Source organism: Phyllostomus discolor, chromosome X, assembly GCF_004126475.2.
Source record: "Phyllostomus discolor isolate MPI-MPIP mPhyDis1 chromosome X, mPhyDis1.pri.v3, whole genome shotgun sequence".
NCBI lineage: Eukaryota > Metazoa > Chordata > Mammalia > Chiroptera > Phyllostomidae > Phyllostomus > Phyllostomus discolor.
Genome location: NC_050198.1, coordinates 5,015,963 through 5,135,987, shown reverse-complemented (window position 1 = coordinate 5,135,987; position 120,025 = coordinate 5,015,963). Strand labels below are relative to the sequence as shown.

The 120,025-nt window shown below is 42.8% G+C and overlaps 2 protein-coding genes and 3 pseudogenes across 2 annotated transcripts; 2 read left to right on the top strand and 3 right to left on the bottom strand.

Annotated features, from left to right (window-relative positions):
* The first annotated feature begins 5,245 nt into the window (after positions 1-5,245).
* CTPS2 (CTP synthase 2) lies at positions 5,246-106,601 on the top strand. Its single transcript, XM_028522902.2, has 19 exons — positions 5,246-5,578; positions 12,557-12,761; positions 15,122-15,292; positions 17,416-17,516; positions 24,114-24,230; positions 24,375-24,458; positions 25,387-25,467; positions 29,267-29,418; positions 34,196-34,328; positions 38,173-38,261; positions 39,423-39,517; positions 41,862-41,924; positions 42,142-42,185; positions 68,450-68,546; positions 81,974-82,029; positions 84,927-85,023; positions 90,920-91,064; positions 104,801-104,911; positions 105,905-106,601. Exons 2-18 carry the CDS (start codon positions 12,596-12,598, stop codon positions 104,868-104,870), a joined length of 1,761 nt encoding a protein of 586 aa, XP_028378703.1. The 5' UTR covers positions 5,246-5,578; positions 12,557-12,595; the 3' UTR covers positions 104,871-104,911; positions 105,905-106,601.
* Positions 33,799-33,898, top strand: LOC114505835 (annotated as a pseudogene).
* Positions 34,947-36,151, bottom strand: LOC118498576 (annotated as a pseudogene).
* On the bottom strand, positions 52,679-56,655 carry S100G (S100 calcium binding protein G). Its single transcript, XM_028522903.2, has 3 exons — positions 56,550-56,655; positions 55,890-56,033; positions 52,679-52,943 (listed from the first exon to the last, which is right to left on the bottom strand). The coding sequence occupies exons 2-3, from the start codon at positions 56,010-56,012 to the stop codon at positions 52,839-52,841; spliced, it is 228 nt and encodes a 75-aa protein (XP_028378704.1). The 5' UTR covers positions 56,013-56,033; positions 56,550-56,655; the 3' UTR covers positions 52,679-52,838.
* A 13,156-nt stretch (positions 106,602-119,757) lies between the features above and the next one.
* LOC114505570 overlaps positions 119,758-120,025 on the bottom strand; it is a 3,874-nt pseudogene continuing 3,606 nt past the window's right edge.

The window sequence follows — 120,025 nt, the reverse complement described above, 5'->3', positions numbered from 1 at the left end:
ACAACTCATTCTCCCTTCCTCCCAGCCCTTGGCAACGAGGCTGCTTTCTGTATGAGTTTGATTATTGCAGCAACCTCATGTAATGGAATCGTACCATATTTGTCTTTCTGTGACTGGCTTAGTTCACTTACCAAATGTCCTTGAGGTTCACTCATGTTGTAGAATGTGTCGGAATGTTTTAAAGTTCTGCCTTAAGAAAGGCTACTTTTTAAAAGGCTGAATAAGCTTGGATGGAACTGAAGAGCATTATGCTAAGTGAAATACGCCAGGTGGTGAAAGACAAGTACCATATGATCTCACTGTTAACTGGAACCTAATCAACAAAACAAGCAAGCAAAATATAACCAGAGACATTGAAATTAAGAACAATCTGACAGTAACCAGAGGGGAGGCGGGAGGGAATAATGGGAGAAAGAGGGGAAGGGTTTTCAGGAACAACTACAAAAGACACATAAACAAAACCAAGGGGGCTCGGTGGAATCAGGGGAGGGAGGTGGGGATGGCTGGGATTGGAGGGGAGTGGTGGGAGGTAAACGCAGACAACTGTACTTGAACAACAATAAAACAATTAAAAAAACGGAAAAGGCTGAATAACATTCCATTGTATGTAATACCATATTTTGTTTGTCCGCTCTTCTGTTGATGCACATAGCCATTGTGAAAATTTAAATTGTGATAATGGGGTGTGTGTGTGTATGTGTGTGTGTGTGTTTAAAAGCATTCTTATCTTTTAGTCATACTGAGGTATTTACCAATGAAATGATAGAATGGATGGCATTGGCTTCAAATTAATACAGGATGGGGGAAAATGGGTAGATGAAACAAACCTGGCCATGGATTGATGACTGTTGAAGCTGTGTGGTTATACTATTATGTCTGCTTTTCTACATATTTAACTTTTCCCATAATAACATGCAAACAAACGAATAAAAAAAATGCCCAAGTGAACTACTGCCCCTTTAGAGCAGGGAGTTCATGAGTGTTTTTCTCAACCACAGATTCAAGCAATCTTTTGGCAAAGGACACCCATTATTCCTCCTCCTTCCAACTTTTTTTTTTTTAAAGAATTTATTTATTTATTTTTAGAAGAGAAGGGAGGAAGGAAGAGAGGGAGAGAAACGTCAGCGTGTGGTTGCTTCTCACAAGTCTCCTACTGGAGATCTGGCCCACAACCCAGGTATGTGCCCTGACTGGGAATCGAACTAGTAACCCTTTGGTTTGCAGACTGGTGCTCAATCCACTGAGCCACACCAGCCAAGGCCCTTCCAACATTTTGAGTAGAGTAGCCTAGGTCCAGTGAACATATGGGGGATGGATTACAATTCTGATTTCCCTGCTCTCTGGCTTTCCAGCCAGAAGTATATTTACAATTCAGGTCTGGGACTTCAGTTTAACAAGTCCAACCCACTTGGTTTTGTTTTTTCCAAAAAGCTTTATTGAGATATAATACAAAAAAATCACGCGGGCTGGGAACCAAAGTGTCCCAGGTTCGATTCCCAGCCAGGGTACATTCCTGGGTTGCAGGCCATAACCCCCAGCAACCGCACATTGATGTTCCTCTCTCTCTCTCTCTCTCTCTCTCTCTCTCTCTCTCTCTCTCTCTCCCTTCCCTCCCTAAAAAAATAAATAAAAAATAAAATCTTTAAAAAAATTCAATAAAAAAAATCAAATTAAAGAAACATAAAATTTGTCATTTTAACCCTTTTTAATTGTATAATTCAGTGGCATCAATGACATTCCAACCTGTTTCTGGAGTCTAGGTATTGATTCATCTTTGAAAGTTGGGAGACATCCAAGGACGAATGCCTTCCTAGGATTTTTTAAGTCAGTGAGAACCTGAAAGAGGTCAACACATTCCAGAAAAAGGAGATTTGCTTCAAGTATGATTGGAATGAACCTGGAATTTCAGTCAGAAGCTTAGGTGTGTTGGGGGAGGGCTCTAACTCCACCATCTAAGAAACTTGACGACTTCTTAGTCGTCAAGTTTCTTCATCTCCAATAGGAATATAGTACTGACTCTGCCAAAAGCAGAGGCGAACAGAGCCCAGCCCGTTCAGCCTTACTTTTGCTTTATCTCCAGAAGCACCCACAACAGTGGTGAATGCTGTGTTCCCCAGGGAACAGGCAGTTTTTAAATTGTTCTGAAAGGAACTACTATAAAGGACACATGGACGAAACCAAGGGGGAAGGTGGAAGCAAGGGAGGGAGGTGGGTTTGAGAGGGGGGGTGGGGAGAAAATGCAGACAACTGTAATTGAACAACAATAAAATAATTTAAATTAAAAAATTAAAAAGTTGTTCTGGAAGATAGACTTCTTCAAAATAAAAGGTGAAAAAAGACACAACTTAAGTTAATGGCGGACTCTTTCTCCATCTCTTTTTATCCTTAACACTATGCTGGTAGTAGGCCATGAATAAACATTTGTTGATTAAGACACAACCCTATCCCACACAAATTAGTCAATTTCAACCATGTCATAAAATTTGTTGTTCTGCTTATTTCATTTCTATTTTGAGTTAATAATACAAAAGTTATAAGAACCCTGTGTATTCGCAAAATATCTTTTCTCCATTAATCTCATAGATTAATAGGATATGAAAAAGATGAAGTCCTTTTTTTTAAAGATTTTATTTATTTATTTTTAGAGAGGGAAGTGAGGGAGAAAGAGAGAGAGAGAGAGAGAGAGAAACATCAGTGTGCAGTCGCTGGGGGTCATGGCCTGCAACCCAGGCATGTACCCTGACTGGGAATCGAACCTGTGATATTTTGGTTCGAAGCCCACGCTCAATCCACTGAGCTACGCCAGCCAGGGCAAAAGATGCAGTCTTATATCATGCAGTGAAGATTCTGGCTTTGGGAACAGATGATTTGTCTTGATGTCAAGGGAAAGCAGGGTTTGCCACCTCAAAATATGCCTTTTGGGGTATTGATTATTTTAAGCTGATCATTTTCCAGGAACTTAGATTTAGGAAGAATCTTTGACCTTCCCCCAACTGTCTAAAAGAATTCAAATAGAGGACCTGCTCCAGGAAGGATGATATCTTCAGATGACGAGTTTAATATAAATTAGTAAGTGATAGACAGGGAGGAACCTAGCAAAGCCTGTCAGATCAAAGTTCTCTGTGTGGCACATTGTTAAAGGTGGCCCAGCAAACATTTATTTACCAAACATTTGCTTTTCCATCTCCACAAGAATTGCCTTCCTGGCCTTTGAAGTCTCCCAAACACCCCTGCCCTTCAGGCCAGATTTGTCCTCAGATTTCATAGTCTTATGGAGCCTCTGCATGCACATATGTAATAAATTTGGTCATTTTCTCCTGTTAAACTATCTCATGTCAAATTGATTAGTACATCCAAAGGAACTTAAAAGCATAGGAGGAAAAATTATTTTTCCTTCCCACAATGTCCTGGTTCTGCTACTTAAGTTAACTAATGTACCTTCGGTCAGGGCACTTTACATCTCTAAGCCTCAGGTTCTTTGTTACGAAATGGAGATCGTAATAACTGTCCCGTTTGTAAACAGGAAATGAAGTACTGAAATGTGGAAGGAAACCTTATACACATGGCAGGTACTAACTATCATCATCGCTTCAACCCGTTTCACAAGCATCCTTTCTACTAGGTCCTCTGGAAGTCTTGTTTCATAGCGAACTCTTCTGTGCCTCTAGCCTTTTTATAAGGGGTTTCCTCCTTTAAAGTTTATCTGTCTAGCCATTTATTTATTTTACTGGTGTTTTGTGGAGACTTGGGTCTCCGTTCGGTTTGCTGTTGAGTGGAGGCTCTGCTTATTTTCCCAGAAATTGATATCACTAACCCCGGATCCTTACTGCTTCTTCCACAACACTGGTCTGTCATCCTCAGGGGGGAGAAACTCCCTTTTCTTTTGAAACTCACTTAACTTTTCCTACAACCCTCTACCCTGCCTTGTTGCTGTCCTCTATTAGGGTTAAAGTCACTCCTTGATATTCGCTGAAGACATGGTTTCCTGGCCTCAACCGACTCCTCTAAGTCTTGATGTTCCTTGCAGTGGCCGTGTGGCTGCTAGGCCCAATGCCAGCAATGCCCATCTCACTTGACTCCGTATCAGCCATCAGACCCTAAACCAGGGGTGTCCAACCTTTTGGCATCTCTGGGCCACACTGGAAGAAGAGGGGTTGTCTTCAGTCACACATTAAATACATCGTGACACATAATCACAAAAAAAACCCTCATAACATTTTAAGTAAATTTGTGATTTTGTGTCGGGCCGCATTCACAGCCATTCTGGGCCACATGCGGCCCGCAAGCCACGGGTTGGACACCCTGCACCATATCATCTGAAGTGCTTCCCCTTTGCCAACATGAACACCAACATCACACTGCTGTGAAAACTCGCCAGTTCCCTCATTCACACGGGCTCGTGTCATTGGTCCTTCTCTTCTCTTTCTCCCAGTCTCCCAGCTCCCTGCTACTCTCCGTTTCTTTCCTCTGTGAACTAGAGTCCCGGTGCATTACTGCAACCACATTCTTCCAGGGCCCTCAACTTTCTCACTGTCTTGTCTTTCTCCTCCACTCAAACTCTGGTTTTGTCATGAGTATCTCTACTTACATACTTACCAGTAGATATCCTGTAAAATTATAGATATCATTACACAATTACAGTTTCTAAACCCCACTAGGTGTGCAATGACATTTGCCTAACTTGGCACACTAGTGACTTACACTGGTTGTTCAAGATTTTAACCACTTGCCTAACTCTTGCATTTCACTCCAAACCCTTCCGTTGTCCATAGTTAGATTATTTCTCCTTCAGTGCTTTCAGTATGTTCTTCCCTTTGCTTTAACAACCTGCTGTGTCGGTTCTCAGGACCAACCATCCTACAAAAACACTCACTCATGAAGTCCTAACTGTCCGCTCCCCTCCCCCCATTTTCTTTTCTACGCGGGTATCGTTCTAGGAACCTTACTGATTCCTACAGATGTGTAGCCCTCTCCCCAGACTGTGAGTTCCTCAAAGGCAAGACCCCTGTTTTATTTTGGTCCTCTCCTCAGTGCTTCCCTTCTGCAGTTCCTGGAGTGCAAAAGGACGCACAAACGCTTGAGACAGGGTGGGAACAAGACGGGAGGACCCCCACAAGGGGCTCGGCGTGCAGAGTGGCCCAGGCTCTGTGGGAATGTGGTGTTCACCTGGGTCTCCGAAGAGCTTTTGCTAAATGAGCCGAGGAGGGGAGGAGCAGTCCTGCAGCCGAGCGAGGCCTGGGGCCAAGTGCCTCTAGGGCGGAGAGTGACGGGAAGCTGTCTGTGCCCGAGGAGTCACTTTTTAGGAGCTGGTTTTGTTGCATTGCACAAACCTGGGTGCAAACCCCAAGCTCACTAGCGTGAGTCAGCGGGGCAGGCGGCGGCGGGAGAGGGAAAGGTGGGCGAAGGGGACGCCGCACACCCCGAGGCCTGCAACGGCGGTGGGAGGACCCGGGGGGAGACTCTGGGACACCCCTAGCGGCGGCCCCCTACCCAGCCCGACAGGTGAGCGCTGGCCGGCCACGGGGCGGAGCCCGCCGTACCCAACAGCCACCCTCCGGGCGCCACCACCACAGAGCAGGTAAATCCTCTCCGCCGGACCCCCGGGGCCTCCGGCCCCGGCCACCCCGCGTCCCCAGAGCCTCCCCACCCGCGCCGCCACCCCCGGCGCGCGCCTGAGGCCGGGAGCCTTTGTCCTCTCCTCGATGGCGCTGGCGCACAGTCCGAGAGGGGCTGGCGACCAGGCGCATCCCCGCACCGAGCGCACGCAGACCCGGGGGGTGCGGGGCTGGGGCCGCCGTGAGGGTGCCCAGTGCGGTCGGATCCGGCCCCGCGGCGGCCGCGATCTGGGGTGGGTAGTGTAGGGTCTCCGGGGTGCGCCTCTTCCCGCCCCGTTTCTGCCGGGCCTCGGGAGCCCCGAGAGCCCCGAGATGGCGTTGGCGGAAGTGAAGCCCCGCGCGGAGTGAAATGCCCTTTCTGTCCCCTCCTCGGGCCGAGCACTCCTGGAACAACTACCCTCGCGTTTTTCCCAGATCGGCTAGCTCCTTGGGGCACACTGTGCCTAAGTATGCTGCTGCTACAAAATAGGTTTCTTTTTGCAGCAATTTTTACAAATTTGATGTATAATTTACATGCTATAAAATGCCCCCCTTTTACTTGTGCAGATCGGGGCCTGACAAATTTTAACCCATGGAACCGCTGCCCCGACACAGACAGAGACCATTTCCATTACTCCAGAAAGTTCCCTCTTGTCCCTTCCAGATAATCCACACGCCCCCGCCCCCCACCAACTCCCTTGATTTCTGTCATAGCTTAGTTTTGCCTATTCCAGAACTTCATAAAATGGGATCATTCAGTAAGTACTCTTGTTTCTAATATCACGTTTTATATGTTCGTCATTGACAAGGTATCTCTCTCTCTTGGCGCTTCTGATGTTTTTAGTTGCTTTAGGCCTGAACTGTCCAGTGTGGCAGTCACTTGCCACATGTGGCTCTTGAGCACTGGAAATGTGGAGAGTCCCAGCTGAGATGTGCTGTGAGTAGACACACCTAATCTGGGAGGACAGTTAAAACAAACAAACAAACAAAAGACGATGCAGGCTATTTCACTAATACATTTTTGTAGTGATTGTGTGTTAAAATGAAAATATTTTAAATACATTGGGTTAAATACGATTTTTAAAATTAACTTCATCTGTTTCTTTTTAAATATGGCTACTAGGGAAGTCAAGACCATATAGGTGGCTTGTCTGTTGTTTTTGTTGGACGGCAGTCAGGGCAGCCCTGCACACTCTCATTTTACAGACAATTGGTTCTGCTCACTGCATCTGAGAGTAAATGAAACCTTGTCTTCACACGGGAAAAAAATCATCTGGAGTCAAGGAAGTAGCCAGAAGAGCCTGCCTTTTCCTGCCGTTTTAAAACTTTGCTGCAAATGAACTTGTTTCCTTAATAGAGGTAAAAAAGACTAGATGTGTCTTTGGTATTAAGTGACATTTTCAAGAAGGACTTCGTAAAATATTTAATGTGCTTCAAAAAGGTATTTTGTGCTTTTGAAAATATGGAAAACTTGTAATTGCCTACACCCCAACCACCTCAATATATCAAAATTTAGCATTTTGGTGTACTTTTGATTAGTCTTTTTCTTTTTCTTTTTTTTTAAAGATTTTATTTATTTATTTTCAGAGAGGGAAGGGAGAGAGAGAGATAGAAAGAGAGAGAAACATCAATGTGCGGTTGCTGGGGGCCGTGGCCTGCAACCCAGGCATGTACCCTGACTGGGAATCGAACCTGCAACACTTTGGTTTGCAGCCTGCACTCAACCCACTGACCTACGCCAGCCAGGGCTTGACTAGTCTTTTTCTTTAAAAGATATTTTATATATTTATTTTTAGAGGGGGAGGGAGGGAGAAAGAGGGAGAGAAACATTAATGTGTGGTTGCCTCTCACGTGCCCCCGACTGGGGACCTGGCTCGAAACCCAGGCATGTTCCCTGACTGCGAATTGAACCAGTGACCCTTTGGTTCACAGGCTGGCACTCAATCTATTGAGCCACACCAGGCAGGGCTTGACCAGTCTTAATTTAAAAAATAATAAGTGAGATAATATTATGTTCAATTTTAAATTCCACCCTTTTCTTTTTTAATTTAATTTTATTTATTGATTATAGCAAGAAAGAAATGTCGCTTTGTTGTTCCACTAATTTGTGCCTTCATCTTTGTTTCTTGTATGTGCTCTGACCTGGGATCGAACCCACAATCTTGGTGGATTGGGATGATGCTCTAACCAACTGAGCTACCTGGCCAGGGCCTATGGCCAACTCTTTTGTTTTAACATAAGCATATCTTTTAAAAATTGACTTGAGAGAGAGAGAGATAGAAACATCAATTTGTTTTTCCACTTATTATGCATCATTGGTTGATTCTTATAAGTGTCCTGATGGGGGATCAAATCCACATCCTTGGAGTATCTGGCCAACACTCTAAACAATAGAGCTACCCTGCCAGGGTTAACATAAGCATATCTTACATGAAAAATTCTTAGATTTTTTTCTTTTTTTTAAGATTTTTTTTTTATTTTTACAGAGAGAGGGGAAGAGAAGGAGAAAGAGGAGGCAAGACCTATCAATGAGTGGTTGCCTCTCTCGTTCCCCATACTGGGGACTTGCCCGCAACCCAGGCGTGTGCCCTGACTGGTAATCGAACTGGCAACCCTCTGGTTAGCAGCCCACGCTCAATCCACTGAGCTATACCAGTTGGGCTCTTTTTTATTTATTTAGAAATTTTTAGACTTTTTGACAACCATGTAATGTGGCTTCACATGAATACAGTCCAGTTTTCTATGGCACTTTGTGGGTATTTTTTGATTTTGCTAACTTTTACAAATGGGAAGTCATCTTAATAGCGTGACAGTGCTCTAATAAGGTACAATTACCTCAGCACTTATTTGCTTCTTAATTGCACAGGAAAAGTCAAGTCCAAGATGACAGGGACCTTGACTTTTTGACCTTGACTTTTTGTTCACCCCCAAACCTAGGAACACAGCAAGCATGTATAAAGACATTCAGTATAACTGACATTCAGTAAACATTTGTGAGCTGATTGAATCAGTGAGGAAATGGCTCTGGGAAATGGTAACAGCTAACTTGGGCACTCACTTGTAAATGCCCACATACCTCTATAAGGCAGGTACTATTATGATCTCTGTGCACTACATATGTAGAGAAAATCAAGGTTTAGAAAAGTTGAAGAAGTTGCCTGGGGTCACAGCAGTAAATGACAGAGCCAGCATTTGAATCCAGGCTCTCTGACTACGGAGGAGGGACACTTATCACAAAAGAAGAAATCACCAGTGGGATGGGTAAGGGGAGGCTGTGAAGAAGTGACCACTATGGTGACCACCTGGGCCAGAGGGAGTGGGAAGAGATGAACTTTCACAAACATTGTGGATCTGTGCCCTAGGTTTGGATTGAGGATCTTTTAAGCTAAATCTAGCTTGGTGAGTGGATGACAAGGTGGCATTGAAGGAGATCAACTGTATTGTGTATTGATAGGCCCAAAGGACTCAGGGAAGCCATTTGGGATGGGACATATGTATATTGTAGATGGCTTCAGTTTACTTGTCTTGGCCATGGTCAGCTAGTTCAAACTAAACTCACAGCTCAGAAGTGACATAACGTAACACCTTTAAGTTAAGATAGTTTGCTTTGAATGATAAGCAGAGGAAACCACAAAATCGGGATGGGCTTTCCTTTGAGGAGGATGGACAAATAAGATAAATGGATAATTGAAATTGTTCCTACCTGATTGCATTTGCACTTCATTTCCATGTACTTAAAAAGTTTGTGAGTTACATCAGAAAGTGGGATTTATAGATATTAGCTTTTACTCTCTCTCTCTCTTTTCGTAGTTGTAATTTTGCGTTAGTGGTCTTACTCAGTTGCCCATTTACCCATCATCCATGACGACGAAAATCATGCTGTTAAGACTTTCACGTGGCTGGTGAAATGGCAAGGGCAAAGGCACAGGCTCAAGGGAAAAACAGTGATACTCAAAGTAAAAGAAATCAAGTAGCTATGGGGCTCCCTGTCTGCCTCTTAAACAAAACAGCCACAGAAAATTCAAATAAAATTTTTTATGCCATAGTATTTTTTTCCTGCTTGGATATTTTTGCATGGTAAAACTTGATAGGTAACGTAAAAGATTCAGTGTTCAGCATGCTTAGTTAAGGAGGATACGTTTATTATTAACACTGAAGCTAAGTGTTATAAAATGGTGTATCTGAAGCCTGTATGTAAAATTTTGTAAAATGATGTTAATATAAAAAGTAGTGATGTTAATAGCTAACTTTCTCAAGTTCTTACTATCTGTCAATGTAGAGTTGATTTTAATGTAGCCTCATTTATTTATTCATTTATTTTCTTTCCCTTGCCTAGGGAGATATATCTGATAAAAAAAATTGCTACGAGCAGTGTCTGAGATTTTGCTGCCTATATTTTCTTCTAGGAGTTTTGTGATTTTGGGTCTAATGTTTAAGTCTTTGACCCATTTTGAATTTGTTCTTGTGTGTGGTATAAGAAGGTGGTCTAGTTTTATTTTTCTGCTCATATCTGTCCAATTTTCCCAACACCATTTATTGAATAAACTCTTTAGCCCAGTGTATGTGCTTGCTTCCTCAGTTGAATATTAATTGACCATAAAGGTGTGGGTTTACTTCTGGGCTCTCTATTCTGTTCCATTGATCTATGTGCCTGTTTTTATGCCAGTACCATGCTGTTTTGATTACTATGACCTTATACTATAGTTTGATATTAGGTAACATGATTTTTCCAACTTTGCTCTTCTTTCTCAGGATTGCTGTTGCTATGCAGGGCCTTATGTGGTTCCATATACATTTTTGAAATATTTGTTCTAGTTCTGGGAAATATGTCATTGGAATCTTGATAGGAATTATGTTGAATCTATGGATTGCTATGGGTAGTATGGACATTTAAATGATGTTAATTCTTCCTATCCATGAACATGGTATATGCTTCCACATATTTGTATCTTCTTCAATTTCTTCAGTGTCTTATAATTTTCCAAGTACAGGTCTTTTACATCCTTGGTTAGGTTTATTCCTAGGTATTTAATTCTTTTTAAAAAATATTTTATTTATTTATTTTTAGAGAGAGGGGAAGGGAAGGACAAAGAGAGGAGAGAAACATCAATGTGTGGTTGCCTCTCGCGTGGCCCCTACTGGGGACCTGGTCTGAAACCCAGCCATGTGCCCTGACTGGGAATCAAACTAGCAACCTTTTGGTTTACAGGCCAACACTGAATCCACTGAGCCACAACAGCCAGGATGGTACTTTATTCTTTTTGAAGCAATTATAAATGGGATTGTTTCCTTAATTTCCCTTTCTGTTAGCTCACTATTGGCATATGAAAATGCAACTGATTTCTGGATATTAATTTTGTATCCTGGTACTTTGCTGAATTCATTTATCAGTTTAAGTAGTTTCCTGCTGGAATCTTTGGGATTCTCTATGTACAGTGTCATGTCATCAGCAAATAATGACAGTTTTACTTCCTCCTTTCCAATTCCTTTTATTTCTTCTTCTTGTCTGATTGCTGTGGCTAGGACTTCCAGTACTATGTTGAATAGGGAGTATAGGGATTGATTTTGACTGCCTCCATACCAGGCATCGGTAAACATTTTCTGTGAAAAGCCAGATAGTAAATATTTCAGGTGTGGTGGGCCAGAGGTCTCTGTTGTCACAGCTACTCAGTTCTGCCGCTGTAGAAAGTGAACACAGATACGATAATATGTAAATGATGGGTGTGGCTATGTGCTAATAAAACTTGATTTATGGCCACTAAAATTTGAGTTTCATACAATTGTAATGTGTCATCAAATCCTCTTTTGATCTTTTCTGAATCATTTAAAATGTAAAAAACATTCTTGGCTTGGGGACCATACAGAAACAGAGAGCCAGATGTGACCAGTGGGCCCTGGTTTGCTGACCTCTGACCTGTACCTTCACTCAGTTAAACCGCAGGACTACTTAGGAGATTTTTTTTTCAATGTTGGCATATGTAAATATTGATTTTCTAAAAAGATAGACTTTACTTTTTAGAGCAATTTTAGCTTTGCAGCAAAACTGAGCAGAAAGTCCTGAGTTCCCATAGACACTGTGTCCCACAAGCACAGCCTTCCCCATTATCAGCATCCCAAACCAGGGTGATGCATTTATTACAATCAATGAACCTACGCTGACACAATCTTATCATCCAAAGTCCATGGTTACATTAGAGTTTGCTCTTGGTATTGTACATTCTATGGGTTTGGAGCAATGTATAATGACATATATGCACCACTGTAGTATCGTACAGAGTATTTTCGCTGCCCTAAAAATCCTCTGTGCTCCATGTATTCATCTCTCCCTGCCCCCATCCCCTGGAAACCACTGATATATTTACAGTCTCCATAGTTTTGCCTTTTCTGAAGTGTCGCATAGTTGGAATCCCACAGTGTGTAGCCTTTTCAGATTGGCTTCTTTTACTTAGTAATATGTGTTGAATTTCCTCCATGTCTTTTCATGGCTTGACAGCTCATTTCTTTTTAGTGCTGAATAGTATTTTAAGGGACTGGTATTTTTACTCCATTTCACAGATGAAGAAACAGGCACAGAATGGATTAGTAACTTGCCCAAGCACAGCTTGTACAGATATGACAACAGTGTCTGATTGCTTATAAGTTTTACTATGCTTCTGAATTCCAGAGACATTTTTCTCATAATGAGGTTTGTCATATGATAAAGTTGGGGGTACATGGAAAATCAGGGCAATGGAGCCAGTCCCTCTACTTGCAGAAAATAGCCACAGCTTTCTGCATATTGACAAAAATTAAAAATCTAAAAGATAAGACTTTGTTTCAAAAGTTTCAAATATCAATATTTAGTTTAGATAGAAAAATGCAGCGTGCTTTTGAAATTCTTGTTTAACAACAACACACTCTCTGCTTTACTGGTTTGAGAAAATATTTCTCTTCCCTGACTCTTAATTTTATTTCTTTTTCAGAGTCTATCTGGGTGCTGGCACCCAACCATTGCTTTGCCAATGAAGTACATCCTGGTCACTGGTGGGGTCATCTCAAGCATTGGGAAAGGGATCATCGCGAGCAGCATTGGGACAATTCTAAAATCATGGGGACTCCGAGTTACGGCCATCAAAATCGACCCCTACATCAACATTGATGCGGGCACTTTTTCACCTTATGAGCACGGTATGAAAGAGAACCATTTCCTCCCTTATAAAGCACTTGGTTAAATTGTATTTCTTTTTTTTATGCCGGGTAATTTCTTTAGGAGAGCGTTCCAAAAGTAGAGTTGCTGGATCATGTGTTATGAATATGTGAATGTTTTCATGGTCGTTGATAACATTGTTCAGATTGCTGATGCCGTTCCAAATCAGTCCACCTTTTTTTGAAAACTGTGTGAGGAAACCATTTTCACTATAGCTTTTGCAGTATGGATTATGTTTTGTTGTATTTTATCATAAAGGTAATAGATTTAACACTTTCTTGTTAAGAGCAACATTCAGACAATATAGTATATATTGACAATTATATTGACAATATAGAATGGCATGAAGAAAATTTTCCACTTTTTGGAGTAACTATTATTAATGTAGACATTTCAATGTATATAGTAATTATTTTTTTAAAAAAGCATTAGCCTTTATATGCTTTCTTTTTAAAAAATTTACATACATGTAGAAAAGTACATAAATCATAAATGTTTTGCTTGATGAAATGAACATACTGTGTAACCAGACCCCAGATCGATAATCAAGATTTTCCTTTGTCCTCAAACTGCCAGAGTAACTGCTATCCTGTCTTCTAAAACCATAGATTAATTTTGCTTCTTTTTGAACTTCAAATGAATTGAATATTACAGTCACATTATTTTAAATCTAATTTCTAAAACTTAATGTACTGTGGACATTTTTATATATTCTATACTCTTAAAAGCTGCACAGACAGCCCTGGCTGGCGTAGCTCAGTGGATTGAGCTCGGGCTGTGAACCAAAGTGTTGCAGGTTCGATTCCCAGTCAGGGAACATGCCTGGGTTGCAGGCCATGACCCCCAGCAACCGCACATTGATGTTTCTCTCTCTCTCTTTCTCCCTCCCTTCCCTCTCTAAAAATAAATAAATAAAATCTTAAAAAAAAAGCTGCACAGAATCTGAACAATAATAGGAAATAATTTCCAGTATATTGATATATTAAACAGTACTGTGATGGAAATCTTTGAACTTAATCAGTTTATTTTTAAACAGAAATGCCTATGTGCAGAATTTCTTATTTGATGGTTAGATATATTTTTCCAGCTTTTGACACATAATGCATATTGCCAAAGGTTTTTACATTCAGGATCCCTTATGTACAACTCTGAAATCCAAAAAGTTCTGAAAATTTAAAATTCTTAAGTTTGTGGCTACTTATAGTCCCTTTCCAAAAGTTTTGAAAATTGAAACATCTTTATAAAGCTGTGGCTATTTCTAGTCTGTACTCCACTTGGAACGTGTTCAATTATGGGTTACTTTGGGGGTATTTTATAATATATGGAAAGCATTCTATATTACTTTTCTAGAATCAGAAAAATTCCAAATTCCAACTTTTCATCTTGTCTCAGAATTTTCTGTTAAGGCTTGTGCATCTGCACTAATTTACATCCTCATCAACAGGGTATAAGAAAAAGGCACAATTCTTTATGCCCTTGCTGAACATCATTCCTTTTAAAATTTACTAACCTGAGAGTAAACCAAAGAACAAAAAAGGGTATCTCAGTGTATTAACGTAGATTTCTTTGATTTTCATTTTGTCTGTGTAATGACTTACTCAAGTCTATGGTAGATTATATTTTTGTTTGAAACTATCACCCAACTTTCTTCATTTTTTAATGGTAAGCATATGTTTAATTTTGTAAGAAACTGCCACACTATGTTCTAAAGTGGCTGTACCATTTTGCATTCCCATCAGCAATAAATGACAGTGCCTACTGTTCTACATCTCTGTCAGCATTTGGAGTTTTCAGTGTTCTGGATTTGGCCAGCTTTTAAAAAGATTTTATTTATTTATTTATTTATTACATATAGGGAAAGGGAGGGAGAAAGAGAGGGAGAGAAACATCAATGTGTGGTTTCCTCTGACACGCCCCCTCCCCCTGCCCCACAGGGGACCTGGCCTGCAACCCAAGCATGTGCCCCTTACTGGGAATCGAACCTGTGACCCTTTGGTTCACAGGCAGGCACTCAGTCCACTGAGACACACCAGCCATGACTAAAATTGCTGGTTTAAAGTCCCTTTTCTCATGTGGTATATGGTGAGTTTAGAAAGCCAATTTGTGAAGACAGAATTTCAGTAAGCATTTAAAAACGATACCATAATAGGATACCAGAATTTTTCTCATGCATTTTCAAGGATATACTTGAATTGTTAGATCCTCTCATCAAAATCATGAAATAATGATAGACTATAGGTTATAAATAAATCTCTTAGCAGCTTTTTAATACAATGGATTCATCTTTGAAAAATAATGTACTGGAAGCAAATTTGAAAATTTTCCATTCTTTTTATTCTAGGTGAAGTGTTTGTCTTAAATGATGGTGGAGAAGTTGATTTAGACCTTGGAAATTATGAAAGGTTCTTGGATATTAATCTTTATAAGGACAACAACATCACCACTGGGAAGATATATCAGCATGTAATAAATAAGGAGAGGCGTGGTGACTACCTGGGCAAAACGGTACAAGGTATTAGACTCCACAAACATTAGAGAGCCCTGTGTGCCTAGCACTCACACCCTGCTCAAGATAGACGAGACAGGGAGGGGGTCCCTGCACTGCCTACAAGTTCTAATGCTTTTCAAGCCTCTGTGTTCTTTTTGTTTTCATTTCCGTTAAAGGCTTCGAGTTCATCCCGTGTGTCCCTGATTTATTTTCATCCGTCTTTTTTTTCTTTCTTACTAATGCCGTTGTTTCACTTAGTCCACCTCTCTCTCGCTCTCTAGCTTTTATTTATAAAATCTATAGAGAACCATTTATGCATCTTTACCTGAATGGGTGTAGGGTTGTCGGGGTTTTTTTTTTTTTTTTGGTTTGCTTTTTGTCTGTCTTTTATTTCATATGTTCTTTTTTTCTCCTTTTTTTTGTATCTTTGTATGCATGAGGATTACTTCCCTTTGAAGGAAGACAGCGTTGGGGAGGGACTAGGTGGGGGATTGAACTGGAGTGGCAGGTAGCATGCTCTGACCTTTTTTCACCAACCCTTTCGCTGGATGATATGGTTTTCTTTTGTCTTAGAAGAGATCCCCCCGGCACCTCTCGGGTTTTGTATTCAGACGTTCCTACACGGTAGGGTATAGGTGATAATTTAGCATCCCCTTTAAATCACGTTCAGGTTGAAGCCAGCTGAGAAACAGATGTAGGAACAGGACAGATGGAGATCAAAAGATCAGCTATGTTATTGCCAAAACTGGACGGTGTGGCGTAGATCTCCAGTACAAGCGTGCTTTCTAACAGTTTTCCCCCAAGTGGAGGTTTTTGGAAAACCTGCAGGAGGGAGAGGTCCTGGCTCATACCTCTCATGTCCCAGTGATAGAGGAGAGGGCAAGACCCCAAGCCTGGGTCCTGAACCCTTATCCCTGGACTGCTGGCAAGGAGCCAAAACCCTATGGGCCTCATCCTCCCAGAAAGGGGTGAGCCAGGCATGCGCAGTGGGTTCTTACAAAACTACACCCAGCAAAGAGCCCTTGTGGGCTCTGCAGGTATGAGGTGCGGCAGGTGATGATGCACCTTTGCTTCAGTTTCCTGAAGGTCAAGGTTCCAACTTCTCGCAGCCACATCAGGTTAGGTGGCTGGGCCACCTACGTGGATGTCACTTTTGTGTCTCTCCATTTGAGATCCCCAACTGCAGGCCTGCTCACTACTCAAGGGACTCCTGGGCCTCACACGGTTGCAGGGGTGTCCCTTTTTGTCCTCTTTACCTGACTTGAGCGGTTGCAGGCCCCTTGTCAGCAGGCAGACCTCATCTATACCCTCTTGAGTGGCTGCCGAGGGTCTGCAGGGCCCTGCCACTCTGCAGGCCACTCTGCATCCTTCTTTCCTGGGGGGTCTCGCATTCAGCAGCCTAGGCAGTCCTCCTTGCACAGTTTTTTCTTGGCGTTACAGTTATTTTCTAGTTGCATCAAAGATGGTTCTTCTGTTTTCTGTTTCTTGTTTGGTGGCGATGGTTAGTTTCAAGGGAAAAGGTGTAACATTTAAATGTCTAAACCTATACTGTGCCTGTAGTGTTAATTTCACTGAAGGAAGATGATAGCATTAGAACTGTAGTTTGTCTAATTTGCCAGGTTATTTGGGAGATATAAAGACTCTGATACATTCCCTTTTCAGGACCATGAAATATACTTTCTTTTTCTTTTTTCTTTTTATTTATTTTATTTTTTCTTTTTCTTTTTATTTATTTAAATTATTGTTCAAGTACAGCTTTTTGCCTCCCCTCGACCCTAGCCCAACCCCCCAGCCCTCCCTCCCTCCCTCCCATTTCTACCCCTCCTCCATTATTGTCCACGTGTCCTTTATACTTGTTCCTACAAACCCTTCACCCTTTCCCCCTGAAATTCTCTCCCCTTTCTCCTCTGGTCACTGTCAGCCTGTTCTCAATTTCAGCGTCTTTGGTTATATTTTGCTCGTTTGTTTGTTTTGTTGATTAGGTTCCTGTTAAAGGTGAGATCATATGGTGTTTGTCTTTTACCGCCTGGCGTATTTCGCTTAGCATAATGCTCTCCAGTTCCATCCATGCTGTCGCAAAGGGTAGGAGCTCTTTCCTTCTTTCTGCTGCCTAGAATATAATTTGTGGTAATTACTTCTTTCTACAGTTGTCCCTCACATTACTGATGCTGTGCAGGAGTGGGTTATGAATCAAGCCATGGTGCCTGTGGACGGTCACAAGGAGGAGCCCCAGATATGTGTTATTGAGGTAAGCATGGAACTTTTCTTTATAAACTTATATTCTTCTGGGTTTTTTAAGCATCTGACCTTTATTCATTTAACAAATATGTGAATATGGTCTCCTGCGTGCCAGGCACTGTGCTAGGTCCTTGCCTTTGTGGTCACAAATCAGTGGGCAAGATTGGCATTAAACAGGGTGAGTACTACTGGGGTGGGTGTGCAGCAACCCGCATGAGGAGACATCAGCCGCTCACAAAGTCAACGTTAGGGCTTCCTGTGTGCCAAGACTGGGATGGGCAGTTTCTGGCCTTGAGGAGCTTGCAGACCTCCTTGTTTTCACACAATAGAATGCATTCTAGTGAGTGCTATTTGAGTATTTGCAAAATGCATGGGCAGTAGAGAAAGATGGAGTTAGGGAAGTCTGATGGTAGAGGTGATTTGGAGGTGAGTATTAGCTGTTTAAAGAAAGAACATAGCCCTGGCTGGCATAGCTCAGTGGATTGAGCGTGGGCTGGGAACCAAAGCATCGCAGGTTCAATTCCCAGTCAGGGCACATGCCTGGGTTGCAGGCCAGGTCCCCCAGCAACCGCACATTGATGTTTCTCTCTATCTCTATCTTCCTCCCTTCCCTCCCTAAAAATAAAAAATAAATAAAATCTTAAAAAGAAAAGAATCGTCTTAAAAAAAAGAGAAAGAACATAATACAGGATGGGGCAAAAGCGGGGTTATAGTTGTGAGTACGTGAAATACAGAGTTTATTCTTTTTTTTCAAGATTTTATTTATTTATCTTTAGAGAGAGGGGAAAGGAGAGAGAGAGGGAGAGAAACATCAATGTGTGGCTGTCTCTCACACGCCACCCCCCGCTGGGGCTCCAGCCTGCAACCCAGGCATGCGCCTTGACTGGGGATTAAACCGGCGACCCTTCAGTTTGCAGGCCAGCACTCAACCCACTGACCCACACCATTCAGGACCTGAGTTTATTCTTGTATTATTATTTGTTAATTATTATATCATTTTCCATATGAACAACTGTAAACCTACTTTTGCTGCCCCTGTATTTGAACTTGCCACTTATTCACTGCTTCCCTCCTGTCAATTTGCCGAGTAAGAATATGACATCCAGGTACTCCTTATTGAAATGTTAGTTGGTCTGATTGCCAGGCAGGACAGCAGAATAATGAATAGCATAGTTTCTAGAGTCAGACAGCTCAAGTTCAATGTTCTGCCGTCACTCCTCAGGGGTATATAGGTCAGTTGTTCCAGTCTGGAGCCAGACTGCGTGCATTCATAGCTCATCTGCGTCACTAACCACCTGGGCAACTTTGGACAAGTTTACTTAAGTTCTCTGTGCCTCAATGAACTCATCTGCTAAATCGGGATAATGATACTACTTAACTCATTGTTTTGAGGACTAAATAAGTCAATATACTTAGTCTTTAGAGTGGTGTCAGATCTATAGTATGTGCTCAAAAATTATTAGTTACTATTAAGTGGCCTATGTGACTTTTGGCAAATTACTTTGCCAAACTTCAATGTAGTCTTCTAGAACAATGTGATAATATGTAATATTGTAATAATAATAAGATAACAATAGGGTTGTGATGATTAAATGCAATAAGAGAAAGCATTCGACAATGTCTGGCATTTAGGAAGTGCTCAATAAACGTAAGTTAGCTGTCGCTGTTGTCAGCATCATCAGTGTTATCTAATATGCTATGTACAAGATCCATTTTGCTAATAGTAGAGCTGATAAACGTAACATAATGTGCCATACTATCATATATTAACTGTATTGTACTACTGTGATAGTATGGCTGATAGACAATATAAATATGTAAGTGTGCTCTACAAAATTATTTCTCCCTTGGTATTTCTTCCTTCAGAGTTTATGAGGACAGAGGAAATGCTTCCTTTATAGTTTTAAAAAATTGTAGTGTAACATAAACACAGAGAAATGCACATGTAGATGTATAGCTTGATGAAGTTTTACAAATTAAACACACCTGCATAATTACACTTGCTTCCTTCTTTTAAAACGAGATTTTATTTATATTTAGAGAGAGGGGGAAGGAGGGAGAAAAAGAGGGAGAGAAACATCCATGTGTGGTTGCCTCTGGTGTGCCCCTAATTGGGGACCTGGCTCGCAACCCAGGCATGTGCCCTGACTGGGAATCAAACTGATGACCCTTAGGTTTACAGGCCGGCACTCAGTCCACTGAGCCACACCAGCCAGGACTCAGGTTTTAATTTCATGGAAACAGATCCATTGTGCTAACTGATCCCTAGAAAAACCCCTTCTTCTCCATACAACCCTGGTGCTTATTGGACACTAGGTCAGACATGCTTTTAGGTTTAAGTTGTGCCCAACATTTGTGTCTGTGCATGATTTAAGTTTCCAAAGGACCACCAAAGAGCATTTTTAGTTTTCAGTGCGTGGTGGAGCCTTTTGTGCAGTGAGACCTTGACTTCTCAGACCAGGGGAGCTGACAGGCCTTGTTCATGTTAGTACGGGGTGTCCAAGCGTGAACCTGAAATAGAAATAACCTACGCCTGGCTTAAAGGAAGAAAAGGCTCCTTGCTTCTGTCCTTCCTTCCTTTCTTCCTCTTTCTGAGAACAAAAGACGCCTTAAAAGTAAAATGGACATGACACATGTCATAAATTTGCTACTGCTTCAGTTTAAGCTTTGGATAGATTTTCAAATATTGGTATGGGTGCTATTTTCCCTATGGTGTAGGGCAATAGTTGACTTAGGACTATTCTAGTAATAATACTGAAAGTTTCTGGTCACGATAATAGTGGGAACCAGAGCAGTAACTGGACCTTCCAAACTGGCAGAGAAAATACAGTACCATTGTAGGCCATGTGGGGGCAGAAGCGGATAGTGTTTAGAGCTTTGCTTCCTTTTCCGGATTCCCTGTGGACTCCCAGTACATTCCCGTAAAAAACCCGAAGATGTCTCCTCACAGTTTCAGTTTAATGCAGATCTCTTCTCTTCCCCCCACGATTTTTCCCATTAGATTCTGCTGCATTGTAGTCAGTGAGCATTTACACCCCTCCCCTCCCCTCCCGTTTCCTGATTGCATGTGATATTTCTTGGATTTTCGTAATTAAAATACTCATTCTTTTACAGAATTATCACATATTTCTGTGTGTCCCAGACCCAGGAAGCTTGAATTTTAATTACGCTTTGTTATCTATAGCAATGATATCCTGAGACTTCTTAGTTTGATTCCATTGTAATTATGGAAAGAGGTACAAGAATTCTGTTACCTAAGGCTTATATTGAACTTTGAGAACTTCTGTCCTGTCCTGACCACCAACCTAAGCCTCCAGTGCTGCATGTAGGGCGTTGGGCTTGTGCTGGAGATATGGCAGGCACGGTCCTGCCCCTGTGGGGCTTACAGCCTAATGGGATAGAGAGACCAGAAACAAGGACTCAAATAAAAGAATGGTAGCTTGTACTGAGTTACCAGGAAGGGCACAGACAGGGTGCTGTGATAGGGGGCAGTGGGAAGGAGGCTGCTTTAGGCAGGTGGTCGGGGTCAGGCTTTCTGAGGAGGACACAGCTCCCTGGGCTGGAAGATAAAAGGGCACTAGCTGGAGATGCAGAATGGGCAGGGCAGGAAGGAAGGGAGAGCCCATCTGAGAGGCCAGCGGGGCTGAAGCGCAGGCAGCAAGAGGTGGAGGTGGGGGAGTAGGGAGGTGGTGACATGAGATGAGATTAGAGACCTGTGCAATAGCCAAATCACATAGGACCTTTTGTTGACAGGATAAAGGAGTTTCAGTTTTATTTTTAGTGAAGCAGTGGGTTACTGAAGGGTACAAGCAAAGGGGAGACATATTCTGAATTTTTAAAAGGTCACTCTGCTGGTGTGTGACAAATGGGTTTGACTGTAGGACAGGAGAGATGGAAGTTGTGGGCCGTTAAGATTGGGGATCTCCCTGACTGGTGTGGCTCAGTGGGTTGGGTGTGGTCCTGCAAACCAAAATGTTGCCTGTTCAGTTCGCCATCAGGGCGCATGCCTGGCTGATTGATTTGGTCCCTCATTGGGGGTATACGAGAGGCAACGGATAGATGTTTCTCTTGCACATTGTTATTTTTCTCCCTCTCTTACTCCCCCCTTCCCCTCTCTCTAAAGATAAATAAATAAAATCTTTTAAAACAACAACAACAAAAAAGGATTGTAGATCGACCAGCTTTTTCTGTAAAGGACCAAACAGTAAATAAGTTTAGATTGTTTAGCTTTGCTGGTGGGGGAGACTCTGTCACTTCTCAACTCTGTTATTGTGGTGCGAATGCATCCATAGGCGATATGTAAATGAATGGGCACAGCTGTGTGCCAATACAACTTATATATAAAGACAGGCAGTAGGCCATGGTTTGCCACTCTCTGGTTTAGATCATTGGAGCAATCCTGGCAAAAGATGGCGTGGGCTTGAGTGTCTAGGATGGTAGCAGTGGAGAGCTGTGCCGGGAGTTTTGGAGTTACGACCAAATGCACTGTATTGGGTGAGAAGAGCGGGGACCTGAGGATGATTTCCAGGCTTCTAGCTTGAGCCAGTTAGTGGGAGGAGATGCTGTTTGCTGAGATGAGGAAGCACCCATAGAAAGAGGCCCAGAGAGGGTGGATCAGGAGTTCAGTTTGGGAGGTGGTAAGTTTGGGTGATTATTGATCCATCCGAGATGTCAAGTACAAGCTGGCTACATAGCCCAGTGGTGCTGGGAAGAGAGATCAGGACTCGAAGTAGGTTCTGGACCTAGTCAAGTGGACCTAGTCCAGTAGCTGAGGCCAGAGAAGATGGTGAATTCTGGGGCTGAGCTCATGGTGACCTCTTCCTGCTCAGCAGCCAGATCATTCTGCCTAGTGCTTAGGTTTTACTCCTGGTTCTTTTTTTTTTTTTTTTAAGATTTTATTTATTTATTTTTAGAGAGGGAAGGGAGGGAGATAGAGAGAGAGAGAGAGAAACATCAGTGTGCGGTTGCTGGGGGTCATGGCCTGCAACCCAGGCATGTACCCTGGCTGGGAATCGAACCTGGGACACTTTGGTTCCCAGCCCGCGCTCAATCCAGTGAGCTACGCCAGCCAGGGCTTACTCCTGGTTCTTATTCTTTAGTTCTGTTCTATTTCCCTTGCTAAATTCTGAGCTCCTTAGGAGCACCTTCTCTTAAATTCTTCCAGCACTTCATTCATAGTGCTGAGCATGTAGTAGGTGCTCAAATACTAGAGGATTCATTTAAAAATCCATGTGATAGCCTTTAAGTATTTAAATATGGTTAGGATGAATGGGTGAAGGTGAATTTTATCCCGGTCTAAAGTAAAAATGCTTAAGTAACTATTGGAAGCACATTGTAAATTAGGTTAACATTTATCAAAGGATTATAGTTGTCGAGACTTCTGGTACTGCTTGTTTCAGCAAGCTAACATGTTTTAACAGTAGGAATTTCATTCTGGTAGTACCACCATTACAAGGAGACTGTTCAGATGCATGCAAGTGTGTGTCTCTGCGCATGTGTGTGTTTGTTCATGGAGAGAGAGAATGCTCACTATTTCACACAAGTTAGAACCAGACGCCTTTATAGTCTGGATTTTTTTATCTGCTTATGGCTTGCCTTCTCTTTTTTTAAAACCTGCACTTAGCCCTGACTGGTGTAACTCAGTGGATTGAGCACGGGCTGCGAACCAAAGTGTTGCAGGTTTGATTCCCAGCCAGGGTACATGCCTGGGTTGCAGGCCATGGCCCCCAGCAACTGCACATTGATGTTTCTCTCTCTCTCTCTCTCTATCTCCCTCTTTTCCCTCTCTAAAGATAAATAAATAAAATCTTAAAAAAAGAAAAAAAACCTGCACTTAATTTTTTTAACATTTTCAGTGTTTTTTTTTTCAAGATTTTATTTATTTATTTTTAGAAAGAGGGGAGGGGAGGGAGAGAGGGAGAGAAACATCAATGTGTGGTTGCCTCTCATGTATCCCCTACTGGGGACCTGGCCCACAACCCAGGCATGTACTCTGACTGGGAATCGAGCCAGCGACCCTTTGGTTTGCAGGCCGGTGCTCAATCCACTGAGCCATACCAGCCAGGACAACACTTTCAGTCTTAATGAAATGAAAGGTTGAGAGCCTTATAATGATCCCCCATTTGGAGGGTGGGGTATGGGAATTTACTAGTCTGTAAAATCCAAGTGAATCAATGATAGCATGAGTCATTTGCTTAATTTAGTCCATATCTCCACATAACAAGCAAAGTGATCTTATAAACACAGCAGTCAGATCATCCTGGAAGCCCTCCTCACCCTTGCTTTCTTCTTTTTTTCTTGAGGCTCTGCTTACTTTCTTTCCTGTTTACCTGACTGTGTTACACTCCAGCCCTTATTATTTGCCTTTCTAGTCTCCATGTTCTCTCCCCTTTGCTTCGTCTCCCTTTTAAATGTACAGTGCTTTTCTCTTTCATTTAATTTATGTATCACAAATCTTGCCTGTTTGAAGGGTGCAATTCAATGATCTTTAGTATAGTTACAAATATCTGTTCTTATGCAAACATCAAAGTTCTGCTTGGCTTTTTAAGACTTTTTCTATTGGTCTGTGTAACATGGAAGATCACTTGTGTCTTTTTTTGCATCCCAGCTGGGTGGCACCATCGGAGACATCGAAGGAATGCCGTTTGTGGAAGCATTCAGACAATTTCAGTTTAAAGCAAAAAGAGAGAATTTCTGTAACATCCATGTTAGCCTTGTCCCACAGGTGAGCTTTCCAGATAAGTACAGTCGGCAACTTCTGTAAGTCTTCGTATGATATTCTGTGTATTCTGTGTTTTAGCTAGGGATCCATTCACCATCCAGGAGAGCTAACTGCCCGACATACTAAGAGTGACCCATTTCTTTTCAGCCCAGTGCTACCGGAGAACAAAAAACCAAACCCACGCAAAACAGTGTTCGTGCGCTGAGAGGGTTGGGTCTGTCTCCTGATCTGGTGAGTTGAAGAGAATGGGTGCGTTTCTTGCAATAGGACCTCCTTTCCTTAATCTATAACATCATCTACGTCCCTTCTAGCTCTCAAATGGTTCTGATGACATTAAGCCAGAGAAGGGTATTCCCTCATCCTCAAGTGTCACTTTACACATTCCTGAATTGGCCACTGGTTCTTCTCCAGGCCCTCCTTTGATTTGCCACACTGACAGCTGGGCATGTGTAATGTCCTGCCATTTTGTATTGTCCCTGGGTCCTTGAGAATGAGGTGGGACCTTGGAGATTTTGCTGTGACTCTGCTAGGATCGGCTGTCACTGCTGTTATGCACAGCAGGTAATCCAGTTATTGCCAGTAGTCTAGATCAGGGGCCAGCAGGCCTGTTGCCTGTAAATGCATTTTTTTAAAGATTTTATGTATTTTATTTTTAGACAGAAGGGAAGGGAGGGAAAAAGAGAGGGAGAGAAGCAGCAATGTATGGTTGCCTCTCGTCAGCCCCCATGTAGGGACCTGGCCCACAACCCAGACATGTGCCCTGACTGGGAATCAAACCCGGAACCCTCTGGTTCACAGGCCAGCAGTCAATCCACTGAACCACACCAACCAGGGCTTATAAATACATTTTTTAAGCTTTTAAAATTGTGAATAAAGTTTTATTGAAACACGGTACCATCCATTGTTTACATTTATCTGTAGCCGCACCTTTACATTTCGAATTGTTACTGGTAGAGTAGTGTTGAGTGTGATTGTACTTGCTTATCTTAGTGCTCAGACCAGTTTCTAAAAGGCCAATGGAATGCCCAGAATAAGCACACACTTATTTGGTCAAGTCTGTTGTAGCAAAAAGAGGTTTATCTCGCATCTTTCTGAAAACGGATGGTGGCGCGGACAGCCGATTCCTGCTTGCTGACCTGTGTGTAACTGACTTTGACAGATTGTCTGCCGGAGTTCAACGCCCATCGAAATGGCTGTGAAGGAAAAGATTTCTATGTTTTGTCATGTGAACCCTGAACAGGTTAGTGCTGCTCTTTTAAGTTTTATTGCCTTGTAGGCACTTCTGCCGATGCCACTGTTGTACACCTCTTAAATTATCATATTACTTTTCACAGCATTTATGAAAATTCATAGCCAACCATGGCTCCCTCGCGTTTAAGTGAGCAATCTTGAGACTCCTGATTCCTTAGATAGAGTGCACGTTTCTTTGCATAATCACTCTTTCCGTTATAGGTACAAAACCAGGTGGGCTTTTCATTTATTTTATATTTTATTCTCACCTGAGGACATTGCACTGAGTTTAGAAAGAGGGGAAGGGAGGGTGAGGGGGGTGGAGAAATATCGATGTGAGAGACAAATATGGATCAGTTGCCACTCATATGCACCCCAACTGTGGACCAAACCTGCAACCCAGGCCTGTGCCCTAACCAGGAATCGAACCTGCGACGCTTTGGCTTATGGGAGGACGCTCCAACCAACTGAGCCACAGCAAGCCAGGGCCAGGTGGGCTTTTTAACTCCTAGTGAAACCTCTGGAAAGAGAACCAAGCCTGCTTATCATCACTTGATCTTGTCTTTCCAGGACACAGACTGCTTTCACTTCGATTTCTCCTTTGTACCTGCTACCACTTCTGATTACATCAGCAGCCTCAGTTCGATTTGCTGGCGCAGAAATTGTAACTCGATTTGGGCTCAAGTCCTCTGTCCCGCCCGCCAGACTTTCCACCTGGGTCTCTGAGAGTTAGCTTTTCTTTTTTCTGTCATTTTTTTTTTTATCTCTGTCTCTTGTTTGCAGTAAAGCTCAGGCACAAGGGATCAGAGTTGGCTATAATTTAGAAAGTGATATAACCAGTGCTCAGAAGAGGGCGAGGTTTAGCAGAAACCTTTTGTTTTCTTCAGATAAGCTCTGAGTTCTCTGAAGCCTAGAAACCAGCTAATCAGATTTCTGTATCTCAGGGGACAGTCTGACTGAAGAACCTCCTGCCAGATGCTTCGGGGTCAGTGCATAAGTCTGATCTGTTCTGAAAACTGTCATTACAGTTTAAAGGTCTCTCTCGAGTTTGTATGTCGTCAAGCCATTTTGATTTTGTTCCATTTTTTTTTTTTATATTCTTCCTATTGGTAAATGGTATTTCGCGTGTCTACTAAACAAATACAACCTGGTTTCCTAAATAGAAGTAGAATACAGCTTCTAGAGTTGGGTTGCTGAGAGTTCTGTTGACGAAAGAACACACCCAAACCTGAGTTTATTTGAGCCAAACTGACGAATGCCAAGAAGCAAGATATCAAAGGCTCTGGAAAAACGACAGCTTTGCAGTTGCTTTTCTATATTCGGAATTGAGGGAATGTAAGGAAGATTACAGGAAGGTGGGAGAAAGCAAGGTGGGGATTGGATTACAGGGAAGTTAACAAGGCTTTATGATTGCCCGAGGGTGGCGATGCCTCTGAGAAGTCCAAAAAAGAGGATTACTCTGGCATTTCGAAGGGGCTTAACTGTAGATGCAGAAGAAGGATGGACAGGGCTGGCTTAAGGCAAAGATACACCTTTCGCTAGGGAAGGTAATGGGCCTGAAGCGATTACCCACCAAGACCTTCCCAGGTAGGAATCTGTGATCAGATCATCCTGTGAGGCTGCTTTCCATTGCTGAGCTTGTTCGAATTACACAGCCCCCTTTGTTGTTCTCAGCTCTGAGAACAGATTTCATCCACACTTTCTGCCACACTGAGTCTGTGTTCTCTGTAACCACAGATTCTGAGGAATGCTCTGTCCCATCAGTCCACAGGCCAGTGTATTAGCCATTTTCCAGCCCACTGTTTTTTTCTGATATGAGTTGATACTACTTCTTCATAGTTACGGGTGAATTTGCATTTGGAGCTCTTCCCGTTGGGGTTGCTGAGGACAGCACGGAGAACCGGAGGCATCTCTGTGGATGTGGCCCATTCCTCTGACATTTTAAAAACATCCTGCTCTGGCATGGAGGCTGCGTAAACAGCTCCACACTCCATGCTTTCCATTTGCGGGAGCTGTGGTTGTCCAGGGATTTAGTTTTAAACAGTAATTGTGAGACAGAGTCTCCTATCAGTCGCATCTCGGCACTTTCAATTGTGTTGGTCAATGCGCAAGTGAGGCACACTATTCTCATTATTCTTTTTGTTAAGATTTTCATTTATTTTCAGAGAAAGGGGAAAGGAGGGAGAAAGAGAGGGATAGAAATGGCAATGTGTGGTTGCCTCTCGTGCACCCCCATGCAGGGACCTGGCCCGCAATCCAGGCATGTGCTCTGACTGGGAATCGAACCCACAACCCTTTAGTTCACAGGCTGGCATTCAATCCACTGAGCCACACCAGCCAGGGCTATTCTCACTATTATTAAGTATCAAGTTGACGAAGTCCAAACAGCTTCGGAACCCCTGGTTGGATAGCTATGGATTCGGGAAGACTGCACACGTATTGTTGGCAGAACGTTTCTTGGCATTTATGTAGGATGTGGCAGATCCTTAAATGCCTGCCAGTGGCTTCTTGGATATACTCGAGAGGGTGGTGAAAGCTTGTTAGGGGAAGTATGAAAAACAGCCACACCACCTGGCAAAGGAGCCGTTCTCCTCTAACAGGTGTAATTAATTTGACTGTGTTCAATGTGGGCTTATACATTTACTCAAAAGAAGGGAAAGGACAAAAGAAACGACAGCAGCAGCAACAACAACAAATGACTGAACAAACTGCATACCCACATGTAGGAGACAAGGTGTATGGATTCAATGCTACTGCTTTAATCTAGACTTAGAAAATGGTGCCTTGGGCCGTGTGTCTCCATATTGACATATAAAGAAGCATCCATGTTCCAACACCGATTCTCTGATACCAGCTGGGGGTCCTGCAATTCAGCTCTGACCCTAACTACCCAGAGTGAGAGTCAGACTCCATAGGTTTATGGGCTCAGTCCTCTCCAAGGGTGTGGTCACTTCGGGCACCAGCAGCAAGTTTCCAATGTCCCTCAGCCACCCACAGTTCCACCTGGCTGACTACCAATGTGGGGCTCCCCACAATCTTTTCAGTGTTGAGAATTTTCTAGAACAGCTCATAGAACTCAGGAAAGTGCTGTATTGATGATTACTGTTTTATTATAAAGGGTGCAAATGAACAGCCAGATGACGAGATGCATAGGGCAAGGTCTAGGAGGGTCCTGAGTGCAAGAGCTCTTATCTCCATGGAGTCAAGGTGAGCTGCCCTCCTGCACACCTGTATATTCACCAACCACGATGCTCCCCTCAGTCTTCAGATTACTGGGGTTGCATTACATAAGCATGATTAAGTCATTGGTCACGTGATTGAACGCAATCTCTTAAGTCACGCTCCCCACCCTGCCCTGCACTGTCCCCTCCCTGGAGGTCAGGTGGCTGAAAAAGTTCCAGCCCTCTAATGGCTCGATTGGTTTTTCCTGTAACTCCCATCCTGAAGCAACCTAGGGGCCACCCTGCCTCACCTCTTTGGCATAACAAAGATATCCTCTGTCCCTCAGAAAATTCCAAATGTTTCTGAAGCTCTGTCAGGAATCGGGAACAAAGACTATATACCATATATATATTTTTTATTCGACCACAGCATCCATGGTTCCAGAGCTAGAATGGATTCAAAGCATTTTTTAATGAGATCAAACTAACTTGGTGCTAATTCTGCCTCTTGTTTAGGTGGCTGGGCTCTTGGTTTTCTTGTGTCAGTATAAATGAACTGCCAGACTCCCAAGTTCTGACTTATTCTTGAGCTCATTCTGTGGCATATGAGTCATTCCACTTAAATATGGTGTTTTTATCATCAACCAGGTTATATGTATCCATGATGTTTCTTCCACATACCGAGTGCCTGTGCTTTTGGAGGAACAAGGCATTGTTAAATATTTTAAAGAGAGATTGAATTTGCCTATTGGTGATTCTGCAAATAATTTGCTTTTCAAGTGGAGAAATATGGCCGACAGGTACGTGAAAGGAATCACTAATGTACTCTTTAATAATTCTTGGGGCTGTATGTTGCATTTGGCTTTCTGTGTGTGTATGTTTTTGTACGGAGATTTCTCAAGTTGTAGGGCATTGTTAGGATGTTTTGCTGTATTCTTTGAAGATTTCTGGGGTCTTTGAAGCATTTTGATTTATTTATTACTTTATTTCTAGTTTCTGAATATTTTAAAGTTTTAGATATCATGGGTTTTTCGTTTTGCTTTGCTTGTTATCTTTAATATTTTATTATATTTTCTCTTTTTCCATCACCATTTATCCCCCCATACCCTCTTCTACCTGTTTTGTTTGTTTTTAAGGCTTGGTTAACAATTTCCTAAAGAAAATCCTTTTAATGTTTTGGCTCTGTTGTTAGTGTTGGATCCTGCATTTTTTAACTCTCAGCATCATTTTTAAAACCCCTGATAGGTTTTAACTTTAAGACAATCATAAACATTTTGGCAAGGTCTGTCTCATTTGAAGTCACACGGAAGGTCAAGTCCGGGCTGCCTGGCTTCTAATGCAGCCTAGGGAGTGGCGGGAGGTGCAGCAGTTACAAATGGAGGCTCTGGTGTTCTCATCACAAGGAAAAGCAATTTGTAACTATATGTGGTGATGGATGTTAACTAGATTTATTGAGGTGATCATTTAGCAATATCTACATATATATATTTTTTTAAATGTCTGTTGGGATTTTATTGAATCTATAGATCAGTTTAAGGAAAGTGACATCTTTTTTTTTTAAGATTTTATTTATTTATTTTTAGAGAGGGAAGGGACGGAGAGAGAGAGAGAGAGAGAGAGAGAGGGAGAGAAACATCAATGTGCGGTTGCTGGGGGTTATGGCCTGCAACCCAGGAATGTACCCTGGCTGGGAATCGAACCTGGGACACTTTGGTTCCCAGCCCGCACTCAATCCACTGAGCTACACCAGCCAGGGCTAATATCTACATATATTGAATGATGTAGTACCCATAAAACTAATATGCTATATGTCAAGTATATCTAAATTTAAAAAAATGTAGGTTTTGGCATCAAGCACCGTGGATTCAAACCTCTGCTTGGGCAGATTACTTAATCTCTCTGGGCTTGTCCTCCCATCCATATTTAACAGGGGGGGACTACTTACCCACATTGTGGTAATTATGAGAGAAAACACATCAGGCCTTAACACTGAATCAGACACTAAGTATTGATTACTGATGTTGGTAACAATAATTAAAAGTATAGGATGGTGACAAAATTACTGACCTTGGTAAATAAGCAGTAGACAGAAGTTCCCTTGCCATTTTGCTTAAAAATATAAAAAGTGTTTTAGATTTTCGGGTGAAGTAGAATCAGGCATAAAGTATAGTTTTTGAGCTTAGGTATTCTTATGAATGATGCTAGATTAAGTCCCTGTCTTCCAGAATGCTTAAGGAATCAGCCACTTTGTAGGAATTTTCTGAGTACCTTCTGGCTGATCCTCTTTAAGTATGAGGCATTTTAATATTTTAACTCTTTTTATTGGAAATAGCTCTAAGTTATACTTGATGCCTGTGTGCTTTTTTTTTAAAGATTTTATTTATTTATTTTTAGAGAGGGAAGGGAGGGAGAAAGAGAGAGAGAGAGAGAAACATGAATGTGCAGTTGCTGGGGGTCACGGCCTGCAACCCAGGCATGTACCCTGACTGGGAATCAAACCTGCGACACTTTGGTTTGCAGCCCGCGCTCAATCCACTGAGCTACGCCAGCCAGGGCTGCCTCTGTGCTTTTTAATGTCAGTGTTTGGTGTTTATATTACAGTCCTTTGGGTGCTGTTACAAAGTACCACAAATTGGGTAGCTTAAAACAGCAGAAATTTATTCTCTCACAGTTGTGGAGGTCAGAAGTTCAAAGTCAAGGCATCAGCAGGGTTGGTTCCTTCTGGAGGCTCATGGGGAGAATCCGTTTCTTGTGTCTCTTCGAGCTTCGCAGGGCTGCCAGCAGTCCTTGGCGTTTCTTGCCTTGTGGCCGCATCACTCCAACCTCTGCCATTACCTGGACGTTTTTGTGTCTTCTCTCCTTGTCTTTAAAGATTTTATTTATTTTATTTTTTTAGACAGAGGGAGAGGGAGAGAAACATCAGTGTGTGGTTGCCTCTCATGCGCCCCCAACTGGGGACCTGCCCTGAAATTCAGGTACATATGCTCTAGAGTGGGAATGGAGCCAGCAACCCTTTGGTTTGCAGGCTGGCACTCAATCCACTGAGACACAACAGCCGAGACTCTCCTTCTCTTCTTTTGTAAGCATTCTTATCTTTTAACTTAAGGCCCATACTAATCTAGGATGATCTCATCTTGAGATCCTTAATGTAATTGCATCTGCAAAGACTCATTTTCCAAATATGGTCACATTCACAGGTTCTGGGGCGGGGATACTGAGCAGCATCTATCCCTCTGCATCATGTTAGCGGGGATGTTGGTTTACTGGTAATGGTGGTTTGGAGTGTTCATTCTTCAGCCCCTGTCCCTTCAGTACAGCCTGTAGAGAGATCCAAGGAGGCAAAGAGAGGTCCAAAGGCAGCTTTGATCATGTGGAGGTCCAGTGCTGCTCAGAGGTTAGGGGTTCCTTATTGAACAAATGGAAGAACTTGCCTGGGACCTGAGGCCCTAAGTGGGGCCAACGCTGCCTCTCAGTCAAGCAAGGGGGACTTGCCTGTGGGGGATGGGCCTGCCAAGTGGACCCCAGATCTGCTTCCCTCCGGCGGCTCATAACAGTGTCAGCAGCCCGCCTCTGCAACCCAGGTGGTGGTTCAAAGACTGTGAGGTACAGGCTCGGCTGCTCTGGGCAGTGCTCTATGAGGCCGGCCTGCAGGTCCAAGAGGGAAAGAGGGCACCACAAGGGTGGCCTCGGGATACCTTCCTGGACAGTGTGGCCTTCCTCCCTGGTGGGTGTGACCCAGTGGACTTACGTCGTGCTGGGAAGGCCAGACGTGAGTGAGCAGAAGCTTCCTTGCAGGGAGCAGAGCTGATTTCCCTCCCTCAATGGAGGAGTGAGGATGGGGGTGAGGGCTCAGCTAAGCCCTGTGCTCAAACGCGGTCGGGACAGGAAGCATTTACCTCTGCCGTCTCTCGGAATCTTGGCTTGATACCAACTGGCTTTGTTACGTGCGTCATTTATGCAGAGCAGGGTTGAAGCAAGGGCAGCTACGCAATCTCTAGAGCAACATAAAATGAAGCAGCAAGGGAAAGAAAGGTTTAGCAGTCTTCTCTTAGGTACTTTAGTCACCTTCCCAGAAAGTCACCTTTACTGCCAGTTTTGACTTCTTCGCTACTGGTGCGTTTTCCCCCTCTTGCCTGTTCACCGTTGTATTGCTCCTGTACTCCCTGCAGATGTTGATCTGAATGAGGCATATTCCTCATCGCGGTAACATTTTTGTTCTGAGGTGTTGGAGGAAGGCTTTGCTTCCAAGCCCTAAAATATCTTCAGCCTCAAGATGACATTTCCACATACTGAGTATCAGACCAGACATTTTTCATGTTCTTTGAACAGATTTCCTGACAAAAGCAACAGTAAAGATTGTGTCTCTAATAGTAAAATGTGATTGAGTGTCTTATGTAGAATGGAATTTTCCCATAAAAATGATCTAAGCGCCTAGTAACATTTTAAGTAGTTCTCTTAGCACCATTCTTCAGGCATGCCACGAGTAATCTGGCTTTTGTGAGCCAGCTGGGAATGTAGCAATTTTGAAAAAAATCTTTATGGAATTTATTGGGGTGACATTGGTTAATAAAATTATATAGGTGTAACAATTTTTAATGTAGACACCTTGAATGTGTTTTCTTATATAATGCCACCTTATATAGTTAATATTGGAATGTTTCCTGTTGACACTCAGAATGCCTTTTTTATATGATGTCACCTTATAAATGAATTTAAGAACAGCTCATATTTATGAGGTGGGAACGGCCTTTTTATATTTTTAATGCTTTGAACTTTTTCTCTGATTTAGATCTGTGCCCGCTCCTGTAAGCCAATGTTGGGATTTCTTATGATTTTAAAACCTGTCCACATACAGGTTTGAGTTCTTTGGAGGTGGGGCGGGAATCTGAATCAAGTACATCAAGTTCAAGGCTTCTCTGTTTCTAAGGTTTTGGTTTTTTTTTTTAAGATTTTTTATTTATTCACTTTTAGAGAGGGAAGGGAGGGAGACAGAGAGAGAGAGAGAGAGAGAGAGAGAAACAGAGAAACATCAATGTGCGGTTGCTGGGGGTCATGGCCTGCAACCCAAGCATGTACCCTGGCTGGGAATTGAACCTGCGACACTTTGGTTCGCAGCCCGTGCTCAATCCACTGAGCTACGCCAGCCGGGGCTGTTTCTAAAGTTTTGAAAAGTGTCTTGGGTGCTCGCTTCGGCAGCACAGCTACTAAAAAACTGGAGTGATACAGAGAAGGCCCCTGCACAAGGATGACAAGCAAATTCGTGAAGCGTCCCATATTTTTTAAATATCACGTAAAGGTTAAAGGCGGTCATAACATTAAAAAAAGAGAGAAGAAGACACTAGTTACTGCAATTTGGAAATGAACTGACGGCATAAATAGGGATAATTGGTGACAATAAACACATAAAAGGGGAGGAGGTAAAGGTCTGAATTTGCAAAGGGGAATGGAGATGAGATACATTCAGAAGAAAAAGGACTACTGTGTATATGAACAGGGCTTTGGCATGAGAACAGTGGCTGTCATCGTTTGTGGTATTGGGTTACATGTGTATAACCTTAACCTTGTCTTCCCTCCCAGGTATGAAAGGTTACAGAAAACATGCTCCATAGCCCTGGTTGGCAAATACACCAAGCTGAGGGACTGCTATGCCTCTGTTTTCAAAGCCCTGGAACACTCAGCCTTGGCCATCAACCACAAGTTGAATCTGATGGTGAGTCCTGGCCTGCTCGTCTGAGTATTTCAGTCATTCACCCCTGGTAGCTTGTGTTTCGGAGACATAGATTGTATTGAAAGATGCCCAAATCCAAGTTTCTAGATGCCAACCTCGGGCCGACCTTCTAAGCAGACTTTTCCACCAATAACCATTTTTTTTTTTAAATCAAGTTTTTAATGTATGAAATCTGAATTCTGTCAGTGATGTATACATAGCTACATCAATTATTTTAGGTCAAAGTTGTGACTAAATTCACTTTTAAATGAACAGTTCCAAGCACCTAAGTCAGCTTTCTGTACCTTTACAATCTTTCTTCCCAATGAGATGAGTCTACTGTAACAACCTATGCTAATTCCATCATATTTGTTACACTGTGTTTTAATTACCAGTTTCTTTTTTTTTTAAGTTTCAGAAACCTAGTTCTTTTTTTTAAGATTTTATTTATTTATTTTTAGAGAGGGAAGGGAGGGAGAAAGAGAGAGAGAAACATCAATGTGCGGTTGCTGGGGACCGTGGCCTGCAACCCAGGCATATACCCTGGCTGGGAATCGAACCAGCGACACTTTGGTTCACAGCCCGCGCTCAATCCATTGAGCTATGCCAGCCAGGGCTTTAATTACCAGTTTCTTAGTCTCCCATTAGATTGGGGTTCCTTGAAAGCAGAGACTTTCACGTTCACTTTGCCTTGAAGTAAGTACCAAATTATTTGCTCAATGAGTAATGAACATTTCTATTCAAATGGTATGTATTTATACATAATTATTGAGCATTAATCTCCAGCTATTCAATAATCTGATTTAAAAGCCTCAGAGCTAAACAAGAAACTTATGCCAACTCTTTGACTTAGTTTGTGCTACATCATTTTTAAAATCTGTAGCTTCGGGACATTTTATAAGAAGTTGGTACTTGTATAAATAAGTAATAACTTAAAATTCATCATATATGTACTTCATTTTTTTAGCTTGACCTTCTCATAAATTCTTAGCTTCACTGATTTTGACTGCTCTGTAAGGAGATCCTCCTTTGGGGGATTTAAAAGCATAATTTATCTATGATCATCTCTTATTTTTCTTTTATTGGCAGTAGGGCCTAGACCTAGCTTTTTTTCCCAGACCTAGTATTAATGCTGCTTTCCATTTTATCATTTTGGGTTCAGACCCACCTCTGGAATAGCCGTCACTGAAGGCAGATTTTGGTAGACTTTGAAAAACTTGTTTGACTTGAGGCTCCATGTGCTTTGTGGTTGCAAAACGTAACGACCTGCAAATCCTGCAGCAGCAATGGTCCATCCGGCTGCTCACCCCGTGCTGGCTGTGTCTCTGCCCAGCTTCCCTGCCTCCACCGAGAGCACAGGTCACCCCAGCCCAGAAGCCACAGCCACCAACCCTACACCTTTATCAGGAAGCAAGGCGGCCACCACTAGCAGGGACGAAACATCCAGACACTGGCACTCCCCAAAACACAGCAGTCCCACCAATAGCCACGTGAACGATATTCTACATACAGGTTTAAGGCACAGTTTCTGAAATCTGGCTCTGCACATCCAGGGCGATGTATACTTCATGCTCATTTAAGTGCATTGTGTTTGCCTAACAAGAAACTAATAGAACGGTTTTCCCCATAGCATTGGAATTGAATCCAGATTTTTAAAATGCTATGTTGTCCTTTGTAACTTTGAGACGTGATGTCTGGCAAAGTGATCATTTCTTTTTTAAAATCAGTATTATGCGATAGCAGAGGTGGAGTTACAGTTTGAGTCTATTCTTTGTGTAAGTAAGATATAGAAGTAGTACCTGCTCAGTGTAGACAATTTTTAAAAGTATCATATAAGCCCTGACTGGCATAGCTCAGTGGGTTGAGTGCAGGCTGCGAACCAGGCATCGCAGGTTCGATTCCCAGTCAGGGCACATACCTAGGTTGCAGGCCATGACCCCCAGCAACCGCACATTGATGTTTCTCTTTCTCTCTCTCTCTCTCTCTCCCTCTCTCCCCTCTCTAAAAATAAATAAATAAATAAAATCTTAAAAAAGAAAGAAATTTGCAAAAAAAGTATCATATAAAATCCAGAAAGCAGAAGGTTCCTCCTCCCTGAGATCCCGCTTCTCTCTTGCATCTGTCGTTCCCAGTGTGATGCATACCTTTCTAGACTTTTCTCTCTCTACAAATATTTATATTGAATGATACTCTGCATGGATATATAATGGTTCAAGCAAACCTTATTATCTAGATTTAAGTGGTAAAACCTTTCTATAATGACTAAAAAGATACATTTTTATGTCCACGAAATTAGTAACTGCCACTTAGAACCAGCTGAGGACCTACAATATCTCTCTCACCTCTTGTAGCCTCCTTCTTTTCTAACCACTTTGTATGTTGGATTTTCCAAGGAATATTTCACTTCCTGTTCTTCCCACTCTTCCAAGACTTCCACCCCCTCGTAGAAAAAAGAAAGCAACAATAGAAAAGTTGTTATGATGCAGATTTTATAAGGCCTTTAAAATTTTGTATCTTAAGATATAATTAGGTGGTAATCTTTACAAAGGAAATGGGAAAATAATATAGATTGGTGGGAACTGTTATGTACACCTGAATTTTTATTTCATAGAATTCATTGACATTAGCTTCTGCTCAGTACTATTTGAGACATAGTCCCGGCATATTCTTTTTAAGCCCAGTCTGTTGCTGTGTTTTCCTCCCCGGGCCTATTGCATGACTTCCCGACTGCTTTCCAGTCCTCCCTCCATTTCCCACATTGTCCTAGAATGATTCTTCTAGAGCACAGGTGGCAAACACAAGGCCCGCGGGCCGAATCCGGCCCTCCACCTTGTTTCATCTGGCCCAGCACCTTGTTTCTGCCCGGTGGCAGCACCTAGCTCTCGCTTAACTGTTAAGGAGCAGTTACATTTATAGAGTCCAAAAATTACATTTGGCCCTTTGAAGGCAACCTTGAAGCTGATGTGGCCCAGGTGAAAATGAGTTTGACACCCCTGTTCTAAAGTCTCTCCCTGTTCTCTTTGTTCCTGTTGACCCTTACTTAAGACCTTTCAGTGGCGTCAACTGTAAACTTCTCTGGCTCGGTAGAGCCTCTTTGGAGGGCCCCAGAGTGGTCAGCACTTTCTCTTTTCCTCTGAGGTTTCTTACACTGTTTCCTCACCCCCACCTTGTCCACTTTGTCTTCTGCACACTTTCCCACCTGCCTCCCAACAGCCTGCCTCCCAACAGGCACGCACATGCTCATCTTGCTTCTGCTCACCGTGGAGGGATTAGCTTTTTGGACATCACCTCACCAGCAGTCTTCCCTGGTGACGCTGCGTCCCTTCTTTCCTCCAGCGTCCAGGTATATACACTAGGTGTGGCTCCTGGTTCCTTCTGCAGCATTCTCTTCCATACTTATTGTGGCCATTAGCCCACTATTTGTTGCTGGCTGTTCTGGTTTTGTAATCTTTCTTTTTTATTTAAATTATATTTAAAATTATTTTTAGAGAGGGGATGGGAGGGAGACAGAGAGGGACAGAAACATCATTGTATGGTTGCCTCTCGTGTGGCTTCCACTGAGGACGTGGCCTGAAACCCAGGCATGTGCCCTGACTGGGAATCGAACCAGCGACCCTTTGGTTCACAGTCTGGAGCTCAGTCCACTGAGCAACACTAGCCAGGGCTATAATCTTCTAAAAGATGATAAGAGCTCCAAGAGAGAGATCGTGCTTTTTCTCTCCCAAGTGTCCCGTACAGTTTTGCCTAATAAGCGGTTATTGAATAATTTTGTCATAGTGTTAGATAGTTCTAGTATTTCAGCATTTGTTTTTCTTAAACGTGCCTCTAATCTGTTGGATGTTTTTAGTACATAGACTCCATTGATCTGGAGCACACCACTGAAACTGAGGACCCTGTGAAATTCCACGAAGCGTGGCAGAAGCTATGCAAGGCTGAGTGAGTACCGGGGACCTTCCACACCAGTTGGGAGGATGCCATTGAGCTTTATCTGTAATAATTTGATTGACCCCAATGATTAATTTTTGTGCATTTTCAAAGGTAGCCTGGAGTACTTGTGGTTGTTACGGGTAGTTGTGCCACACGCACACCGAATTTATTTTGTGGTGTGCCGTGTTCCTGTCCGTGGCACGTGCGATGGAACTGGTTTTCCTCTGGGGACAATGGGGACCCTAATATGAGAGAGAAAGTGCATTGATTGTGCTGCAAGATGCAGAGATGGATCTTATACAAAGTTAAGGTGCAAGGATGACAACCTTCTCCCTTGGTTATATTTTCTTTTCCACATTATTTCATTTTTATTTTTATTTCATCAATGATGAACAGAACTCTTGGGGGTAGCAGTGTATCGTGAGGGTAGCATGACCCTCCTGGTCTGTGCAATTGAGCGTCTAGAAAGTTTCTAACCAGTCTTCTAACCAGGAGATTTTCATATGCCCTACTTAATTAGCAATGGAAATCTTAGGCTGATTTTACCAGATTAACTCTTTCTGGTTATGTGAGAGATCTTAACATTTTTATAATAGTGCTTTTAAAAAAACAGCCAGTTTTTGTATCACTTCTTGGCCTTTTGGCTAAGATCAAGTGTAAAAAACAACCTATTTTCTTTTTTTTTAATTTTATTTATTTATTTTCAGAAAGGGAAGGGAGGGAGAGAGAGAGAGAGAGAAACATCAGTGTGTGGTTGCTGGGGGTTATGGCCTGCAACCCAGGCATGTACCCTGACTGGGAATCGAACCTGCGACACTTTGGTTCGCAGACCGCGCTCAATCCACTGAGCTACACCAGCCAGGGCAAAACAACCTATTTTCTATTCCGATAATTTAGTGGCATTTATCATTGAATTGAGTTTCTCAGTCACTATGCTCCTGCCACAAGGACCTATTGAACATACACATTGAGGTCAGCTGTGAGAAATTGTTGCAACTTCTTCATACACAGGGAGGATTTCAAGAAGAAAGTTTGGGCTGTCAGGTCATGTAATCAATTCTGAATACAGACCCCAAGCATATGCTGTAGCGTTGGATTGGGGATGAAAGGCTGAGGATTTTTAAACCGAAAAATAATGTCAAACTCACCCTCATCTTGTGTTGATTGCAGCGGCGTTCTGGTGCCAGGAGGCTTTGGAATCAGAGGAACGTTGGGAAAACTCCAGGCGATTTCTTGGGCGAGGGCAAAGAAGATTCCTTTTCTGGGTAAAACTCATGTTTATGGATCCTAATGACAAGTTTATTCGACATTTGATACCTAGTAAGGGTCAGACTTAATGGGGTTTGCTAATGTGAAAGGTGGGAAGTCAGATTTCAGTGTTCAGGCACCAAATAGTCTGCTACTGCGGTCAGCACACTATATCCCGGAGACGATACCCAGCGCGTGGCATGTTTTTGCAAATCAAGTTTTATTGGCACATAGTCACAACGATTTGTTTCTATATTGTCTGTGGCAGCTTTTGTGGAACAGTGTCAGAGTTTGAGATCCTACAGCCTAATCTTTACTATCTGGCCCTTTTTTCTTTTAACTTTTTTTAAAAAAGATTTTATTTATTTATTTTTAGGGAGGGAAGGGGGCAGAGAGAGAAACATCAATGTGCGGTTGTTGGGGGTCATGGCCTGCAACCCAAGAATGTACCCTAGCTGGGAATCGAACCTGGGATACCTTGGTTCCCAGCCCGTGCTCAATCCACTGAGCTACGCCAGCCAGGGCTACTATGTGGCCCTTTATAGGAAGTGTTTGGAGAACTTACTGCCCTGGTTCGTAGCAAGAGGCTGGGAGAAGTTGCTGTCCATACCCGCCCTGCCCTTCTCCAATTGCCACCCAAATCCATCTTTTCACCACTTCAAGCAGGGGACCATTCAGCAGAACCCCGCCATGTTCTTTCTAATCAGAATTCCAAAATGATGACGTTGAAATGTATATGCTCCTTCTAGAAAAAATAATACAGAAAGACCGTCCGACATTGCAAGAAGAGCTCTGTTAAACTTTAGTGCAACTGGATCTTTTGTTCAAATTGCAGAGCATGGCTTCTAGGCCGGTGAACCCAGGTGAAACACGTTCTTGGGGGGACAGAGGCAGCCCTGCGGGTAGGGAGTCAGGCAGGAGAGGGAGTGAGGAGAGGCTGTGTTTCACACTGTACTTGGACGTATTGGTAGATTTACAGACCGAGCGGACAGGCTTGGGTGCCTTTTACTGTCCGCGGACTATTCATTTTCCCCGTCGCCTGCTCCTTGATTAGCTTCCTGGAAGCTCTCCACTGGGATCCATTTTCAAAAGGGAAGCCAGGAGTAGTTTGCCTTGATACCTTGTTGTGCTTTAGTCTTCTAAGCTCTTCTGGGCCATTGTTTTGTTTTGAAGTGATCTTGTTTGGTTTCTGTCTGAGGGTGGTTGGTGTTCTTCAGACAGTCCTCACTGTATAGAACAGTTGTTAACTTTTTAGCTTTCTCTTTAACACAGCATCTCTTTATGTCCTAGCCATATAGAACTTTCTGAAGTCCCCCGCAAAGCACTCAGCTGTTTCATTCTTTTTTTTTAAGATTTTATTTATTTATTTTTAGAGAGGGAAGGGAGGGAGAAAGAGAGAAACATCAATGTGCGGTTGCTGGGGGTCATGGCCTGCAACTCAGGAATGTACCCTGACTGGGAATCGAACCTGCGACACTTTGGTTCGAAGCCCGCGCTCAACCCACTGAGCTACGCCAGCCAGGGCTGCTGTTTCATTCTTACTGACTTGTTCTGGCATGCCTGGTATATCGATTGCTCTTTCCTTTGTATCCCTTGTGTACCCTGGATATGCCTCTAAGAGCACGTGGAGCGCTCCTTGGCATTTGTTTAGTGAGAGAAATTGGTGGGCAGAAGTCAATGTGGGAATGGGTGAACAGCGCATCCCTGTGGCAACGGGCTTGGGGCTACACAGGCCTCTTCCTCCTTATCGAGCTCTCGGTTTAGTTTGCATCTCCCTGCCCTTGTCTCCACCACGCTCAGGCCCACAGTGGAGATGCCACCTCCCCCAGCCGCTGTCATTTTCCTACAGTGAGATAATAGGGCTCTTCTGGGTTCGCCTGCCTACCTGTGAGTGCTCCTCAGATCCCAGCCCACTGGCCAGCCTGAGGCTGCCCTCAGGCAAAGCCCATAATTAAGGCTGTGAAACTGCAAAGGGGAGTATGCAGTCTCTCCCTTGACGGGGTGTTGTTAGACATTCCCTGAAGGACTTGTGTGCTCTGGGACCAGACTGTGTATGCCTCCAGAGACAAATTTGGAGGGAGGTAGATTTGCCTGTTACAACCTGATCTAGGCTTTCCTGCTCTTTTCTGACCTTAAATTCTTTCCTCCTGAAGTTCGAGTCATCTAACCTCCTTCCCTGCCTCTGCCACAGTTGTTCTGAATGTACAGGGCACAACAGTGAGCCCAACAGGCAAAGTCTTGCTCTCTGGATGAGCCTGCATTCTAGATAGATGGAGGAGGCAGATAGCAAACAAATGAACAGAACGTATGAAGAAGTACAAACTATGTTCATTTGCTTTATATATGTGCTTTTTAAAATAGGAGTTTGCCTTGGGATGCAACTAGCAGTGATAGAGTTTGCGAGGAACTGCCTTAACTTGAAAGGTAAGTTTGACATTTATCTACTAACCTTTTATTTTAAAAAAATCTCGGAGGGTGGTAATGGGAGGGAAGTGGGGAGGGTGGGAGGGGGGAAAGGATTGGGATTAAAAAAGAGAAAACTGTATTTGAACAATGATTAAAATATAATAAAAAAATCTCTTCACTTAAAACATTCTCCAGCAATCTTGGTGAATTACTGACTTCATTTCTTAACCTTCAGATGCAGATTCCACAGAATTTGAGCCAAATGCCCGTGTGCCTCTGGTAAGTGGCTTATTTCTCTTTCTGGGTTGGCTCATTGTCATTTTGTTTGTGGCTCTTGCCTAAACTCATAAGGAGCTATTATTATGTTTTCATTATGCTATCAGAATATTTAAAATTATATATGATTTTTTATTATTATTTTTTACATCCAACTGCTTTGTTTTCAATAGTCCGTCTTGTCAGCTATGTTTTGAAGAAAGACACAATCCTGGACTGGTTTCTCTTTGCGGCCGTTTTCCAGCTTAATGTTTAGGAAACGATGAAATTGACTGTGACAACAATTTATAACAGCTAATATAAATAAATGGGCTGGCCTGTCCCTAGCCTCATCCCTGTCTGTCTACTTTCCACACGGGTGGTCATCTGTCTTTCTAAAACAAAAGTGACAGCTGTTCTTCCGCTGCTCCTCACCTGCCCCTGATTCCTTTTCCCGTAAAATATTCAGGCCAAGAGTCTTGGCTAGGAGTGAAGGCTGGTGTGCTGTGTCACCTGCCGCTTTGCTAATTCAGTCTCTGACATCCTCATCCCTCCCACACTCAGAGCCTATGTTTGGACAATCTGGACAAGTTTTTTTGGATGTGTCTCGAGATTCCCTACACCTGAGATGTTCCGCTTCTGCAACCTCCTTCCCTCTAGAATCCCAGTGAAACCAGGGAAGAATTCCATTAAAAAAAGAAACCATACCCAATGCCAGACAACTTCCTATTCATCCTGAGACGCCTTTCCTGACCTCCTTTCTTTCCCAGCTTCTGCCTTTTGTGCTATGGGAAAGGAAGAAATTGCCTTCTACCCTGTAAGTTCTTTCAGCTGGTCTAATGATTAAATCAACATGAGACAGATTCACAAGAAAAAAAACAACCACATTTAGTTGCATACATACCTATGGGAACCCCTCATACACGAGAAAATAAGAATCGCTACGCGCACAAGAAGTTCCCAGACAAAAAAGGCAAGTGAGGCATACGGGGTTCGGCATAAATAACGCCCCTGGTTTATTACACCGTCATAAGCATGTGATTCTGTAACATAACAATATCACCCTCGAGCACACCACATGACATTTTAGGTGAGACGTTCAAATTAAAACTATCAATTATTACACACATATTATGACCCTGCCAACCACGCTCAAGCAAGCTTTACTTCTGCTGGACCCTGTATATGGCATCCTGAGCTTAACTAAGGCACTTTATAGCTTCAGAGGAAAGGTCGGTCATTGTCAGGACAAGGTGAAGAGTAGGTGTTTAGTAATTAGTAGTCTGCCCTGTCTTATAGATAGATCAAGAAAAAAAGGTTGTGTCTGATACTTTCTAATGGGCAAGGGCCCAAGTTCAAATTCTTCCAGGCAGTTAACAGGGCGACGGCAGAAGTTTCTCAGGAACCTGCAGGATCTCGGTGGCCCGTAGCTGCAAACAATCTGCACACCACAGAGGCATGCCCAGGGTGACTCATTCCGAACCCTACAGTACCTTGTATCTACCTCTATCACAGTGCACACCTCGCCATTGTCATTGGTTTTGTAGAACAGTTCTATTGAGATAGAATTCCCATTTCATAACATTTAGTCATTTGAAGTGTATAATTCAGCGGCTTTTAGCATATTCACAGATCCGTGCAACCATCATCACAGTAGAGTTTGAACTATTTTCACTACCCTGAAAGAAACTCCACACCCTCTAGGTGACACCCCCAAGCCACCTACTCCACCCCCCCCTCCCCCGCCCCACTCCAGCCCTAGGCACCACTAATCTCTTTTCTGTCTCTATGGGTTTGTCTGTTCTGGACATTCCATATGAATAGAATCATAGGATATGTGGCCTTTTGTGAGTGAGTTTTTTCATTTAGCATAAGATATTTAGATCTATGTTATAGCATCAATCAGTACTTTGTTTCTTTTTATTGCTCAATCATATTCCATTGTATAGACATACTACATTTTATTAATAAATTCATTCATCGATGGCCATTTGGATTGTTTCCTCTTTTTGACTATTATGCATAATGCTGCTATGAACAAGTGTACAAGTTGTTGTGTGAACACGTGCTTTCAGTTCACGTGGGAATATGCACCCCGGAGTGGAATCGTGGATCACATGGTGACTGTACATTTAACTTTCTGCGCAACTGCTAGACTGTTTTCAAAAGCGGCCGCAACATTTTACATTCCCACCAGCAGTATATGGGGGCTCCAATTTCTCCACATCCTTAACACTTGTTATTGTCTGTCTGTTTTATTATAGCCACCCTAGTGGACATAAAGTTGTATCTCACTGTGGCTTTGATTTGAATTTCCTTGATGACTTAGGATGTTGAGCATCTTTTCATGTGCTTACTGACCATTTCTATATCATCTTTGGAGAAATGTCTATTCAGACCCCTTGCCCATTTTTAAGTGAGGTTATTTGTCTTTCTTTTTTTAAGATTTTATTTATTTATTTTTTAGAGAGGGAAGAGAGGGAGGGGGAGAGAGAGAGAGAGAGAAACATCCATGTACGGTTGCTGGGGGTCATGGCCTGCAACCCAGGCATGTGCCCTGACTGGGAATCTAACCTGCGACGCTTTGGTTCGCAGCCCGTGCTCAATCCACTGAGCTACGCCAGCCAGGGCTATTTGTCTCTTAAGTGTTCTTTGCATGTTCTAGATATAAGTTTCTTATTAGATATATAATTTGCACTATTGACATTGTGGACTGGGTAATTCTTGTGGTGGGGACTGCGCTGTGCACCATAGAATGTTCAGTAGCCTCCTTGGCTTCTACCTACTAGATGTTAATAGTACAAATCTCCTAACAGTCAATTGTGACACTAAAAAAGCTTCCAGACATCGCCAAACATCCCCTGGGGGCACAGGCAGAATAGCCCCTATTGAGAGCCACTGATTTACAGACATCCAGTGATATTTCTCTTCCCTCCAGCCTGTTCCCTCCCTTCCCTATGGCAGCCATTAATTCTTGTTTTTGGAGGGGGGTTATCTTTCCATTTTCAAAATATAAATAAACCTACCCTGGCTGGCGTAGCTCAGTGGATTGAGCGCGGGCTGCGAACCAAAGTGTCGCAGGTTTGATTCCCAGCCAGGGTACATGCCTGGGTTGCAGGCCATGACCCCCAGCAACCGCACACTGATGTTTCTCTCTCTCTCTTGTTCTCCCTCCCTTCCTTCTTTAAAAATAAATAAATAAAATCTTTAAAAAATATATAAGTAAACCTGTATGTTTACTTGTGACCTCCCTCCCCATCTTCAATAAGTGGTAGCATACTCTGCACATTTTTTTGTATGTTTTTTTTATTTAACACTATATGCTAGAGATCACTCTATGGAAGGATATACAGATACTCTATTTTTAAAAAAAGATTTTACTGATTTATTTTTACAGAGAGGAAGGGAGGGAAAAAGAGAGGGAGAGAAACATCAGTGTGTGGTTGCCCCTCACATGCCCCCAACTGGGGACCTGGTCCACGACCCAGGCAGGTGCCCTGACAGGGAATTGAACTGGCAACTCTTTGCTTCACAGTCCAGTGCTCAATCCACTGAGCCACACCAGCCAGGGCTAGAGGTACTCTTTACTCCTTTTATAGCTTGCAGTTGAGACCATAATGAACCATAGCTTCCCAGCCAGATGTTCCTCTTCAGTCTTATGCTCAGAAGACTTAATGCTAATGAACAGTTCCTTACGAGGCTTTAATATAAACATATTTTTCTAACAAATGACTGAAATAGCTGCATAGGCAAATCATGTGTTTTCTCTTTTACAGTAATACTTTGGGATAGGAAGTGATTTTACCAGTAGGTGCCACTGTTTCTTAGCTTTGGCAACATTCTTTGCTGACTGTCCTTTACTGGTGGTGTGTGTACCCACACACACATGTGTGGGTATGTGTTTCCTTTTTAACAAATATGCGTTTCCTTTTTGAGATACTGTTTCCTCTCGCTTTTTGTACTAATCACTCCACATCAATACACGGGGATCTTCCGCATGCTTGTCCTGCTGTCTGCATCATTCTTTATTTAACCCGTCTAGTACTGATGAATTTTTAGGTTGTACCCATTGTTTTGCTCTTTTAAATCATGCTGGAAATTAATACCCATATATGTATATATATCCTGGTACCCACACATACACACGTCTATGGGACGAATTCCTAAGAGGGGAATTGCTAAGGCAGAGGATACGTGCGTTTTACATTTTGAAAGCTTCTACACTCATAAGTGAGATGAGAACAATAAAACCTAATTGCTACCGAACATCTTTATAGCCTGCAATCAGTTTGTTGGAGAAAAATAGCCTTAAGAGCCAGCATTTGTGACGATGGTGAGAAGGCTTATTAAAGAAAAAGGCCACGGCAATGGAATCAGCAGGCAGCAAACACCAGGAAGCCTGGGGAATCACTTAAACTTGAGCAAGTAACAATGACTTACCGTGGTAATGGCCAGACTGGTCCTTCTCGCTAAAAAAAAGTCAATAATTTGGAAATCAGGAGCCTCCTTTAGGTGTATTTGCTATTGAAGTCTGTTTCATGGGTATGGTGGAGGAAAAAATCATTTTTCCTATATTCTTTTAAGTTCTTGGCTGAGATCCCTCCCTGTAATCAAAGACAGATTTACAGAAGCAAAACAAAGTTTAGTAGCATGTATACCTCCTATGTACATGGGAGAGACCTGGGAAAATGGTGTAACTTCCTGAAATGGCCCAAGGTATGACCTTAAATACCATCTCTAGCTAAAGGCAAAGAGGTTGTTGGGACGTGATGGGAAAAGAAGAAAACAAGGGTAAGGTTGTCATGCAGATTTAAGTCCTCCTCCTTCTCCTTCGATAAGAGTTTCTAGAGATTTACAGTCACTGCCTTTCCTTGGTACAGAGAGGGAGACACCCTTACAAATAGACATTTCTCTTATAAATGTAAATGTCTCTTACAAAAGGATAACTTGTACTCAATTTCCAGAGCTTTTGTGTCTGCTGTTTCTTAAAAGTAGGCAGCTTCAACTAATTCTTATGTCAAAGAGACATATTTTGGGGTGTTAAATTCTGATCCCCTTCATGGGCCATTGTGACCCACCTTTGGTGTGCATGATTAGTCTGTGGGTGCTTATGAAATGATTTGAGACACTGGCATCCAGGACAGATATCTCAGAGGAGGTGTCTCTTATACACATAAAAGGAGAAATAGATTTGCCTTTAAGAACGAAGCTCAAATCTTTCTGAGTCTTGAGAGTACCAGGAGAGTACGAGTAAAATTTATTTTATTGCATCATTTTCGCTGCTTCATCCACAAGGTGAAATAGAAGGCTTTGGGACTTTGCAGAAATTTAGGGTTCTACAGCAAGTTTGATTTTTTTGGCTTGCTTCAAATTAGCTCTACCTGCCTTCTAGATAATGCTTACCACGGACAAAGCTGTAGCTGACTTGCATTCTGATTCTTTATCAATCACATGGCTGCTGCTGATACCCTTGACCTTGAATTTGGCTTTACACCTCTCCAGTTCAAGGAGAGGATAGTTCATAGTATTGTGGACTGTATATCAGAATATCTTTGGCTTTTGAGACATATAGGAAAATGATCTCAATCTAATGTTTAGGTATGTGGATATGCTTAATTTTTAGCATTTCTTTTGTTTATTGAAAACAGTAACTTTAAAAATCTGATTTACATAAGATATAACATCCTGAAAACAGAACCCATGTTCCACCCTCAGACACACCAACACACACATGTACACATGGATGGTGATGTTGGTAAAGAAAAGTGAGAAATTCAAAGTATTTTAAGCAGATGCAAATGGAAATTTGAGATTGCGGTATTTGATATTATTTCATCTTTAGTTATTTATCATACATATGACTGCTTTTACACCTTTTTGATCCAGGGATTTTCAAAGTCAGAATTAATTTTACATCTGACACAACAGATTTGTGAAATAGTCACAAATGATTAAAAGTCAACTCAGGCGAAGGGTAATTTGTGTTATTCATTAAGCATAATTAATACATTACATTTTCCTACCTTTAGTTGAAGCCCTGTTTGAAATATTTTCTTTTTCCATGTTATTTTTCAACAGCTTCACACAGAAAGCAAATTAACAAGAATTGAGGAAAAACCCACACAGCTACGTAGAGTAACTTCTTAGGCAACATTTATTCCTTTGAAGATGGCTTTGCATTTAGAACATTGTAGTAAACATCTCCCAACTCAAAAACGATCTTACAGAAATCACTGGGAGCTTAGTTTGGGCTAAGAAACTTTTCCCATAAAGGCAACTATCAAGAAGACAGCAGCCTTGGCTGGCGTAGCTCAGTGGATTGAGCTCGGGCTGCGAACCAAAGCATCGCAGGTTCCATTCCCAGTCAGGGCACATGCCTGGGTTGCAGGCCATGACCCCCGTTAGCCACACATTGATGTTTCTCTCTCTCTCTCTCTCTCTCTCTCTCTCTCTCTTTCTCTCTCCCTCCCTTCCCTCTCTAAAAAAATAAATAAAATCTTAAAAAAAAAGAAGACAGCTATACTTTGCATAAAATAGCCTTTTATGGACCAGTCTGGGATCCTAATAGTCACTTAATTCTGTCTCTGTGGGTATGATAGGTTCAGAGTTGATATCAGGCTGTTGGCTATAGTAACTGCTCTCTATCTGGAGAAAGACAAAATCTTCCAGTCATGACGTCCACTGTCTAATGGCTAGGGCATCTTTTCCACCAGACTGCCCCCCCCCACCCCCCCCCCACCCCCGCCCCTGCCCTTACCCAAGTCTACTTTTTGAAAAGTAACAGCAAGGCTAGGAGTAAGCTCTGTTAGTGAATCACAGAGTAGTCCATGATTTTAACAACAAATAAACGACTAAATGAGTACTTCAAAGCTAATGTGTTTTAAAGCTTTTCTACCTTGAGCTCAACAGGAAATGCCTTAGGAATAGATATTTCAATCCCTTGAAAGATTTCCTTTTTGCAGTAGAAATAACAGGATGCTAGTGGAAAGAGATTATTAAAAAGAAAAAAGCCACTGTGCATTTGGAGCTCGTCCACTTAAGTGCCGTTCTAAACATGATGTATTATAACCCTGGCTGATGTGGCTCGGTGGATTAAGTGCTGGCCTGCAAACCAAAGGGCCGCCAGTTCGATTCCTAGCCAGGGCACATGCCTGGGTGGGCTAGGTCCCCAGTGGGGGGTACATGAGAGGCAACCACACATTGATGTTTCTCTCCCTCTTTCTCCCTCCCTCCCCCTCTCTCTAAAAATAAAGAAATAAAATCTTTAAAAAACATAGTGTATTACAAATAAGCTGCTGTACAAATGAGCTGCTGCTGCCCCTGCAGTTTAGCTGGAGGCACAAAACATAGACTGGTGAAACACAGCTAAATATATGGGAACATGTGGGCAGTGCGTGAGTACACCTTCGTTAACACTACCAGCATGGCCAACTAGAACTTTCTGCTGTGGCAGTGTGTTCTGTACCTGTGCCGTCCAGCACGGTGATCACTAGCCATATGGGTCTATGGAGCACTTGAAATGTAGCTAGCTTGGCTGAGGAACTGAATTTTTAATTTTAGTTCATTTTAGTTCATTTAAATGCCAATCACCACTTGATATAGTGGCCGGGATGTTGCACCTGATATAAATGCCAAGGTAGACCTTTGTTTAGCTTGGCAACCAAGGACTCTCATGATCTGAAGCCAGTGTGCCCTCTTTGTTCATCATAGCTGGCTTTACTCCCAAAATGGAGTGCGTGTGTTCCCTGAACTGCCTTGCACTTGGCTATCCTGTGTTTATTTGGGGTGTTTTCTCTCCTTTTGAATGCCCAGGCTCCCGTTCCCTACAACTTCCCTTCAAGGCTCTTCCTACAAATCCCAGTTGAAATACTATCTCTTCCTGGCTGGCGTAGCTCAGTGGATTGAGTGCGGGCTGTGAACCAAAGTGTCGCAGGTTTGATTCCCAGCCAGGGTACACGCCTGGGTTGCAGGCCATAACCCCCAGCAGCCACACATTGATGTTTCTCTCTCTCTCTCTCTCTCCCTCCCTTCCCTCTCTAAAAATAAATAAATAAAATCTTAAAAAAAAAAGAAATACTATCTCTTACATTCCGTCTTTCCTGGCCTGATCCCAGACTTACTGACTTAGGATCTGAGAGGCATGGACACGGGTATCTCTAAGGCATCTTTTTAAAAAAACATTTTAAAAAAGATTTTATTTATTTATTTTTAGACAGAGGGGAAGGGAAGGAGAAAGAAAGGGAGAGAAACATCAACGTGTGGTTGCCTCTAGCACACCCCGCACTGGGGACCTGGCCCGCAACCCAAGTATGTGCCCTGACTGGGAATCGAACCAGTGACCCTTTGGTTCACAGGCCGGCACTCAATCCACTGAACCACAGCAGCCAGAGCTCTAAGGCATCTTGTATAATGCTTTGCCCATAGTGGGTGCTGTGTATGTGTATGTTGGAGTTGAAAGAGATCACGTATATTTACTCTGCAAGTGGCTGATTGCGATTAGAATATAGGCTGCAATGGGAAGCTAGCATGACCTAGATATTAGAATTCAACAAAGCACATGCAATAAAAAGTAAAACCCCAAACTGTAATGTAGGTTATTACTAAAGATGTAAAAACCTTAAATAAACTATTAGAGTGCCTAATTTAAAAGCATTAAGGATTAATCAATCGTGACTGGATAGTGTGTCTGAGCAATTAAATTGATCAAACAGAAGGAAGAACCCTCATATTGCTACAGATGCTCAATAGGCGGTCTACAGTATCTAAACCTTGGTGCTCACACTCTCATAACAAACTAAGAAGGAAAGGGCACTTCAGTTTTTTTTAGATTTTATTTATTTATTTTTACAGAGAGGGAAAGGGAGGAAGAAAGAGAGGGAGAGAAACATCAATGTGTGGTTGCTGCTCATGCGTCCCCCACTGGGGACCTGGCCCGCAACCCAGGCATGTGCCCTGACTGGGAATCGAACCAGTGACCCTTTGGTTCGCAGGCTGGCACTCAATCCACTGAGCCACACCAGCCAGGGTGAAAGGGCACTTCTTTTATTTGAATTTTTTATTTATGGATTTTAGAGAGAGAGGGGAGGGGTAGGGAAGCGGGGGGAGAGAGAGAGACAGAGAATGGGGGCAGGGAGAGAGAGAGAGAGAGACATTGATTTGCTGGCCACTTATGGATGCATTTCATTCATTGTGATTGTTTCTTGTATGTGTCCTGACTGGAGATGAAACCCACAACCTTGGTGTATCACGATGATGCTCTAACCAACTGAGCTTCCGGACAAGGGCCGAAAGGGGCATTTCTTAAATGAGACAAAGGATATCTTTTACAAACCAGTGTCTAACAGTATCTAATGGTAAAGTCAGTGGGGAAATAGTAGGAGGTTCCTATTAAAACCAGAAATGAGAAAAAGATATGCATTATTGTGACTAATAAAGTTGTTAAAATGAGACTGGCTAATGCAGTCTGGGGAGCGAAGCTGTCGTTCTCCTGCCTGTTTGTAGAAATAAGAATCAATACAACCTTTTGGAAAATCAGTTAGGTGGTCTGTTTTACCAACCATAAAAATATTCATACCCTCTGACGCAGACATTTACTTCCCAGAAATTCTCCTAGGGAAATTTGATTTGTTGACAGAGATACGAACAGGTACTCATTATGACATTATTTAGGAAAATCAGAAATGGCAATAATCTAAATGCCCCACAGTGGGGAAATAGTTAAGACTATTATGGGGTATCCCTACAGTGGAATATAATTAGTGATTAGAAATGTTTAAGGCTTTTGATGCCATGAGAATACGTGTGTGTTGAATTAGAATGATCCATATTGTATTTAAACATTCCCTTGCTGTGTATAAAAAAATCTCCTTTGTTTCCGGGTGGAAGAGTTAGAAGTCAGTTTTCTTCTTTTTTTTTTTTCCCCCCGGTTAAATGCTTCTCCCACACTCCTGCTCCACCCTCCCCTCCCCAGCTGGACTCAGCGTGGGGGACTTGAAGAGAAGCTGTTTCTCAGATGCCCAGTGTCCTAGCAGCACAGGATGCCAGAGCTGGGAGGGGACTGAGTCTTCCCATCCCTTTTATTTTATACATCACATACCAAGGCCAAGGCCATCCCCTTGGTGGTGGAGCAGAACTGAGTGTTAGTCCTGTATTCCTTCTACTCCATGAGAAGGTCAGGGAATCAAAAAGCACGGTGCATGCTGGGAGATGACTTTAAAGACAAGTGCCTGTTCTTTGAAGTCTGTTTCTCACTAGCTATTGACTAGAGTTGAGTGAGTACTAAGTAGTCAGGGAGGGAGAGCAAAGACAGGTTATTCTGGCGGAAGAATGGGGTGAGGAAGTTGGTTTGGCACATCAGAATTCTTTCCACGTCTCTGATACCACCTTTGTAGTGTTGGTCAAGACCGTGGAAGTATTTTGGACTTTTTTTTTTTTTTAATCTACAAAATTACATGCATCAGACTAAGGTTACTTTCAAATCTATTAAACTATGAAGGTCAGTACTGTACAAGGTGAGGCATGTTCAAGAATTTCTTTATTAGCAATAATTGGATATCACAGCCAGATCATTATAATTGGAAAGGCTTAAACAGAGATGTTGGGGACTGCAGGTAGAATAGGGCCCCTCCCAGGTGCTCTTTTCTTGGTGAGCAGAATGACATCTTTTTGCTTTTTCGTTCACTGGGATATCTTCTTCAGTAACTCCTGGAATTCTTCAAAACTGACTTCTCCGTCCCCATTCTTGTCCAGTTCTTTAAACAGGTCCTCTAGGGTGTTTGGCCCCTGGTGTTAGACAAAAGAGGATGGGGTGGGGAGAGGAGAGAAAATGAATCAGTTGTGTACTGCTGACATATTCTCTGAAATTAGAGACATTGTGTCCGCCTTCCAAGAAGGCGGCTGAGCTTTCGGTCACGTGCTGTTGACAGTTAGACACGGAGAAACCAGCGTTAGCTCCAATATTGCTCCATGTCACAGAACGGGCTACCATTTTTATTTTCTATAACATACGTTTATTAGTTTAACACTGATAACATGTATTTTAATATAACTGGTTTCCTAGTAATCCTAAGTATTTTCCTTTATGCCTCTAAATCCATTCTTTTGAAGAGTCCGCGGGCTTCACTGGACTTCTGAGGGACCCACAGCCCACAAACAGTTGAGGACCCCTGCCTCAAGGTTTCCTGGGAGGCTGGTTCTGTGTCTGCCTCCAGAGCTGGGCAGCATATGATTGAGACAGCACACCTGTGCATGGCTTGCTGCTGGCTGGTACTGTGCCAAGGGCTTTTTGTTCGGTAGCGTGTGCCATCCTCCCAACTACCCTGTGGGGGAGATCCACTTTACAGATGAGGAAACTGAGAGTCTGAGACAGCTGCTGACTTACTCTAGGGCTCACAGCTGATAAGCAGAGGACTTGGGGCCCAGATATGGACTCTAGAGCCCAACCCCTTAACTAGCAACTACCCTAGCTTTTGCCAAACGCTGGGCTGCAGCCCACCTCTATGCTAGGCAGGATGCCTTTGGATCAGTGGTTCTCACGCTGTGGCACACATCAGAATTACCAGACGGGCTTGCTGACCTTAGTAAATACAGACTGATGTTCCCACTCCCAGTATTTCCAATTCACCTGGCCTGGGGTGGAGCCCGAGAATCTGTTCTGTTCCCAGGCAATGCTGATGTTGCTGGCCCAAGCCCCACCATGCTCGGAGAGCCACCGCTAGAGATATCCCATCAGCTCATGCGCAGCTTGACTCCCTGTGACTACGGATTTTCCCGCAGTGTCTTAAGCAGAGTTAATGTTTGTCTCTGCCATAAAACCCAAATCCTAGAGACGTTACAGCTCTGACTTTCAGGTAGGAATCCATAGCAAAATAGTACTTAAGAAACCTCTTGAAATAACAGTGTGGTTTACACGTCAGCTCCAAAAAAATTTTTTTTTAACTGTGGTAAAAAACACATAACATAACATTAAGCATCTTAACCATTTTTTAAGTATACAGTTCGGTAGTGTTAACTCTGTCCGCTCTGTAGTGCAACAGATCTATATATCAAGATATGTTTTAACCCTTAATGTTCCTGCAAAAACATGTGGCACTTTGCTATGATCTCAAGAACAAACTGTAGGTTAGTTGTTCAGTACCTGTTTAATAATTACCGAATGCTCGTTTCCTGAAGTCTTTACTAGATTCTAAAGCATACAAGGGGATGTTGTAAACAGTGTAGCTTGGAAAACCTCAGTAATCCTTGTAGAAATATAATCAGGCGCATGACTTGGTAAGTAGATTTTTCAAAACTTACCATTAGTATTCCTACCCCTATTCAAATTATAAAAGTCATATGTGCTTTTTATAGAAAATACATACGATATAGAAAGATTGAGAAAATTCTACCAGTCTTACCTTTTAAAGCAACTTTTTAGATCGTCTAGGCTCTCCTGTCAGATTATTCTTTTTTCTTTTTTTATTATTATTATATTCCTTTATATTATTTTGGCTCCTTTTGGAAACAACTAAGTATATATATATTTTTAGCATTTATTTTTTTCTCTAAAACCTTTCTTTTAACTTTTAATTAAAAAGTCTTTTTTTGCCTGGCCGGTGTAGCTCAGTGGATTGAGCGCAGGCTGGGAACTAAAGTGTCCCAGGTTCGATTCCCAGCCAGGGTACATTCCTGGGTTGCAGGCTATAACCCCCAGCAACCGCACATTGATGTTTCTCTCTCTCTCTCTCTCCCTCCCTCCCTCTCTCTCTCCCTCCCTCCCTCCCCCCCTCTCTCTCTTCCCCCTCCCTTCCCTCCCTAAAAATGGATGAATAAAATCGTAAAAAAAAAGAAATTAGTTATTTTTTTTTAAAAGTCTTTTTTTCTGCTAATGCCTTTAACTGTATTTTTTGCCTTTAACTGTTTTGTAAATTTTTTTTTATATTCTAACCATAAGAAAACAAGAAGATATTGGATTATAAGGTCATTGAATTCAGCTGTTTTTCTTTTTTCTACCAAAATAGAAACTGTCTCAATAACTAAAACCAGAAACCTTTTCACATGTCATATTGGCAGCATAGACGTTTTTGGTTAAAACCTGGAAAGCGAATGCTTTCTTCTGCAGTTATAGCTAATAAGTGACCAAGTTTGATGTACCAACTGTAGCCCTTCCATTGTGGAGATTGCTTCCAACTGTTGGCTGGAAGTGCTTTTGTGTGTGTGTGTGTGTGTGTGTGTGTGTGTGTTTTAACAGACTGCCAAGTAAGTGTTGGTCTTATTGAGAGATACTACCCATAATGATGGAGCGCATCCAAAGTCAACTAGTATTAATTTACTGGCCTCTGTTTTCCTAAAGCTTGGCACGGACAGGTTGAATCCAGGCTGAAGTTCTTTGTGTCTTTGTGTGGCGACCTGTGCATCTTCCAGGCCTACCTTGGTGCAAGTGCCATCCCTGCTTCCATCCAGTATGGCCAGTCTGGAGAGTTCTGTGCTAAGGCTGTGGGGGAGAGGAGGCTGGGTCCCTGCTTTCTAGGAGCTTGCCGAATGAAGTGTGGTCTGCCACCAGGGCTGGAAAGCACACGTTAAGTGCTTTCCCTCAAGTAACAGCTGTGCCTTAGCTGCTGCGCGCTCTACCCCAGACTGAGCTCTGATCAGCATCCCCGACCCCTAGCCTCTTCCTGGGTCCTTTCCTCTTGCCTCCCCTCCCCTCCCCTCCCAGGCCCGGCTCAGGGGGCTCTGCAGCCGTGCACTCACTTTTAGTAGAGTGGGGAATTCATTCTGAATCAGCAGCCTCAGCTCCTCCTTCGACAGCTGGTTTGGATCACCTTCTTTGGCTGCGTATTTTTCAAAAAGGCTCTTCAGTTCTTTAGAAGACATTTTTGCACTTCTTTTGGTGTTCTGTAAGTTGGAAAAGAAATGAGCTTACCAAAAAGCTGAAGTGGTGTTTTATACTGATGATTGCCTCCAGGAGTTCAGTGCTGTGGGGCTGTTTCCTCAAGCACAGGTGGGGAATGGTAAAGAAAACGCTGGGGACTGGGGTCGGGGTTGGGGCAGTAAAAGAGGGGAAGGAGGAGAAGAGCGGGAGTGGGAACTGTGGGAACCGCACCAGTGACTGCAAACATGTTTTAAAAATCATCTTAGCATGTTAAATGTCTGTCCTTAGAGTCCATCTATTAGGAGATAGTCCTGAAACCAAACACTTTAAATAGTAATTAGGACATTCTTCACTTTTTACGTACCTGCTCTGCATTCTGTAGGCTGGGCTGTTGAAGAAATCTGACCACGGCTTCTAGTTTCTAAGTTACAGGTAATACCTTAGATTACACAAACCCATCTCCTCTCTAGACCATTATCTTTCACAGCATTCTGAAAGCAAGCAGAGAGAGCTCCAGGTAGTACTAAAAGCACACTTACCTGGTCAGCAAACAGCAAGGCAGCCGGGAGAATGAACTAGGAGTATGGAGAGCTGAGCAGATCATGCGACTTTTATAGTCTGCACAGATGGACACACCACCCCGATGATGAAATTTTCCTTTCGTTTGCCATTTAAAGGTAATTATTAATGGTTTTTGAAATCCAACCTTAAGACCGCATGAACCTCCTAATTAAGGGTGTTGTAAAACTGGCCAACCGGTACAGACTTGTTGAAGCACCTGACCCGTACAGTGGGTTCCTAGGTTAAGAGGAACTACCTAAGAGAAATTCCCCAGGTAAGGATAATCTTCTCGAACTACTTTAGCCACCAGGAGGCAGTAACCTGTCTACAAGGGAAAGTTTCAGTCTAGTGAGGAATCACAGACCGTGACTAAAACATTTTTATATCCGTGAGATGGGGGAAGCCGTATGAATCTATGCACCACATCTCAAATGGCCCGTTAGGCGATTTAAAATGTTCAGGGACAGTGGAGACAGGCTTCCCTGTGTTATACTTTTTTTTTAAAAGATTTTACTTATTTATTTATTTATTTTTAGAGAGGGAAGGGAGGGAGAGAGAGAGAGAGAGAGAGAGAGAGAAACATCAATGTGCGGTTGCTGGGGGCCGTGGCCTGCAACCCAGGCATGTGCCCTGACTGGGAATCGAACCTGCAATGCTTTGGTTCGCAGCCCCCGCTCAATCCACTGAGCTACGCCAGCCAGGGCCTGGGGTTATACTTTTGACAGGTAGATCAAGTAAGGTAGGTACTTTTCACGACCTTATTAATATTTTCCCACCAATATTGATTCATAAATGCTATCTTTTTTTTCAGTGGGCCAATAGTCTAGTGCCTGTACAGTAGTTACAAGTGGAAACTTCAGTCTCTGGTAGGACTGGGTTGTTATTTGGTCTGAACCAGAGCTTTCTCTTTTGTCAAACCATTAATTATTAGATTTCCAATCTTGTTTTTTTCTTTTCTTAACTTCTGAAACCAATTGTTGGGCTTCTCTAGCCAATTTTTCTAAATTGTCAGCTGCGGGAATATCCCTTTGGACCATGACAGGGTTTTGACTGCTGCTGATGCCTTCGAGGGCAGCATTCCTTGCGGAAGTGTCGGCAAGGTGATTTCCTTTAGCTTCTAGAGAGTCAAGTTTAGAATGCCCTGGGATCTTAAATATAGCTAAAGCGTCAAGTAAAAGTATAGGCATCTCATAATTCCTGAACACGAGGGCCATTTTCAGTTTTATTTCCATGGGAAGTAAGAAAGCCACATTATTGCCATACCTTTCCAAAGTCATGAACTACTCCCGAAGCCTATGGACTCCAGTAGAAATGCTGGCACTTTTGCCCTTGGTTGAATTGCAGGCCTGAGTGAAAGCATACAATTCGGCCTGCTGGGCTGAAGTAGCCAAAGGTAAAAATGCCTCAGTGACTTCAACTGCATAATCGTTACAGCGTTTTCTATGTTTATTTCTAAAATATGAACCGCCTGTAAACTGTGAGAAAACAGCTTAACCCAGAGGAGTTTTCTGCAAACCATGACACGGACTCAGGAAGTAATCTGCAAGTGCCTAGCAATTGTGAGGGGCTTCGTTGGTCTCCGAAGGGAGAAGAGTGGCTGGATTAAGGTTATTACAGTGCAGAAGAGTTGTGTGAAGAGCAGTTAGCAGCAGGATTTCATGGGAAGCAAGGTGACTAACCGAAAGATGCTGGGTATGACGACGAGGATTCAGGAGGGCTTCTACTGCATGGGGTACAAAGGTGGTTAGAGGGGACCCTGCAACCATGTCCTCAGTAGGTGCAATGGCTCTCAGACAAAGGGGATATGCAGGGCCCAGTTGCTGACTGTAGCATCCTAGGGGTGTATGGTGGTCCCCATGTTTTTTGGGTGAGTATCCCAAGGGCATTCCCTTTCTTTTCATACACCAAAAGAAAAAGGAGGATCTGATATTTGGGATGCCCAAGAGCAGGTGGGTTTATTAAAATCCTCTTTAAGGCTTTAAAGTAGGGGTATCCCACCTGCGGCCCATGGGCCACAGGCAGCCAGGATGGCTGTGAATACGGCCCAACACAAAGCCATAAATTTACATAAAACATTATGAGATTTTTTTTTGTGATTATATGTCACTGTGTATTTAGTGTGTGGCTCAAGATAACTCTTCTTCCAGTGTAGCGCAGAGATGCCAAAAGGTTGGATACCCCTGCTAAAGTCTGTGTTTTCCCATTCTTCCTATAAAATTAGGTCAGGACTGTCATTTTTTAGTAAAACACATGGAAGTTTTGTTCTAAGAGAGATTCATTATCAATTTGAAGACAAGTTTCTCCAAGCTGATCCAAACCGATTGAGAGGGAGGATTGGAAAAAGCCCCTGTAGTTCCTTGGAGCCCCATCATTGAGGATTAGGAGGACCTTGGAAGGCTGGTTAGAAGACTGATTACAAGGCTGAGGGCACCTGAAGCATTTAAACTTGTGATGATCCCTTTTCCAACGTCCTGGCTCTTTGCAAAAACGGCAGACACTTGGAATCCTTTTGTTTTGTATAGGGGCTTTCATTTGCCAAGGCTGAAAGTTAAAAATCATGGCAATCACTTCTAGGTGGCCCAGCTATGGTACAACCAAGCAGATTTAATGAGATTAACTAAGTCTAGGGTGGACATGGTCTCCCATTCCATCCTGGTCCTCTTAACTAAAACAGAAAGGCCTTGGTTCAACCCATTAACAAACAATGAAGTTAAAGGTTACCTAAGTAGAATCAACATCTGAAGGAAGGCCAGAATTTTCCTTTAAAATGACCTTTAGTCGACTATAATGGTCATGAACGAACTCATTAGACTTGTGAATAAGTCTGAATTTTGCTACAACCAACAGGCCTTGGGAAAGCCGTAGGAATTGCTCCGTGTTCTCTAGTGAGTTCTCTAGTTTCTTACCTCAAAGTTAGAGGCTTGTTTTTCTTTTTTTTTCCTTTTAAAGATTTTATTTATTTATTTTTAGAGAGGGAAGGGAGAGAGGAAGAGAGAGAGAGAGAGAGAGAGAGAGAGAGAGAGGGAGAGAGAGAGAGAGAGAGAGATAGGGAGGGGGGGAGAGACAGAGAGAGACAGAGAGAGACAGAGAAACATCAATGTGCGGTTGCTGGGGGTTATGGCCTGCAACCCAGGAATGTACCCTTGCTGGGAATCGAACCTGCGACACTTTGGTTCCCAGCCCGTGCTCAATCCACTGAGCTATGCCAGCCAGGGCTGTTTTTCTAAATATGTTTCAGGATGTTCCCATTGGGCAATTCGCATCCAGTGTTGAGCCTAGCCTTCACCAACGATCAGGAATTAGCTGATATAAATCAGAAAATCCTGGATAATAGATCTGAATAACAATACCAAATTCCTTAGCAGACTTGTGAGGATCCTCAGTTACCTTAGGAGAAACTCTTAACTCTAGGGAGCATATGAAACTCGAGGTTTGTTAGGACCCACGGAGTGCTTAACTTTAAATTGTCCTGATAAGTTGAGGAGGAAGGAGTTGGAGAGAATTCAGGGAAAGATGGCACCAGAGCTGAACTGGGGGTGTAGAAGCCCGTACTGAGGGCAACATGGTATCAGAGGTGGAACTTGCAATAAAGGAATGAGAGAAAAAGAGCTTCAGGATGCTGGAGAAGAAGCCTATGGCAAAGTATTCATAGAATAGGGTACCCAGAGATAGATCCTGAGACAGTGGGGTAGACCGGAAGGGCAAGACAGCAGTGTAGATAAAGAACATTGTGGGAAGCCATTTGTATCTCTTGAAAAGTTTGGTAACTTCTGTTAATTCTAAAACCTTGTTTTGCAAAAAGGCAACTTCAGATTCTTGGTCCCGTTTGGAAGCCTCAAAACACCACTCGAAATAGGCATTCCCTTCAACTTTGCCAATTTCAGTGCTATTATGGTCCAGTTCAGTTTTAAGAAAATGAAGTTTGGGAATCTCAGAAGGTCTCCACAGTGGCCACCGATTTTCTGAATTACTGTTGGTCAGACCTGTCCATTTAATTAAATATGTGCATGAAAAGTGTTAAAGTCCCTGGAGGAGAGATGGTTTTAAAATATTCAATAACCGAGATCCCATTTTTCAGAGGCTTTTCTCTAGAGCAAGGGGCTCAAAGCAGTCTACAACAGCTCAAGCAACCTGCAGGGTAGAAATTGGCCATCCTTGCTCTAGAAGAGTCTGATCATAGAAGGATCGGGCTTCTATGGCTTAAAAACCCCGTTCTAGCCCTGGCTGGCGTAGCTCAGTGGATTGAGCGCGGGCTGCGAACCAAAGTGTCGCAGGTTCGCTTCCCAGCCAGGGTACATGCCTGGGTTGCAGGCCACAGCCCCCAGCAACTGCACATTGATGTTTCTCTCTCTCTCTTTCTCCCTCCCTTCCCTCTCTAAAAATAAATAAATAAAATCTTTTTAAAAAGTTTGGGGGAAAAAAACCGTTCTAGGAAACAACCTGCTCTCTGAAGAGCCTGGCTGTATGTAGGCTGAGCGGCACTTTTTCAGTGAGACACTCCTGTCTGATACTCAGCCAGAAGCTCACTAATTCCAAAGGGAATTGAGCAAAAGCCAGCTAGTCTCCAAAGATAACCTGATCCTGAAGACATCAGGCTGCTGGGCCAAATCGAGTACTCACAGACAAACAATAATAGACAGACAAGCAAGGCCTTTGAACAAACCAAAAACACTCCAAACAGTTTTTGAATGAAGCCTTGCGAGCTTCGAAATGAAAAAAAGCGGAAGCTGGATTCCAGAGGCAAGCATTTAGCCCGAGGGCTTTTCAACTTTTTAATTTGTTGTTCCCATATCTGCTTTTTATTTATTACCCTTTTCCTCACCAAATATATTTTGTTAATCATTCTAGAAACTTGGGAACACACTTGACTTACCTTTATTCAATTGGAAATGCTTCAAACTTTCGGAACTGCCAGGATTTGAAATTGGAGACTAAATTTATTTCCTTTGGAAAGAGTTACCTGAAAGAACTAGGACATTTCCAGGGGACATTGATCTAATCCTGATTGCAACTCACAAGCAGGGGCTTCAGATCAACTTTAAAGGCACTTACATCTTTTAAACACTTGTGCACTTCGCTTATATAATTTTCTCTGACCCTTTATTATATTACCTAGAAATTGAGGATTGAACTATTGGAGTGTATTACTCTGATGCTTTTTAGTTCTAAAATTCTAGGGACTTATTTACCTTGGAGAACAAATGTGAAATCTTAGAGAGTTCCTTAAAAGTTTCCTGCCAATCCTGAGTGTTTATCATTCCGTGCATCTTTGCAATCTTGTGTATGTTATTCTTGCTTTCATTGCAGATTATTTGACTTTGGTATGCAATAGTATTGACTACAGATTAATGCCCTTCTTTGAGTAAAGCTAGGCATTTTGTTTTAGTTGTAAAATTTTACAGAAACTTATTCTGCTATTTTATAGTAATAACTATAAAGGACACATGGACAAAAACAAGGGAGGGTGGAAATGGGAGGGAGATGGGAATGGCTGGGGTGGGGGGAATGGGGTGGGGGTAAATGCAGACGACTGTAATTGAACAACAATAAAATTCAAAAGTATTTAATAAAAAATAAAAAGAAAAATATTCTGATTCTGATAATGAATGTTAATCAAGAGTTTAGAGAGTTTTTGGTGTTTTTTTTTATATTTATGCTTTGTTTTACCTGAGAGGAAGTAGGCTTTTGTTGAACGTTCATAACAAGAAATATCCTTTTCTTTCTTTTTTTAAAAATACTTTATTTATTTATTTTTAGAGAGGGAAGGGAGGGAGAAAGAGAGAGAGAGAGAGAGAGAGAGAGAGAGAGAGAGAAACATCAATGTGTGGTTGCTGGGGGCCGTGGCCTGCAACCCAGGCATGTGCCCTGACTGGGAATCGAACCTGCGACACTTTGGTTCACAGCCCGTGCTCAATCCACTGAGCTACGCCAGCCAGGTTTTGTTTTTTTTCAAAGATTTTATTTAATATCCTTTTCCTCTAAGAGTTTTTTTTTTTAATTTAAATCTACAGAAAAGTTGCAAAACTAGTCAATGAACACCACTGCACCTTTCACCTAGATTTACTAATCGCTAACATTTCCACATTTGCTTTCTCTTTCTATGGATGCGCACCCCCAATCCCAAGCCGTCTGAGAATTAGCTACAGGCATCCCAGCAGTTCCCCACGAAAGTGCCTCAGCATCCCCTAAGGACAAGGACATTGTTCTACCAACCACAGTGCCATGTTCGCAACCCATATTCAAATCCCCCAGTTGATGAAATAGCATCTTATATCATCTGTCCTCTCAAATGAGCACTTGTGAGCTAAAACCAACATGGCAGCTGCTATATTTCTTGAATTTATATTGAATCAATGATTTTAATAACTATATATGGGCACCATAACTGTGATATGTAACTGTATGATTTTAATAACTACTTTGATATGACAGCTAACATATGTTATATATAAAACACATGGCATAATGACGTGTGCACGTATAAAAATTAACTCTAAGAAAAACGTTTGGAAGGGTATTGGTTAACAGTGTTTTAGGCCACAAAGCTCTCATTTCAAGGGAAGACCTCTAATTAAAACAGGCCCAATGCTGCTTGTTGTCAGAACTTAGGCTTGTAGTAAACACCAGGGAACCTGAAAAACAACCCGCGGGTATTCTTTAATTTTCAGTTGCTCCCCTCTGCCAGTCACATCTCTTGTCTCTTGTTTTTCCCTCTACCTGTAGACTCAGGTGTGACGGTAAAGCTGCAGTGGGAAACACAAAATCCACCAATAGATACTGTCATGAAACATTAACTAAAAATACATGGAGACGGGTGATAAACACAGGGTGTGTTCAAAAGAGTGAGTTTTGAAACCAGAGGAGGGGAAAAAATGACAGGCGCAAGATTGGTAATGGAAAAATGGAGAGGCAAAGGTTATTTAACACCTCACTGTTCAGTTGCCTGATCTTTGGACAGTCTTAAGTTTTTCTAGGAAAGCCAAGAGTAACTTATTTTAGAAGCTCTGGGCGCCACAGGCCTCCATAGGTATGCTATTCAACACCAAGTCCACAGCAGGCAGTACCTGGAGAAGCAGCTTCGACAAAAGGGTACACAGTCAGTATCTAGGCCCTGAAAAACCAATGGGTGTGAAATGCTACTCATGGATTCCTGTTGTCCTTGACCCTGAGGTTTAGGGGACACACTGACTATAGTGCAGCTGCCCCTACAAGGGGGCATCCTTTCCCTTGCCTGCCTTCCCTGTGCCCTGTGGCAGAGCTTGCCTTCTTTTCCATGTTCAGCCTGTGCTGCCCTGGGGTTGAGTTCCCAGAAGCCTCTTCACCACAGCCCACTCTTACTAGAGGCTGATTTTTACTATGGATTATGTACTGCCCCAATACTGACCTATTAGCCTGTATATGTATATGGTGAGATTGTAGGGAGGGGAGCAGAGGGGCCACTGGCGATGGCCTTGTTTGGCTGAGATAGAAACCCCAGGTTAGAATACGTGGGAGTGTCAGGTACTGGAACTATGAGAGGGAACACTTTGTAAAGTATATGATTGTCTAACCACTATATTGCACACCTGAAACTACTATAAAATCATCTTGAATGTAAATTGTATTACAAATAAAGAAATCATAAAAAGATAAATTGAAAAAAAAAAGAAGAACTCGTGGGGAGGGCATAGCTAGACAGTTCCCGAATGAGGTGGAACCTGAGTGCCACGTTAGAGTTGACATTCAATTTGCAGCCGCTGGCAGTGTGACACAGTATTACTTAATATCATATGGATATCAGATTGGTTTATACTTTACACTCAAGTTGATTATCATCAGACAATCAAAATGAGGACCAGTCTTCAATGAACAGGGGAAACCAATGGACAGTAGGAAAGGCATGGTTTGGGGAATCTTTGTAAAGGAATATACTATAAAGTGGGAGAAAAATCACTGTGTGTTGCCTGAGAGACTGGAAATGGTCTGCTTGGTGTAGGCTCCGCCAGTGCCCCCGAATGAAACGGCCCAAGGCGAGGGATGTAAGGGAAGCCGGCCTTGACAGGGCTCCCTCAGAGTGCTTGTGCTCCCTCCCTCACTGCCATTCAGGAATTTCATCTTTGATAAGAGAACCTGACTTCCCTAGACTTTGTTGTTTAAGATGCCTGGCACTCGTGAAGTCTTGAACCCATTACCCTTTTATTATGGGCTGCAGAAACTTTGGTAAAGGTTAATTAGTTCATACTTATCCTTGTGTGGTACTTTCACATCTCTGAAAGCTTTATCACCACCCATATTCGTTACTTATTGATCCTTTTTTTTTCCTTATGCTATATAACTTGGCTCCAAGAAAGGACATATCTGTGGTGGGGTCAGGACAAGGCCAGTGTTTACTTAGGCAGGCTGAGGCAATTCTTTTGCAATGCAAGAGAAATTTTTTTTTCTTAGATCCAAGATCTTGGGGATTTTAGAAATGCTGGTATTCAAACTAAAGCATATTTGAGGTTCTTTTCTTTCACCACCTGAATAATGATAAAAGATACCTTTTGAGACTATGATATTCTCCTGTCTTTCAGGATTTTTGTGGAAGGCATGCCAGGAACAAAGATGTTTTCCCTAATTTTGTTACTCGGTCAGGTCGCTAATAACGCACGAGGCCGTCATGTTGTCATCTTTAGAGCTTGTAGAATTGCCTGGTGACTCTGCAAGGCAGCTGCTTGGGCCAGGCTTGGCCAGAGATGCAGTGTTTCTCTATTTTTTTTGGACCTTCCCCTTCTTGAGTGTTTGGATTTCACCAGCTTGTGCCTTGCTCGGATGTTCTTTGACTGACTGCTGATGGGCAACCCCAGACGAGGCCTCCTAAGCCAGGCCCGAGAGAGTGGCCAACTCCCCAGTTAGTTCTCACCCCGCTTTTCTCTGTTCACTGACGTTCCAGGGCATTATTAGAGTTGGAAAGTTACCTCTACCTGCTTCCCCATTTTTTCTCTAACATTTTCTTTGCCTTCTCCACTGGTTTCCATGCTAGTATGTTTTAATCGGAGGGTCTCCATGGCTGTTACACCCTAGGATTTCCGTCTGTCCTATCATTTCGGGAGAAGGTCGTATTTATTGCTCCTGCAAACAGCAGGTATATTGTGAACTAATACTCTGGTGGAAGATACAAATAATACAGTTCACTATTTAGGCCTTACATTTGTATTTTTATGAAAATAATACTATGTACAACGTTTAAAAAGCCTACAGTTCCATAAGGTCTTTAATGAAAAAATTCAGTAATCCGCACATCCTCTCTGCCACCCTTAACTTTTCCAGCTGTTTCCTCCGATACTTACCTCGATGTTTCTAAATAATATCCTCATATTGCTCTGACAGGAATTTCCAGACTGTCCCTTAGGTTGGACGAGTATTTCATGTCCTTGAGCAAGCCCTGTGTCCACTGCATTTTCCTTCTCTCCCCTGCCCCACTTTAATTTTGGAAATATTTTCTGGTCTTGAGGTCTTTGTCAAGTTCATCCCAAGTAAGCAGTAAGTCAGGCTTCCTGAATCATTTGACTTATTCCCAATGGCTCCTGTTAGAATGTTTCTTGAATACTAAATGTGCCAATAACCAAACAAGCTACATGAAAAGACTCTATCTGGGTAGACGGACCTGACACAGTAAGTAAGAGGGGACTGAAAAATCACAGTAAACTGGCCCTGGCTGGCGTAGCTCAGTGGCGTAGCTCAGTGGATTGAGCGCGGGCTGCAAACCAAAGTGTCACAGGTTCAATTCCCAGCCAGGGCACATACCTGGGTTGCAGGCCACGGCCCCCAGCAACCACACATTGATGTTTCTCTCTCTCTCTCTCCCCCCCTCCCTTCCCTCTCTAAAATTTTTTAAATAAAATCTTTAAAAAAAATCACAGTAAACTATAAGAAGAAACCAGGGGGAGCTTATCACTGGGGTCTTCCTAGATCGTTCACGTTTTCTCAGATATAATTGAAAATTGAGGCTGTGGATACACTGAAGACTTCTTACAAGTTTGTGGCAGGTAGTCCAGTCTTATCTGCCCCTTTCTAGAAAACACATAAGGGGCTGGGCATTTGCAAACTGGAAGCGAATGCCCTCTGTCACCTCACTTCAGTAATGCTTAATCTAGGCATAATTAATCAACCAGAAAAGATAGGAAAGAGATGCCAAGGCCAAGAGCACTTCAGAACTGAGCACTTCATTCAGCGAGGGGTGTAATCAAGTTTTTTCCCCCACCCCTTCTCCTCCGTGACTTTTAGAGCATAATTGGGGCACAGTGCTCGGAAAATTCTTCTGGGGCATTGATAAGATCAGATAAGTTCTTGGAAAAATTTTATCTCAGGCAATTTCATTTGCCGAGACATCTTATAGAGCAATATATAGCAATTAGGGTATGGTGGGGGGAGGGGGGCGGAAAGAAAGGTTTTTATGAGAGAGAAGCCTGAACAATTCCATTAGAACAAGTTAACTTACCCAACTGTAGTCTGTTCTAACAACGTAAAATACAGATGAAACAAAACCATGAGATCGTAGTGAACAGAACTGAGAAAACAGCAATGACTAATGAGAACAGGCTTTTCATAAAAACACGTGTTTCTGAATTTCTTCTGTGAAGCAATCATGAAAATAAATCTGACGTGATCTGGTCTGAGTTCGTTCGCTCCTTTGTTCATGCGTTCACTGAGTGCATGCCCTGTCACCGCTGCATATATGCGAGGGGCTGGGAACGCAACGGGAAGGAGAAGCGGCATGCCCCAGCTCCCAGAGATTTACACAGAGCAGTCCACAGACCCAAACTGATATCTGTGCAGCGACGGGCCTGGCACAGAGAAAGGACCCTGACTAGACTATGGCGCCTGGGAATATCAGCCCCTGTAAAAGCTCATGTTGGATAGTTGAGCTAACATCTCAAGGCTGAGGATGGTATGATTTAGGAAAAGGGGCAAGGGGGCGGGAGAAGATGTTCTGGGCAGAGGAAACAGCACATGCCAGGTTCCCATGGCAGGAGGACCTGAAAGAAGGCCGTGGAGACCAGAGCTCAGGGTGTGAGGAGAAAGTGATGGGGAGCGAGGCTGGAGGGATAGACTGGCCTCATACCGTGCAGTCAAGGATTTCAAGTAGGGGAAACACGACTACTCTGCCTGTGGCCCGCAGGGTGGACTTGGGCCCTGTGATTGCACAGCGGCCAGTCAGCAGGCTCTAGCTGTAGCCTGGGGGCGGGGCTGTGGTTTGGGTGGTGGTCAGAGCTGGGGATGAATGCCATCAATCTGGAGTGGGGAGATTGATAGGACTTGACAGATTGGATATGAGGGATGGGGAACAGGGAGACATCCAGGGTTGCACCTAGGTGTCTGACATACATAGAATGTACCAGAATGGATGACATTACTTTTTTTTTTTTTAAAGAACTTCGGATGGTTTTCTACAAATAAATACTTTTGGTATACTTTTCCACAAAGATTGACAGATTTGCTTATGGCAAATCTTTAGGGAATGAAGTGGGCAGTGGGAGAGGGTGGTTATTACGGGAGGGACATGAATGCCAAAGTAGAATATCAAAGTAGAAGGCCCCAGACACCTAGAACTTCAAGTGTGAACATTGCCCAGAACTGACAGGTTGAGTAATGAAGTGAGGAAGGTCATAAAGACACCCCTCATACATTTTTTACAAGTGATTTAAATGAAAGATGAGAAACAGACACGAAAGAGAAACATACTGTGAGGCCTCTATAAAGTATGCATGTATTTGAATGAGAAAACTGAAAGGAATATCAGATTTTATTGTTTAGGGAAGATCCTTACCCAATGATCATTCCTCTAGAAGTAAAGGTTGAAATTTGGGAACTTGCGTTTGTACCGGATGACAAAACCACACTTGTTTTGTTTTCTAAGGTGATTGATATGCCGGAACACAACCCTGGCAATTTGGGAGGAACAATGAGGCTGGGAATAAGAAGAACGGTTTTCAAAACGGAAAATTCAATATTAAGTAAGTTTCTCCAACCGTTTGTTTTACGAGACATCGGGTGTCATTTGCCTTGCCCCTTCCCCCTCTCCTGCTTCTCTTCCAGAAGACTTCTTCTCACCTGTCTGCCCCCAACCTGGCTGCTCCTTCTGCTTCCCAGTCCCTGCCTCTGGAAGGGTTGGTAGAACGCATGTGGGTGCCCCCTCTCGTTTGATCTCCATGATACCCTGTCCAGTGGGCTGTTTTGTGATTTATGCATGCTCCTGGACATGACCTTCCACTGGGAGAGCCCTGATTCCAACTCGGTTTGGTTCTTTCAAATCCACTCTTCTCTACACTACATTGAAGCCTGCTCCCTGTTTAACTGTTCCATGTCTAACTGGTTTTAGACGCTAATTTAGGAACTTCTTTTTTTTTTTTTAATTGATATATGTATTCTTACATGTTTATTTTTTTTTAAAGATTTTATTTATTTATTTTTAGAGAGGGAAGGGAGGGAGATAGAGAGAGAGAGAGAAACATCAATGTGTGGTTGCTGGGGGCCGTGGCCTGCAACCCAGGCATGTGCCCTGACTGGGAATCGAACCTGCGACGCTTTGGTTCCCAGCCCGCGCTCAATCCACTGAGCTACGCCAGCCAGGATTTAGGAACTTCTTGACGATGAGGACGTTATGTCTCAGAAGTCTATTTCTCTGTCCTCTCAGTAGCTCCAGCATTGGGAGAGGAAAATCTGATGTCATCATTGCCGATCTCCTGATCTGGTATTTGCTGATCTTCCACTCCTGATAAGATTACTCTAGTTTCTATGGAATTTTGCCCATAGATCAACGTATTTTATGACAATAGCTTAGTGTAAAAAAAACACCCCAAAGCGGTTAATTCAATATAATAAATATATCTTGAGAACCTACTGTGTGCCTCATGCACTGGGCTGGATTCTGCAGGCATAGTAGTGACCAGGACAGATACCAGCCCTGCCCTCCCCGGGGCCTCAAAACAAGTGGAAAGGGTGGGCTGAAAGGGGTCATGTGACACGGTGAAGGGAGTGGTGTCGGCGAGGAGGGAGCTGTATCTGGGCGGCCCAGTGTCATTCCCGTGAAGTTTTAAGAAGACCTGAGAAAAATGCCCTTTTAACTCAAGGAAGAATCATATCAGAAATATGAGTTTCTCCTTTAAGGATAATAAATAGCATTTAAAGAACATAAAGCTTCCTAGCAAGAATGAAATTGAAAAAGGAAAAGTTTTGAAGTGTACGCCTTCCCCCGCTTTCTTCTGGATAAGAAACCATTGTTCCCTAAGTGACTTTTTTTCTTTAAGAACAGAAGAATTTTTTTCTCTTTGTGGCTTTCAGATGTTTTCAAATAGTTTGAAACTTTGTCCAAATGATTGCCTCAGTGACCAAAAATAGTTGGAAATTTAATGTTTTCAGATTGCATCTGCTGTGCCCTGGCTGGGTAGCTCAGTTCATTAGAGCGCCGTCCCGATATGCCAACATAGTGAGTTCGATCCCCACCCAGGGCACATACAGGAAGCCACCAATGAATGCATCAATAAGTAGAACAACAAATTGATATTCCTCTCTCTTTCTCCTCCTCCCTGTCCCCTTCCTCTCATTTTTTCTTTCAAGTCAATATAAATAAATAAGTAAATAAATAAATAAATGTGCATCTGCTCTAAAGGATTCAGTAACAAGCGAAACAAGCCAGGCAGTGAAAGACAAATACCATATGATCTCACCTTCAACAGGAACCTAAACAACAAAACAAAGAAACAAGCAAAATATAACCAAAGACACTGAAATAGAGGACAGGCTGACAGTGACCAGAGGGGAGAGAAGAGGGAATTTCAGGGGAGAATGGAAAGGGTTTACAGGAACAAATTTAAAGGACACATGGACAAAAACTAAGGGGAGGGTGGTAATGGGAGGGAAGTGGGGAGGGATGGGTGGGTGGGTGGGCTGGAATGGGAGTAAAAGGGAGAAAACTGTACTTGAACAATGATTAAAATAAAATAAAAAAAGATTCAGTAACAATTGTATCAAGCTTTTAAAACAAAGTGTGTATTTGCCTTGGCCAGGTAGTTCAGTTGTTTAGAACATTGTCCCAGTACACCAAAGCTGTGGGTTCGATCCCTAGTCAGGGCATTTAGAAGAAACAACCAATGAATGCATTAATTACTGGAACAACAAGTCAGTGTCTGTGTTTGTCTCTCTGTCTCTCTCTCTCCCCCTTACCTTCCCCCCTCTCTTTAAAATCAATCAATACAAAAAAATGTAAAAAGTGCGTATGTTCAAGATTTTTACATTTTTATCTGTCTTGATGGAAATAAGACTAATTTAGGATTTGGTTTTTGTTTTTTTTTTAAAGATTTTATTTATTTTTAGAGAGGGAAGGGAGAGAGAGAGAAAGAGAGAGAGAGAGAGAGAGAGAGAAACATCAATGTGTGGTTGCTGGGGGCCATGGCCTGCAACCCAGGCATGTGCCCTGACTGGGAATCGAACCTGCAACACTTTGGTTCGCAGCCCACACTCAATCCACTGAGCTACGCCAGCCAGGGCAGGATTTGTTTTCTTATAGGAAATATAAAGCTAATACTGATGACTTTCATGAATTTTAAACACAACCCCAAAGCTTGTTGCCTAGTATCTTTTGCCTGCCTGGAAAAACTTTGCAACAGCTTTACTGAGATTTAATTTATATACCATACAGTTCATCTGTTAGAGGTGCACAATTTACTGGTTTTTACTGATTTCACGGAGTTGTGCAGCTATCAGCACGGTCCATGGCTGAACATCTCTGCCACCTCCAGATGAAGCCCATTCCCTTCAGCTCTCACCACCACCTGTGCAGCCCTAAGCAACCATTCACCTACTGTCTCTAAAGTTGCCTGTTCTGGACATTTCCTATAAATGGAACCACATGGCATGTGGTGTTTGTTTGGCTTCTTTCATTTCGCATAACATTTCCAAAGTTCATCCACATTGTGGCATGTATCAGTACTCCGTTCCCTTTTATGTCTGAATAATATCCCATCATATGGACATAGCACATTCTGTTTACCCATTTGTCAGTTGTTTGACCTCTGGGTTGTTTCCAGGCCTGCCTTAAGTTCAAATCATGCGAAGGCAGGAGTATATGAACCCACGGCCCCCAGCAGGCATAAAGTTTTGCCTTCCCACCTGTGTGAGGGCTCCTAGAAAGGTTGTATCATGAGTACGAGATAAGCTTAGGACCACTGTGCTTGGCTCGATTGACCGTCATGAAAATATGACATATACATGACACATATCATATATATGTGATATACACGGCATAGTGATTTGTGGGGGGGGTTTCCTAGCTGCCATATTTCTTTTGTAGGAGTTTATCTTTTTCCCTAAGCCAGTACATTTCTTTTGTAGGATTTGTTTTTCTCTAGTCAGCCCATTTATTTTGCAGACTTTTCTCCTACTCAGCACATTTCTGCAAGAATGGTAGAAACAAAATACATTTGGCCACATTGCCTGTGACAATAACTTAGTGTTTTGATGAAAAGCATTTTGATGCTATTCATTCTTTATTTATATTTGATTTATAGGCCAGGGATTACAATGCTCTAGATTAAATGGAAAAACAGGACAGTAAAGGGGCTTTTTTTTTTTAGAGAGCATACTTTGAAATATGACCAAAGCCTAAAGATATTGATAGACACAGTGGCTGGGTTACTAGAGTGATTCTAATTTTTATATTCATCAAGGACAATTCCTCTTTTCTCCTTAGTCACCTGTTCATTCTTTAAAGGTTATGAAAACTGTAAATTCGAGTTTTCTTCATTTTTAACCACTTTATTGAGGAAAGGTTGACATACAAAAAGCGGTACATATTTAACATGTACAACTTGATGAGCTGGATTTGAGTTTTCTGAAGTGGAGGTATAGGAGGAACCTGATTTGGATAAAAGTCCTGCTAGTCATCATTGGTTCTATTTATAGAAAATGTGTTCCCAGAGGCTCACTCCCATCCTGTGTGTGTGTGTGTGTGTGTGTGTGTGGCGTCTTGGTCTACACAGGCTTTTTCTCAAACAAGGACTAATGATCGTATGTGTGATATTTTTCCAAACTCTATCCCTGACCCTTCTCCGAAGTATTAATTGCATATTCATGGCCTTTCCCAGACTTCACCTCTCATGCTTAGTTTGTATGCAGTCTTTTATTGCAGCATGACTTTTTCATGTATCTCCTCTTCAGGTCTATTATTTGGGCATATAATTTTTAATTGAGGTAAGGAACCATAATCTACCAATGGATTTCCTATTGTTACACATTTTGGGTTGTTCCCTGCATTTCGTTAGAAAAACGCTGATGGGGAGGAACATCTTGACACAGAGCTTATATACTTTTCTTATTTCCTTGAGGTAGATTTCCTGTAGCCAGACTCCGAGGTCAAAGGGTAGGAACACTTTTATGACTAATACTTCTGCCAGATTGTTTGAAACAAGAGGTGAACCGGTTCATGATGACGTTAACTGTACTGTAGTGTTCCTTCTTTCTCTAGTCTTTCCTGCTACTATATCTGTGATTTTTCTTGCTCTATTAACACCAACAAAAAAGACCCTTTGTTACTGTACTTTATTTTGCATTTCTTTTCATTGCTACAAAGCAGAAACTACCATCCCCCTCAAATATGATTTACTTGTGTGTATACTGCCCATTGCCTCAAGTCTCCACAAGCATTTAAACATGGGGAGGGTGTGATTTAGCTGCCCAAACTCTACTGCCTAAATGGTCTAAACCAGGTGTCTGTAAACAGCCAGGTAGTCGACATTTCTGTCACAACTACTTAACTTTGCTCTTGTAGTGTAAAAGCAGCCACAGGTAAATATGTTAAGTGGAGGAGCCAGGCTGTGTTTCAGTCAACCTTTATGTATAATGAAATATTATTTTTTTAATTTTTTTTCAATCACATAAAAATGTAAAAACCATTCTTAGCTCAAGGACTGAACAGAAACAGGCAGGGTAACCGCCCTGGCTTCAAAGCCCACCATTACAATCACTTTCCAAAATGTAACTCGCAAAACACACATTTTATGATTCTTACATTTTCCCAACACTTTACAAGCCTTCACATCTGTATATTTTATTGCATGTAAATTACACCTCAATCTGAAAAATAAATCCCACATTTAGCTGGGAATGTAAATGGTAGGACTTATCTCCTTACAGTGACACCTTTACTTGATTGATGAACTCATTAGATGACTTTTGAAAAGTAGGGAGAAATGGCACAGAGCAGGGACGCATTAAATGGGGTGCTTTTACCGGTGAAAAATCTAGAATGAGGCATGGCTAGAGATGGAGGGGGTCAGGTTCAGGTGAGAGGGGAGGGAGAGTACTGAGGAACATGTTATTAGAGGGTTTTAAGATTGCAAAGTAAACTTTATCATTTTGCCTATGGCTCAGCTGAGCATGAGGGATGAGAAGATAAAATCCAAAGCAATTCAGACAAGGTTCGGAGCTCATTCAGGGAATAGCTGACAACTTGTTTGATGTGTTTCCAAAGTGTTACACTTGCAGGCTCCAGGCTTACATTTTTTGGTTAGGTCCCGGACATGTTGCCAACACTTGCCCTGGAATGGAAGCAAGTCTTTGTGCCAAGTGTGGTTTTCAAACCAAAGTGCCACCTACCAGAAAGAACGTGTTTTTTGGACCAGCCAGGTAACATGTTTGAATATAGCACACTCCTGTGTACGTGCACTGGTAGGAATGCTAGAGTAAACCCAATTCAAAGCAGTCTGAATTCTATATGCAATTTGTGTAAGTCTTGCCCTCCAAATCAGCATCCAAATGATTAGGGTGCCCTTGCCTTTAGAAACAGGGGTGGAAGGGTACAGAAGAGCCCTGAGTGCTCTGGGAGGCATAAGAGGGAAAGGGAAGCCCTGGCTGCCGTAGCTCAGTGGACTGAGTGCAGGCTGCGAACCAAAGTGTCTCAGGTTCGATTCCCAGTCAGGGCACATGCCTGGGTTGCAGGCCATGGTCCCCAGCAACCGCACATGGATGTTTCTCTGTCTCTCTTTCTCCCTCCCTTCCCTCTCTATAAATAAATAAATAAATAAATAAACAAATAAATAAATAAATAAAATCCTTAAAAAAAAAAAAAAGAGGGAAGGGCCAGCCCCTGAGCACTGCGCTGGGCAGGGCAGGAGGGACATGGTTAAAAGCGAGTGGATGCCATTTGTCCTCTAAGGGTGTCCAGACCAGTGGAGGATGTCACACCGGGACAAGCTGGAAGGAATCAGAACCCCCTGCAGGTCACCATACACAACTGGGGACCAGGTCCTGGTGATGTCCCATTCCGAGTTCTGAGATGATGACCCTCATCTTCGGGGCAGCTGCCATGGGGACAGTGAGAATTGACGTGACGCTGGCACAGGAAGTTGGGGAGAGCTCCTCCGGGTGATGCCGCAGGCAGTGTGGCAGAGTCTAGGGCGCAGGAGGCCAGTGGAGCAGGTAGAAATGGATGCTTGAGGAAAAGACTTAATTTGAGGGGTCCTTCTTTCCATTCTCTCATAAGGAGGAAGAGGACTTGACTAAACTCTTGGTTCTGCTTTACTGTAAGACCAAAGGGCTTTGTTCTGAGAAAATGGAGGCAAGAAGCCAATTGAGAAGGTACCGAATGAATCCCAGTGTTAAGGAGCTGGGTGAAATTCACGGCATCGGAAATTCAGAGTGGTTCAATCTCAGATTCAAAGGAGAAATCAAGATAAGGGGAGACAAATTTTGCCGAGCTGGAAAAATCGTTTTTGCTTTCCTATGTCTTATCAAAGCATTGATAGAGAAAAACAGCTTCTGGTTCCTGGTGTGATTGCATTCTTGGGAATTTCAGGGGAAAAAATCATGCTTTGCAAGAAGCCTTAGCTGGGTTAATGAGGTGATTTACAGAACAGTTTAAAAGAGGTCGCCAGGGATTTTAGGGGTGCTGAAAGTCTGTGCCACAGTAATCTGTCATGCTGAGACACAAATTTGAAGGGAGCATGGTGGGGTGCTGTGACAGGAGTGTGCCAGCTGGCGGGCCTCCCCGCCTCCCCATGGATGGTCCACACTGCAGGTGGCTCTCTCCCCTGCTTCCTCTGCCTTTTGCTAGGGAAACCATTTGCTGAGCTGTTTTTGTTAATACAGCAGTTCGCCGGTCTGAGATATAGCTCTTTTAGTCATAACAACAGATGGCATTTATGTCCCCCTCACTGGACCGACACTGTGGTGAGCACTTTGCCCAGCGGAACTAGTGGGGTAGTTGACAGCCCAGCCCCTGGGACCACACTGGCCATTAGAGGCCTTACCTAGTACACCTCAGTTTCTGCATCTGTGAAATGGACATCAGAATAGCCCCTGCCTTGTAACCTTCTTGCGAGAGTTACATCAGTCATACACGTGAATTCTTGGAACAGCGCTTGGCGCAGAAAAAGCACTGTGCTCGTGTGGCTGTTAGGGGCATAGCGTGAAGGGTTTATTGTATTGACCTGTGATTCTCCCAAAGCGCAGGGTCAACTTCAGTTAGTCACCTACTTTTAAGAATGGGGTCCATCTAGGGCAGGGGGAGGGGAGAAGGGCTGAGCCCGAGGACAGGGGGAGCAAGACAGCCCCTTTGTCTTGCAGGTTCTCTGCAGTCCCTCTGCTTTGCTGTCCTTGCTCCACACCTGCTAATATGGACTAGAAGAGTACAGAAAACCTAAGAAAAGCAATGTTAAAAATGGGATAAAAATACTAAATGGTGGGGGGGGGGGAGACAAACGATAAAAAAGAAGGTGTTGCGTTAAAGGCAAGGACTAACACTTTTAAAGAAGAAAAGTCGCATTTTTATACTCGAAAATTGAGATAAAAGCAGATTGTGAAAAATAAAATTAGGGAAAGAGGAGGAGTTTAGATACTTCAATGGAGTAAGATATTTTATAAAAATTAAAAGAATGATAAACTGCCCTGGTTGGCGTGGCTCAGTGAATTGAGCGCGGGCTGCGAACCAGGCATTGCAGGTTCGGTTCCCAGTCGGGGCACATGCCTGGGTTGCAGGCCATGACCCCCAGCAACAGCACATTGGTGTTTCTCTCTCTCTCTTTCTCTCTCTCTCTCTCTCCCCCTCTCCCTTCCCTCTCTAAAAATAAATAGATGGAATCTTTAAAAAAAAAGAATGATAAACCAAAATCCCAAAATAATAAACGAAGAGAGAGACAAATAGTGGCTGGCCTGGATGCACTTTCTAAGCACCCATGATTAAGACGTTGTGTAGGACCCAGCTTCATTTTGCATGACAAAAGGAAATCTTAGGAAGGTTAAGTCACTTGTCAGAAACTCACTGAGCTGATTTCATGGCCTGAATTCTTGAACACCTCATTATACCCAATGGCTGGACCTTGATCAAACAAGGGAATGGCAAAACCCAAAGAGCTTGCAGAGCTGAAAGCTTTCTGGTGCTGAAAGCCCAAGACAGGGTTCCTCAGGTTTCAAGAGCAGGGAGGGTCCTGTGGGAGGAGAAAAGGGGGTACAGAAAGTGAAGACCCCACCCTTGGCTTCTGAAAGCCATGATGAAACCGTGTGTGTGGCTTGAGGTGAGAAACGAGCCATGAATGAACGTTGGACTGAGCAGCTGGGCCAATAGGACCAGGTAGGGAATGTAAATGTGTCAAACATCCAAGCAGGAGAAATGCCGTAGCTTAAGCTCAACAATCAGTGGCAGCTGCAATCAGGGTTAGAGAGGCAATACAGAGTAGTGGCGACTACGACAAATGGATAAGCTCTTGTCCCATCAGAGGCATAAGTGCTACAGGTGATAGCTGCATGAAGAACTGTGGATTCACCATGGCCAATATTCAAGAGAATTTGGACGTTGGGAGATCTCCCGATTTTTAAATGTTGGCAACTTATTTAAAAATTGAAAACGTTTATCTGCCAAGACTGTGTAATCCAGATATACTGAAAATCTGCATCCTAGGCAGCCTCTTGGGAATGTCATCTGCCAAGGACATTTGGATTCCTTCTATCTTTTAGCTTGTATAGCTTTTTGGAGGGAAAATTTTTACTCTGAAAAGGAGGAATAAATCAGATTCAGTTGCAGAATTACTAACACAGAGGTGGGGGTGGGCAGGACCATTAATGAGTTAATGACATATTATGTATGAGACAGAATCTACCCAGTAGCACATTTGAGAAGGAAATGGTGTAATTTGGCAAGGAGTTTTTGTTTCTAATAACCCTGTTATGCACACTATTGGTGCCTTGCTGCCTACACTGGCAGTATTTCATAGGTCCTAAGACCTCTATCAGTCGTCTGTCTCCAAAGCTTTGCTGACAGTTGCTCCTTAAGTGAACATTGCGTTTATGTGCAGTTAATATCTGGTGCATTTTATTTTGTCTCCAAAAAGACTAGGACAGAAAGGAAGATCCAGTGCCTAGGATTATCGCATGGCAGGTGTACTCAATAAATCCATGTGGAGAACCACTCATAAGGACGTGGTGTTTTTTTATTTTTAATATTACCTCTTGTTTTCTGGATGACCTTGATTTCTTTTATTTTATTTATTTATTTATTTATTTATTTTTAGAGAGGGAAAGGAGGGAGAGAGAGAGAGAGAGAGAGAGAGAGAGAGAGAGAGAGAGAGAGAGAGAGAGAGAGAGAGAGAGAGAAACATCAATGTGCGGTTGCTGGGGGTTGTGGCCTGCAACCCAGGCATGTGCCCTGACTGGGAATCGAACCTGCGATGCTTTGGTTCGCAGCCTGCGCTCAATCCACTGAGCTACGCCAGCCAGGTTGGATGTGGTGTTTTTACCCATCAGCCTTTTTACTACACACCGAGATACATTCTCCACTCAATAGTATCTAGCACCTCGCCTGATTCTCCTCCTATAGAGCACATTTGGTGACAATGCAGATCGGTGGTTCCTCACCAGGAAAGCATGGGGGAGTCGCTCCTGCAGCTCCGTGAAAACCCACATGCCCAGCACTCTCCTGAGAGTAACCAAATCAGAATCCCTGGTGCCAGCGTCCTGGAAGGAGCATTCTTTGTTTTATTTTGTTTTTTTTAAGATGTATTTAGCCCTGGCTGGCGTAGCTCAGTGGATTGAGTGCGGGCTGTGAACCAAAGTGTCGCAGGTTCGATTCCCAGTCAGGGCACATGCCTGGGCTGCAGGCCATGGTCCCCAGCAACCGCACATTGATGTTTCTCTCTCTCTCTTCTCCCTCCCTTCCCTCCCTAAAAATAAATAAATAAAATCTTTTAAAAATTTTTAAAAAAGATGTATTCAAATAAAACCGAACTGGTAACATTCTGAGTTGATTCTCAGCATAAGGTTCTAAAGGAAACTTTATTCCCCCCCCCCAATTTTCGTGGACAAGGGATGGATTAATTTTGTACGTTCATTCTTTACAGATTTATAAGTGATCAAGATAGATTTTGAATGTAGAAAGTAACATTTCCAAAGGCCTGAAAACAGGTTTCATTATATACCATGTAATATATATATAAATGTTTCATTCGTTCAACAAATATTTATTGAGTACTTACTTATGGGTTAGGCACTTGTCTCAAGAATTGTGGGGATAGGTCCCTGTGTTGTCTGCTGTCTTGCAGAGCTTCAGGTTCTTCTGTTTGGATTTCATAGTCTAGCAATAACAATAGCAATCTCATGGTTTACTGACCCTTCTAGCACTTCCCATATTTGCATTTACTGTATTTAATCCTTCCAACAGTCTTATGAACTAGAGACTATCCTAATCCCCATTTTACAGATGAGGAAGCTGAGGCAGAGAGGTAAAGTCATTTGCCCAAGCCGCACACACATCCATTACATGGTGTGGTGGAATTTAAAGCCAGCCAGTCAGGCTCCAGAGCCACTGCACCTCCTCCCTCTTCTGTCACCTGAGATGTCTCAGCAAACACAGCGTTTGCCTTAAGCCAGACAGCTGGGCGTAGGTCATGCAGTTTCAAAGTTCACGTGATATCATGCTAGTCCTAATGACTTGACGTTTAATGGCTTATATCTTACTTTGTGGATTTTCCCCATTTTCCTCACCATCGCTGTCAATGTTGGCGGGCTCTGTAGCTGAATTTGCTAAGTCATCTGTTGCAATGAAGGAAACTGAGAAGAGATTTGGGACTAGAGGAGAAAAGGGCAATCACAAAGTCAGAGGTCCTAAGGGAGTCAGAATCCTCTCAAAATTGGGTCCACATCTTTCAGCTGCTTTTTCCTATAACTTCATGATGACAGATGTGCTTCCATTTTTCCAGCTGGGCATTACCGTGCCATTGTGTTTCATTTCTCCTTTAGTGTTTATGAACTGATAGTTGAGTACCAAGGCTCTGTCTCAAACGACCCCCCTTTCTGTAGCATGCTGGAGTTCTCTCAAAGGAGCTTCCTGCCCCCACTATCCCTGTTTTTTTTCTAAAACACATACCTAAATACTCACTGCCATTAAGATCATCACCAGGGAGCGCCGTCTGTATGGGCAGAATTGCAAATAGAAGTTCAGTCATGGTAATTGAGCACACTAGTCATAGGAGAATAGAACCAATTTGCAAGTGAAAATCTCAAACCAGACACCAGGCATTTGGTCTCTCTTGGTAGAAACATCCTGTTCCTCCATTTCAGGACATCTGGGAGAGTGTGCTGCTCTCCTGCCTGTTGAATTGAGCACTGCTCTCCCAGTTCTCTTGGGTTTGACAATGTGTTCCAGCACTGCTGGCAGGTCCCTTTGTCCCCTGGCTGTGTGCCTGGAGTCTGCATCCTGAGGGCTGTTGCTGAGGGAATTGTCCTTGGCCCCTCCTACTGTCCCCGTGCTATAACCCACTCAGCACTCAGGCTATCCTGCTTGTCCACCTGCTCCAGTAGGGCCTGTTCCTGAGAGGTGTCTGGTGATGGACTTGACACTGTGGTCACTGGCCATCCCACTGATTGCCATGCCTACTGCCAAAATAGGTCACGCCCAAGATGCTGCAGCACATGCAGAGAAAGACAGAGGTATGGTGGTGGTTGTTTTTTTTTTAAGATTTTATTTATTTGCCCTGGCTGGTGTAGCTCAGTGGATTGAGCGCGGGCTGTGAACCAAAGCATCGCAGGTTCGGTTCCCAGTCAGGGCACATGCCTGGGTTGCAGGCCACGGCCCCCAGCAAACGCACATTGATGTTTTTCTCTCTCTCTCTTTCTCCCTCCCTTCCCTCTCTAAAAATAAATAAATAAAATCTTTAAAAAAAGGCAGCAACCTCTGTCTGGCTCATTTAAAAAAAAGATTTTATTTATTTTTAGGCAGAGGGAAAGGGTGGGGGAAAGAGAGAGGGAGAGAAACAATAATGTGTGGTTGCCTCTTGCATGCCCCCTACCAGGAACCTGGCCCACAACCCAGTCATGCGCTCTAGACCCTTAATCCAACCAGCAACCCTTTGGTGTGCAGGCTGGTGCTCAACCCACAGAGCCACACCAGCCAGGACAAGAGAGGCATGTTTAATAAGCCCCACATGTGACTCTCAGCCACACACTCCTAGTTAAGAACCTTGGTATAAATGCATTCATTTAATCCAGCAGTCCTCTATTCCTGATGCTCAGCTTGTTTCCAATTGTTTTCTGTTAAGTAACACAGCAGTGAGCATATTTGTGGTTACATCTCTGTCCTCGTTTCTGGGGTAAATTCTTAGAGGTTGAATTTTAGAGTCAAAGGACAGGCACATATATATTTTAAATTCTCACCCAAGGATATGTTTCTGTTGATTTTTTTGGAGAAAGGGACAGAGAGAGTGAGAGAGAAACATCAATTGGTTGTCTCCCATATGCGCCCCAGCTGGGGATCGAACCCACAATCTAGGTATGTGCCCTGACTGGGAGTCAAACGTGCAACCTTTTGGTGTACGGATCGACGCTCCAACCAACTGAGCCACCTGGCCAAGGCAAAGTACAGGCATATTTTCAAGGTGTGTGTGAAGCAGTGTGGCTAGTACTGTGTGAAAGTGTGTAGTGCAAAAAGCATGGAGCCAGGTGGGAGGAGACCTGGGCTCAAGGCCGTTCTGTGCTACCAGCATGGCAGGGCTTTGGACAGGTTTTTTGGTTTCATTTCTCTTCCTTTGGTTTCCTTTTCTGCTTTTGTAAGATGAGCCTTGTTATGAATCTGCAGAGAAGCAATGGTGTGGTCATTACTCGGTCTTTGAGTCCTGCAGGTAGGTGTGTAAAAGGAGTCCTGCTGTCGTCCATGGGGGACTGGCGTAATGGCAGGCTTCCCATTAGGTGATGTGATGGTTTACTCGAGACTTGCTTCAGGGTTTCAAAGAAGCCATTGCCGTCCCGTATGATAAGAGAAGAAAATCTAGATTACTATCTGGAGTCTAGTTTATTTTTAGGCCTCTGATAGAAATCAAAGAGACTTTCCCCACGCATATGCCATGGGTGTGGTTCCAAAGCCGATTGCTCCAATATTAATTTCACTCTTGAATCGTTACAGGGAAACTGTATGGCGATGTTCCTTTTGTGGAAGAAAGACACAGACATCGATACGAGGTATGCTTGCACGTGAATTACTGCGGAATACAGATGCTTCGTGCAAGGAACCCCAGTGGTTACAAGTGGGCCTCTGGAAAAGAGTAGGGGGGATGGAGTCCCATGGGCTATGTGGGCGTAGGGTAGATACCAGATCAAGCCCAGGGTTCTGTTTTGAGGGAGGACTGGTGGGAATTGGTGCTGAGTAGGCTACCAAAAATAGAAAATAATTTGCTGAGTACAGGCCATTTTTGGTCTTATTTCCATCAGGACCTGGCTCTATAAGTGGGGCAAGAACTGTTGATCTGCTTTGCCTAAGTGGTGGCTAGAAGGTGTAAGAACTACCATGTACACAATAGTCCGGTCATTCATTCCTTCATACTCCTTTTGTATATAATATGCAATGAAGGTGAAAGTAGCAAAGACGCACATGGTCTTTCTCCTATTGGGGAGCTTATATTCTAATCAGAGAGGACAAAAAAATAAGATAACAAATACAAATAATTATATTTTATTTTTTTATTTTTTATTTTTTTTAAAGATTTTTTATTTATTCACTTTTAGAGAGGGAAGAGAGGGAGACAGAGAGAGAGAGAGACAGAGAGAGAGAGAGAGAGAGAGAAACATCAATGTGCGGTTGCTGGGGGTTATGGCCTGCAACCCAAGCATGTACCCTGGCTGGGAATCGAACCTGCGACACTTTGGTTCCCAGCCCGTGCTCAATCCACTGAGCTATGCCAGCCGGGGCTGCAAATACAAATAATTATAGATTAAATAATATATCAGGCAAGCCACTTGTATCTAGACTATATAAAGAGTTCTTAGAACTTAATAATAAATAATGACAAGGGATCTAGATAGACATCATTTGTCATCAGGGAAACGCAAATCAAAACCACAAAGAGATAGAACTTCACACCCATTAGGATGGCTATAATCAAAAGATGGATAACAACAAGCGTTGGTGAGGATGTCGAGTAACTGGAACTCTCATACATTGCTGGTGGGAATGGCAAATGGTGGAGCAGCTTTGGAAAAGAGTCTGACAGTTCCTCGGAAGGTTGAACGTAGACTTACTATACAATCAGCAAATTCCACTTCTATGCAGTTAACCAAGAGAAATGAAAACATACATCCACACAAAAACTTGTACATAACTGGTGATAACAGCATTACTCATAATAGTCAAAAAAGCGGAAACAACCAACATGTCCATCAACTAATGAATGACAAATGAAATGTGGTATATCCATACAATGAAATATTATTTGACAATTAAAAGAGATGAAATGTTGGTACATACTACAACATAGATGAACCTAGAAAACATGCTAAGTGAAAGAAACCAGTCATAAAAGACCACATGCTGTGTGATTCCATTAACATGAGAATGTAGGTTAGAGACCTACATAGAGAGAAAGAATGTAGGTTAGTGGTTGCTAGGGCCGATGGGTGATGAGGTGGGGAAGATGATGGTTAAACAGTGCAGGGTATATTTTGAATTGTTTGTGGGGATGGTTGAATCTTATGTGACTATACTAAAAACCACTGAGCTGTACAATTTTAATGGGTGAATTGTAAGGTATATGAATTATATCTCAATGAAGCTGTTTTCTTAATAAAGAAAAAAGGTTTACAAATTTGAGAAGTAGCCTAATGTTAAAAAAGAAAATAAAAGCATATGTGGTTAAGATTGAGAAGGGTAGGGGGACCCTACTTTGGTTTTAGATAAGGAAGTGCTTTTAATGAAGGAGAGGCTGAAGAGTTTGGGGAAAAGCTAGTGATGAGATGAGTGAGGGAAAGGGCTATGAGCAAGGCCATTGAGTTCTCATCTATAAGCACTATTTTATTTTTTTAAGGTTTTATTTATTCATTTTTAGAGAGAGGAAGGGAGGGAAGAAGAGAGGGAGAGAAACATCAATGTGTGGTTGCCTTTCACACACCCCCAACTGGGGACCTGGCCCACAACCCAGGCATATGCCCTGACTGGGAATCGATCTGGTGACCCTTTGGTTCACAGGCCAGCCCTCAATCCACTGAGCCACACCAGCTGGGGCTATAAGCAGTATTTTAGTAGAAAACTTGCTCTAAGCTTCTTTTTAGAGGTTTTATGTAACTATACATAAAGAAAGCATTGGGGTTAGTCATAAGGTAAATAAGGTTGTTTCAGTCTTCAAGCAGATTTGTGATTTGGGGAGAGACAGTTAATTTTATATATATCTCAAAGCAAGACACAAATATGGGAATGGCTGTAAATAGCTGATCTCAAGGTCCCAAGTCCAAATGTCTGTGTCACAGTCCCACTTAATGAATCTCATCTTGGGTGAAAGAAGGTGGCCTCCCCAAACTGAAGAGTTGTGATTAGACTATTTTTCAGATTCATCATGAATTTAAAAATTGGCTTTAGGGGTTGAGTATAGACATTAAGTACGAATGAGAGCAACACCGAAATGGAAAACCCACCCGGTTGGGGGAGGGCCTTTTACTAAGCTGATACGTCTGTATTGCTCTGTTGCCCAAAGACATTTAATTTCTTTTTTTTTTTTTTAAATATGATTTCTTTTTTTTTTTAAGATTTTATTTATTTATTTTTAGAGAGGGAAGGGAGGGAGGGAGAGAGAGAGAGAGAAACATCAATGTGCGGTTGCTGGGGGTCATGGCCTGCAACCCAGGAATGTACCCTGGCTGGGAATCGAACCTGGGACACTTTGGTTCCCAGCCCGCGCTCAATCCACTGAGCCAAGCCAGCCAGGCCAACATTTTAATAGTTTTGAACCCAGGGCACTTTCAGTATCATAAATATGCATAAGGTAGGAGTCAAGGTACCACTGATCTTCTTAGAAATCGTATTAATCATAATCATAAAGTCTTTCAGTTTTTAAATGCCAGGGCTGACATTTAATTTCTTGTTCCTGCAGGTGAACCCTAAGCTGATCAATCAGTTCGAGCAGAGTGACTTAAGTTTTGTGGGTCAGGATGTTGACGGGGAGAGGATGGAAATCATTGAACTGGCAAGTAAGTGAGTGCTTCATCTTTGAAAATTTCCGTGTTGAGCTGACATCTTTTTGTTGACTGTAGACCTGTGAGGCTGTAACTCGAGACCCATTTTGTTTGGTCTCTTTCTTTTCCTCTCTCCTTTGAAATAGCTATGCAACTCATTATAAGTAATGTGGACTAAATATAAAGTGTGTGAGAAAACAGACTGCCGGTAACCCTAATAATTGTGGGCCTGTTAGTATGACCCTACTATGACATGCTGTATTGTTCTACCAGTTATACCAATAGTATGCCTCCTTACCATTGCTGCCCCCTTCTCCTCTTGCCGGCCTCTAGGTTAGGCACTCTGGGAAGGGCAGCAGCCCACTGTTGAGTAGCACTCTGCTTTGCCTCTCCTTTCAGGGACAGTGGCCCAAAGCCCTGCCAGTATTGGTGACTGGTGTTGACATCTGCTGTATGTGGGACCTGACCCTTCAGCTGGTGTCTGCCTTTCCCTATTGCTCATGCTGCATGGTCAAGTGTGGGCCAGTCACCGTACTCCGAGTTCTTAGTGAGACCGAACACAGCACAAAGGCATCAGCCTTCTGTTGAGGCAGATCACTGACGAAGTTGTTGGTGGCTGCGCCGGGCTGGGGCACCCTTCGGGGACATAGGCACAAACTATGCATGTGTTATTGACAAGACAGAGGACAGTGTTCTCACTCAGTGCTTCAAAGACAGGGTAAGCCCATCCTTACAGCCGGTCCCAGCTCTCTTGACATTTTAGCCCAGGGCTTGGCAGACTTTGATGGGTGGCCCGGATTCAGCCTGCTGACTATTTTGCTACTGGTCATGATCTAAGAATGGCTTTTACATTTTAAAATGGCCGAAAAACACAGTATAAGACTGTAAAATGTAAAAATGATATGACATTTTCGTATCCATAAGTAGTTTTATTGGAGCGCAATTTGTGTACTGTGTGTGGCTCCTTTTACTCTGCTATAATGACAGTAGCGAGGAGTTGGGAAAGAGCCTTTCTGGTCCCCAAAGCCTAACATTATTTACTATGTGGCTCTTTACAGAAATGCTTGCCCAACCCCTGTTCAAGACCCATGCATATACACTTCATTTAACTAACTTGAATTTAACCTTTTCAGGTGCCCGTTTTACCTGTTTGTCTATGTGATTATTTTCCTAGGATTTCAAACTGAACTTATTTGAAACTAAATTTACCTGCTCTCTGAACTAGTTCTTCCTCTTGACCATTTCTGTTAAGCTTCCATCAGTCTCCTTGTCCAGGGTTTCTCACCCTTGCCACCTCTGACATTTGGTGCAGGGTAATTCTTTACGGTGGGCACCATCCTGAGCACTGTGGGAAATCTGCTAGCATCCCTGGTCTCTACCCACTGGGTGCCCGTGGCGCTGCCTGCCCCTCCCTCCAAGCACAACACTCAAGAACATCTCCAGACATTGCCATATGCCCCTGAGGCACACACGCACCCCTGGTTGAAAACCACTGTTCCAGGCCATCATGCTTGGAATCGGACTTATTTAGCTCTTTTTAAAAAGATTTTATTTATTTATTTTTAGAGAGGGAAGGGAGGGAGAAAGAGAGAGAGAGAGAAAAACATCAATGTGTGGTTGCTGGGGGTCATGGCCTGCAACCCAGGCATGTACCCTGACTAGGAATCGAACCTGCGACGCTTTGGCTCGCAGCCTGAGCTCAATCCACTGAGCTACGCCAGCCAGGGCGTGACTCATTTAGCTCTTTTTCCCCTTTGTACTCCCAACTTGTAATCAGTTGTCAAGTCCCATAGATTCCGTCTCTGGAAAGATCATGTTTGGGATTGCATTCCCATCCCTGTCAACCTAGGCCTAGGGTGTGGTGACTCCTAATGAGGACAGGGCTCTGACAATGCAATGTATGTAACACCAAGTTGTTGGATAGACCACTCTCATTTATTGAATGCTTAGTATGTATAGGATACTCTACAAATGGTAGCATAATTTTTTAGAACGTACTTTTTCTATCTATATCCTTTAGGCTCCAGATAACCTGGACTGCTTATTCCTCTTCTAACTTTTCTTCTTTCTCCATCTTAGCCCATGTCACTGTCCTTTGCTTCAGATTCCTTTTCTCTGTCCTTTTCCTTTTCTGTGTCTAATTTGTTCAGGTACTGATTCAGAAGTCCCAAGCAGGGAGGAGAACTGAAGTTGGAAAAGGCCTTTTTGAACATAGTAGCATGTTACCTGGACCCTGAAAGAAGGATAGGAAGGGGCATTGAGTCTATCTCACTAGTGCTTGTCACTAGACCCCCTGCTAGGGATCCCTGCATGCCTTAGTAACTTCCAAGGCAGGGGATGTTATTCCCAAGAAGGAGGCTCAGTGTGCAAGCAGGTGAAATAAACTGCCCAGGGCTATCCAGCTAGTACCTGGACTGGCTGCAGCCAAACCAGGTCATTGCCTCCTTCTGCCACCACCCCTGTGGGATTTTATTGTTCCTTTCTTTTTTTTTTTAAGTTAAGGACTATTTTTTAAAAGATTTTATTTATTTATTTTTAGAGAGGGAAGGGAGAAAGGGAAGGGAGGGAGAAAGAGAGAGAGAGAAACATCAATGTGTAGTTGCTGGGGGCTGTGGCCTACAACCCAGGCATGTGCTCTGATTGGGAATCAAACCTGGGATACTTTGGTTTGCAGCCCGCGCTCAATCCGCTGAGCTACGCCAGCCAGGGCTGTTCCTTTATTTTCATTGGACCTTCCACTTAAGATGATCAATCCATGTTAAACTTTTGAATGATAATGATAATGATAATGATAATGTATTTCCCGTAGCTTTCCAAGATGGAAATGCCCACCATTTAGAATTGTATAGCGTGGACCATGGCAAGTTAGTCAGAGGGTGAAGACTTTCTTAATGAGATTACTATTTGTTTACTTGGTTCAAATACCTATTCTCTGTTAATTCTTCTGTTGCTTATTATTGTCAGCAAATGTTAGAAGCCTCTTTCTTTATAAGGTTTTAGATTCCCTTTGACACTTTCAAATTGCATGTGGGTTGCAAAGGAAATGAGAGCCAGCTGCTATAAAACCTTGCAATTTTTAAAAGCTGACCACAGGGAATTCATTTTATTAAGGAAAATTCTGGATAAAACAACCATAGTACATTTACACAATGGAATATTACTTGCCTGTAAAAAAAGAATGACATCATATCCTTTGCAACAGTATGGATGGACCTGGAGAACATTCTGCTAAGTGAAATAAGCCAGTCAGAGAAAGACAAATACCGTATGATTTCACTCATATGTGGAATCTAATGGACAAAGTGAACTAACAAACAAAATAGAGACAGACTCATAGATAGAGAGCAGGATGACAGCTAAGGGGATGGTTGGAGGGATGGAAGGATCGAGCAAGAAGGACAAGGGACTCATGGACATGAACAACAGTGTGGTGATTGTGGGGGGAAGGGGCGATAAGGGCAATAAATGTTAAGGGAAAAATACATTAAAAAACTAATATATTTAATATAATAATAATATAATATAATATTTAATATAATAAAGAAATGCCTCAGCTCCCAACCCAGACCTACTGAATCCACATGTTTGTCAAATTGTCAGGCTGTGTATTTATAAGCATATTAAAGGTCAGGGAGCCATAACACTTTTACTTACACACACACACACACACACACACAAATTCCCCAGGAGATTTGAATCTTAGCTACCACTTAGAAGCATATCCACTAATCCCTATATTACTAAAGCAATTCTAAACAGAACAATAAAGCTTGAGATTAGTACAATGTCAGAATTTGGTTCAAAGCAATTAAGAGTATTATGTAAAAGACTTTATCTGACTGATAGAGCGTCATCAAAATAAAAACTTTATAGTCTCTTTCCTCATATTGGCATAGGGTTGTTGTTTTTTTTTTTTTTTTGATAAAGTGATTCAAAGCAATGATGCATTCATTTAAACATTTTGTCCCTGACAATAACATGATCCATTGCTCAGCTTCTGTCTGTAGTGATACCAAAGCGCAATAATGGTCTGCTTCTTTCACAGACGTCGCTAGCTGCTGTGCTGTAAGATTCATTGCATCTTAAATTTAAAGCTACACTGCTTAGTTCCTTTTCTAAGTACGGATGATTTCTCTTCTACTTTTCTTCAGGGGACACATTCCTGAGAGAAGGTGGCATTCCTCTCATCAAGCTTTCATTCCTGAGTGTCCCTCTGATTAAAGGGGGTTTCTTCCTAGATGTGAAGTAGAGGATTTCCATACTGGTTTTTTCTGGACTCAGAGCTGTCCAATAGAACTTGCAATAATAGAATGTTTTGTCCTGTTCAATATGGTAGCCACTAACTATATGAGGCTATTGCGTATTGAAACATACTCAATTAATTTGAATGAATTTAAATAGCCCACATGTGGCTGTGGGCTACAATTTTGTAGAGTAAAGCTTTAAATAACCTTATTGGACCAGCTCTTATTATATAAAATATTTTTTTTTAAATATTTTTATTTATTTATTTTTAGAGAGGGAAGGGAGAGAGAAAGAGAGAGAGACATCAATGTGCGGGTTATGGCCTGCAACCCAGGCATGTGCCCTGACTGGGAATCCAACCTGCGACACTTTGGTTCTCAGCCTGCGCTTAATCCACTGAGCTACACCAGCCAGGGCATATATAAAATATTAAAGGAACTTATCTAAGAAAAAGAAGATAAAAAAATATGAACAGTGAAATGACAACAAACTCACAGTTATTAACAACCAAACCTAAAAAAAAAAAACAAAAACAAACTAAGCAAACAACTAGAACAGGAACAGAATCACAGAAATGGAGATCACATGGAGGGTTACCAGTGGAGGAGTGGGAGGGGGAGAGAGTGGGACAAGGTACAGAGAACAAGCAGCATAAATGGTAGGGAGAAAATAGCCAGGGGGAGGTTAAGAATAGTATGGGAAATGGAGAAGCCAAAAACTTACATGTATGACCCATGGACATGAACTGAAAGGGGGGAATGCGGGTGGGAGGGGGTGTGCAGGGCGGAGGGGAATAAAGGGGGGGAATGGGACAGCTGTAATAGCATAATCAATAAAATATACATTTTAAAAAGTAGTGGGGAAAAGCTAGTTTTTTTATTCTTATTACATCTAAGAGAACTTGAATTGCTCGTATAGGGGATTCTTACAACTCTCAATATGAAAATAGCTTCATTTCCCCTCTCCCCCAGTAATATATGCTCATTGTAAAGCTTCACACAGTACAGAAATGTACAAGGAAGAAAAAGTTGAAAAAGTTTTGGACTCTTTCCACCTTGCGCCATAACCACTGTGGACGTGTTGAAAGGCCATCCCTTTATCGCTCACAGACTGTTCATCACAACGGATAAGTTACCGGCATAGGCTGAGCTCAGTTTCAGTTTCATGGTGCTGCCTACGATTAATGCCCAACTTAAAGCTGTGCCTAGAAAAGCAGTTGTACTTGCTGCATTCCCAAGGGACCTTACCTTGGGAATGGAGACCTTGTAGAAAATGGTCTGAAGCCATCTAAGAGAGAAAATGACATGTAGTTAGTCAAGTGTGAGGGATACCGTGGAAACCGGCCCAAGAACAATCCATGAATGGCCTTCAAAAAGCACACAGATATTGGGAAAGCAGAATTCATTCAATTTCCCATTGAGAATTTTGTGCTTAATGTTGCTCATTTTAACACCACCTTCCACAAATAAAATGTTGAATTTCTTATGAGGTGAGATGCGTTTCACGATTTGAAATTCTGTGAAGATGGACGGTGAAAGGACCTGGCTATGATGCTAACAAGTTAAATAACCCATCTCACCATTGAGTGAATTTCTGATTCAAAGATGAGACCTTCAAAGTATTTCTTGGGTTTGCTTCAATCATATTATGGTTGTTCTCATTTCAGATCACCCCTATTTTGTTGGTGTCCAATTCCATCCTGAGTTTTCTTCTAGGCCGATGAAGCCTTCCCCTCCATACCTGGGACTCTTACTCGCAGCAACTGGGAACCTGAATGCCTTCCTCCAACAGGGGTGCAAACTGTCCTCCAGGTAAACAGCTTCCTGCTCTTAACAATGACCCAAGACGCAGTTATCAATACCTGGGGTTTCTCATAAAATTTACTATCATTCTAGGCTTTCTTTTTAAAGCCAAGAATCATTTTTCCTTTCTAACAATTGCAACTTTTTCTCTTAATAAAAATGATTTAATCATATCTACAACAGTAACCTGTTGGTTTTCCAAATCAGGCTAATGGTGGGCATTATTTTAGAATGTTTTTTTTGTTATTTTGATAAGTGAAAAATAGGATTTTCTTTTGTGGATTCTTTCTTTGATTAATAAATATATATGAATATTTTATTGGATCTTTGTTTTATGAATTGCCTGCTCATATACTTTGCCCTACCTTTCCTTTTGCTTTTATATCCTTTTTCTTAATGATTGGTAGGCTCTTTATGTATAAAGGACATTAATCCTTTGTTAGGTTGCAGATATTTTTTCAAAGCGATTTTGTTTTCTTCTAAGTTGTCAATGGTAGTTTTTATTTTCTTTAAAGAGTTTTAAATAAGGACTTCATGTAGTTCTTATTTATGTATATATTCTTTATATATATAGTCTAATCTTTTACTTTTATGAATTCTGCTTTTAGTGTCATGTGTAAAGTCATTCGTTATCAAGAGGTTATATAAATAATAACCCGCTTTTTTTCACTAGCGTTTTTATGGTTTCAATTTTAAATAGTAGCTTAAATTTGTAATCTATGTTAACTTTATTTTTGGTGTAGTGTGTGAGGTAGAGGTCTGGCTCCCCTCCCCCAACCCCCACCTCAATTGTTAGTAAGTTGAATAATTTAGGTTAGTTGCAGGGATTTTTTGTGTGTTGTTTCATTAATGATTTCACCTCTTATTTCCAAATCCTTACAACCCTTTTCATTATCATAGCATTATTGTAAATCAAGCCCTTATGTACCCTACTCTCATCATTATTTAATGTTTTGAAAGAGGTATTTTACTGCTCTTCCAGATGAATTGTACAATGATTGTATAGATCAGGTTTGATTTTAAAAATCCTTTATGGGTTTTCATTAAAATTTCTTTACATTTAGCCCTGGCTGGCGTGGCTCAGTGGATTGAGTGCGGGCTGCGAACCAAAGCATTGCAGGTTCGATTCCCGGTCAGGGCACATGCCTGGGTTGCAGGTCACGGCCCCCAGCAACTGCACATGGATGTTTCTCTCTCTCTCTCTCTCTTTCTCCCTCCCTTCCCTCTCTAAAAATAAATAAATAAAATCTTTAAAAAATTTTGTTTACATTTAAATATTAATTTGAGGAGAATTAGTATTTTACTTTTTCTCATCCAAGAATATTACATGTAATAACTGTAAAAGTGGGAGGAACCAGCCAGAATCATAGCCTGTACCTAAGTTAGTAGTACCATACCTACAGTTAGTGTCATAACAACTGGATATGTGTTATTTAGAAGATTGCCATGGATGACCCTCATCCTAGCACACAACCCTTGTGATACTGCAGTTGAGGACTCCTGGGATGAGTGCTTGGTGTGTATGTGTGTGCCCGTGTTACACAAGCCTGCTTATTTTCGACATCACCTGCTAAGAGAAGCTAACAGTGCCCTAGCATTTCGTTTAACTATGTGTTCACATGGGAACAGCTTTATATACTTTGCATGTCAGGCGTCTTACTGAATTAATGATCACTGCTTGCACTCTTGAACCGGCACACTCGTTTTTATGCTGTGCCCCATGGAGCTGGAGTCTGGCCTCCTGTGAGGAGCAGGCTGCTTCTTGTGTTCCGAGGCTGCACGGCTTCTGCAGCAGATTGGAGATGCCAGTGTGTTCCCACGTTGAATGTGTGCTGTGACCTTTCTCAGCCACTTGACTCTCTGCACTCTGTCCGTGATCACACGTGAGAGGAGGGTAACGGTGGAGCAAGTTAGATGGCTGGGAGAAATAACTCACATGTACTAATTCACGCTTAACTATTTGATTGTTTGCCAGCATTAACTAATAAAGGAATGGCATCTGGGTGTGTGGCCTGCCACCTGTGTGCTGGCCAGCTTGCTGATTCCCGCATGGGGCTGGTGTGGTCTCTTGGTAAAGCTCACTGGTAGTCCCTGAGAAAAGTGACTGCTTGCTAGTGACTCCTGAGCCAAACGCAGTATGTCTCGGAGAGAAGGAAAAGCTTTTAACAAAACTTTGATGCTGATGCTGGAATTACAACCGACGAACACACTCCCGTGGCTGTCAGAGAATGCCTGTGTATTATTAGGCACACACTGCTGCATTCCTTAAGAGCAGCCAGCATCTTATTTATCTCTGTCTCCCTGACTCTCTAGGTCACAGGGGTTTTTTTTATTACCCATTCAAGTAATAAATGTGGATAGCAGGGAGGATGGATATAGTCTAGTCTAATCTTGACACACCTTGCCAGGGGTTTTTTTCAGCTAAGATTGGTGGCCATGAATTAATCCAGTGACAGACACCAGGATTGCAGGGGAACCGTGCACTTCAACTCCTCTGTGTCCAACTTCACGGCATTAGTGAGCATTGAACAGCAAATGATGGCTCTGATGGCCGGGCTCTAATGGGAGCTGAGCTGGGCCTGTGTTTCTGTCAAACAAGATTACCGTCTGTTATCAATCCTAAACAAATGTGACAAGGAATATGATCTCTAGAATAATGACTTCCTTCCCAGAAATTGGCTGATGATATTTAACTGCATGGCACCTGTGCAGGCAACATCTTTAAAGCCCAGAATGTGACAATCCTTGCTTTTGAGCAAATCCACCTGAGCTATAACCTCTGCATTCTGCCTCGTGGAGAACATTTATGTTTTAGTGCCTGGGAAGGTGTACTACAGATGTTTTGGGATCTAGACGTGGCGAGCTAAATTTTCAGCTACTCCCCTACGTGTAGAATGATAGCAATTATTAAAACTGTTCCACCTAGTTTTAGACTTGAGCAGTCTGTTCCAGATGCATAATGACTTCAGGATAGTAGTTTTTAGGCTTACAAGCTAATCAAAAGTTGTATGCAAAATCAAACTAAGAGTCTGGGTTTTGGAAGTCGCCCAAGACTACCCATACATTCAATGGTTCACTAGAAGGGATCAGAATACAGTTGTACTCACAGCTAAAATTTATTACACTGATGGAGTAAGCGTACACAGCTGGATCGGTAAAGTAAAAAGGTATAAGTGGAGTCTGGAGAAATCTGTTTGCAGGTTTCCTATGTTCTCCTGTCTCCTGCGACATATCACACAGAGCTCACCGTCCCTCTGGCAGTGAAAAGGCAGCAACCTGTGTGTGATGTACGTGCCCAGAGAAGCCCATTTGAGACTCCGAGTTCAGAGTTTTTGTTGGGAGCTCGTCACGTAACCTTTCTCTTCCTAGCAGCCACTCAAATTGCAGACTCTGCAAAAGAGAGCAAATGTTTACCACAAATCACATTGTTTGTATAGACAGCCGAGGCCCGCTGAAATGACCTTATCAGTTCGTAATGGAGAAAACATTCTGAAAGCCGGGTTACCTAGTTCCCCTGCAAGCAGACCCTTCTAGAGATAGCAGCCTCAGGCCTAGTATGTTAACTCTTTTACACGAATGTAAGAAACTATTTTTAGGCTAACTAAACCCAATGGGAATTTCTGGTCCATTAAATAAATCATTGTGATTCTTTGCTGATAGGTCTCCCTTGGTGTCTAAACATAATTTGCCTCATGTATAAAATGTAAACACAAATTTGCATGGTCTTGCTAGCCTGTGATGTAATGAAATGAGACAATTTCATGTCATTGTAAGAAAAACATTTTACACAGGAACAAATTTAAAGGACACATGGACAAAAACTAGGGGGAGGGTGGTAATGGGAGGGAAGTGGGGAGGGTTGGGTGGGTGGACTGGAGTGGGAGTGAAAAGGAGAAAACTGTACTTGGACAAGGATTAAAATAAAAAAAATAGAAAAACAAAGAAAAACATTTTAGGAGACAGTAAATATACAAGTTGTGGCAAAAGGAGGTTTACAGTTGTGAGTATGCAACACAGAGTTTATTTTTGTATTATTATTTATTAACTATTATATTATTGTCCATACAAACAACTGTAAACCTCCTTTTGCCCCAGCAAGTAATAAAAGGTGCTTGTCATTGTGAGTTGTTTAGTGTCTAGAAACAAGCATATAATCTCTGTCCAGAATTCCATCTGAAGCGACTGGAAACAGAAGAGGGATCAGAGGCTGAAGTTCAGAGGTTGTTTTTCAGCACATGGGTGTTTGGGACTGCCCTGCAAGGCTCTTAGGCACAATCACCGCACACCAAGTTTATAACAACTTCCAGTTTTTCTAGTGCTGGCATTTCTCATGCCCCTTTGTCAGCTCACAGAGAAACTCGCTTGCTTAGATGGCACCCGTGCTACGTCGGATGCCAAGACCTTACATGGTGTTCAGCCAGTAGTTCATAGAAATGCAGCTCTTTGGGGAAACATGTGTTGAAAGGATAAAATTGAAATCTTAAGACATCTGAGTAGCATTTTGTCCTATATTTTAGGATCTTGGATGCCATGCCTCCACCCACCGTCTACTCTCTCTGGTGCAGAGAAATCGTCTTTTTGTGGTGAATCAGGAGGCAGGCTAATGCAGAAACAATGGGAGGGAAGTTACTTATGTTTGCTTGATCATTTCAGACCCAACTGAGAAGTTGAAAGTACTTTATAACCAGAGGGTCCTTAAAGGAAGAACATAACCAGAGCCGGTTCCATTTCCTGATCTCTTGTGTGCTCCTGGGATCTAACTTCTTTCTCTCCTTTAGTGCTTACCCTTCTCGTTCAACTTTATTTTTTTTTTAAGATTTTATTTATCTATCTTCAGAGAGGGAAGGGAGGGAGAAAGAAAGAAAGAGAGAGAGAGACATCAATGTGCAGTTGCTGGGGGTCATGGCCTGCAACCAAGGCATGTGTCCTGACTGGGAATTGAACCTGCGACACTTTGGTTTGCAGCCCGCGCTCAATCCACTGAGCTACACCAGCCAGGGCTCTAATTTAAATTCTTTAGGGGCGAGGTAAAAGTTTCTCATGAGCCTGCAGGGTCTCTGTTGGCTTCAGTTTAAAATAATCCACAGAAATATATCTTGATGTGACTTGTTCTGAACCCCCACGTTATGTGTCCTTAGTTTCTTTTGATCTGAATAAACGACCCTGTTTTGTTTTGTTTTAGTTTTTAAGAACATTGACCTTTTCCCCCTTCTTTTCTTTTTGATAATGTCACCCATCTACCCAACCACCATCAGCTTGCTCTCTGTATCTGTGGGTCTGTTTCTGTTTTGTTTATTCATTTGTCTTGTTTTGGTTTTTTTAGATTCCACATCTAAGTGAAATCATAGGGTATTTATCTTTTTCTGACTTATTTCAGTTAGCACATGGTCCATCCATATTTTCACAAATGGCAAGACCTCAGCATTTTATTGCTAAGTATATGCCATTGTAATAACATTGACTTGTATAAAGAGTCTAGGCCAGTTGTCCCATAGAAATGACGAGAATCTGGATTCATCTGGTTGTTTCCTCATGATTAGAATTAGGTTGGACATTTGTGGAAGAATAGTCCATTGGGGCTGTTGTGCACACATTAGGAGACAACATAAAGCTCCTAACATCCCTTTTTTGTCCTACTGGGGATGATGCCAAGTCAATCACCTGGTTAAGGTAGTGACTTGATAGCTGGTTTGTAAAGGAATATTTTCTTCCATTTTTGGTTTCTAAAATACCATCCACCAGTGGAATGAACTAGGGCTCCTGGAAGAAATGATTGAATCCAGGACTTGGGCAGGGAAAGTACAAGATGAGGCTGGAATGCATTGCTGGACTTAAAGGAAAGCAGAGCTAAAAAAAAAAAAAACAACACCAAGGAGGAAGTTTTCTATAAGGTCACAGAAGTCAGTTTGATAGGGCTCCTGCTGGCCTCGTTTTTGGACAATTTGAACATAGAAAAAAAAACAATGGCAGTATTGAATTATAGCACATGACATTTTTTAAAATTCCATATTGCTACTCAGAAAAGTTTTTTAAAGGCCAATTGAAAACATAGAAGCAACCCTGATATAATAAGTGAGCCAAATAAATATCATCAATGGATGCCAAAACCATTGGACCCAAGGTTGTGGGAAAAGAGGATGTTCGTATACAAGTCTCAAAGCATCACCACAGATTCTTTATTAATTGCAAAAGCCTGTCTTTTGAGCTTAACACCTCATGTGCATTTTTCAAATGGCACAACGCTCATAATGTTTAATAGCTGCATACTTCAGCATTCCCTCAATGCACCACGTGTAGTAACGTTTATTTTATCCCAGCCACAATGCTGGGCAGAAGAGAATCAAATGCCAGCAGAATAAGAACACATTCCCTGTCCTGAAGGTAATATAATGGTTCTCTACATTTGCAAGCTGACAAATTACCTTCTAAGAATGAAAGCTGTGGACCCACTTCCTGAAAAACTGCCCAGACATGCCAATTTGAATGTCTTTGCCTGGTGTTCATATCCCCAAAGCTTCCCATCCAATGACCTCCTTCTAGGAGTCCTCAGATACAGACCCCAGCTGAGAAAGGCCACTGATGTGCAAGCACACAGCCCCAGCAGTGTGGGCAGTGCCACATGATAGCTTGTTCTCTCTTCTATGGCTGCTCCCAGGCTCCCAGGATTGTGACTAACATCAGGATAGATGTCTTCCTGCCCCGGTCCCACCATCCACATCATCCACACATGAGTAAGCTAAGATTCCCCCTCCTCCTCTCCCATTGCTTATAGTCAGCAGGCCCTGGAGAATCAGGGTGTTGGAATTCACCTGCACTCCTCACATCATCTGCCTTGCTGAAAGGGGCGTGCCCTGGGCCTGTGAGCTCTGGAGGTGGGACTGTCACCTCATTCTTCTTTGCATCTGGGTCTTTATAAAACGGGGATGCTAATAGTACCCATTTCACATGAGAGTAATGAAGATTAACTTTTGTACTAAGTGCAAAGTACTTATCACAGTGCCTGGTCTATAGCAGGAAATGAAATGGGAAGTGTTATTATTATGCTCTTATTAATTTGGCCTTAGTCCCAGTCTACTTCATCTTTTGCCTACTGCAAAGCCTACCTGGTGTCGATGCTTCCGGCTTCCCTCCTCTGAATCCATCTTCTGCCAGCAGAATGATTTTCCTACATTATCTCGGAGCTTAAAACTCTCAGTGGCTTCCCTTGACTACAGGATAAAATGCACACAAATCCCTACGGAAGAGCTCACAGTCCCCTGATCTCCCCAGAAGGTGTTGATGCCTCCGCCTCCACTCACACTGCTCTCTTGGCTCTTAATATACATTCCTAAAGTGCTTAGTGAGAAGGGAGCAGCAGTACATAGCCTGTTATTCTTTGAGTGCACCCAAATCATTGCTGACGGGTGGGGTGGGGGGTGCCTGGGAAGTAGGAGTGGCCCCTCCATTGATTATAGAATGGCATTCCTCCTTCTAAGCCGTACTCATGCTGCCTTGGGTGGCCCTTTGTCTTTGATGTGGACAGTAAGATACTCTTTTTCCCCTGCATGAATGTGACGTGCATTTTCCAGCACTATTTTAAACTTGGAATCACCTTGCCTTTTTTTTTTTTTTAACCTTTGGGCTGCATGATTGATGTTGCCAAGGACCATTCTTGCAATATATGGTGCAAATACAGGGCCCGGCAAAAGAAAGAACTGCTTGAATGTGGTTGGTAGGGTAATAGTATGGGTGTAATAATTTATAGTTTTAATTTGTGCATTCCACCTAAAATGTCCTGTGGTGTGCTTGAGTGTGATATTGTCTTGTTACAGAATTACCTGCTTATGATTTTGTAATAAGAGATTTTGTAATAAAAAAGGGGCGTGATTTGTGCCGGGCCCTGCATTTTTATTTCTGTGGAGACAGTGTAGACGAGTAGAGTCTACATTAATGGATTTAATTAATTAAATGGATTTAATGTCTGGGTTTGCCACTTACTGGGTAATTTTTCCACATCCCCTCCTAAACCCCAGGTTCTTCGTCCTTTCGGGTTGTTGTGAGAAACAGTTGAGATGGTGCTTTGCAAACTTTCAACTGCTATGAAAATACTGTTTTCCCCCTCTGTTACCTTTCAAGCAAAAGTGAACTGGGAAACATTTCTTTTTGCTTTCTTTTGTAACGGTCCTTTTAAACGTCCTTTAAAACAGCACCTCCCCCCCACCCCCCGCCCCTGCTGTGATTATTCGGCTCCAACTCCATACCTTGAGACTTTGTCTGCTAATAAAGCACATTTGAGTGCACCTTCCCTCGAGGATTAAGTGTTGGTTAAAAGGTGCTTTTTACTGATTGTGGGTCACTGCAGGCTGATGATGTGGTGGCAGCCAGGAACGGAGTTAATAGTGATATACACTACTGTGCTCTTTGTGCCCCGTCGGCCTTGTGTTCTGCCATTTACTCATTCAATGCAGAACTCATTCAAAGCATACTAAGTTTTTATTCCATTGCTCTTATATTTTATGGCTTCCCGGGGCTCTTTGAGAAGGAAGGAAGTACAGTAACAATGCTTTGGGGAAAACTGTGCATGGCAACCTGTTTTAAAATATGCTTTTTTCCACATGAAATGGATTTTGATGTAAAGTATTGTAGGAACTTGGGCATGCTGGGAATCCTAAGTATGCCATTAAAATTTTTTAATTCCAACCACCACTTCCTGTCAATGGAGAAGAAGTGGTTTAATGGCTGCCCCCAAGGTAGCATAAAAGTGGAATGTATGAGGCGTTACTGTATCCTTGCCCTGGTACCTTGGAATATATGTTTTCTTATATTGGGAATTTATTAAGAACCAGGAGCCTTTGGCAAACAAACTTGACCGCCACAAGCCTTTCGTTATCAAAGAACCATGTGTAGAACATTGCTGTCGAGTCTTTTAAGTCAAGCCAGGGTTGTAAGGATAGCGATTCCCATGCTTTGCTGCTGGCGATTTTGATTTTGTCTCGTAAGAAATACTATAGTGAAAAACTTTTTTAAAAGAATGCCTCAGCCCTGGCTGGCGTAGCTCAGTGGATTGAGTGCGGGCTGGGAACCAAAGTGTCCCAGGTTCGATTCCCAGCCAGGGTACATTCCTGGGTTGCAGGCCATAACCCCCAGCAACCACACATTGATGTTTCTCTCTCTCTCTCTCTCTCTCTCTCTCTCTCTCTCTCTCTCTCTCTCTCTCTCTCCCTCCCTCCCTTCCCTCTCTAAAAATAAATAAATAAAATCTTTAAAAAAAAATTAAAAAAAAATTAAAAAAAGAAAAAAAAATAATGCCTCTATTATTTGGGAGGCACATGAACGCATGAGAGCGATCTGCTCTGATCTTACTTAACTGGAGATAGCTAGACCTTTAAAAAATCCTTTTAGCCCTGGCTGGCGTAGCTCAGTGGATTGAGCACGGGCTGGGAACTAAAGTGTCCCAGGTTCGATTCCCAGCCAGGGTACATTCCTGGGTTGCAGGCCATAACCCTCAGCAACCGCACATTGATGCCTGCCCCTCTTTCTCTCTCTCTCCCCCCCTTCCCTCTCTAAAAATAAATAAATTAATTTAAAAAATTAAAAAATATCCTTTTTAGGGCGTGACAAGGAGTGTGACTGAGCAAACCGGGCTCAGCCATGTGGCACCTTGACGCATGACCCAACAATTAGTGTTGAAGGGAACAGGTTCTTATTAACAGGGTTCCAACCTCAGTAGGACTTGGGAGCACTCCCGCTCAGCCCCTCTCTCCCACAAGACCCAGAGCCTCTTTTGCTCCCCAAAAGGCCACGAGCCAGAACCGTGCCCAGAAGTACCCCATATCCTTATTTGTTCTTACTCGGGCTGCGCAAACAGATCTCCATGCCCTCTGGAAGGTGCATTTGTGGGTCTCCTAATCACCATCCTCTCGCAGCAGCTCTCTCCTTCAGGGTCTGGGGTGCGCTGTTCTCAGCCTCCACGCAGTGGTTCAGGGAAACAGGTGCTGTGCTACACTGGGTCGTGGTGGGGTCCAGGCGGGCACAGTCCCAAGACAGTGGCTTCTCTGCATGTCCTTCGGAGAAGCAGAAGCCTGCAACCCAGCATCCCGGGTCACAGGTCAGCTCCAAGCATGTCCCATGAATCTGTGCTCGGTTAGGCAGGTCCCTGCAGCTCCGTCCGCCCTGCCGCTGCCTTCTCTAGTCCGACCTTCTCCCTTGCCCCCCTCCGGACCTCGTGGTGCGTTCCCGGGTCTCTCTCACTCGCTGCAACCTCTTCTGGTCGTGGGGGACTCCCTCTTTCACCCCTGACCTCTTCTGTTCCTGAGGGACTCTCTCCTGCACCCTTTCGGCCTGCCCTCACTGAAATGCTGGGCCAGGAACTTCCTGCATGACCTCATACCCAGCCCCTCCTATGATGAGTTGGAGTCCGCCGTGTTTGCCAGGTCCCGCGCATTTTTTAGCTTCTTTCTGCTGCCATCTTTCGTCAAGGCAAGAGTTCCCTGTGGCACAGGGGCACCTGCCTTTCCAGCCACCTCACGAGTCACTGTACACCCTTAAAGTCACCTATACCTTTGCCCTGGACGGCACTCCCCTTCTTGGAAGGGATGGCTATTAGCTTGCCATTGTCATACAAATTTTCTTAAAGGCTGTATCATCCATTCGCCCTTCCCCCAATCAAGGGTTGTGGGTGATACTCTCTGCTATTTTCAAAGGACCCCTGCTCTGCACCCCACTACAGGAGGACCATTGCATGGTGATTAGGGTTTGTTTTTTAAAAAAATCATTATTTATTTGTTTTCAAATCAGCACTATCCAATAGAACTTTCTGCAGTGATACAAATTTTCTATAATTTGAACCATTCAATATGGCAGTCACCAGGCATGCATGGCTATTGAGCACTTGAGATGTGGTTCAATGTGTTTGAGTGAGAAATGGAATTTTAAATTGTATTTAATTTTAATTGATTTCAATTTAGATAGCTAGTGTGGCTTGTGGCTACTATACCGGACAGTGCAGGTTTAAAACTTTTCCCCCCTGGCTGATGTAGCTCAGTGGATTGAGCTCGGGCTTCGAACCAAAGTGCCGCAGGTTTGATTCCCAGTCAGGGCACATGCCTGGGTTGCAGGCCATGACCCTCAGCAACTGCACATTGATGTTTCTCTCTCTCTCTCTCTATCTCCCTCCCTTCCCTCTCTAAAAATAAATAAATAAAATCTTAAAAAAAACTTTTCCCTTCTCAAATGTCATAGGACACATATGAATGGGTCTATATTCTGTGGCATTTCATAAAATTTAACATGCAAGACCCAAATATCTAGTAACTCTCCTCACTGAGAGTCTCTGTGTGTGCATGTGTACATACAGAGATTATCTTAAAGCACAGGTTAGTCTTAAGACAAAGCTGAGATATTTTGAACTCAGTGAAAATATACCCAGATAAGTGTATCTTCTGGCTGCTTTAAGTCTGTTCTGTGTGAAACAGAAATGAATTATGAAGTCACATGTGTCTCAGACTAGCACCCACATTTCATTGAATATGCAGGAGGCCCTGCTGTTCTGCATGTGGGGGAGGACTCACAGTTGACTTCTTGCACTTGTTTTTTTTGCTGACACGTGAATGCCATGAAATCGACAAGTTTAGCAGCATGCCTCTTTTGATAATTCTGCTCTAGAGTAGCTCGGTTTACTTGATTGTTTTACCCCCAGGCCCTGACACATATGAAAGAAAGTTAGTGAACCCAGTCATTTGCCTTGGAGATGAGTAAACCCAAACCAAGCCATCCTTTCAACAGTCTTTGGGGCAGATAGCCATTGGACAGGAAGTGAGAGCCATTAAGTCAGAAACAGACACACCCAAGTTTACTTGCTAATGTGGGTAGGAGATTGTACTGGAAACAATTCTGAAAATCATGCACTTGGCAGTTTTGACAACATCTTCGTATTTCCATGAGTTTTTGCGACATACCATATTATGAATATGTAGCCCTCATGAATAACAACAGCATATATTTTTGTATAGTTTTCTTTTTCTTTTTTTTTAAGATTTTATTTATTTATTTTTAGAGAGAGAAGGGAGGGAGATAGAGAGAGAGAGAAACATCAATGTGCGGTTGCTGGGGGTTATGGCCTGCAACCCAGGCATGTACCCTGGCTGGGAATTGAACCTGGGACACTTTGGTTCCCAGCCTGCGCTCAATCCACTGAGCTACGCCAGCAGGGCTTATTTTTGTATAGTTTTCAAGAGCACCTTTATACATTCTCTTTTGGCCCTTATAACCTTTTGGTGAGGTTTTAGGCATTAATTCTACTATTTCTAGAATTGACATTGGGCCTGTTTAAAATATTCCATGTAACTTAAGGTGGTTGGAGTATCCCATAAAATTTCTCATTTGCTCTGGCTGGCGTAGCTCAGTGAATTGAGCGCGGGCTGTGAACCAAAGCGTCACAGGTTCCATTCCCAGCCAGGGTACATGCCTGGGTTGCAGGCCACGGCCCCCAGCAACCGCACATTGATGTTTCTCTCTCTCTCTCTTTCTCCCTCCTTCCCTCTCTAAAAATAAATAAATAAAATCTTTTAAAAATTTTCTAATTTGAAAACAGCATAGGTGTGCAAATTATTTCTCAGATCCATGGAGTTATGAGAATGTTTATTGCATTGGGAAACTTTCATGCTGCTGACCTATGCATCATTGTGAAAATAGGATCTGAAGCAGATAGGATTTTTTTAAAGATCTTATTTATTTATTTTTAGATAGAGGGGAAGGGAGGGAGAAAGAAAGAGAGGGAGAGAAACATCAATGTGTGGTTGCTGCTCACGTGGCCCCCACTGGGGACCTGGCCTGCAATCCAGCCATGTGCCCTGACTGGGAATCGAACCAGCAGCCCTTTAGTCCACAGCCCGCACTCAATCCACTGAGCTACACCAGCCAGGGCTGAAGCAGATAGGATTTCAAGGGAAGTTTACCAAGTACGTTAATGTATTTGATGTGCACTACTGGCTGTTTCCTGGGTCTTGAGCCAACGTGCGTGTCTTAGTTCTAATGACCACCAAGTTCAGCATCCCCATGGAGTTTGCTGACTGTGGATGACCAGCTCCTCCACACTGGAGCTATCTAGGGAGCCGCTGTGGTCCTCAAACACAGAGGCAAAACCCAACGTGCCACGGAACAAAAAGGAGAGTGTCCAGCTAATGTTAGCAAGGGACGTGCAGCCATTCTCACTGTGCTGTAGTCCTTTCGTGTTGCTAAAGGAAGCAGTTGTCATTGGATGGGTAAAACATGAAAAAACTGTGAGTGTCTGGTTACTATTTTATGCTGCTGTTGCATTTGAGAACAACCTGATACCAGCAGGGATAGGACTCAGTGATGCTTAGCCTCAGGTGGACTGCAATTTGGGCTCAGCGTACGAGTAGATTCACAGAAAATAAGTGGGCCCATCAGCTCAGGCTCTCATTTTAACTTAAATTATTAACATAATACTCCTAGTGGAAAGCAGACAGTAGGTAAGAGGGTTGGAAGCAATCTGCTTCTGAGGCTTTTGTCAAAAGTTTAGAAATGATTAGTGGTCTCCAGAAGATTATAAATTTAATCTAAATGGAAATGCTTTTATGAGTTTTCTGAATAACTTACTTCCAATTTAAGGTGAAAACAAGAGGTAAATTCTTCTGACAAAAGAAGGAGTTGGGGTTAATTATGGAAAGCATTTCGGTTGTAAATAGGATAATCGTCTGGGCTTTTTTTAATACCTCGCTAAATCAGTTCCCTTTTTGCTCTAGTGATAGATACAGCGATGCCAGTGATGACAGCTTTTCAGAGCCCAGGATAGCGGAGTTGGAAATAAGCTGAAAGTAAAACATGACTCGGAATGACAGGCACTGCCTGAGAAGGTAAGAAGGGATCTTTAAGTTCTTGTTTGTTTCACAGACAAGCTTTCATCTCGGTGTAGAAGGCGGCAAGCACTCCAAGTCTTGTCTGTAGCAGGATCCTCTTTGCCTGACAGAGGTAGCCGAACAGACTTGTACCTTTGGGAAACTGGAATGTGCCTGAGAAAGCTAGCAGCTAGCCTGGGGAGAATAGAATGCACTGGAGGCCAGAATAAATATATAAAGCGCACCTATAAATGCATACCTGGAGGTCGGAGTAGTTAGAGTTCCAATAGCCTAGGTCAGAGATCAGCAAACTTCCTCTGTGAAGGGCCAGATATTAATGCGGTAGGCTTTGCAGGCCACGTGGTCTCTGTGGCAGGCCACGTGGTCTCTGTGGCAGCTACTGCACTTTGCCATTGTAGAGGAAAAGCAGCCGCAGATAACACTTAACTGAACGTGCGCGTCTGTGTCCCAGTAAAACTCTGTTTATAAAAACAGTTTGCCAGCCCCTGGTCTAGGTTACTCATGGAAAGCGGGATTCCTTGGATGTATGTAAAATAAAACAGTGTTTTATTTCTTTGCAGGGAGAGGGCAGAGACTGGCTGAGGGCAGCTTATTTTCCCCACTGCTCTGTTAAGCTGTATTAGGGAAGATAGCATGGCTAGTTTGACCGCCTCCAGCTCAGAGGCGGAGTGTGCCTGGGAAGACCCTAGGGTTATGGGAGGCCTTGAAGTGGATGAGCTGCTCTCTTTAGCAGGGACAGCAGCTTTGGGGAAATTTGTAAAGAGTTGATTGCTCCAGTGTGAACTCTCTTTGTATTTCACTTAGGGGCCGAATATTCATGTTCACCCTGGAAAGCGTTATCTGTATTTATTTAGGTTTGCCTCAAACATGGAGACTTTTGGGAGCAAACGAAAATGATGCAAACATTATCTGGGAGTATTTTAAAGACATTATTTAGGTTCTGATGTTGCTGATACTTAGAGTCTTTTCGTTTGTTTGTTTGCTTTTAAGGCTCTGAAGTAAGGGAAAACAAGATAAGGCAACGATCTGAAGAAATCACCAAACTGTGCCCCACCAAACGTGGGGTGAAAGCCTCAAAGGGAATGTAATAATACGTACTTTCATGAACCAGAACCAAAGGGGTCCTTTCCTTCTTTTCTGCAGAAGCAGCCTTGGGGGGGTCTCACAGATTTCTGTAGCCTATTAAACTTTTTCCAACAACCTCACTGGGGAGAAAGCGTATTCTTGTTTTGTCTGGTGTATCCTGACGTCAGGTGGTGAGCAAGAATCCAGGAACTGAGATTCCAGGAACTGAGAGGGAAGGCTTCACTGTGCTGTATGGGAGGGGTGGCAGGGCACACGTAATAACTAATTTTGAGTCAAAAATGAGTCATCCTGTTACCTGGAACTCAACCACACACTTGGGTGCAGCCCAAGCTGTTTAAAAATTCACACCTTGTTTATTTCTAGTTAAAAGGCAGTTTAAACAGCTCCGAGACTAGGGGTGGCAAGTAAAGCCCTTGCTCAGGCACAGAATTTAAGGGGGGCATAAAAACACTCAGGAATCAAGATCAGTGCATCTATATTTTTTAATGGAGGTGAAATTCACGTAACATAGAATTAGCCATTTTGAGGCAAACAATTCAGTGGCATGAGGTATGTCCACAATGTTGTACAACCGCCACCTTTATCTACTTCTCAAACATTTCCAACACACTCCAAAATAAATCTCCATACTCACTAGCGTAGCGCTCACTCCCCATTCCTACCTCCTCCCAACCCATATTAACTTGCTAATCCCCTTATTATTTCTAGGATTTGCCTATTCTGGATATTTCATATAAGTGGACTCATACAATTTGTGGCTTTTTGTATCTGGCTTCTTTCATTTAAGCATTATGTTTTCAATGTTCATGCTTGTTGTATTATGTATTAGCGCTTCATTCCTTTTTTATAGCTGAATAAACTTCCATTGTATGTATCTCCCACAATTTGTTTATGTCTTCATCTGTTGAATATTTATTTGAGTACCTCTTTTTTAATTCTTTTGTGTATATACCTAGGAGTGGAATTGCTGGGTTACATGGTAATTCTGTTTAATGTTTTGAAGATGCATCAATAATATTTTAGTACAACATATTTTTTAAGATTTTTATTTATTTTATTTTATTTTTAGAGAGGGAAGGGAGGAAGGGGGGAGAGAGAGAGAGCGGGGGGGGGGGGAGAAACATCAATGTGTAGTTGCTGGGGGTCATGGCCTGCAACCCAGGCATGTACCCTGACTGGGAATCGAACCTTGGACACTTTGGTTCACAGCCCGCGCTCAATCCACTAAGCTATGCCAGCCAGGGCTAGTACAATATTTTAAAAAAGTATTTATGTATTTTTAGAGGAAGGGGAAGGGAGAGAGAAAAAGAGGGAGAGAAACAATGATGTGAGAGAGAAGCACTGATTGGTTGCCTCTCCTATATGCCCCAACTGGGGACCAAACCCACATCCCAGGCATGTGCACTGACAGGGACTCGAACAAACAACCTTTCACTTTGCAGGACATTGGCCCCCTAACTGAGCCACACCAGTCAGGGCTTAATGCCATATTTTTTTATAAATCAAATTTTAAAATTTTACAATGAACAAAATATACAATTTTAAAATAAAGACAGAGTCCAGCTCCACAACTCCCTCACTTCGCCCAGTCTCAGCCCTGTTATGCAACAATCTCAACCACTATGCTTGATCTTCCCTGTTCAATGTGCTTGAGCTGATTTAGTTGTTGCTTACATTTGAGCTTTCTGATACTCTAATGGGGTATAGGGTGAGGGTCCCCTGAAAATAGGAGAAGATCCCCACAACCCTTGATTGGGGGAAGGGGGAAGTGGATGATAAAGCCTTTGAGATACTTTGCATAACAATGGCAAGTTAATAGCCTTCCCTTCCCTGAAGGAAAGGGGACTGCTGCCCAAGGCCACAGGTGTCCTGAATTTAAAAGTACAGTGACTCCTGACATAGCCAGGGGAGGTGGATGCCTGTGCCACAGGGAACTCATGCCCTGACTAAAGATGGCAGCCAAAAGAAGGTGGAAGGTATGGGGGAACTGGTAAAAATAGCGGACGCTAACACATCATTGGAGGGGCCCCATAAGAGGTTATGCAGGAAGTTCCAGCCTGAGCATTTAAATGATGACGGGCTGAAAGAGGGAAGAAGCCACATGGACTGAAAGGGTGTAGGAGGAGGTCAGCTACAAGGTCTGGTACAAGAGAGAGGGTCCACCACAGAGAGAAGCCATGCAATCTGGAGTGAGAGAGAAGGTACTACTGCTTCTCCGAAGGACATGCAGAGAAGCCACTGTCTTGGGACTGTGCCCGCCTGGACCCCACCACGACCCAGTGCAGCACAGCACCTGTTTCCCTGAACCACTGCGTGGAGGCTGAGAACAGCGCGCCCCAGACCCTGAAGGAGAGAGGTGCTGGGAGAGGATGGGGACTCGGAGACCCACAAGTGGATGGATCTGTTTGCACAGCCCGAGTAAGAACAAATGAGGATATGGGGGACTTCTGGGCATGGTTTTGGGGAGCAAGGGAGGCTCCGGGTCTTGTGGGAGAGAAGGGCTCTGAGCAGGAGTGCCCCCAGTCCCACTGAGGTTGGAACCCTATTAATAAAAACCTGTTCCCTTCAACACTAATTGCTGGGTCATGGGTCAAGGTGGCTGAGCCCTGGTTTGCTTGATTACAATACTAACTTAAATATTTTAACTGCTCGGTTAATTTTTTTTGTGATCGTTTTGGGGCTTTTAACTTTGATCTCTTAATGCCATAAAGAATTACAACATTATTTTGTAAGATGCTACAGAAAATTCACCTACCAAAGACATGCAGAAATGAAATGAATAATTCTGGTAAACAAAAATATTAAAGAGCTTTAGGGCTCCACTTGTGAAAATTACAATTTGAACATCACAGGAGGTTCTAAGTGAAAAGCCTGCAGGTAGGTTAAAAGCTAAAATAGGCTTCATAGAGAGAAGGCTGTAAGACAGAGGGCACACTTTAACACAACAAAAGGGTAGTCTGGCTTAAATGGCAGTTTTTAATTGTAATGATTATGATTTCTAAAGTCACTTAACAGAGTGCTTTCACTGCTGTGCTAATGATGCTTTAAATAGGACCAGAAGGAAGGACACTTATGGAATGCAATAAACCAGCCTCTTTGTTGCTGCTGTACAAGACTTTTCACTTTTTTTATTTCTAGAGAGGGAAGGGAGGGAGAAAGAGAAAGAGAGAGAAAAAAAAAACATCAATGTGCGGTTGCTGGGGGCCGTGGCCTGCAACCCAGGCATGTGCCCTGACTGGGAATCGAACCTGCAACACTTTGGTTCGAAGCCCGAGCTCAATCCACTGAGATATGCCAGCCAGGGCTGACTTTTCACTTTTGCAGACACCCTTGAACGTGGAATCCAGTGAAACTGCAAAGTGCCAGTAGCATGGCTGCTTAGGATAAGGATCAGCTGTGGGACATGAACATACAGAAAGTTATAAATCATTCATTCAACAAATGTATCTTGAGCCCCCAGCATGAGCCAAGCATGGTATCGGGTGCTGGGGAAAACAGAATTGGTCCCCAAAATATGTCTCTTCGGCATAGGATTATTTTACACTGATCATTTTTAAGAAACAGCGAACTTAGAAAAGCTTTGAAAATTGAGTAAAAGTTAACACTTTTGTAAAAGACACATATTTATGAAGAAAATCTCCATTAGTATGGGTGTCTCCCTCTCTGTACGAGGAAGAAAAGAATGACTCTAAATCTGTAGACATTCTCATGACTGGAGAAGGTGCTGACCTAAATCTACATATAACAGCTTCATTTTTGTTTACTGTGCCTTTCTGGTCACCTCCCATAACTGACCTTCCCCCCCCGCCCGCAACCCCACCCTTGAACACACACATCTTCCTTTGTTTTTAGCTGGAGATGGTGTTTAAGGTGGTAGCTTGGGCCATTCCAGGGAATTACTCAGTTTTCCTGGGTCTTCCATGTATGCAGGAGGTATTCGTGTTATTAAACTTCTGTTTGTTTTTCTCATTTGTCTGTCATTTTTATTACACGACAGTCTCAGCCAAGAACCTAAAAGAATAACGGTAAAATCCTTTTTCCTTCCCTATAGAAGCAACCTACCTTGTTGCACATGCCTGTCACTTGGAGGAAGGCAGGCTTTAAACAAGTATAGGAAAATAAGTCTTTAATTATAACTGTGATATGTTCAGGGGGCTATGAGAGTATCCAAGAATAAGGTCAAAGAGACTTGTGAGAGAGTATAAAATGGGGTCTTATGACAAACTGGGGAGCTAGGGAAGGCCTACTGAGCTAATCCAGTAAGCATTTAACCCAAATTTGTGACTGTTGTCACACAGTACAAAGACAGTGGACCAGGAGCTAGGAGACCCAGTGGGGATACGACTCCCCAGACAGGCAGGGCGGTGGCTGAGTCGTGGCACTGTTTCAACGGAGTCAGCGCCTGCTTGGTTTCAGTGCGCACTGTTATTTGATTGTGATTTGGATTGGGCTGCAGCTGAAAGGACTCATTATTTTTTGTTTTCTCCATTAACCATCTAGTCGATAATAATGTCAATTGTAATTGAAAAATGAAAAAATATATTTTTTCCATATCGCCAAGATATTCTCTTTAAATGGTTTTAAAAGAATTTATTACAGGAGATTCCACATTGAACAATTACAGAAAAGTCTCTCTTCAACCTCTGTTCTCAGCCACCTTGTTCCCTTCCTCGGAGGTCATATTATTGACTGTTGTGGCTTCTTCCAGAGACATAGCATGCAAAGTTGATTGTTTTACCCAAATGCTTAAATAGCCTCTGTTTTAACGATTTTATTTATTTGTTTTTGGAGAAAGGGGAAGGGAGGGAGAAAGAGAGGGCGAGAAACATTAATCGGTTGTCTTTCATAGCTGCCCCAACCAGGGACCAGGCCTACAACCCAGCTGTGTGCCCTGACTGGGAATAGAACCACGGACCTTTTGATTTGCGGGATGACACTCAACCAACTGAGCCATGCTGGTCAGGGCTTAAGTAGCATTCTTATTTTAGATGAGATTGTATTTCTCTATTTAGTAAAATAATAATAATAATAATAATTATGAGATGCTGAAAAAAAATAAGTACAGGGGAAAGGTCCATACTTACTTAGTTCAGCTGCTCATAGACACAGTGCACGTGCCGTGGGCCCAGCCCTGGACTGATGCAGCAGGGAATGTGGGAGACTTGCAGGATATGGTTGGGCCGGGGAAGGGCCTAATTCAGTGCTTGAACCGAATCCTGGTGGATGAGTGGGAGCTGAGTAGATGCGTCTTTGTATCATAAACACTGGCAAGACCAATCATTGGCTAGCCCCAGTATTTCCAAGGATGCTCCTGAGACATAGTGAGCCTGCCTCCTCAAATCTGGAACACCCTGGAAGTTCTGAGTTGTGAACACTGTCAGTATTCTCATTAACAGCCAGAGACACTTGGGTGGTGAGAAACCCAGGTTCCCACCCCCCGTTTTAGGAGAGCTCCAAGATCCCCTTTCTCTTCCCTTATCTATTTATCTATTTATTTATTTATTTTTAATTTCTAGAGAGGGAAGGGAGGGAGAGAGAGACAGAGAGAGAAACATCAATGTGCGGTTGTTGGGAGCTGTGACCTGCAACCCAGGCATGTGCCCTGACTGGGAATCGAACCTGCAACACTTTGGTTCGCAGCCCGCGCTCAATCCACTGAGCTATGCCAGCCGGGCTCTCTTTCCTTTTCTACCCCAGCTGCTTTCTAGACCCGCACAGTCCAGAAGATAATATGTGAGACACGTGTATTATTGGAAATTTTCTGGTAGCCATATTAAAAAGTACAAAGAAACAGGTGAAATGAATTTTAGTAATATGGGGGAGAGGTAGGAGAGGGTCAAGGGGGGATAAATGGTGATGGAAGGAGACTGGACTTGGGGTGGTGAACACACAATGCAATATACAGATGATGTATTATAGAATTGTATATGTGAAATATAATTTTATTAAGCAATGTCACCCCAATAAATTTGATTAAAATATTATAAGTTTAACTTAATATGCATAAAAATTATTAATGGCATATTTTACACTTTTTTCCTCGTATTAAGTCTTTGAAATTTGGTGTGGATTTTACGCTTTACACCACATGCACATCTCAATTCAAACCAGCCACATTTTAAGTGCTCACTAGTGACATGTGGGGGTGCCGTGATTTCTGACAGGATAATGCTACATAACAGCTAACCTCTCCAAATCCCAATGGCTTACGAAAGTGAGCATTTATTTCTTACTCAGGGTTCTACCAGTGGTTGTGGATCTGCAGCACCAGGTTTCTGGCTGCAGGTAGGTTTCCGGTCTGCCACACACATCACCAGTAGCTACTCAGGGCATGTTCTTCTCGGGCCCAATGGTGGAAGTGCAAAAGAGACCAGACCAAGCCAAGTCAGTGAAGGCTGGGATTTATTTTTATTTTTTTAATTATTATTTTTTAAATATTTAATTTATTTATTTTCAGAGAGAGGGGAAGGGAAGGAGAGGGAAGGAGAAAGAAGGAAAGAAACATCAATGTGTGGTTGCTTCTTGTGCAACCCCCACTGGAGACCTGGCCTGTAACCCAGGCATGTGCCCTGACTGGGAATTGAACCAGCGACTCTTTGATTTGCAGGCTGGTGCTCAATCCACTGAACCACACTTTTCGGGGCAGGGTTGGGATTTATTTTCTGCCCATGGTAAACCCTGGTAAAGGAGGGGAAGGAAGAAAAGACCTAAGAACAAGCAGTCCATTCTACCACATTCCTTCTTCTGAGGAAACAACTATATGGTTTAAATGTTTCCTCTCTTTTCAGATTACACCATTATGTATTCAGTTGCTCATGTTAGAAGCCTAAGATACCCTGGCTGGCGTAGCTCAGTGGATGGAGCGCGGGCTGGGAACCAAAGTGTCCCAGGTTCGATTCCCAGCCAGGGTACATGCCTGGGTTGCAGACCATAACCCCCAGCAACTGCACATTGATGTTTCTCTCTCTCTATCTCTCTCTCTCCCTTCCCTCTCTAAAAATAAATAAATAAATAAAATCTTAAAAAAAAGAAGCCTAAGATACAAGAGAAGATCCAGATTGGGAAGGGAGGAACATTTGTTCAATTTTATTAGAATTTGTTCAGTTCAATTGTTCCATTAGACACATAGTCATACCTCAGTACTCATGGGTTTCAGACCTCGTCAAATCCAGTACGCATCACATTTTGACGACAAAGAAGTTTCAGCACTTGGTGCTTGCTTGGGACTCGTTGCACTTGCTAGAACTTGTAGCAGTCACGACACTCCACAAGAGAACATGCTTCAATGCTCATCGCTAGCTCGCCACTCAGCCCCTCTCTCGCGATGAAACAGAGGTCAACACCTCAGGTTCATAGTAGCTCCTGAATAGTGCAGAATGTCCCCATATTTGTCGTTACTATCTTATACTTTTGTGCATTTTAAGTGCTAATCATGGGTCAGAAAAATGTGAAGTGTAAAAGGCAGTTAATAAGACCCCTGATAGAAAAGAAAAAAGATCTTAGCTAAGTATGAGAGTGGCGTAGGTGCGACTGATGCTGCTTTGATCTTCAAGATGCCAAGAGGGATGATCTCTCCACGATAGTGAGAAATAAGGAAGCGATTAAAGCAGCAAGTGCTGCTAAAGGTGTAAAGTCTGGGAGTAAGCAACGTTCACAGACATTGGAAGAAGTTGAAAAATTGCTTTGCAACGGATTAATGAAAAACAGCAGGTGACAGCATTTCTGAGGCAATCATTTGCGAGAAAGCCAGGCAATTGCATGCTGATCTGTTAAAAGACAAGCCTGGAACAAGTGGCGAAGGCACTGAAGTGTTTAAAGCCAGACATAGATGGTTCGATAAATTTGAAAAGAGAACTGGCATTCATTGTGTGGTGAGGCGTGGCGAGGCAGCCAGTGCCAAGAAAGTAGCTGCCGAAAGCTATGCCACCCAGATTAGGGAGCATGTAGAGGCTAAGGGTTTAGTCCCCCAACAAGTGTTTACCTGCGACAAGACTGGTTTGCTCTGGAAGAAAATGCCTAACAGAACCTACAAGAGTCAAGAGGAGGAGGCATCGCCAGGCACAGGCTGATGAAGGACAGGCTAACTCTGGTCAATGGGAATGCTAGTGGGGATTGAAATTTAAGCCTCTACTGGTGTATCACAGTGAAAAACCATGAGTTTTTAGGAGACAGAATGTGATAAAAAGCAAATTAAGTTGTGATGTGGAGGGCCAATACTAAAGCTTGGGTGATGAGGCAGCTCTTTATAGAGTGGATGAACGAAGTTTGTGGCCCCAGTGTGAAAAAATATTTGCAGGAAAACAAACGGCCTCTGAGGACTTTGTTAATTATGGACAATGATCCTGCTCCCCTCCAGGCTTGGAGGACCACTTACTGGAAGACCTGAGTTTCATAAATGTGAAGTTCTTGCCCCCTAACACAACTCCTCGGCTCTAGCCCGTGGACCAGCAGGTCATTTCCAAGTTCAAAAATTCTACACGGAGGTCCTTTTCCAGAGGTGTCTGAAGTAATAACCTCTGATACACGGAAGCCACTCAGAGAGTTCTGGAAGGACCATTTTAATACCATCCACTCATGGATAAGGCTACTGTGTTACTCTCATGGATAAGGCCTGGCGTGAAGTCTCTTACAAGACCATGAACTCTACCTGGAAGAAATTGTGGCCAGAAGCTGTAACTCTAAGGGACTTGGAAGGCTTTGAGGATGACCTTGGTAGTCCCACAGTGGAGCATATTGTGTCTCTGGGCAAGTCCATGGGACTGCAGATCAGTGATGAAGATGTTGAAGAGTTAGTGGAGGAGCAAGGAGCAGTGCTCAGCCCCAAGGAGCTGCAGGAACTTCAAAAGGAGCAGCAACAGACAGTGGCTGAGGGAACTTCTTCAGGTGAGGAGGAGGGAAGGAAGGAAGCATCTGTGGCACTGATAAATGAAATATGCGGCCCTGGCTGGTATAGCTCAGTAGACTGAGCGCGGGCTTTGAACCAAAGGGTCAAAGGTTCAATTCCCAGTCAGGAGACACACCTGGGTTGCGGGCAAGGTCCCCAGTGGGAGGCACGTGAGAGGCAACCACACACTGATGTTTCTCTCCCTCTCTCTCCTTCCCTTCCCCTCTCTCTAAAAATCAATGAGTAAAACCTTAAAAAAATAAAGAAATGTGCGGTAAATGGGTCGAAGTTTAAGACTTTGTGGAAAAGTATTCCCCAGACAAAACTCTAGCAAGCTGAAATGTGGACCTGATTAATCAACAGATAATGTCATGCTTTAGAAACCTTTTAAAACATAGACAGAAACAAGTTTCTTTTGACAGATTTTTAGTGAAACTCCCTAAGTCTGAGTCTCCAACAGTGTTCAGTGAAGCCAAGAGACAGAAAACAGAAGAAACCCCTGAGAAATAGCTGAAATTATCTTGGAAGGGGACACCTCTTCTAACAACTAACCCCTTTCCTCCTCCTCCTCTACCTCGCCACCATCCCATCATGCCAGGGATTCCTCTCATAGTACAGGTAAAGTGAAGTTGCATCTTATTCTCTTTGTAATTAATTGCTCTTTTATCCATGTCTGTTTAGTTTTAAGGTTCTGTATTACAAAACAACTTCATTACTTAATATTAGCCCAGTAAAATGTGAACATTCTGGGGAACTCCCACAAATTATTTCTAATTACATTATTTCTTATGGAAAAATTCATTTGGTACTCATCGGTTTTGGCCCTCGTCACGAGTTCTGGGATGAATTAACGATGAATACCGAGGTACCGCTGTATTGAGTTTGAAGTGATTATGGGATAGTCAGACAAATGAGAAGACTGTTATTTAAAGCCAAATCATTTTGGCTTGTTTATTTCCCACTCAGGCTCCTACAGATTTTGTGAGTGGGGCTGATGATGAGTATTACTAGTTTCTTAGAGTCCTTTCCACTAAAGTGTCCTGATGATATAACCCTCACGGAGTTACTCTGGATCCTGAACCAAGACTGGTTGTGTTTCCTTTGATATAGAACTCTGTGAGTTATTAGATGTCAACAGCTAGGTGCTCTCCGTGAAGTTCCCATATAAATTTTTGTTACTTCAGAGAAGTTGAGTGCCTGAAGGGCACTGGCAGGTTGCATTTTGAATCTAGACCTACTTATTCTCTTGAAGAAAAAAAAGTTCTGTGTTTGTGTAAATACACTTGAGTCATCACATCTTGTGCAAATTGTCTGTATTGATTAATGGTCTCTTGTTTGCTTCCTTTTGCTTGTTGTATTTATAGCTCACATTATTTATAATTGTTGGGTAACGTAATATGGACCAGATGGCTTCATTATTCTGCATTTCACATGTTGAATTTTAAATGTTGTGTTGCACTGCCTGCCAGTGGCCAGCTGTGTCCTGGAGGAGATGGTGACGCCAGACCGCAGCTCAAAGATCCTAGGCCGGATAGCATAGACAGTAAGTGCTGCTGAGCTGTTAGCATTGGAGGTTTCCTCTGGCCCCTTTGCCCTTAGTTTCACCTGTAATTTTAAACTGAAAGGCCAGGGAGAGAGAGAGACCATGCAGCAAAGGGCTTCTGAATCACTCAGCAGGCCTACGATTGCATTGTGTTTGAAAAGGCTTTTTACCAATAAGCTTACATAATTTATTATGTATTAGAAATTTAAACTATAGCTACCAATAGTTAAAAATAAATGTCCTGGCTGGTGTAGCTCAGTGGATTGAGTACGAGCCTTTGAACCAAAGGGTCGCCAGTTCGATTCCCAGTCAGGGCACATGCCTGGGTTCCTAGGCCAGGTCCCCAGTTGAGAGTGCATGAGAGGAAACCACACGTTGCTGTTTTTCTCCCTCTCTTTCTCCTTCCCTTTCCCTCTATCTAAAAATAAATGAATAAAATCTAAACAATAAAATAAAATAAACTACAGCCATCAAGACTTTGAAAAAAATTTTAAAAAAATGAAAACAAGAGTATCAGTGAGGGGCCCAGCAAGAAACAGGTGGTATATTCAAACAGAAAAACTGAGGAATGGATACTTAAAAAAAAGATTTCATTTATCTATTTTTAGAGGGGAAGGGAAGAAGAGAGAAACACCAATGTGTGGTTGCCTCTCACGCTCCCCCTGCTGGGGACCTGGCCCACAATCTGGGCATGTGTCCTGACTGGGAATTGAACCACAACCCTTTGGTTTGCAGGCCCACACTCAATCCACTGAGCTACACCAGCCAGGGCAAGGAATGGATACTTATAGGACTACTTACAATAGTACCAGTCAAGGAAAACAATCTACAGTGAACTAATATTCTAGACTTGGATGGGCAAGAGGAGAGAGAATACAAAAAGACCAGCTGCAGCTATAGGAGAAGGTGATACTATATAACAGGTTTCACAGTAAGTTTTAATATCTGGAAAGATAAATTATTCCCCTCACTATTTTCCTTTAATTTTTGTTAGCTTATTTTCCTTACATTTATGCTTCCAGATAAACTTTTAAATCATTTCACTCATTTAAAAATTCCCATTTTTATGATGATTAAAGTGGCATTTATATATTACTTTTAGAATTGACACTTGCCTTCCCTTCTAGAAACATGTTCTAACTTTTCATTTATTCAGCTCACTTTTTTCCATGAGTATAGTTAATCAAAGGTGACTGCAATGATGCTCAATGTTTTATGTATTTTATTTGAATATCTGAAAGTAATATTCATTTTACATTATGCAATTTACAAGCAAATAGTGCTCATTTAGTTAATCACTTAATAGTCTAAACATTTCCAACATTTCAAGTATGTCATTTTGAATATGGAAATTCTTCTTGCTCTGAGAACTATGGAAAGCCTTGATTCATGATTAAGTTGGAGAGAAGAAAAGGTATTAAAATTAGCTTAATTAATTTTATATAACTTAATCAATTATATATAACTTAGACACTCATGTGTAACTTTTTAATTTGCTATGCAACATTGTCTTGTTTATAGCTTTTGATTTTTTCATGTAGCAAAGACATGAGGGAGCAGCATCAGTACATAAATCAAGTTATCTTCATAATTTCTGGGTGAATTAGGATTAGAAGTTCATCTAGAATTACTCAACAATCATTAATGAAGCTACATGGGCATCTAACATCCTCCACTCCTGGACACCCACCACCCTGATACTTAGAGAAGAAAGAGATTACTTTATTTTATCTATCTATCTATCTATCTATTTTGAATTCATTGGGGTTATAGTGGTTGATAAAGTTGTATAGGTTTCAGGGGTATAATTCTATAATACATCACCTGTAGAAAGAGACTACTTTCAAACAGCAAGATGCCCAATGATTGGGAATGATCAAAAGATGTTATCCACATTAGCAGTTATTTTTCTCTCATGTTTTAGTGAGATTTTGATCTAGTAGAGTAGATGAAAGGTGCATCCCCTATTTATTACTTGGGTTTTCCTACCGAAATGGTTCTGGAAATACCAACAGGCTTTCACCCTTACCTGACGCAGACGGTGCTCGCAGATAGACGTTGAGGTGAAGGAAAAGGAGAGTGTTGATTTGTTTTCTCTCTCTCCATTCTGGGTCAAGAATCAGCTGATCCTTTACTTTGTGTTAACCTTTCCTTTCTCTTGCCAAGGACAAACCCAGTTTTATTTAGAGGAGATTGGGGCCAAACCAGAAACTGCAAGACTGTGAAAGGCAAATATTTTGGGAAATTATCTTTCTTGATACCTTCATCTACAATGAAATAGGTGACAAAGACTTCCAGTCAAGATAGTAGCGTAGGCAGACATGGCTCACCTCTTTGCACAACCACATCAAAATTACAACTAAAATATAGAACAACTATCACTCAGAACCATCAGAAATTGAGTTGAATGGAAGTCTGTCTGACAACTACAGAATTAAAGAAACCACATCCATCCAGACTGGTAGGAGGGGCGCAGACGCGGAACAGGCTGATCCCTCACCTACGTGTGGCGGATAAAAACTCAGGAGGAATATCTCAGGAGTGAGGAGCCCCAGCCCCACACCAGGCCCCCAGCCCATAGTTCCAGTGCCAGGAAGATAAGTCCCCACAACTTCTGGCAGCAAAAGCCAGTGGAGATTGAGTCGGTGGAAGAAATGGAAGAAACTTTTGGAGCCCCAAGCAGTTTCTCTTAAGAACACACACATGGACTCACCTACTCACACTCACTCCCTCTGAGCTCCAGCACCAGGGTAGCAGCTTGAAAGGTACCAGTGGTGTTTAGGGAGGAACTGAAGTGTCTGGCACCAAGGTGAACAGAAGCCACTGTCCCTTTTCTAAACCCTCCCCCAACAGAGTGGGCAAGCTGGTGCCATAGCTGAGACTCCATCAACCTGGCTAACACTGTTTGACCTGCCTTGAAAATCCCCAGAGACTCTGACCCACCCAACTTCTGGCCCAACCAAGTTGCTTTTCCACATGAATGGCTGGTCTTGGCTCACATTTCACAACTTCCTGAATCCTATCAGACAAGAAATAGCTGGCCTCAGTGAGTTCCAGGTCTGACACTAGCAGCAGCCAGCCTAGGTTCACAGCTTGTCTTCATATGGAACTCTCCAATCCCAGCACAAGTAGCAGCCATCTCAGATTGCTTTACAACTCAGGCAGGGTGGCCCCAGGCAAAACATAGGTGGGGGCTGACCATGGCCTGCACCACCCAGGAAACCCCAGGGCCTGCACACCCAGTGGACAGCTACAGACTATGCCAGAACACCACCACCCTGCCCCTGCACAGCTGATCCTCCACAGAGGGCAGAGGGTGGTGCTCAGTGATCATAGCCAGTTCTTGTAGCTGACTGACCTAGGTAAATCCTTCCCATTGACCTGCCAACAGCAACCAAGGCTCAACTACAAGAGGAGGGTGTACTCAGCCCACACAAAGGGTGCACGTCAAGTACCCAGCTTGGGTGATAGAGGAGGCTGTGACACTGGACCTTATAGGACACCTACTATTTAGGCCACACTACCAAGACACAGAATCAAAGCAGCTCCACCTAATACATAGAAATAAACACAGGGAGGCTTCCAAAGTGAGGAGACA

Coding starts and splice junctions, on each gene's coding strand:
- CTPS2 (XM_028522902.2), top strand. CDS start 12,596: ATGAAGTACATCCTGGTCACTGGTGGGGTCATCTCAAGCATTGGGAAA. Junction 24,231..24,374: donor ATGTTAGCCTTGTCCCACAG/GTGAGCTTTCCA, acceptor ATTTCTTTTCAG/CCCAGTGCTACCGGAGAACA. Junction 91,065..104,800: donor GGGTGCAAACTGTCCTCCAG/GTAAACAGCTTC, acceptor TTTTTGCTCTAG/TGATAGATACAGCGATGCCA.
- S100G (XM_028522903.2), bottom strand. CDS start 56,012: ATGTCTTCTAAAGAACTGAAGAGCCTTTTTGAAAAATACGCAGCCAAA. Junction 52,944..55,889: donor AATTCCCCACTCTACTAAAA/GTGAGTGCACGG, acceptor GTCTAACACCAG/GGGCCAAACACCCTAGAGGA.